At 37.6% G+C, this 144,179-nt stretch overlaps 1 protein-coding gene across 2 annotated transcripts; it reads right to left on the reverse strand.

Annotated features, from left to right (window-relative positions):
• Positions 1–45,892: 45,892 nt before the first annotated feature.
• Positions 45,893–97,777, reverse strand: ANKRD10 (ankyrin repeat domain 10). 2 transcript variants are annotated; one of them, XM_043996581.1, is made up of 6 exons: positions 97,279–97,777; positions 87,813–87,965; positions 83,875–83,966; positions 69,420–69,655; positions 52,584–52,814; positions 45,893–47,607 (listed from the first exon to the last, which is right to left on the reverse strand). In XM_043996581.1, the coding sequence occupies exons 1-6, from the start codon at positions 97,489–97,491 to the stop codon at positions 47,132–47,134; spliced, it is 1,401 nt and encodes a 466-aa protein (XP_043852516.1). In that variant the 5' UTR covers positions 97,492–97,777; the 3' UTR covers positions 45,893–47,131. The 2 variants fall into 2 exon arrangements, with proteins under 2 accessions (XP_043852516.1, XP_043852517.1); XM_043996582.1 differs by having other exon boundaries at positions 52,719–52,814; positions 97,279–97,775.
• Positions 97,778–144,179: the final 46,402 nt, after the last annotated feature.

Raw genomic sequence — 144,179 nt, forward strand, 5'->3', positions numbered from 1 at the left:
ATCACCACTCGATATGCCTTACATGGGCCTGGCAAAATTGTAATGACTGAAGCCCAGTGAGGGCAGTCATGTGACTGTCAGTCAGGGCTGCCAGCCAATTGGCTTGGGGCCTGTGTGTGGTCAGTCTGGGGTCTGCTGGGAAGGAGAACGGAGGAGTTTTGCCATTCTAGCTGAAGCTGGAAAGCGACAGGACACAGATGTGTGTTCTCAGCTGATCCCTGGGCAGTGGTTTTATTCAGGTTGTATCATTTTCCCTTCCCCCATTTTTTTCCCTTTCCCTTAATTCTACTGATCTTGCTTGTGCTTTTAAGTTCATTATTGTTAATAAACACTGTTTTGTTTCTGAGGGAGGCTGTTGGGTCTCCTTCCTTGCCCTAATATTGCAGCGATCCGCCTAGCTAATACTCCTCAATTAAAATTTGGCCCCTACAATAGCTCACATTTTAAAAGTGCTTTTAGGGTGATACAAAGTTGTTTTCATTGCAATCCTATTGAAGCAGCTAGATGGCACAGTGTATAGAATAGTGGCCTGAAGTTGGAAGGACCCAAGTTCAATCTCACTTCAGATACTTACTAGCTGTGTGACCCTGAGCAAGTCACTTAATCCCAATTGCCTTAAACATCCAGGGTCATCTCCAGTCATCCTGATATATATCTTGCCATTTGGCCTGGATGGTTTTAGGGGAGTGAGGTTGGTGACCTTGCACAGCCCCTCCTTCACTTAAATCCAATTAAGTGCAAAGTCATGACATCCACCCCAATGTCATGGTCCTCTTCAAAAACAAAGGACAAAACATCATCATCATCAATCCTCACAATCCTATTAGGTGGTGTCAATATGAATATATGGATCACTTGGATTTGATGGAGGTGCCTTCTTATCCAAAAGTATTTTTTATGAACCCTGATTTAATAGGATAATAGGAACCAAAATGTCCTTCACCTGAACTCCAAACTGAACTCAGATAGCTAGCAGATAAATGACCCTACTTAGTGACTTCTTTTCCCTCAGAATAGTAAGTCCCTGCAGCTAGGTGGCGCAGTGGATAAAGCACCCGGCCCTGGATTCAGAAGTACCTGAGTTCAAATCCGGCCTCAGACACTTGACACTTACTAGCTGTGTGACCCTGGGCAAGTCACTTAACCCCCATTGCCCACAAAACAAAGCAAAAACAAAAATGAACCAAAAAAAAAAAAAAGAAATTGTTTAAGGGGCAGCTAGGTGGCGCAGTGGATAGAGCACCGGCCCTGGAGTCAGGAGTACCTGAGTTCAAATCCGGCCTCAGACACTTAACCCTTACTAGCTGTGTGACCCTGGGAAAGTCACTTAACCCCAATTGCTCACTAAAAAAAAAAAAAGAATAGTAAGTCCTCTATCTTATGGTGGACATCTTAATGTCCTCATCCTTGCCAAATACCCTTTTTTGGAATCCTGTAATCTTATCATGAGCTTCCATATTTCTTCCATACTTGTTATAGTTACTGAAATTGTTTAAACTGCCTTTGCTTCTGTATCATACTATTGAAAATGATAATGCCCTGTAATCCATGGGCAAAGAAACCTTAAAAACCCTTAGAAGGAGAGAGTCTCTAAGCCTCTTCTTAGGAGGGGAGTCTCCACATGATCATGTGTTATATTTCTTCTTGGGACAAAATATTAAATTGATATTATGTTTTTCCTGTCTGTCTCTGGATTCGGTTTGTCTTGTAGGAGATATTATAAGATATAATTTCTCTGATCTGTTTATTAATTTTATAGGAGAGATTAAAGATTAATTTCTCTGATCTGGGCTTTTGTAGGAGACAGGCAGATACAAAAAATAAAAACTATATTTTAATATTCAACAGTACTAACACACATATTCCCATTTTGTGGATTAAGAAAGAGAAATTAAGTTATTTATTTATCATCCTTAGTACTAATCAGTGTCAAACGCAGGATTTGAGCCTACCAGTTGACCCCTAAGGCTCCTTCCAACTTAAAATATATGATCCTATGAGCCCAGGTCCCCCAATTCCTAGCTTAAGGCTTTCCCCACCACACGCTATCTATCTCTTATACTGGCTACCAGGCCACCAAGGGACAAATGAACTTTTCTTGAGACCTGTCGACCATTTGAAGTCTTAATCTTTTTACCTTAATACCCTCTCCTAAACCCATAATATCTGCCTTCTGGAAATAATGCATTACATCCTCCAGGTAATGGGTGCAGATATCACTAGTGGAGATCCGCACCTACATACCCATCAGGGGATTTCTTTTCCTGTAATTCTCCCAGTCTCTGTCTCTGTCTCTGTCTGTCCATCTGTCTGTCTGTCTGTCTGTCTCTCTCTTCCTCTCATCTATTTGAGTCCTTTATAGGTCTCCCTTGATAGTAAATAAATTTTCCCGCTAGTGCACCTGATTCAAGTGTTTTCAATTACAAACCCTCTAAAGTAATCCCATTTCTTTCAAGCACTTATTTAATTCCCAATCTTCTTTCTCTCCAATGAATGAAACATAACAAATAATGGGAGGCTGGTCTGATTCCTTTAATACTGAAAGGCTAGAATTTAATTTTGTATTCATTACCTCAAAAACTCAGTGTGGGGCCTCCCCATAGCACACTGATGTTGATCAGATAATAACAACAAAAGCTAGGGTCCCTCTGGATTTCCCTGTCATTCTTCCCTACCTTATTCTGACATCTGATCTATTTAGCTGTAAAATTAATAGTGATTTTTGAACTTCAGGAGCCTGTACAGGGGAAACACTGTCAGGGATCAATAAAAAAAATCAAAATAACAATAATAAAATTGATTTCAGGCCTGTTACTTCATCTGATAGTAAGATCATAGAAATGAGATAATTAGAATAACCAAAGAGATTTTACTGTAGGAGTACATCAGGAGTGTGGTAGTAAATGTTTATCAATCAGTTCTCCAGGAAAAAAGATCAATCAATATACATTTATCAAGCACTTACTATGCGCCAGGCACCGTGCTAAGTACTGGGGATACAAAAGAGGCAAAGGACAGTCCCTGCCCTCAATGAGCTTACAATCTGATTAAAACTAGACACATTTAAGTTTAATCTGCATTATTAACATTTTCTCTATCACTTCTTAGTCTAGAAAAATCAACAAACAATAAAGTATTCTTTGATTTGTAGGGTATGATGCTTTAGGAGGTATATTTACTCACAGTAAAAATTTAACAACCAGCATGAGGGCAGTTTCAAGATGATTCCAGCATGTTGTGATATGATTTGTATTGTCATTTCTCTCTTAGAGCCTAGCAGGGCTCATTCAGTCTTTTAGGGGTCCATTCAATGTTTTAATAACATTCAAAAAAAATCTCTTCACATCCAATCTGTAGCCTGCCTTTTGAAACATAAATTTATGTCCTTTAAAACAAAAACAAAACATTTTTTCTTACTGATGTCTTGTTTTTACATCACTGTCATTTCTGCCTATACCCTTCCAGCAGAAATGAAAAACTGTGTAATAAATACATCTGCCTATACCCTTTGCACCAGAACTGAAACCTCGTTGTAATAAATATATCTGACAGTGTATGCAGCATTCTGTTTCCTCCTTCTCATTTACCTCCCCTACTCTTTTCAGGGAACAGAGATATATTTCATTACATGTTCTAAGACTGTAATATTTTTTTAGTTTTTTTTTCCAGTTGCTCAATTTTCTTTTGGGGATTTTACCCCCCACAATTTTGTCAGTCAGATATATTATTTTTATGGTCCTATTCATTTTTAATCTGCATCAGTTCATATAAATCTGTGTTTCTCTAATTTCTCTATTTTCCATAATAACAGTAGCTAGCATTTCTATAATACTTTAAAGTTTACATATATTACCTTATTTGACCCTTATAATAATCCTGTAAAGGTCCTCATGGTTAGCCCCATTTTACAGATGAGGAAATTGAGACTCTAGAGAAGGTAAGTTGGCCAGGGCCACACAACTAGTAAATATCTGAATCAGGATTTGAATTAAAGTTTTCCTGATTCCAACTTTAGCATGCTTTTTACCCTGTCCCTTCCTCATTTCTTATATAATATTCCATTAGACTCATAATCTAGTTTGTTCAGACATTCTTCAAACTGTAGGCACCATTCTTATTTAAGTTTCCTGTTCCACCAAAAAGGCCTGCTATTAATATTGGGTATGTATTATTACCATAAGCATGTATTGAATATGGGCCAAGTGTACCCGGATCTGCTAGCATATTCTGGAGCAAGCATTACCATTGGCCTTTACTTGAGGAATCTCTGGTGTCAAAGGGTGACAGTTCAGCCACTTTTCTTTGTACAATTCCAAATGATTATTCAAAATAGTTGGGCCACAATTCCACCAACAGAATATGAGTATGTCTTTCTTTCCAAGGTCTTCCAATACTGATTATTCCCACTTTCCTCATCTTTAATAATTTGTTGGGTTGGGGGCAGCTAGATGGCGCATGTGGTTAAAGCACTGGCCCTGGATTCAAGGAGTACCTGAGTTCAAATCCAGCCTCAGACACTGACACTTACTAGCTGTGGACCCTGGTGCAAGTCACTTAACCCCATTGCCTGCAGAAAACAAAACAAAACAAAACAATAATTGTGGTTTTTTTAAAATCTTTAATAATTTTACAAGACTGAGGTGAAACCTAGAAATTGTTTCCATTTTTATTCTTCTCATTTTTCTTTTTTTTGGGGGGGGCAGCAATGAGGGTTAAGGATTTTGAACTCAGGTCTTCCTGAATCCACTGCACCACCTAGCTGCCCCCTCTCTCATTTTTCAAAATGAGGAAAATAGACTAGATAATTTTGAAGGTTTGTTTAAGTTCTAAGTCTTTTTTCCCCCAGGGTAATGAGGGTTTAAGTGACTAGACAGGTCACACAGCTAGTAAGTGTCAAGTAGTATATGGGTCCAGATTTGAACTCAGGTCTCCTGAATCCAGGGCTGGTTCTTTATCCACTGCACCACCTAGCTGCCCCCAAGTCTAAGTCTTTTAACTTTTTTTATTTATTCTTGATGTCTCATGTAGTCATGAGCTTGCTCAATTCTAATTTTTAAGGAATTATTTTCTTTAGTGAACTTTTGTAACTCTTTTTCCATTTGGCCAATTCTGGTGTTTTCTTTCTTTTCTTTTCTTTTTTTTTTAGTGAGGCAATTGGGGTTAAGTGACTTGCCCAGGGTCACACAGCTAGTAAATGTTAAGTGTCTGAGGCCGGATTTGAACTCAGGTCCTCCTGACTCCAGGGCCAGTGCTCTATCCACTGCGCCACCTAGCCGCCCCCAATTCTGTTTTTTAAGGTATTATTTTCTTCAGTATTTTTTGTGTCTCTTTTACCAAGCTGTTGACTCTCTCTCTCTCTTTTTTTTTTTTTGTGAGGCAATTGGGTTAAGTGACTTGCCCAGGATCACACAGCTAGTAAGTGTTAAGTGTCTGAAGCCAGATTTGAACTCAGGTCCTCCTGAATCCAGGGCCAGTGCTCTATCCACTGCACCACCTAGCTGCCCCTTGTTGACTCTCTTTTCATAATTTTCTTGCATCACTCTCATATTTTTCTCTAAATTTTCCTCTACCTCTCTTATTTAATTCTTAAAATCCTTTTTTCACCTCTTCTGGGAATTCTTGTCAGGCTTTTGTACAATTCACATCTTTTCTTTTTCTTTTTTTTCCCCATTTAAAAACCATTTTGGGGGCAGCTAGGTTGCGCCAGTGGATAGAGCACCAACCCTGGAGTCAGGAGTACCTCAGATCAAATCTGGCCCTCAGATACTTAACACTTACTAGTTGTGTGACCCTGGGCAAGTCACTTAACCCCAATTGCTCACTCAAAACAAAACATTTTTATTTAAAGTTTTGAGTTCTAAATTTTATTCCTCCTCCCTCTCTCCCTCTGTCCCTGAGATGGTAAGCAATCAGATATAGGTTATACATGTGCAATTATGTAAACATTTCCATATTAGTCATTTTGTACAAGACCCTAGTCTAAATATAAAGAAAAAAATGAAAGTGAAAAATAGCATGCTTCAGTTTGTTTTTAATCAATATCAGTTCTTTTCTGGAGGTCATCATTAGTTCTTTAAGATTGTCTAGGATCATTGTATACTGAGAATAGCTAAGTCATTCACAGTTCTCATGAACAATATTGCGGTTACTATGTACAATGTTCTCTGGTCTGTTCACTTCACTATACATCGGATCATGTAAGTCTTTCCAGGTTTTCTGAATCATCCGGCTTGTCATTTTTTATAGCAGAATAATATTCCATTATAATAATTGTTTAGCATTCAGCTTGTTTAGTCATTCACCAATTGATGGGCATCCCTTTGATTTCCAAGTCTTAGCCAACATAAAAAGAGTTGCTATAAACTATTTTTGTACAATATGTTCTTTGGGTTATAGACCTGGCAGTGGTATTACTGGATCAAAGGATCTCACATATTTTCTTTAAAACTTTGCTTATAGCAATTTTGACATCATTGTCTTCTTCTGAGTTTGTTTCATGATCTTCTTTGTCACCATAGTAATTTTTTATGGTAGGTTCATTCTTTTATGTTTGCTCATTTTTTTTCCCAGTCTATTTATTAACTTTTAACTTTATATTAAAGTTGGACTCTGTTCCTGGGGTGGAGGAAGCACTATCCCAAGCTTCAGGGGGTTTTGCGCTGCTGTTCTTCAGAGCTAGTTCTGGGGTTCTGTAAGTTTTTGCGTGCTTCCAAGGTTGTGTGATTTAAGGAAAGGGGCGGTCCACTGATCCTCCTGGTCTGTGCTCTAGTCTTTACCCAGGAAGAGACCCTACAGCTGCAAGTGCTATCATCCACTTGGCCCCTGGAACTGCGACCAGGTCCCTTACTCTCCTGCTAGTGCTAGTGTTCCCTTTCTACCATGGAACTGAGACCAGGACCCCTGCCTCCCCTGTTCCACAAGCACTAATGTTCCTCTTCACTCTGGAACTATAATCAAAAATGTGTATGGGCAATGCCACAGGGTCATGCATGAATCCAGTGCTAGCAACGACTTCCCTTGTAAACTTCCTGACCATTTTAGCCCTCCTGAAATCTGTAGCCTCGAGAGCTCCTAAAGTTGCTTTGCAGCTCGGTGGTGCAACTGGTATGTGGTCGTGCTCCTAAAACTGATTCCCACCCCCAATGTCATAAACCTTTCCCTGCTGCCCTCCTAAGTTGTTTAAGGCTGGAAAAAAGTCTCATCCCAACCTCTAGTTGGCTCTGTTGTTCCAGAATTTGATTTGACGGTGTTAATTTAAAGTCATTTGGAGGGGCATGTTGGGAGAGTTCAGCTGAGTTCCTGCCTCTGCTTTGCCCATTTTGGCTCCTCCTTTAGCTGTAAATCTGTGGTTCTGTATCTGCCATTTATACAATTGTTACTATATAGGTAGATTGCCATTGGTCTTCATTGTTATGGTGAAGGGAACTGGAGAAACTCTGAGATTCTAAGTAGGGATCATTTCTAGTGAGCAGGAGTGAAACCAGTACAAGTACCTGAACAAGTAAGGCAGACAAATTCAACCCCAGGAAGTATAGGGCTTAGCTGTATTTCAAATATTTCCCCCTATGCTAAGGGCTAGTTCCCTCTACATCAAAACTAATGGGAGGGGGCAGCTAGGCGGCACAGTGGAGAAAGCACTGGCCCCTGGATCAGGAGGACCTGAGTTCAAATCTGGCCTCAGGTACTTGATACTTACTAGCTGTGTGACCCTGGGAAGTCACTTAACACTCATGGCCCCACAAAAACAAACAAACAAAGAAAAACTAATGGGGGTTCTGACAAGGGGTTTTAATACTACAAAAGACAAATGGAAAAAAAAATTAAAATTGAAAAACCGAGAATTTAAAAAATAAGACAAGGGGGCAGCTAGATGGCGCAGTGGATAAAGAACTGGCCCTGATTTTCAGGAGTACCTGAGTTCAAATTCAGCCTCAGAACACTTGACACTACCAGCTGTGTGACCCGGGCAAGTCACTCAACCCTCATTGCCCCATAAAACAAAATAAAATTGATATGCTCAGAAAAAAATAAACAAACTGGTCTGCTCTTAAAGGCTAACTCAAGGCCTCAACATAGCACGGTCAGTCAAAGCCCATGTGGACTAGAAAAAAAAAAGGTGAGACTGAAATACTAGGTTAAGTTGGGACAGGTGATCTCCTTGGAGAAGAAGAAATAATCAGTATGGCATGATAACAATATATCCAGAGAGAAGGGGGGAGACAACCATGACCCCTTAGGATTTAGAGTTAAAACTTAAGTCATACATCAAATAACTAAAAGATTAAAATCATCTGGAACAAAATCTATGGGGTTCAGCAGTAAGAAGACATTCCAAGCCTCCAGCAAGCCTTTCTCTTTTATTTCTTAATTTTTGATAGTTTTCTACTTTTCTTTGTTTTTTAACATTTTAAAATATCCTTCACTTTTACATGATTGTCATTTCCCATCTCTACCCACCTACCACGATCTCAAAGGGCTTTTCCCCTTGTAACAGGGTTTATCAGCCTTGTTTGTGTCAAGAACCCCTTTGGCAGTGTGAAATGATTGATCCCTTCTTGGAATAATATTTTCAAATTAATAAAATTAGGTATCCAGGATTTTAAAAGGAAATCAATTCTACTGAAATAGAGATATAATTTTATTTCCAGCAAATTCATGGACTTCGTGAGGTCTATGGCCACAGGTTTAAAAAACCAAAAACCTGTCTTATAACAAAGAAAAAACAGTAAGTAAAAGTATCTCACAAAATGATTACAACTGACATCATCTGAAGCTCTCTAAAGCTACAGTCACTCAGAGCAAATTACCTATATATTTTTTTCCAACTACATTGATGCATCCTTTTGAGCTGGGATTGGACTTAATTGCAGAAAAGCGCAGATAATGAGTTGTTAAACTAACTGTAAAAATGAGGCCATACCAATTGAGTCCTTTATGAAGTATGAACAGGTTTCTTGCACGATAGGCCAGGTGACCTTTAAAAGTCTGTTCAGTCAGTCCGAGAAGCTCAGACTCTAGGAAGAACCCAGCTACTCGTGACATGTATAGAAGCCTGGAGAAGCCACAGGGAGCTGGAAGGAGACAGCACGGCAAGTCATATGGGTGTGGAAAATCAGACGCATGGGAAGAGAGAGAGCCACTAAGAAAAGAAGGGATCCAGGATCCCTGCACTTAGGCTGTTTTGGATGATCAGGCATGAGGAGTATCAAGACAAGTTCTGAGAACCCCCACCATACCCCCTGGCCCAGGATGCTCACTCCATTCCCATCAGACAGTCACCAAGGTGGCAATACCGTATCTTTTTTAGTTTCTTACATTCCCTTGAGGAAGAATGAAACTTGTCCTTTTAGATATAGTTAAGTTCTGTTATCTTTCTTTGATTTGTTTACTTTTTCTTTTCTATTTTTTTTTTTTGCACATGAAACTGCAAATCTATTATATACAACTTTATTCCTTTAAAAATATATTTATTCCTGGGACAGCTAGGTGGCGCAGTGGATAGAGCACCAGCCCTGGAGTCAGGACTCTCTGAGTTCAAATTCGGCCTCAGACACTTAACACACACTTACTAGCTGTGTGACCCTGGGCAAGACACTTAACCCCAATTGCCTCACCAAAAAAATTAAAATATATATATTTTTTCCTTTAATATTTAATTTATTGAGCGATCAATTAATTTTTATATGTAATATCTGATATTTAATTGTTTATGCTTATTTAAATATATAATTATGTGACTTTCTTTTTTCTCTTTTTTCCCTTCATCCCCCTTCTTCCTGATCTCTCTTTATACATATAAATATGTATATGTAAATATATACATGTATATGTAAACCCATTCTATACATACTTCTATTTATCAGTTCTTCTTTTAGATGTAGATAGCATCTTCCTTCATATATCATTTGTAGTTAATTTTGGTATTTATAAATAGTCAAATGATAGTTGCTCAAAGCTGTTCTTAAGACAGTATTGCTGTTATTGTTATTGTATACAATATTCTCTTGGTTCTGATCATTTAGCTCTTCATTTTTTCATGCAAGTCTATCTTTGTTTTTTCCTAAAATCAACAAATTCATCATTTCTTTCTTTCTTTTTTTTAGTGAGGAAATTGGGGTTAAGTGACTTGCCCAGGGTCACACAGCTAGTAAGTGTTAAGTGTCTGAGGTCGGATTTGAACTCAGGTCCTCCTGAATCCAGGGCTGGTGCTCTATCCACTGTGCCACCTAGCTGCCCAAATTCATCATTTCTTATAAACACAATAGTATTCCATCATGATCATATATATACCAGAACTTGTTCAGTCAACCCCTATTGATGGACATCCCTGCAATTTCCAGTTCTTTGCCACTACAAATAGAGCTGCTATAAATATTTTAGAACATATAACTTCCTTTCCTTTTGCTGGGTCAAAGGGTACAGACAGTTTAATAACTCTTTGGGCATAATTCCAGATCACTCTCCAAAATAGTTAGATCAGTTCACAGATCTACCAACAGTGAATTTGTGTCCCAATTTTTCCACATCCCCTCCAACATTTGTCAAATTCCCCTTCAATCATTTAGCCAATCTGATAAGTGTAAAATGATATCTCAAGGTTGTTTTAATTTGCATTTCTCTAATCAATAATGATTTAGAGCATTTTTATGACTATAAATTATTTGGATTTTTTTATCAGAAAACTGCTTGTTCATACCTTTTGACCATTTATCAATTGGGGAATGGCTTGTATTCTTATATATTTGACAAAATTCTTTATATATTTGAAATATAAGACCTTTATCTGAGAAACTGTCTATAAAATTTTTTCCCAAATTTTCTGCTTTCCTTCTGATCTTGGCTATATTTGTTTTGCTTGTACAAAAATGTTTTAATTTAATGTTATCAAAATTATCCATTTTACACTTTACATGGCTCTCTATCCCTTATTTATTCATATTGTTTACCTCTCCATAAGTTTTATTAGTAATATGTTCCATGTTCTTCAAAGGGCCCAACCTCAGGCCCTCCTCTAAACTGCAGATGGGGCCCCCAGTGATGCTGTCCCCAAAATGCTCCTGTTCTGTGCAGTTACCATACTCATTCACTCCTCCTTGCCCATAGCCACAGTCAGGGATCACATCTTGTCAACATGAGTAGGCCTGCTGACCAGAAACAGTGAAGGTTGGGGAAGGAAGCAGGGGGATCCTTCAGTCTTCCCTCACTCAGCTGTCTGATCCCCACATTGTAAGGTGAAAGTTCCTGAGACCTAGTCTACTCCCAAGGAGCTGCCCCCAGGGAGCTGCCCACAAGGTCTGCTGTTTGTTGATTCAGCAGAATCCACATAGGCCAAACCTCAGTCCCTGGAGGAGGTTCTTTCTTTCCTGAGGTCTTCTTAAGTTATCTTAGGAGGATAAATGCTTTACCCCTTATTTTTTGCAGCTCTCCACTGATTTTAAGGTGATGTTCTGTCTATGAAGGAAATTTGGAGAGTTTAGAATTTTCAAACCTACTCTGCCATCTTACCAAATCCCCATCTATTTTATCTTTATTTATTTAAAAAATATTTTATTATTTTCTAGTTACATGTAAAGATAGTTTTCAATATTTGTTTTCATAGGATTTTTTAGTTCCAAATTTTTCTCCCCCCCTTCTCTTCCCCCTCCCTATTTTATCTTTATAAACAGTATTAACTACAGGCATTTTTTATTCAGGGTTGAGGAAATGCAATGGTGATAAGGTAATGGGAGGCAGGGAGAGAATCCCCGAATATGGTGGTATTTTGTCATAGTGTTGTCTCTAACTGGAGGCTCAGAGTTTAAAAATGTAGAGAATTACCCAACTTCGAAGAATAGAGAAGGGACATACATATCAGGAAATTCATCAAGGCACTAAGTTAATATTAGAGTGAAGAGGACAAATAAGAGGAGTTGAACAATCTTGCTTACCATCTTCCCACACCACAATTAGTAGATGTAGATACACCTATTTTAACTGTATAATAGCTCCATAAGGGAAGTAATACAATTCTAAAATTAAATTCAACAAAAACTTAGTAAATGTCCATGTGCAAAGTAGTTGGTATCATTTTGTTGTGTGGTGTTTTTCAGTAGTGTCCGACTCTTTGTGACCCCATTTGGTGTTTTCTTGGCAGAAATACTGGGGCAGGGGGCAGCTAGGTGGCACAGTGGATAAAGCACCGGCCCTAGATTCAGGAGGACATGAGTTCAAATCTGGCCTCAGACACTTGACACTTACTAGCTGTGTGACCCTTGGGCAAGTCACTTAACCCCCATTGCCTCAAAAAAAAAAAGAAAGAAAGAAAGAAAGAAAGAAAGAAAGAAAGAAAGAAAGAAAGAAAGAAAGAAGGAAGGAAGGAAGGAAGGAAGGAAGGAAGGAAGGAAGGAAGGAAGGAAGGAAGAAAGAAAGAAAGAAAGAAGAAGAAAGAAGAAAGAAAGAAAGAATAGAAAGAAAGAAAGAAGAAAGAAAGAAAGAAAGAAAGAAAGAAAGAAAGAAAGAAAGAAAGAAAGAAAGAAAGAAAGAAAGAAAGAAATACTGGAGCAGTTTGCCATTTCCTTTTCCAGCTCATATTACAGATGAGGAAACTGAGGTCATCAAGGTTAAATGATGTGCCCAGGATCACACAAGCTAGTAAGTGTCTGAGGCCAGATTTGAATCCAGGAAAATGAGTCTTCCTGACTCTATGCCAGAACTCCATCCAGTGCTCTACTAGTTGCCCTATTGCTTTCATGATTCCCACTTTATGGGTGAGGAAAATGAGAATGGAGGATCAAGGGAATAAAGTAGTTTACTCAAAATTGCACAGGGAGTAAGTGGCAGAGCTTATCTTTTAATAACCTTTTTTTTGGCGGGGCGATGAGGGTTAAGTGACTTGCCCAGGGTCACACAGCTAGTAAATGTCAAGTGTCTGAGGTTGGATTTGAACTCAGGCCCTCCTGAATCCATGGCCAGTGCTTTATCCACAGTGCCACCTAGCTGCCCCAGAGCTTATCTTTTAACTAGGTCCTCCTTCCTATATAACTCCAAGATCCTTTTCCTTCATGCTTACACATAGCCAGTCAGCCACAGCCTGTGTTACAATTTGAAAGGAGCCAAGATTGTCCATGGGAAAGGTCACTGTTGTGAACTTTTAGTTCTTGATTTAGGTGGGATTAATATAATAAATGCTTTGCTTTACGTAAATAGTTTTTAACATTTGTTTGTTTTTGGGTTTTTTTTGTGGGGCAATGAGGGTTAAGTGACTTGCCCAGGGTCACACAGCTAGTAAGTGTCAAGTGTCTGAGGCCAGATTTGAACTCAGATCCTCCTGAATCCAGGGCCAGTGCTTATCCACTGTGCTACTTAGCTGCCCCTGTACATAAATAGTTAAATAGAACATCATGAAAGAATGGGGCAAAGAATTTGGCCACCTAGGAAGGTGGCCAAAGACCTAACCGAGAGAGAAAGCTAAAACCCATTTAGCCTATTCATGATTATTTCCCGGGCTACTACTAACAGGGACTTTTCTACTATCCTCAATAAGAAATTACTTTAACTACAGAATTAGGAGTGAAGGAAACCACTTTAAGGCTTGTGGAAGGATATGTGACAGGGATTCCAAAGCCCTTTTTCTACCCAGCACAAGTGCATTTACACCAATAGGAGCTTGTACCACTCTTTTTAAAAAAATTTTGGTACCCACTTTTTAAAAAAAATAAATATTCCAGAAAGTAGCCCTAAGTCCTTTGAATAACCAATGTCAACTGTTTGGAGAGGAGAGAGGATGATAGAGGATGATGGGAACATTGGGGAGAACATGGGATATTCCCCCCAAACCCTAAGAGAAAAATGCTAATGAGTGATCTGCACTCTCTTGATGTTGGGGGAGAGGAAAGGTAAATGGTGAAGACATCATAAACCAACTGGGGGTTAAAAGACAGACCCACTTGAGAGCTACACAAAGAAGGGGTTTCCTATTCCTCCTCCCAGAAAAGAGGCTTCTTGTATAATGTCTAGAGCTATGGGGACTATGTAAGAAAGAATGCTTAAGATGAATAGAGGTATGCCTTTTTTTGTTTGTTTTATTGATACCTTTTCTTTTCTTTTGGTGAGGAAATTGGGGTTAAGTGACTTGCCCAGGGTCACACAGCTAGCAAGTGTTAAGTGTCTGAGGCCGGATTTGAACTCAGGTCCTCCTGACTCCAGGGCCGGTGCTCTATCCACTGTGCCACCTAGCTGCCCCAATACCTTTTATTTTCTATAACTGTCATTTCCCCTTGAGAAATTAAAATTAATTCTACTATGTAATTGATTCTATATTGTATTGATTTCTGTATCTGCTTAAGTTCCCTTTCTATGTACTTGAGTTAACCATAGGAATTTAGCTTTTCCTCTGAGTTAGTTCAAAATTATATAATCAATGGGAAAACTGTTATCTAGCATACCTTCAGCTCCTGGGAAAATACAAGACATCTAGTGTTGTCTTTAAGTCCTGAAGCTAGCTATAAGAGATATGTTGTCTCTGAACTATCCTTGCACCATTAAGGAAAACTGTCATGTCCCTAACCAAACTTTTTAGGCACCAACTAGTGTGCTAACTCAGGTCCACGAACACAGGGCTTTCTTTTTTTTTTTCTTTCTTTTTTTTTTTTAGTGAGGCAATTGGGGTTAAGTGACTTGCCCAAGGTCACACAGCTAGTAAGTGTTAAGTGTCTGAGGCCGGATTTGAACTCAGGTACTCCTGATTCCAGGGCCAGTGCTCTATCCATTGTGCCACCTAGCTGCCCCACACAGGGCTTTCTAAACTTTTTTCACTCACGACCTTTTCGTTCAAGAAATTTTTATGCAACCCCAGGTATAGAGTATGTAAATCAAACATTTACTGCCAATTTTTTCATGACCCCTACATTCAGTTACATGACCCCATATGGGGTCACAACCCACAGTTTAAGAACCTTTGCACTAAGGTCTACGATATGCAGATGGATCCCATAAATCAACCAGCATTCCTTAATGACAAAGGGAAGCAGTCACTAGCCCCGGTGGGTACTAGCCCACTTTCCTTGATGTAACCAATCATGTTATCCCTATATCCATGATGCTGTCTACCTTGTAACCAATTGCATTGTCTTTTCCACTTACCCACCTCTATTCTTTGTTTTCTTTGTACTTCTAAAAACGATATGAAGGCTAGACTTCATATAAGTAACATTTAACTCATGGTCTTTGGTGATTGAGAGAGGCCATTGACCCAACTTATTGGTTACTGATAGCCTAACTAATAAATTGATCATGCTCAGACCTTTGTCTCTCAATTTACCTTAATTTGTGTGTGTGTGGGGGGTGGCAATTGGGGTCAAGTGACTTGCCCAGAGTCACACAGCTAGTAAGTGTCAAGTGTCTGAGGCTGGATTTGAACTCAGGTCCTCCTGAATCGAGGGCCGGTGCTTTATCCACCTTAATTTTCAAATGTAACACCAGTTTACATCCTCTTCCCTCACTCCACTGCACTCTCATTGTAATATGGAGAAAAGTTAAGCAAAATAATAATAATAACTAGGTCTGATATCATGTGCAATAGTCTTAATTTGTAGTCCCCTCTCTATCAAGAGGAGGCAAGTGTCTCTTGCCATCTCTTCTCCAGGAGAGTCATTCCTTTTAATCAGAGTTCAGCTGCTCTTTAGTGTTGTTGTTCTTTATATTGTTGTATTCATTGTTTATGTAATAGGAAGACTGTCCAGGGCCCAGTCCTTAGAGAATGCACAATATATTTTACTTGGTACCAATCCATGTTGGAGGCTTGGTGACCCTGCTTCTGGGCTTCTATAATGGAAGAGTCTGTTCTCCACTTAAGCACATACATAGGGACCTTTTGACTGTTTCCTGGTTTACTGGGTGGTGACAGAAAGTATTTAAATTAGCTGTCATGCCAAAACTGAGTGTCCACAAACAACTGGAAGAAATTTCTCTTCCTTGAAAGCTTTAGAGTGATGAGAAAGAAGAACTTCTGTGAGCCTCATGGTGAGGGACAGGTTAAGGTGTCAATAGCATATACTACTGTAGCTTCCTTAACTCCCACCCAGCCTTCCATGTTTCTATTGGTCTTACTGTGTTTCTTTTCCCCTGAACTTAGGTGAGTATTGGATATGGACAGATCAAGTTAAACCATGTGAGCTTTGAAAGGCTGGAAGAGTGATCAGAGGTCTCTCGAATGTAGTCCATAGAAGTGTTTGCTAGTAGCTGTAGCAGCCAAACCTGATAAGGAGCTAGTTTGGGGAGCAGCCTGCTTGATCGAACCCAGCAGTGAATTGACCCAATAGCTGAGATGTCTTCAAGCAAAAAAAGCTTGCCAGCAAGGAAATAACTAAGGATTCATCCATTGGCTAAAGTATATCCTAAAGTGAACTTAGTGATGGGACTGTTTAAGTTTGAATCTACTCTCCCAGAGACCAAAGTGATGGGGGCAAGAATGTTTCTGCCTCGTGGGGCAGCTAGGTGGCACAATGGATAGAGCACTGGCCCTGGATTCAGGAGGACCTGAGTTCAAATCTGGCCTCAGACACTTGACACTTACTAGCTGTGTGACCCTGGGCAAGTCACTTAACCCCCATTGCCTGCAAAACGACAACATCAACAAAAACGAAAGCAAAAAAAAAAAAAAGAATGTTTCTGCCTCCAGAAGCCTTTGCACTTTGATTCTTGATAAATTTTCTCAGAAAATATCCAGTTATAAAAGTTAATTTATATTAACTGGTCAGTTGATATTGGGGAGATTTTCTCGGATTCTTTTTTTTTTCTTTTTGGTGGGGCAATAGGGATTAAGTGACTTGCCCAGGATCACACAGCTAGTAATTGTCAAGTGTCTGAGGTCAAATTTGAACTCAGGTCCTCCTGAATCCAGGGCCAGTGCTTCATCCACTGCGCCACCTAGCTGCCCCAAATATTGGGGAGATTTTAAGTGGTAGTTGATGGTGAGGGAACACATTAAATGAGGGCTCACAAACAATAGTACTAGAAAAACATTAACTAGTCTGAGGGTGGGGGCTAGTCAGTTAACCTCCTTTGTCTCAGTTTCCCTATTCATAAAGCAGGGATAAAGATAGCACTTACCTCCCAGGGTTGTTGTGAAGATCAGTCATCATCACCATCATCATCGAGTGCTTAGCCCCATGCCTGGCACATGGTAAGCACTGTATAAATGTTAGCTATTTTTTCCCATGACTTTCTCTTTTTTCCATGACTTTCAAATAGTCCATGATTCTTGAATTATTTCTCATCAATCTGGTTTTGGGTCAGTTGTTTATGCTATAGAGATACTGTATGTTTTCTTTTCTCTTTTCAGTCTTTTGATTATTTTAATATTTGTTGTCTTGCAGAGTAATTATCTTCTATTTTGTTCATTCTGATTTTCAGGGAGTGTATTGCCTGGGCAAAGTTTTGTACCTCCCGTGCTAAGCTGTTAATTCTTTCTCCAACTTTTTGTTTCATAACTCTTGTTTCTTTTCAAGTTTTTTCCTCTAGCCCTCTGATTTAATTTATTAAAACATTTTAAACTATTTTTAAAAAACCCTCTTGTTTAATCTTTTCCAGGCATTCTAGTTGAATTTGTACCCAAACTGTATTTTTTTGAGGCCTTGATTTTAGATGTGTTGGAGTTATTTTCTTCTGGGTTTGAATTTTGAGCATTCCACTCACCAAAATAGCCTTTTTAGTGGCATTCTTTTTATGTTTGCTCATACTTCCAGCCTATTTTCTGACTTAAAATTTGATGTTAGGGCCAGTCTTTTAAGAGAATGTATGAGCTGGTCCTGCTACTTCTTTCTTGAAATAGTATTGTATTATTTGGGGCAGCTAGGTGGTACAGTAGATAAAGCACTGGCCCTGGATTCAGGAGTACCTGAGTTCAAATTCAGCCTCAGACACTTGACACTTACTAGCTGTGTGACCCTGGGCAAGTCACTTAACCCCCATTGCCCTGCAAAAAGAAAAGAAAAAAAATTGTATTATGTTATTCCAGGATCTCAGAGAAAGGTACTAAACTAGAATTATATTAATCTTCTCTCCCTAAATATTACTTATTCTAGAGGTATAATAGGTTCCGAACAAAAGCTTCTTCCTTAATCATTCTTAGAGAGCAGCATAAATCTTATATTCATTAGCTTGGCCGGTTCTTACCAGACACTGGTTATACATAAAAGATCATCACAAATAGCAAAGACTGACTAAACCCATTTTCCCAAAGAAAACAGCAAATAGAAGTTAAAAGTTATACAGATTCTAAAAAAAATAGAAAAGACACAATAGAGAATGAGGTTTTTAGATGTGAATCAGTGAAGATCTTAGCTGAACCGAGAGAGTGCCCAATCTCACCCAAGGAGAAATTCTCTCTACATAGTCTCTGGGGTGGCAATCTGGAAATCAGGAACATATTGAGAGTTTGGTTTCCCTTATATGTCTGTAGCTTCTAGTCTTTTTTTTGTGCCTTTCTTTCAGAGGGCGTCTGAAACAACATGTGCTTCTTCCCCAGAGTGTGCCCTCTCAAGATCTTCACCAACTCTAGAGTGTCTCCACATTCTTTTGACCAATTAGGAGTCACACCTTCTTCCACACCCAACACACAAAGTGCCGTAGGCAAATGAGTTGTAGACAACTAGCAGAATGGACCTTTGATATCAAAAGTATGTGATGCAAAGATTTTTTAAAAAAATAAGTTTGTTGATAGTTTTTGCATTTACATCCCAGTAATTTCTAGATATGTATGCTCCCCTCCATCAGAAAGGTCATCAAATTTTCCCCCTTATAGTAAAGAAAAAATTGTTGATTTTTATCAATAGTTAGGTTAACTACTTCTAATATTTTGTCCTCTCTTCTCAGAGGAGGGAAGTACCTTTATCTGTTTTCCCAGACTACTCTTGTCTTTAACTTACTAAAAGCTTGGCTTCTTTTTAGTGATCCTCTATTTCAATTGTAATCTTTGTAATTTTGACTCCAATGTAGTGATGTCATTTTGGTCCTTTTTAAGAACCAACAACAAACAACCAATCTTTGTACATTTTATTCCTATGTTTTTTTTAGTTTCATTCTGCATTAATTTATAGAGACTACCATGTTTCTCTGTATTCTTCATATTCCTCATTTCTTAAGACACAAATATTTTTCCTCTGCACCGCCCACTTGACAGGAGTTTTTATTGGTGGTGATGGGCATAATAGGACAGCTATTTATTTCCCCCAAACAAAAGAAAAGTTAAAAATACAAAAAACTCATAACCATACATTGATAAAAATTTAAAAGTTGATTCAACAAGTTAAAACTTCTCTTGTGCTTTCTCATGAGCTTCAGACTTAAATCTCAAAATAAGAGATATTTTATGTCCAATGAATCAGCATATTGCCTTTACCATGCATCTAAGTCCATGCATTTTGATGAATCAGGCCAGGATTTGGGTTCATTTCTCTACCAATGATCATTGTCTCCAAGAAACAGTAGGGTAGCTGATATGGGGGAGAAACTGATAGAAGAAAGCATGTGGGTCCTTAGGATTCCTCTGTAATTAGTTCCCTATTAGCCCTCTCGCACAAGACCTAATTAGGAATAAAAGAACAGGTTTATTGGGGTACAAGAGAAACTGTCCGGGAGGAAAGTTTTGCCTGAACAAAACGCTTACCTCCCTGACTAGCTCGAGGAGCACCATTTTATATGGTTTAAATGGGGTGGGTAAGAGTCTCTTATTGGGTGAGCGGCTGGTGGTCTTCCCGAGTTGTGCGGGTCTAAGCAGTCTGCTGATGGGCGGTTCCAGGTGGTCTCCTGGATTACCTCATCCAGGTGCTTAGGAGGACTGGAATGTAGGGTGGTGGTCCTGGAGCATGCTCAGTTCAATCTGGTGCCCTTTATCTCCGTTGGGGGTGTGTGTGTGTGTGTGTGTGTGTGTGTGTGTGTGTGTGTGTGTCCTTGATTGAGTTCAAGGAGAGGTCTACTTGATTTCAAGGGAAAACCCCTGAGGTTTCAAGGAAAAAGTTCCTTGAACTCCCCAGAGAACTGTTGGGGGTAACTGGGGCCCATAATCTTCCCATGACAGTAGCTGAAGGGAGTTCCTTCTGAAATGAAGTCAGTACCAACTGAAGAACCCAGAAATTCCCAAACCCTTAAGGAAGTCACTTCCCAAAAGTTTATCTCTTAGGATCACTGTTAGTCACCTATGCTCAAGGAAAGAAGCACAAGGCAAAAGAGAAAGCTCAAGAGAGGTTCAAGATCTTGAGTCAGGTTTACCTGGATAAGCTCTCACTCTAGCTGCTGCATATAAGCACTCACCTTTACCTCCAAAATTTTCTTCTCTTATCCTAGCTGCCTTAACTTTATTCCTCCATTTTTAATTTTAGGTAGTCAGAATGGCCTGTTTTATAATTCTATCTTTGGTTAAGAAATTATCCCTTAATAATAATTGTGAAAGTTACTGCCTTGTATTTCCGTCTTTTTTAAAAAAATGAGATGTGACCTTTAATATTAGATTGTTTTTTGTTTTTGTTTTGCGGGGCAATGAGGGTTAAGTGACTTGCCCAGGGTCACACAGCTAGTAAGTGTCAAGTGGCTGAGGTCGGATTTCAACTCAGGTCCTCCTGAATCCAGGGCCGGTGCTCTATCCACTGCACCACCTAGCTGCCTTTAATATTAGATTGAGGTTTGTTGTAGTACTTCATTGTCAAACCTTTATTTATGTCATACTGCTTTCTAGTTTTTGTGTGTTTTTTAAGTTTATTGTTTATGCTATACTTTGTATTCTTGGGTTTACTGAAGTTTTAGCTACTGTGTTTGATTGCTCCTGGGCTTGGCTTTTCTAATCTATTCTACAGATTCTACTTCAAATACAGCAGCCTAACAAAAGAGTTTTTTGTGGGGAAAGGTGATGACTGCCACCTGCTGAAGGAGAGAGAAAGTGCTAAATTTCAGAGAACAGAAAGGATAAAGAGCTGATGGACAAGAGGCAGGAAGGAGGATGCTTCCAATTCTTTCATCAGTAGTTTATTTATCTGGGTCTCTATAATCTGAGCTCATCAAGAACAGTTAGGTGTTGTCTTACTATGTTCCAATTAGTTCCCTATTAGCCCTCTTGTTCTCTCTTTTCTAGTTCAAAGTCCTTGGCACTGTCAAATACTTCAACATCAGAAACTAGTATGTTTTATGAGTGGAAACCACATTAAAGAAGAAGTATCATATGATGGTTTACTTAGAAAACCCCAAGGAATCAGAAACGATACTGAGACAATAGCTTCAGCAAAGTTGCAAGCTACAAAGTAAATACTCAAAAATCAATAGCATTTATATATAATAATGACAAAACACAAGAAGCAAAAAAGAACATTATTAATGATTCCAAAGAACTTTAAAATGCATAAAATATGTAGGGATCAAGTTCCCAAAGCACACAAAAGACTTATAATAGTTTTAATTACAAAGTGGTCCTAAAAGAAATAAAGAACAATTAAATACTTAGAGGAATATCCAGTGCTCATGGTTAGGATGTGCCAATATAATAAAAATGACAAAACTTCCCAAATTAATTTCTACTTTTAATGCTATACAAATCAAATTACCAAGGGGATACTTAACAGAGTTTGATAAAATAATAACAAAATTCATTTAGAAAAACAAAAGATCTAGAATATCAAGAAAAATTATGAAAAAAGTAAAGATGAAGGGGGACTACCACTTCCAGAAGTAAAATTACATTATAAAGCAGTTGTCACCAAAACCATTTGGTATTAGTTAAAGAATAGAAAGATAGATCAATGGAAACAAAACAAACAAAAACAAAACAAAACAAAAAAAGAATGTTCAGAAGAATAACATAAACGTGGGGTTTTCAGAAAAGGAGTTGTCTGCAGTGGTGAAACTTCCATCTGGAGAGGATTATAGTTTAAAGCTTTCACTTATTCATCCTATAGTACCTGAACAGAGCACCTTTAAAATACTTTCAACAAAGATTGAAATGAAAATGAAAAAGTCAGAGGCTGTAAGATGGGAGAAGCTAGAGGGACAAAGAGATATACCCAGACCCAAACAATTCACACCATATTCAAAGCACATGTATCCATCATCCTCTTATTATATAAGGAATTGGGACAAATTAGTTGGTGAAATCAAGGAGGAAGAAAAGAATGAAAAGTTAAGAGATTTAGCTTTAAACAAATTATTTCAGCAGATCTATTCGGATGGTTTTGATGAAGTTAAACATACCATGAACAAGTCATTTATGGAATCTGGAGGCACAGTTCTGAGTACCAACTGTTCTGATGTAGGTAAAAGGAAAGTTGATGTTAATCCTCCTGATGACATGGAATGGGAAAAGTTCTAAATAAATCTGTTTGCTATCAATGTTAAAAAATAAAAATAAAAATTCCCAACTAAATGCCAAATTGGAAATCTTGAAAATCAAAGGAGAGATTAATAAAATTGAAATGAACTTCCTAAGAAAAAATCTCCAGGACCAGATGGATTTACAGACATGGATTATAAATATTTAAAGAACAATTAATCCCAATACTATATAAATTATTTGAAAAAATAAGTGAAGAAGGAATCTTGCCAAACTACTTTTATGAGACAAATATGGTGCTGGTTCCCAAACCAGGAAAAGCAAAAACAGAGAAAGAAAATTATAGATGAAGTGGTGCAATAGACAGAGCACCTGCCCTGGAGTCAGGAGGACCTGAGTTCAAATCCGGACTCAGACACTTAACACTTACTAGCTGTGTGACCCTGGGCAAGTCACTTAACCCCAAATTGCCTCACTAAAAGAGAGAGAGAGAGAGAGAGAGAGAGAGAGGAAAAAAAAAGAAAAAAAGAAAATTATAGACAAATTTCCCTAATGAATACTGATGTAAAAATTTTAAGTAAAATACTAGCAAACAGATAACAGAAATATATCACAAAGGTGATATGACCATACTATGACCAGGTGGGATTTATACCAGGAATGCAGGGATGGTTCAATATTAGGAAAACCATCAGCATAATTGACTATATAAATAACAGGAGCAATAGAAATCATGATTATCTCAACAGATGCAGAAAAGGCCTTTGACAAAATACAGCATCCATTCCTATTAAAAACACTAGAGAGTATAGGAATAAAAGGAGCTTACCTTAAAATAAGTACTATTTATCTAAAACCATCAGCAAGTATTATCTGTAATGGGGATAACCTAAAAGCCTTTCTAGTACAATCAGGGGTGAAACAAGGATGCCCATTATCACCTCTATTATTTAATATTGTATTAGAAATGTTAGCTATAGCAATAAGAGAAGAAAAAGAAATTAAAGAATTAGAATAGGTAATGAGGAAACAAAACTCACTCTTTGCAGCTGATATGATGTTATACTTAGAAAATCATAGAGAATCAACTCAAAAGCTACTTGAAATTATTAACAACTTTAGCAGAGTTGCAGGTACAAAATAAACCCACATAAATCATAAGCATTTCTATATATTAGTAATAAAGTACAGCAACAACAGATAGAGAAAGAAATTCCATTTAATATAACTATGGCCAATATAAAATACTTGGGAGTCTACCTTCCAAGACAAACACAGCAACTATATGACCAGAACTACAAAATGCTTTTCACAAAAATAAAGTCAGATCTAAATAATTGGAAAAATATTAATTGATCATGGGTAGACAGAGTCAATATAATAAAAATGATGATTCTACCTAAATTAGTTTATTAATTTAGTGCCATACCAATCAAACTATCAAAAATATTTTATAGAGCTAGAAAAAATAATAATGAAATTCAGCTGGAAAAACAAAAGTTCAAGGATATCATGGGAATCAATGAAAAAAATACAAAAGAAGGTGGTCTAGCAGTACCAGATCTCAAACTATACTATAAAGCGGTAATTATCAAAACAATCTGGTACTGGCTAAGAAACAAGGAGGTAGATCAGTGGAATAGAATACATAGAAACTAAACTATAGTAAATGACTATAATAATCTAGCATATGATAAGCCCAAAGTTCCAAGCTTTTGGAACAAAAACTCAATATTTAACAAAAACTGTTGGGAAAACTGGAAAACAGTATTGAAGAAATTAGGTATAGACCAACATCTCACACTATAAGGTCAAAATAGGTACATGATTTATACATAAAGGATGATACCATAGGAAAATTAAAGGACTATAGAATTGTCTATCTGTCAGATTTATGGACAGATGAAGAATTTAGGACCAAAGAAGATTTAAAGAATAAAGTTAAATGTAAAATAGATAATTTTGATTATATAAAATTAAAAAAGCTTTTACAAAAACAGAACTAATTGTGATGAAATAAAGTAAAGCCTGCACCACGGCGAGTGAAGAGGGAAGAGCCCAGCGCAGAATCCCCGCCCCGCGGTGGGGCGCGGGCCATGTGGCATACCCCAAATTCTGACTGCTTAAAATCCAGCAATTTAGTTAAAGAAGAAGAAACTGTTTCATCTAGGAACACCTGTGCCTAGAAGAAACAAAGGGGGGAATGTGATGAAATAATGGGATTTAGCAGATACTCAAAGACCCACCTGGAGATTAATCAAGACTGATTGAATCAAGTGAGAGTGATTGACTGCTGATTAAGCCTACTTCAAGTTAATTGGATTGTATCAAGTTAATTGGATTGTGATCACACCTGGCTATCCCTTAAGAAGGTATAATTCTCAGAAACTAGACTATGAACTCAACTTGAGAACACCTTCAAAGACAATGGATTTGGATGACGCCAACCAATCACCTTGAAGCAGGGTGTAAGGACCGCCTCTGTTCCAAATGTATAAAAAAGCTTCCACAAACAGCTTGGGGAGGATTGCTGATTAAAACAGGCTGGAAAAGGGTGTTCCTGATTAAAGCAGGCTCGTGGAGGAGGACTTCAGGAAGAACCCAATCTGTATGCTCTAATAAATGTTTAATGCCCAAAGACTGGTACTGAAGCCTTTTAAATTTTGGTGACCACAATTAAGATTTTAAACATCACATAATGTAACCAAGATTACAAGGAAAGTAGAAAACTGGGAAAGAATTTTTGAAACAAATTTGAAACAAATATCTCTGATAAAGGCCTCATTTCTCAAATATATAAAGAACTGCACCAAATTTTAAAAAATACAAGTCGTTCCCCAATTGATAAATGGTCAAAGGATTTGAACAGATAAAGAAATCAAAATGATCAATAATCATATGAAAAAATGCTCTAGATCATTATTGATCAGAGAAATGCAAATTAAAATAACTCTAAGATATCACCTTACACCTATTAGAGTGGCAAATACAACAAAAACGGAAAATATTGGTTGTTGGAGGGATTGTGGGAAAACTGGTACACTAATTCACTGTTGGTGGAGTTGTGAAAAGATCCAACCATTCTGGAGATCAATTTGGAATTATGCCCAAAGGGCTATAGAATTGTGCCTACCCTTTGATTCAGAAATACCATTACTTGGTTTATATCCAAAAGACATCCCCCAAAAGAGAAAAAGACCTATTTGTACAAAAATATTTGTAGCAGCTCTTTTTTGTGGTGGCTAAAAATTGTAAATCAAAGGTATGCCCATCAATTGGGTAATGGGTAGACAAACTGTGGTATATGGTGGTGATGGAATATTACTGTGCAGTAAGAAATGACAAACAGGATGACTTCAAAAAGTCCTGGAAAGACATGTATGAAGTGATGTGTATTGAAGTGAGCAGAACCAAGAGAACATTGTACACAGAGACAGCAATATTGTTAGATGAAGAACTGTGAATAATTTGAGTATTCTCAACAATACATTAATCCAAGACAATTCCAAAAGAATACTGATGAAACATACTATGCACCTCCAAAGAAAGAACTAACATTGATGGAACAGACTGAAGCATGCTATTTTTTTTTTTATGTATGAGGTATTTTATTTTTTCCATTACATGTAAAGATAGTTCTCAACTTTTGTTTATACATGCTTTACAATTTCAGATTTTTCTCCCTCCCACCCCTCCCTCCCCCCTCCCCTAGACAGCAGGTAATCTGATATAGGTTATATCTATATATCTCCATACATATACATATAGATATATATATATATATACACACACACACATATATATACACATAATAACATTAATCCTATTTCTGCATTAATCCTGTTACAAGAGAAAGAATCAGAGCAGTGATGCAAAACCTCAAAATAGAAAGAAAAAAAAAACAACAGCACCCAAAACAAAAGAAATAATATGGTTCAATCAGCTTCTATACTCCACAGTTCTTTCTTTCTTTTTTTTTCTTGGATTTGGAGATCCTCTTCTATCATGAGTTTCCTGGAACTCTTCTGTACCATTGCATTGGTGAGAAGAATATAGTCCATCACAGTAGGTCAACACTCAATGTTGATGATACTGTGTACAATGTTCTTCTGGTTCTGCTCATCTCACTCATCATCAGCTCACGTAAGACCCTCCAGGTTTCTCTGAACTCTTCCTGCTCATCATTTCTTACAGCACAATAGTATTCCATTGTATTCATATACCACAACTTGTCCAGCCATTCCCCAATTGATGGGCACCCCCTCAACTTCCAATTCCTTGCTACCACGTAAAGAGCAGCTATAAATATTTTTGTACATGTGGGTCCCTTTCCCCCTTCCATGATTTCTTTGGTCAAAAGACCTAAAAGTGGGATTGCTGGGTCAAAGGGTAGAAGCATGCTATTTTTGACATTCTTTCATTAAGTGAGAAATATGATGATGTTTTGCATGATCGTATATGTATAACCCATATTTGATCGTTTGCCACCTCGGGGAGGGGAATGGGAAGGGAGGGAAGGTGGGATAGAGATTGAAACAGAAAAATCTAAATAAAAATGTTTAATCTGGGGGAAAAAAAATTTTAAGGTGGGGAAGGGGTGTGCTAAGAAGGATTCAGGAAGTATGTATGTATTTATAAACACACACATAAATATATATGTTGCACCTATATGAGTTATTTAGGTCTTGTTTATATAATAATAATAATATTTAAACAAATCTGTCATATATCCATTATTTATAAAAGTTAAAGATTTAAAATACTAAGTTATATGTATTAGAATATATCTAGGTATATCTAAACATAATATAGACAATTTATATTATATATGTCATATATGTGTGTATGCATATATTATATCTATGTTTCATATATGTATAAAATATAATTATATATCACAAATAAAAATAAAACTTTAAAAATAAGAATAATAGCTAACATTTATATAATGCTTACCAAGTGCCATGAATTAAGCTAAGCACTCTACCATTATTATCATATTTGATCCTTCTAACCCCCAGAGATAGTTTCTTTTATTATCCCTATTTTACAGAACTGAAGTAAACAAGTGACTTGCCCAGGATCACACAACTAGTAATTGTCTGAAGCTAAATTTGGACTCAGGTCTTCCTAACTCCTGGTCAAGTGCTCTATCCACTGTGCCATCTAGTTACCTAAGGCTGTTTAATAAATACTTTATTCATTCATTTAAATGTCATTTTCCTTGGCAGAGCAATAGAAACAAAATAAGAATTGAATAGCTCTGTTTTTTCACCATCATCCATTATCACCATTCCATCCACAGAATTCTATCCATATAGGCAAGAAGTGGTCCTACCCTTCTTTTTTTTTTTTTTTTTTTTTTTTTAGTGTGGCAATTGGGGTTAAGTGACTTGCCCAGGGTCACACAGCTAGTAAGTGTTAAGTGTCTGAGTCCGGATTTGAACTCAGGTACTCCTGACTCCAGGGCCGGTACTCTATCCACTGTGCCACCTAGCTGCCCTCCTACCCTTCTTTTAACACTCTTTTCCTCAAATAAGTACCAAACCAAACCACCTTATTAACAAGAGCCCTTCCTGCCACTGTTCCTACGGGACTATATTCACTTGCTGCTACTTGCCCTCATTTTCTTTTTCTGTTCATGTCTTTTGAAAAATTTTAGTTGGATGGTTAATATGGAAATGTTTCTCATGACTGCTATATAGTCTATATTAAATTGCTTGCCTTTTCAAGGAGAAGGGAAGAAAGAAGAGGGTGGGAGAGAATTTGGAACTCAATTTAAAAAAAAAACAAATGTTAATTTCTTACATGTAACTGAGAAAAAAATAAAATTAAATATAAATTTTTTAAAAAGAAAGAAAAATCTTAATTGGTTGATTTATGACCTGTCTACTCGCCGTCTTCTCTTTCAATACCTCCTGCTTTTTTTTAAATACCTCCTGCTTTTCCTCCTAAAGCAGAATTTTTTTTTCAGAATTTAATTCCAAAATTTTGGGGCTGGCTCACTCTATAGAATTTCAGGCAATGAGATCCTACTTATCCCCCCCCCAATCCTTAAATGTGTGCCCCTAAGATGTGGGTGTATGACAATAGCTTCCCTCAATTTCATCTCAAATTCTAAGATGAAACAATCACTTACCTCCAGGGTACCCATAATTACTACCCCAGCAAACAGTCCTCGCCGGTAGGAAGATCCAGAATAGAATTTCCCTTTATTGGCTTCTCCTCTGCCTCTTTTAGAAGTATGAAATTATCATTAAGACAAATCAAGAAATTATTAGCTGTTCCACTTTTAACAGAGAGAAAGAGAGAGAGAGCACTCCAATAGGTGGTCAAAGAATTTGAAATTCCTACCTCTATTATATTTCTTAGTAAGGGTTATGATTTGCCTCTCAACACCTTCATCTAGTTTCTTTTCCTGTCCAATAGGTCTGCAGTACTCCATTGACAATATGACTGCTGTTTTTACCTTTGTTGATCTTTAGTCAAACACTCTTTATGATGCCCCACCCCACTTCAGTACCTGGATTTTCTCCCATGAATATTTCCTAGGATCATAGATTTAGAGATAGAAAGGACCTGTGAGATCACTTAATACTGTTCCTTCATTTTTTATGTCATAGTCATTCTGGCAAGACTTGGCTACCTTGTGAGGAAGCCTAGGGGACTCATGATCCTCAGAATTGCATTTTTTTCCCAGAAAGAAATGGGAAAGAGATTATTTATTATTTATCAAGGAATCAAAACTGGAGGGTGGGTTTCCACCTGCAGTGGCCCTTTTAAAATCTCTCTGGAAGAAACCTGAAAGGACTCGCATGAAGTGATGATGAGTGAGATGAGCAGAACCAGGAAAACATTGTACACAGTATCAACAACATTGTGTGTTGATCAACTATGATAGACTTGATTCTTCTCAGCAATACAATGGTTCAAGATAGTTCCAAAGGACTCATGATGGAAAATGCTCTCCAAATCCAGGAAAAAAAGAAGTGTGGAATATGGATGCAGGTTGAACCATACTATTTCTTTTGTTTTTGGTGCTGTTGTTTTTCTTTTTTGAGGTTTTTCCTTTTTGCTCTGATTCTTCTCTCATAACATGACTAATGCAGAAATATGTTTAATGTGATTGTACATATATAACCTATATCAGATTACTTGCTGTCTTGGGGAGGGGGGAGGGAGGGGAGGGAGAGAGAAAAATTTGAAACTAGAAATCTTTATACGAACAAATGTTGAAAACTATCTCTAAATGTAACTGGAAAATAATAAAATATTTATATGGAAAAAAAAATCTCTCTGGAAATGCTATCAGAAAACCCCAGAAAGACCTGCATCAGCTGATGCAACGTGAAATGTACTGTATACGAAATAAAAGCAATACTGCAAGATGATCTGCTGTGAATGACTTAGTTATTTTCAGCAATGCAATGATCCAAGACAACTCTGAAGGTCTTATGAAAAATGCAGTCCATCTACAGAGAGAGAACTGATGGTGTCTGAATACAGATTGAAGCATAATTTTTTTTTGTTAGTTCCTTTATCTGAAGTTTTGTTTTTGTCTGTTTCTTTCACAACCTGGCTAATGTGGAAATGTTTTGCATGACTGCTCACGTTTAGCTTGTATTGAATTGCTTGAGTTCTTGGGGGGGGGGGAGGAAGAGAATTCGGAACACAAAGGTTTTTTTTTAATTGATGTCAAAATTTGTATTTACATGTAATTTGGAAAAATAAAATTCTAAATAAACAAAAATTTTTAAAAATCTCTCTGGAAAGAGAAAGTGAGTCGTGGTGGAGGCAGGAGCAGCAACAGATAGAAAACATTTTCTTTTTTCTGTTTGTTTTTTAAATTTTATTATTTTCCAGTTACATATTACATATAAGGATACTTTTCAACATTTGTTTTCACTGGATTTTTAGTTCCAAATTTTTCTTTTCTCCCTCCCTTCTCTCCTTCCTCCCCAAGATGGAAAGCAGTCTGATACAGGTTGTATATGTATGATCACATCAAACATATTTCTACATTAGTCATCTTGTGAAAGAAGAATCAGAGCACAAAGGAAAAACTTCAAACAAGAAGGAAAAACAAAACAATCCAAAAGTAAAAACAGTATGATTCAATCTGCATTCATAATTCACAGTTCTTTTTTCTGGATGTTGAGAGCATGTTCTATCACAAGTTCTTTGAAACTGTTTTGGATTGTTGCACTGTTGAGAAGAGCCAAGTCTATCCCCACTGTTCATCACACAATGTTGCTGTTACTGTGTACAATGTTCTCCTGGTTCTGCTCCTCTCAGTCAGCATCAGTTCATGTAAGTCCTTCCAGGTTTCTCTGAACTCCTCCTGCTCATCGTTTCTTACAGCACAATAGTATTCCATTGCATTCATATACCACAACTTGTTTAGCCATTCCCCTATTGATAGGCATTCCCTCAATTTCCAATTCTTTGTCACCACAAAGAGAGCTGCTATAAATATTTTTGTACATGTGGGTCCTTTTTCCTTTTCTATGGCCTCTTTGGGATACAGACCTAGCAGTGGTATCACTGGGTCAACGGGTATAAACAGTCCCATAGGCCTTTGGGCATAGTTCCAAATTGCTCTCCAGAATGGTTGGATCAGTTCACAGCTCCACCAACAATGCATTAGTGTTCCAATTTTGGAAAACATTTTCTAGATTGAATCTAAGATTTCCTTTCCCATGGCTTGCTGCTTGACTTATTTTTTTATTTATTTTTATTTTTTAGGGAGGCAATTGGGGTTAAGTGACTTGCCCAGGGTCACACAGCTAGCAAGTGTTAAGTGTCCGAGGCCGGATTTGAACTCAGGTCCTCCTGAATCCAGGGCCGGTGCTTTATCCACTGCACCACCTAGCTGCCCCGCAGCTTGACTTATTAAGAGAATGCATCAAAGAATGACTGAACTCAAAGAGACCACTGGAACAATGGCTAATTTACTCCGCTATATTTTACTACCACATATAATAGGTGGCATGGTGCTTTACTGAGTGCTATTTAAAATTTGCTTGCTGGTTGGTTATTTGAATTTTTAAATAATTTCTAGATAAAATCAAGATAAGTTAAATTGTTTCCTAAATTGGTGTTTTTGCTATAGATTATGCTTAAGAAGGGGAACCTGAGGATAACAACAAACTCAACTGTCTGGGAAATTGTAATAAAATTTTTTTCTGGAGGATTAGAACTTTACAAATTTGTAACAATTGACTTGTTTAAGTTTTCTAACTGACATGGGGATATATCAGAAGATGTTTCACCTGTGAGAAGCAAAACCAAAGATGACCAGATAACAGGAGAGAGGTATTGAGGAATAAAGGTACTATTAAAGTTTAGATTGACCAACTAGATATCAGGACAGACACCTAAGAAGTAAGGGGAGATAAAATTCTATAGCAAGAAAGTCAATTAGACGGTGCTACTACCTGGCCAGAGCTAGGACACAGAGATAACCCCAAAGGTCAGGACCACCATTTCAAAAAAAATCCCCCTCAGTTCTCAGGAATATGACAAACATCCAAGTTTTCCCCACCCCACCCCAAGTGGACACCCCATCTATCCTCTATGTCATGGGGGAAAGAGGTCCAATTAGTATTAAAATGGTCTTTTATTTGGGCACTAGAGAAAGTGACAGAGGGAAGTTGAAGACTTAGCCTCAAGGGGAGGAGATGACTTAGAGACAGCTTTCTCCTCAAACGGAAGAAAGGACAAAGCATTTATAGTGAATAGATGGGGTGACCACCTGACAATGGAAAGTTCCTTTTGGGGGTGAGGTGGGGAAAGATTCCTGAGAGTCTGGGAGATTTTTTTGGGGGGATAGTCCCGACCTCTGGAGTTATCTCTGTCTCCTAGCTCAGGTAGTAGCCCCCCCAACTGACTTTCCTGCTGTACAATTTTATCTCCTCCATCCTGACATCTAGTTGGCCAGTTTAAACTTTAATAGTCCCTTAATTCCTTGACATGTCCTAAGCCCCATGTCACTCTATAAAAGCTTTTGCCTTCCTTCTGTTCTGGGAGAATGTTTCTAAGCTCTCCTCCCCTTGAGGCAGTCTTCAACTTCCCTCTTGGTACCCTACCCTAGAGCCAAATAAAAAAACCATTTTAATTCTAATTGGACTGTGTGTGAAAGTATAATTCTTTATTGAGGAATACCTAAGGACCCCCACTTTCTCACCACCTCCCCACATAACTTTTTTTCTTTTTTTTTTGTAGGGCAATGAGGGTTAAGTGACTTACCCAGGGTCACACACCTAGTACCTGTCAAGTGTCTGAGGTCGGATTTGAACTCAGGTTCTCCTGAATCCAGGGCCAGTGCTTTATCCATTGTGCTGACTAGCTGCCCCCATAGCCATTTCTTAAAACAGGGATAAAAATACCCAGTGTCTACTTCAAAGGGTTATCGTAAGGCTAAAATCAAACTCAAATCAATCAACAAACATTGTACCCCCTAATTTGCCCCCTTAAACTTAGCTTGGTCTTTTCCCCTTGGTCATTCATTTATATGGGAGAGAAAGGGTTTTGGAATGGAGAACTGGGACTTCCTCAGACACTCCCTGGCAGTTTTTCAGAGGGCAGCCTTGAAATGAAGGCAAATGGGTGTGGTCTAGCCATCACAAACAGGTAGGCAGAGGTTAAACCTACTGGAATCCAGCAGAGAGACTTATGGTCTGGTGACAAAAATAAGAGCTGGAAAGCTAGATGAGGGTACTAGTGAGCTAGCTAGGGATACCTCTGCCTGTGTTTGAAAGCACTTTTGTGTTGTAGGCCAAGAATCTTAAGTTGGAGATGAAAAAAATCTCCAGCCAAGATTGAAAGAAACAAGAATCATGACTGCTTAAGGGAGAAAAACAAAAACAAGGAAGGTTTTTGGTTTTTCCCTAATATGCTGGTCTCATGGATGAGTTAGTTGTATGGCCACTCTGCAAAGAGTTGTAGCAAGCCTTAGGGCTTTGAACCAAAAAAAAAAAAACAACAACAAAAATCAAGACAGACTTCATTCATTCATTCATTCTTTCATCCATTTATTCATTCATTCAATTATCTATTTATTGGTAAGTGAATACTCTAGCTAAGGATTCCAGCTGAAGCGAGAGCTGGAAGCAGAAATCAGCCACAGTCACATGGGCAAGGAAGCTGTGCATGACAGCAGCCAGTGGGGACCACTCATCCAGCAAATGCAGCAAGCACATTAAAAGAGTTGACTAGTCCAGTGCAGCAGGATGAAGCAAGATAGATCAGGCAGAAACCAGTGTGAAGCTGGCTCAGCAAGAACAGTGTGATGACATCACCAGAAAACATCATTAACCCTGAAGAATCGGGACGAGTTGCCACTCTTATTACTATGGATTATTATTTATCTTTTATTAATATTTTTTGAACCTAACTTAGAGACTGTTGGCAATCAGAATGTCATCCTGGCCCCAGAAACTACCAAGGGATGCTAGAGATGGCTATAGGAAATTTGGGGTTCTCCCAGGTCCTGGATCCACCCAAAGTATTCTTATTTTAGGTTCACTCAAAGTTGTACTTTGGGTTCCCTTCATGTGATTTATGTGTGACTTGTGTGCAGAAACCTTTGTCAACACTGATATAATGTAAACCTTCCAGAACCTTGGCAGAGGGTGAGTGGCGGGTGGGCAGGGAATGGGGAATGGGGGAGGCACCACCTCTTCTTTCTGGCTCCTCTACCAAATCACCTAATTTCTTTCTAAGACTATTTTAGGTTTGGGGGTTGGTTCTTGAGAACAATTACCTATGAATGTATTCCGCACAGGTTGGCTTTGGTCTCACATGTTCTCCTTGAGTGCCTCTCAAAGTGTGTAACATGCTTCCTATAAGTGTTCATTCTTCCCAATGGTGGTATGTGGAAGAATGGACTCCAGCCTTAATATTTTATTGCTTCTTTTCTTACTACACTGTTTCATTAAACACCTTTGCCATAAACAAATGGGGGGAAAAAGTAGCGTCAGGGACCATTTCCCAATGTCATTTCAATAATGAATAAAACTTCCATGTTACACTTTCGTTAACAAAAATATAATAGTTGATTTAAGTGACTTGCCCAGGGTCACACTGCTAGTAAGTGTCAAATGTCTGAGGCCAGATTTGAAGTCGGGTCTTCCTGAATCAAGGGTTGGTGCTTTATCCACTGCGCCACCTAGCTGCCCCCCAATACTTGATTTAAAATCATCTCTCTTGGCCTGTAAAAATCACGTTGGAACATAAATTTGAGAAAAAATAGTTTAAAAGTGTTGAGGACTTCAACGCATCCTTGTAATATTAGAGCATAATTCTTTTAGAAATCAAGATGAGCCCCTAGAATGAACTGAAACCCCCTTTAAATATGGGCTTGAGTCAAAATCTATTCAAAGGCACACCATTGTTTTTTTTTTAAAAACCAAACCAAATCAGAGAACATGTTAAGCCAAGTTATTTGCTTTTTAAAGGAATACCATGGCAAATAGCAAACAAAATTCCTTCTCAAACACACAAGGACTGTGTTATCTACTAGGAGTAATGGGTCATAGACAAGGTAGAGCAGGAGAGAAAGAGCTCTAGGAGAAATGGAGAAGAGAGAGGCCACACACAGCTTGGGGGATGGGAAGATCAAGGAGGGCTTCATGGAAGAGGTTGCACCTGGGCTGAGTTTTTTTTTTTTTTTTTTTTTTGAGATATTTTATTTTTTCCGTTACATGTGAAGATAGTTCTCAACTTTTGTTTATACATGCTTTACAATTTCAGATTTTTCTCCCTCCCTCCCCTCCCTCCCCCCTCCCCTAGACAGCAGGTAATCTGATATAGGTTATATCTATATATATCTATACATATACATATAGATATATATATATACACACACATATATATATACACATAATAACATTAATCCTATTTCTGCATTAATCCTGTTACAAGAGAAAGAATCAGAGCAGTGATGCAGAACCTCAAAATAGAAAAAAAAAAAACAACAGCACCCAAAACAAAAGAAATAATATGGTTCAATCAGCATCTATACTCCACAGTTCTTTCTTTCTTTTTTTTTTTCTTGGATTTGGAGATCCTCTTCTATCATGAGTTCCCTGGAACTCTTCTGTACCATTGCATTGGTGAGAAGAATATAGTCCATCACAGTAGGTCAACACTCAATGTTGATGATACTGTGTACAATGTTCTTCTGGTTCTGCTCATCTCACTCATCATCAGCTCACGTAAGACCCTCCAGGTTTCTCTGAACTCTTCCTGCTCATCATTTCTTACAGCACAATAGTATTCCATTGTATTCATATACCACAACTTGTCCAGCCATTCCCCAATTGATGGGCACCCCCTCAACTTCCAATTCCTTGCTACCACGTAAAGAGCCGCTATAAATATTTTTGTACATGTGGGTCCCTTTCCCCCTTCCATGATTTCTTTGGGCAAAAGACCTAAAAGTGGGATTGCTGGGTCAAAGGGTATGCACAGCTTTATCGCCCTTTGGGCATAATTCCAAATTGCTCTCCAGAATGGTTGGATCAGCTCACAGCTCCACCAACAATGCATTAGTGTTCCAATTTTCCCACAGCCTCTCCAACATTTATTATCTTCCTTTTTTGTCATTTTAGACCTGGGCTGAGTTTTGAAGGAAGGAAAAAGACTTGGGCAAGATATTATGAAGTAATACATTCTTTTTATGGAGGATGACCTGTGAAAATGTAGACTAAAACTAGCAAAGAGTTAGCAATCTTGTTTGGCTGGAATATAGAAGATAATGATGGGAATGGTGAAACAAAGCTGTGAAGGAGATGGGAGCCAGATTACCAAAGGCCTTAAATACTAGGGTAAGGGATTTTATCTTACAAAATAAAAATGGAAAAATATAAAAATATTTTAAAGTATATTTTAAAATATGTTAAAATATTATTTTAAAATATAAAATATATTTTATTCTATAAATAATAGGGAGCCATTCTAGATTTGAGTAGATATACTCAGATAACACACACACACACACACACACACACACGCACATGAATATAAATTCAGAATTTAAAAAAATAAGTCAAGTTGTAGAAGTGTATGGATGTTGTTTTGTTGTTGTTGTTGAGTAATTTTAGTTATGTCCTACTCTTTGTGACCCTACTTGGGGTTTTCTTGGAAAGATGCTGGAGTGGTTTGCCATTTCCTTCTCCAGCTCACTTTACAGATAAGGAAACTGAGGCAGAGTTAGTGACTTGTCCAAGGATCACACAGTAAGTGTCTGTGGCTACATTTGAACTCAGGAAGAGGAGTTTTTGTGATTCTAAGCCTGGCACTCTGTCCACTGAGCTACCTAGCTGCCCTATTGACTATGATGGTAATATTGTATAGACTCCATGCTATGCCATGAACCACTTGGGGGAATGTAAACTACAGGCTTCGGTATAACAGGATGGAGAAAACCCAAGAACTACATTTTGTACCTTGGCCAAAGGGGCAGTCAGGTGATGCAATGGATAGAGCACCTACTAGGCTCTATCAGGAATCAGGAAGATCTGGCTTCAAATCCAGCCTCAGGTGCTTCCTGATTGTGACTGATTTGCCTCATCTCCTCATCTTTAAAACAGGGACACACTAGAAAAGGAAATGGCAAACCACTCCAGTATCCATGCCACAGAAATTGCATGAACAAAGTCCATGGGTTCACATGAAGTCAGACACCACTAAACAACAGCAACAAGAAGACCTTGGCTAAAAGAGTGGTGCAATCCAGCATCCCTGGGGGCAACTTTTGATAAAGTTAATTGGAACTAGCTCAGTTATTAAAGTTCCAAGCACTGGTGAGCAAAACATTGTCTATGGATGAGGGAAAAGGCTTTCTGGAGCAGATAGCACCACCCTCAGCAGCTTACGATGCCAGAGTAATACCATTCTCAACTACCAGTGACACGACATCTAAGCTAACTTCAGAAAATAATAAACCTGGGGCAATAGTCACTTATGAAGGGCAAACTGTCAGCCTACTAAATGGGACTCAACATGACTCCTTTTCTGAGAAGGTATGGGAAAGCATCCCCTTCTTGAATAAGGAACCCTCATTTGTATACTAAAGGATAATTGCTATCAACTCACACACACCAGGATATTAAGGATTAAATGGAATTCTATCAGAAATGTTTGCATTTTAAAAGGCGATCACAGAGAAGCCAGTTGTTAATGCAAAAGAATGAATTACTAATAGTGGAATTTCAGGCATCAGTGGGGAACAAACTTTTGTTTGGGGTTTGTTTTTAAGCTCTTTTGCATAATTCTGTTTTAGGGATGAGACAAATAATTGCTGAAAACCCATGGCAAAGAAACAGGCATTATGTAAATTGCATAATGCCAAGTTGACAAGACTACCTATTCAATGGTTGGCCTCATTTCTGCTGAGTCTCATGTTGCTAGTCCCAGCTCAGGGCTTCATGCCCCAATATGTCCTCTAGTGGTACTGCCATTTGTATATCATAGAAAAATATTAGAATATAAGAATCTCCTGCAGTTAACATTTTCCTTGGATAGAAAAAACTATACACAATGACTAAAACAATGTAAATAGAAAGAACCACAAAATCAAAAATGAATGTTGCAAAATTAAAAGGAACAAGAACTATGAGAAGACGCTCCTTTGCAGAGGGATAAGAAGTGGGGGGGATTCTCCATGGCTGTGGAACATTGTATACATAGTCATATTTTTTTTTCTGTATTGATTGGTTTTGCTATTTTCCCTTTCCTTCTTCCTTTCTTTGTCTCTTTCCTTCTTTCTTCTTCCTTCCTTCCTTGTCTCTTTCCTTCCTTTTTTCTTTGCTTCTTCCTTCCTTCCTTCCTTTCTTTCTCTGGTGGGTCCAGGAATAGATAGGGAGAAATTTAGGTAATATAAAGACAAGTTATGAAGAAAATTTTATTTTAAATTATTTTACCTTGGATTAGATGACAAATAGATCTAACTGTTCCCTCCTATCGTGCCCCCCCTCCACACCTCAAGTAAAACCCTTTATTTCCCAGCACAAATAAAAGTGTCATGGGAGGATTATGGGCCCTGGTCACCCCAACAATTCTCTGGGGGGTTCAAGGAACTTTTACCTTGAAACCTCAGGGGTTTTTCCCTTGAAATCAAGTAGGCCTCTCCTTGAACACAATCAAGGACACACACACTCACCTAACAGAGATAAGCGGCACAGATTGAACTGAGCATGCTCCAGGACCATCACCCCACATTCCAGTCCTCCTAAGCATCTGGATGAGGTAATCCAGGAGAAGACCACCTGGAACCGCCCATCAGCAGACTGCTTAGACCCATCAGGACAAAGTTGACACCCACCACCAGATCTCTCACGAGGGATTCTTCCTACCACAGCGCAACGCGGGAAGACCACCAGCCCCTCACCCAATAAGAGACTCTTACCCACCCCCATCTAAACCCTATAAAATGGTACCCCACAAGTCAGTTGGGGGGGAAAGCGTTTTGTTCTGGCAAAACCTTCCTCCCGGCCGGTTTCTCTTGTACCCCAATAAACCTGTTCTCTTATTCCTGATTAGGTCTTGTGCGAGAGTGTAATTCTTTACAGAGGAATCCTAAGGACCCACGTGCTTTCTCCTATCGGTTTCCCCTTATCAAAAGGCATACACAAAGTATTGAACTGTGAAGGAGGAGTTGTCAAAATATGAATAAGACCAATGACTCATCATCTTTGTGGTTTAAAAATGTCTGAGTTTTGTCCATTTCCCTCACTGTTTTCGCTTTCCTTCTCAGTCCTTCATGGAGAATTATGGCTGTGTTCCTATCTAGTTCAGAGGTGCCACCCAGAAGAGAAATATGAAGCATTATAGGATACCTGAGGACAATTATTGCTTTGGATTTATGGATCCCCTGTTCACATGTATCACAAAAGCCTTTTCTGCCATCAAAAAAAAAAAAAAGAAGCCTCAGTGGGCCTTCATCAAATGTGACAGGGCGTTTTTTACACAAATATTGCACTTGGCGAGTGTCACCCAAACAAATCTGTGTCTTGGTTTGAAGCTTGAGGATGAAATCTGAAAATCCATCTGGGGAAAAATGGCATGTTCCAGGCTGACCGGTGCCAATCTATCAGCCTCTAGAAACTGCTGCGACCAATATAATGTTTCTAGAGCAACCTTATCCCAAACAGATGGGAGGCATTGGTGTTTTTAGTTTACAGAGGGGCAGTTACTAGGAGGAGCATGGCTTCTGGCTGAGATGGTTATATTTTTGGGTTTTTTTCTTTTCCTTTTTTTTTTTTTTGCAGGGCAATGAGGGTTAAGTGACTTGCCCAGGGTCACACAACTAGTGTCAAGTGTCTGAGGTCAAATTTGAACTCAGGTCCTCCTGAATTCAGGGCCAGCGCTTTATCCACTGTGCCACCTAGCTGTCCCCGAGATGGTTATATTTTATTTTCTCATGCCATCTTCCCTGCCACTTTAATTCCTAGGCCACAGAACCTTCAGAGATCTTGACCTAGGTAGGAGACTAAGCTCTCTGAGCTCTGGAATCATTGCCCTGGGGCCCCATCATCATGACTGGTGAAAGCATCACACCGTACCCACACCTGCCCTAATCATGCTTCTTTAACACTCTACCTGTTACCATCCAACTTACCATGTTTGAACATCTTCCCCCAAATCCCTTTCCAGTACTAGTACTGTAATCAAATCAGTAAGTACTGATCTTGCTACTAGAAAGGTATTTCCATAAGACTCCATTCACTTTTGTTGTTGTTCAGTCTGACTCTGTGACTGTTTGCGGGGGATTTGTGACCTGGATCGGGGAGGGCTAGCTCACCCAAAGAATTGGAGGCTCTTTATGAATCTAGTAAAATAAAAAGATTAGGAGAGAAGAAAATATGGCCAGGAACAGATCGCCATGGTGACTGTCCCATTGGACCTGGTCTTTTGTATCTTTACAAAACAAAAAAAGGGAAGGGAATAACAAAGCAAAGGGAAATGCAAAAAACTGGGGCCAGATAACTAAGAGGGGATCTTTGATAATGGGGTATCAGTAGGACATGCAGCATCCATCTATATCCTGCATATCCTTTTGCAGACCTTAGTATTTATTGCTTATCATGTCCTGCCACACCTCATACCTGAGGTGGGAGAGAGAGCTGTTTTCCCCTTGGCCTTGGGGATTTGAATCTTTTGGATTTCTTGGGGTCCCACTACGTGACCTGTTGGCTATATGCTGGAGTGGTTTGCTCTTTCCTTCTCCACTGGGTTAGGCAAACAGAGGTTAAGGAACTTGTCGAAAGTCACATAGCTACTAAGTAGATTTGAACTCCAATCTTCCTCGCTCTAGGTCCAGCATCTAGCTGCCTCCACGCTTCCTTCACATTTCTCCTTGGCCATCTTGCCATCCCGCCTACTGAGTTCAAACATCCTCCCCCCAATTCCTTTCCAGTTCTAGTACTGTAATCAAATCAGTACCTTCACTGCCCGTGGAATTTCAATTCCATTCACCGTTTCCTGTGAATGATATGGTAGAAGGCACTTGAGACCACAGAATGTCTCACTACTCTTTCCCCAGAGTTTAACATGAAGCTTGGCACACACTAAGTAATAAGGCATGCTTTTTCTTTTATTCATTTTCCTTGCTACAGTTGTTTGAGTGACCAAGGTGTTGAGAAGACTCTGTAACATAACATTTCAGTAATTATTCCACTGTATCTATGCAAGTCCTTGTTTGGTTAACTTTGTTTGGGCAGAGAGATTACACTGTGGCTTTAAGGAGACATTTTGCAAATGTTTTTTCTCCCTTCTGTTTTAAATTACTCTTTTGTAGCAAAATCCTGGCCATTGCTATTCTTCCAAGTGGCCCCAGGAGGTAAAGAATGCAAATGTGTATTCATTACTGGAACATTACTAAAGTTTTTGTTCTTTTTACATAACCCATAGAGGGCACTTCAATAGGTTTCATTCTAATCCGGTTTTGTGTGTTTCTGGGGTTCTCCTTCCCCCACCCCAGAGTAGTAGATTTCCTGCTGTTTGCAATGAAAAGTGCCTTGTACTGTTTGCTGCCTTTTGATACACTTTTCTCTTGGAGAGAACATTTCAAAACTATTGGATAAAGGCAACAATGGAACCGGTGCAGATTTAGGTTTTAATAAAGTATTCTCTGTAATGGCTCTTGCAAATCTGGTTTAAGTTACCTTGGGCAATAACTAGTTATATGTGTTTCTTAAACAGTATGAAAAGGTCAAAGCAAATACATAATTGAAAGGAGGAGGGCTGTATAAAAAAAAAAGGTAACGTGATTTTTTGCTGCTTAAAATGCCATATTTTTTTTAAAAAAATCTGCTAGTGATGGACTTTGCTCATTTAACAGAATAAGAATCCAAATTATCTACCCTGTACAGGAGACATCAATGTCCATTTTGATCCCCACACCAACCCCTCCATAGCCCAAGGTAAATTCTATGAGAATCAACAGGGATTTTTTTTTTTAATTCTTTGTATCCCCCCAGTACCTTGCATACAGTCAGTGTATAATAAATGGACATTGGATCGAAGTTCTCCACTTCCACTTATGGAGAGACCTGATGTTGGGACAAAGTCTGTTTAGCTAAAATTTTTCCCTTGAATGTGTGAGGCAGAGTCCAGGTTCTCATTTAACTAGATGTGTGAGATCTTCTCAAGGACAAGCCTGACCAACTCCCTCCCCTCCCCTTTACCCAACCTGCAGTGGTTTCCTTATTACTTTCTCAAATACAAAACCTTTTTGGTTTTAAATGTTGGTTCCTTTCTACCCTTCCTGCCTTCTTACTCTTTATTCTCCTCCCTACCCCCTTTTCACGCAATACTCTATGTCTTTGGTGGCAGCTAGGTGGCTCAGTGGATAGAGCACTGGCCCTGGATTCAGAAGGACCTGAGCGCAAATCTGGTCTCAGACACTTAACACGTACTAGCTGTGTGACCTTGGGCAAGTGACTTAACCCCAATTGCCTCACCAAAAACAAAACAAAACAAAATACTCTGTCTTTTCTCACAGAATAAATTCCACTCCTACTTCCCCCCCCAAACCCTCTTCCCTCCCCCCACTAGCTGCTGGAGACAGATAGATGATTCAAGATAGAGGAAGATGATTCTAGGAGTGAGACACTTAACCTGTCTGCCTCAGTTCCCTCAAGTGTAAAAGAGGAATAATATAGGATTGTTGTGAAGATCAAATTGACATGGGCCTTAGAATAAATCAGAAGTTTTCCCATGAGAAGCAAAACCAAAGATGACCAGATAACAGGACAGACATATTGAGGAACCAAGGGATAGACTAACTAACTAGATATGAGGACAGACATACCTAAGAAGGGGAAATAAAATTCTATAGCAGAAAAGACAATTAGGCATGGCTACTAGCTGACCAGAGCTGGGAGACAGAGATAACCCCAAAGGTCAGGACCTTCATTTCAAAAACATCTCCCTCGACTCTCAGGAATTTGACAAGCACCCAGGCTTTCCCCACTAAACCCCAAAAAGGAACTTTCCATTTTCAAATGGACAACCCATCTATCCTCTACAAAACCTTTTGTCCTTCTGTTCTTGGAGAAAGATGTTTGTAAGTCCTTTTCCCGAGGGGTGAAGTCTTTGACTTAGCCCTGGGTCCTTCCTACTTTAATTCTAATTGGACTGTGAGCAAGACTGTAACTTTTTTCCTTTTTTTGTGAGGCAGTTGGGCTTAAGTGACTTGCCCAGGGTCACACAGCTAGTGTTAAGTGCCTGAGGCCGGATTTGAACTCAGGTCTTTCTGAATCCAGGGCAGATGTTCTATCCAATGCGCCACCCAGCTGCCCCGTAGTGTAATTCTTTATTGAGGAATACCTAAGGACACTTAGGAAAGGGCCTGACACTCAGTAAATATAATAAACACTTTCACACAATAAACGTTTGTCTGTTCCTTCTTTCCCCAACTCTACTTTTTCACTTAAAGGCTTCCACCAGTGGAATGTCACCCTCACCTCTTCCTCTTGGCTTCTACCAGTTTCCTTCAAGATTCAGTTCAAATTTTACCTTCTTCAGGAGGCTGAGTCCTCTCACTGTCTTCCCTCTAAAATGAACTTCTACTTACATCATACATCTGTAATTTTTCTTTTGCATGTAATTGCTTGAGGGCAGGGATTTTTACCTTCCCTAGTATCTGATCTGGTGCCTTGAACACAGCACTTAATAAATGCTTGATTTGAGTCAAGTTTCCTTACCTCTGAAACAGGGAAGTAACCCTAGGTTAACTCTAATAGTACACAACATACTTAAGTCGAATGTGGTAAAAATTAATATTCCCGTTTTTAGTTAACTCATTTGGGAGAGGCCACACCTGGCCCACCCCGGGGTTTCTATGCTACTGAGCTCAGAAAGGAGGAGAGATTGAATGCTCGCTGAAGGGAGGCTAGGCTGCTTCCGGAACACTAGGTGTGTTCCAGGACTTGGGCTTTTTCCTTCTGGGCCCTTGAGCGGGCAGTGTGTTTGTGCTCTCAGTGTGGCAACTGCAGTCCAGGTGGTGCACGAGCAACCTTAGACTGGTGGGCGGTTCAGGTGTTTGGTGAGTTTAATTACAGAAAACTCTAATAGGCTAAGTTTAGAATTAAGAGCATTTCTCTGTATTTCTATTTTCCTATTTCCTTATCTTTGATTTTTATTAGTTTCACCTTAGTTGTTTAATTAATTCCCAAGTAATAAAATCTGATCCTTTTGTGAACTAAAGCTTAGAGGCTCCTTTCTTGTTGGCCTGGGAGAAATATCTAAAAAAGGACAGTTCAGAGGGGAGGTTAAACCTAAGAGGGTCCCTCATATTTCTGGGACCCCAATATTAAGGCGTCACCCAAATAATGCTCCGTATATCAAATTTTGGCCCTCACACTATAAACCAAGGCAATTTATATTTGTTGCCACTCCTCTAACCCCAAAGTTGTGTGGCTTAATAAAATCTTTAGGTATAGAAGAATTGTTTCCTTTTTGGGGGAGGGGGTGAGGCAATTGGGGTTATGTGACTTGCCCAGAGTCACACAGCTAGTGTCAAGGGTCCTGAATCCAGGGCCAGTGCTCTATCCACTGCGCCACCTAGCTGCCCCCAAGAAATGCTTCTTAAACTTAATTGACTAAAATTAAATAGGCAACTTATTGTTAAAAATTATAACTCAAAAGCATTTTTAGAATTACATATGGGAAAGAAAAGATCCCACAGCAATAAAGCCAGGAACCTCAAAACTAGAGATCAATTTTATTAAATTAAACTTGGGTGCCATAGATTCTTGTACAATGAGAAAATTATACATGATACAGAGTGCAGTGAGGAAAAAATGGATAAAACTAACATTGTATACTGAAGTTCACCAAGGGTATTTGCAACATTAAAAAAAAGTCTGCTGTTTTGTCTCCCCCATTAGAATGTGAGCTCCTGGAGGACTGTCTTTTGTATTTGTATTTTGTATTTGTAGTGCTCTAGTTATTCATTTCTTAAGTTATCAGTGAAAAATTTGAAAACACAAATGATCATTAAACAAAAGCTGAAATCAACTACCTATATCAGAAATAAAAATTAAAACAAGGTAACATCCATATATTCCAAGGGTAGCCAAAAGGAATTCAACCATAATTTCCTATATTATACTTAAAATAAAAGTAGCAAAAGTAGCAGCAGGAGCTAAACATTAATATAAACAGCACCATCACCGTAAGTGCCTAAGAGAGCTGTTGGAATACAACCATTAAGACCTACTATAAACAATCAATTCAGTATTGTACAAAATTTGTTTTCTAACTAGAGAACTGAGAACTGAAAAATCCTATTCTGACCAATGATCCTGAAAAGAGATTCAAATGTAGTGAACTTTCGTGCATTTCAGGTAGTTCACCAACATGGCAAATTCTGGCAAGCTCTTTATTTCTCTGAAATGCCTTTAACAAGGTCAGATTCCTTTTATTCAAGAAATGTATTAAATCTTCCTTCATTATCTAAGAAATTTTGCCATAATTTGGCCCATAAAAATCTACTGAATGCTTTCAACAGCATATCTAAAAATGTAACAGAAGGTTATTCTTCTGGGGAATCCCAAAGCTGATCTGCATTTTTCTAGATAGCTACACGGGCATTTACGAGTAATGATAAACTACTAATATTTATATAGATCTTTACAAAGTACATACATTCTATACAATGTTGCCATGAGGTAAGAAGTGCAAGTATCATTATGCCCATTTTACACAGGAGGAAACAGGCTATGGGGAGGTTTGACTGACTCACCTCCTAACCACAATGGTTAGCAAATGTGGAGTTGGCAATTGAAACCAGACCTTCTAGCTTGGATGTGGTACTCCTGATACTCTACCCTACTTCTCCATCAGAGGAACCTTTTATTATACAAGAGAATCCATTGATGACTCAATAAAAATGGATAGGCAGTATATACAAGCTGAAGATCAAAGATCTTCCCAGCAATGTCATTTCTGTAGGAAAAGGATAAGAATATGGTCAAATGCACCAGAGACTGAGAACAGGCATTAACGTGAATCCTGCTAGTGGCGTGCAGGATTAAATGCCTTATTAAAATAAAATCACTTAGAAGAAAATAAAAGCCAACCCATGGAAAGTGGAGCATATAAGAAATTTATTTTTTATTCAATTTGTAAAGGTCCCTTTTTAAACAAAACAAAAAAAGGATGGCATAGTTCTCTTAGGACACTGGTTTATTCATTTGACATTTTCTCCATCACACCATTCTTCATTATGAAATCACCAAAGCAGAAAATCATTACAATACTTGCAGTGTCGCTACTAGCTGCATCACTGTTCATTTGTATAAAACTATAAACAATACAAATTCAGTAGGAGACTCCCTCAAGGGTCTCTCAACTGGCTAAATATACATAGCAGAAGTCTAAAGCAGAATATACCCCCAAAGAGTGGAGGAGGGAAGGGAAATCCAACATGTATCAAAAACAGTCAAATTGAAATACTCTGACCTAACAAATTCTACAAATGACAGTAATTTTCATTGCATATAAAATAAACCGTGCTAGCATCCCTTCAGTGGATGATCTATGGTAAAGTATTAAGCACATAAAGTAAAAATGCAAGATAAAAATAGTCTAACATAGGATTAACTCCAGGCTGTATTTGTTTGCCACCAAACACTGGGCTCTGACCCACTCCACTTCATTCAAGTCATAAGTCAAATATTTTACTTGGTAACTGACACCAAAGAAGGGACTGTACATGTCCAATTATAAATTTTACCACACAAAAGGTGAAAACTCATTTTCAAGTGTCATTGAGTTCAAGACAAAAGTCCTTTCCTCCATATAAACATTGCAAATTGGTGTGAGAAATCTATTCTAAGACTGAAATAGTTTAGACCTTACAAAAGGAGAGCACATGGGTCTTCTCTTACTATAGGCTCAACTAGAAAAGTAAATAAAAAATTTTATAGCTATGCCCAAGCATAATAAACTTAAGTAATTATGACACTTATTTTTGGCCTCTCGAATTCTATCTCCACCTGTATACAACTCAGTTTTTACAGGTAAAACATCAATTTTTGGTGCTAGTATTGGGCTTGGTGACCAGTAAATGTCAAAAAGGAACTTAATTCTGAAAGAGCATCCCACTATAACAATAACTAGTCACTAAGTCCCACTCATGCAACAAACTAAGACTTCACTTTAACTAGGAAACCGTCAAATGGAATCTTTACTTTTCCCATTAAATCAAAGTGTAAAAAATGATAGTTGTGGCATTCCTCTCCAAATTAATGCTACATGGATATTTCCTCCCAAAGTCAGTCATCAGCATGAATCAATGTGTTTCAAATGAAGAAAATACATTGACTTTTAGGAACCATGATAAAGGTGCATTGTGCCCAAGATAGTATTATCATATTTCTCCTCCACTTTGACAGAATTGGAATGCTCAACAACACTATTAAGTTCTGGGATGCTCTCAGCTGTGTCTCCAAACCCATGGTAATGTCCATAGTGCAAATTATCTCCAATATCATCTAACCAGGAAGGTCTATTAGCTACACAGCTACTTGGGCTCCCATTCAGGTGTAGAGAGCCACACATATCAGGAGAAATGTTCATAGTCTTTTCTGATTCTTCAGCACCATTAACAGAGGGAGTTTTCTGGCTATTTGCAAAAGTCAGTCCTGGAATTAATCCACTGCTAATTCCATTAGGTGCTGTTAAGCATTCTCCATTCCTGTTTTCCATCCCATTGAGCTGTGTCGTGGAAGGGAAGTCCAAATGTCCATTGGTGGCATATCCACTTGTCAATGTATTCAAAACGGAGCTACTGCTATTCATATCTGCATTAAGAAATACACCTGTCACCAAAACTCAGAATCAATGGGGGGGAAAAAACATAAAAAACTTGGCTATACTTAAGTAAAACCTCTTTATTTTTTCAAAATCAATTAGATCTTCTGTAAGGTATTGATAAATTTTCAAGATACCTTGTATAGGTATGTTTAAAAATAAATGACAATATAGTACAGGTTTTGACTGTTAACAATTTGAAAAATAACAGCATTAAAAATGTGGGGCCAAATTAAGAAACCTAGGCTATCATCATTTACTTTACAAAACAGTCTTCAAACTATTTTACAGTACTTTACAAAATAATTGTTTTTGGGTTATCCTCAAGTTATACTTGAAAAATTCCTTGCAAAGCAAATTCTATCAGACTCCAAAGTAAAAAACAAATTTGATTTAAAAAAAATACACTTCAAGTGTATTTCAAGTGTAACTACTCACTAGAGAGGCCTCAACCTGGGTTCAAGCCCAGTCTCAGACTAGTAAAGATTCTGTGACCAAGACTAGTCCTTTACTTTCTTAGTGCCCACAGGCAACTTTGAAACTACCATCCTGGCAGATCTGCATTGGTAGAGGGAGTTACCTCATCTAGGGGTTCCCAACACCAATGAAATCACAGGACCTAACCCACCCCTTTCTAAGAAAAAAGACAAAATGGTTTTCACAAAGGATTAAAATGAAGTGTAACACTTCATTCAAGATCAAGAAAAACAGTATGTAAAATAATTGAAGCAAATTAATTACATAAGCTTTTTATAACAATGTAAAACAATGCCAAGTGTTCTAAAGCAAGTTCATACTAATAATTTAGGAAATAGCATATGCAAATTTCATAGGAATAGTTTTCTTTAAGTAACACTCAAAATTGACATAATTCATATGCAAAATGCCAGGTGACAAGAGCATTGGCAGAATGCACAGACCAGAATGCTTACGAAAAGAAAACGTGAAAATATTAATGATATTCATGCAAAAAGTCATTTTGAATGACTAATTCTGAATTTTATTAAAATTATTATATTCAGGATACATCAGCCACATTTAAAAAAATAAGTAGGGGGAACACTGATTTTTGAAGCTTAAGACAAAAATTTATTCAGCAAAATATTAATATAGAAAAAATACCCATTACAAGTACTGGAACAGACCAATATATAATTACAATTCTGTACTTTGTAACTCAAAAGTATATGTGTAGACATGAATACAGAGAATAAACTAGTTTAAAATTGTCTCTAACCTGGGACATTTAAGGTTTGCCACTTAAAAGTGCTGCTCTATTATAATAAAATGTAGTCTTACAATGACCATTTCAAAAAGTCTATTTCTAATAGCTTTTCACACGTAGAATTTGATATATACCTTATTACCCTAGCATAGCAGTGCCCTATCAAAGTGCATATATTTATTTTCCAGTCTAAGTACTTTACTACATTGCATTTATGCTACAGCTTCATTCTCTCTACCCTCTTCTCTTCAACACATGCCCCCACCTCACCCCTTTCAAAATAAATAAAAGTTTGAATTGAGACAAAGTTTACAATGTTCCAATAGTCATCAATTTTGTCTAGTAACAAGTTTATACACTTTTTAAAGGTAGAAATATATCAATCAAGAGCATGGTTTCCATAAAATCTGCTAAAAACTACAGAGAAAAATGGATACTTTCTCTGATCTTTCAAGTTGAACCTGTAACAGTGTCTTCTTTCTTTTTTTTTTGGTGGGGCCATGAGGGTTAAATGACTTGCCCAGGGTCACACAGCTAGTGTCAAGTGTCTGAGACTGGATTTGAACTCAGGCACTTCTGAATTCAAGGCCAATGAGTGAGCCAATCCAGTGAGCCACCTAGCTGCCCCCCTGTAACAGTGTCTTAAGAAAACAGTATAGTGGAAAGAACACTGGATTTGGAGTTAGAAAATTAGAATTTTGAGTCCCAGTTTTGTCAATTCTGTTTGACCAGGACAAATGACATAATCCCCCTAATCCTTAGGCTCCCCATCTATAATATGAGAATATTTTCACTCCATATCTCACAGCCAAGCATAATGTAAATTTCAGCTGTTATCACAATTTAAGAGTAGATAGTGACCTAAGGTAGCAATTATGTGTAAATAATATTAACAGCACCCCACCCCCCCAATCCCCAGATCATTTGCCCCAGGGGTGGCAACCATATAATTCCTATTTTCCAAGGAAAAAAAAGAGCCACCACTTTTCCTTAAAGATAAAATCTGGCTATGGGGCAGCAGTATCCACTTGAAAGATAAGAGAAAAAAGAAAAAAACCTGATAATTCAAACATCTGTGTCCAATTAATTATCAAAATCTCTTTATTGAGATGGAAATAGTAGATAGTGCAAATGGCTTCCCAAAGGTAATTAAAATAGCTAATCAATTGCTCAAAAAATTGGGTCTGTTGCCTCAAACCTAGCTTACTTTAATCTGATGTAATTTTTTTTTTCTTTTTTGCAGGGCAATGAGGATTAAGTGACTTGCCCAAAGTCACACAGCTAAGTAAGTATCAAACATCTGAGGCCGGATTTGAACTCAGGTCCTCCTGAATTCAGTGCCGGTGCTTTATCCACTGTGCCACCTAGCTGCCCCCAATCTGATGTACTTTTAAAGGAAGAACAAAGGGGAAGGTGGGCAGCCCATTTTCATAACTTATGCAGAATTAAAAGTTGCTCTAAAAGAAGTAATCTTTTTCTCAAGCAGCTAGGTTAAAGCAAATTAGTTCCAGGGATCAACAACCTAAAAAAAGCCCAAGCCAAGTAATACAGCCTCATAACAGTATCATGAAGAAAACAAAAATCATAAACCCACCATTATCTTGCTTTAGCATAATAAAATGTAATGACAAAACCATCTCAGATCCTGCTCAAAGGGGTTTTGGTTAGTACAGTCAATCCCAAATCTGCCACTTGACATTTTACCATTCTGCTCATTTAATGCTGCCTAATAAAGACCTATACTTCCCTTCTTGCTGCCTTTACCTGCTCATTCCACCGTTTCCACCGATGTCCGAACAGACGAAGGCAACAGCACATACACAGCCCGGATTTTGCCTTATGGCGGATCTGCTTTAAGATGCAGCCTCCAGGAATGCATGGCATCTAAAAGCGGGGCCCACCTGTACCAGAGTGATCTTGTTATAGCAGGGTCTCACCTATACAGGTGTACCTCGCTTTAAGCCAACCCAATATATGAAAAATCCAGACTTAAACAAAGAGATAAATCAGGGGGCAAGTATTTGCTTTAAAAAGGATTCACAATAAGATTCCTTAAGATATTCAGCCCCTCCCAGTAGTTTAAAAAGTGAAAATTTGATTTATACACTTTTCAGGAATGCATCCATCTACTGCATAAAGTGTGGTAGATCTGTAACATTCCTACTGGCACAGACCTTAAACGGCAGCATTCTAGCAAGGTTTCTGGGTAGAAGTATAATATACTTAAAATATAACCGTTAAAAGAATACATTTCAAGTGGCTACTTTATTTAGTTAAATGAGACTAGCTGGGAGTTTAAATCAGGATAAGAGGGCAGAATTTGGTTCAGTTTTCAAAATGGTAGGTCCCTGGCAGTGAAAGACTAATTATTGCTAAAAATAAGTGAAAATCAAAATATACTCCTGTTATAAGATTTTTTAAAAAGGATGACAGAGGCTAATAATGATAAAAATAATGTGCCTACTGGCACAAAAAGCTGAGCAGGTTTTTTGTTTCTACTCTGAAATGGGCTTGAACTATGAGAATGATTTATAATTTCAACAAAGTAAACTGCTAGTAAGTCCCACAGGAACAGTTGAAGGCCAAAATATCTGACTTACAAGTTTGTCCCGGTTCTTTTCTTTTCTTTTTTTTTTTCAAGTTTTGCTTTATGGAGTAGCTTTGGTATTCATCCATCTGCATGGTTATATAGATCTTAAGTGCAAATAAACTTGGCTACTATTTTAATTAAAGCATCCATCCATTTGGGAATCCTTATCTACTCTTTTAAAAAAATAGCTTCCTAGGTTTTAGATTATTGAGTAAAACAAGGTAATTCCACCTATAGAAACTATTTACTTTACTAATATACTTATATGGCTTTCCTTTAGTGGTTTTTAAAATACACTAGAAACATAATACATTTCCAAAAGGATATATATATATATGCATATATGATTTCTTTTAAAGTTTACTTTTTTAAAAAAATGGCTGTCATGTTAATTCAGAAAACAAAACATCTATTCTATTATCCCCAAAGATGCACTTGGCATATAGAAAAACAACATTAATAATAAAAATTAGTTTCCATTTCTAAGTATTATGCTACGTTAGTAAAATTCCATTAATAAAACTGTAATCTTTACCTTTCAAATACATAGAAAGGCTGAGAAGAGCTTTTAATTAAACTAATATAACTCAAGATACATTTGTGGTCACTTATTTTTAAACTATTCCAGATTACTATTAAGAAATTAATCTGTTGGTATTTGAAAATTCAAAATGAGTATTTAACTATTACTACAAACAGTTCTTAGCCTATGAGATCAGACATAAAAAACTTGTTAGTTTTGCAAATATTTCTTAAAGGTTTTTTCTTCTTAAGTTTGTTTTAGCTAAAGATAAATGTTCATTTCATTTTTTACTTTTTCACTAATCAAACTATCTTTAGAGCTATTTGCATTCAGGTATATATTACTCTGAAGACACTACCAGTATACTACGTGCAAGATGCAAAAAGTACTTCAAAGTTAAAAAAAAAAGTTTTAAAAGATAAAGGCACATTAAGTTTAAGCCTCAACGCAAAATAGAAAGTGACTTCATAATTATTGACACTAAGTGTCTAGAAATGTTTCCTTGTGTCTACAACACCCAAAAGAACGGGCATTAGAGTAATACAAGTTTAGAAGACACTGGATAACAATGTGCAAAAATTCAAAGAAACCTTTGTATCTTAGAAATAATACGCATACTGATTCTTACAACGACAAGGGGTTTGCATTGATGTAACTGTATAAATTTCTATCTCTTTTGGTCCAATAGAACCACTCTCCTGTTGTTTGATGTCTTCAACCATTTGAATGTTGTTGCAGTTAACAGGAAACTGTCCACTCCCACCTGATACAACAGCAAACTCTCTATCAATGTGCATACTGTCAGCATCATCGTCAGCTCCTCCGTTCACTTGTGGTATGGAGCAAACAAAGCTCTGAGCTGTTTAAAAAAAAAACAGGATGTGATTTTAGGTTATTCTGCACATATAAAAGAAAATATCAAGATAAATACTCCAATTCCATATTTTGTTTTTTTTGTTTTGCAATTCCATATTTTGTAAAGCACACAGAAGTTTAATGCTTAATACTTAAAAAAAAAATGTTACCCTTTTTATCTTGTCCTTTGCTGCTTCCTGAAATCCACATGAACTGCTGCTTACATAATAGTCAACAATCTATATCACAGACCAGATTTTCTTTGCAAATAATTTTAATAACTGAAACATAAAATTTCTTGGAAGTAACAATGCCCATCTGGGTTCTACTTGATGGGCTATGGTATTTGAAGCATATTGTGTTTCCATTCTAAGTCTTTTATTTCAAGAGAAACATGCATAACTTGAAACATTCAACAGAAATGGTGATATATTTAAACATATTTCCCCAGTTTTCTCATAACTGAAATGAATGAAATTTCTAGTAATAAATCACTTAATGATATGTACAAAGTGTTTTTAAATTCCTGTGGTTTTACTTTTATGTTATAAGCCTGCTCATTTGAAACAACTGAGAGAAGAGTTAGCGTAAGCTGAAATTTGCAGTTGAATTGATGTCCGGGAGTGATTACTGAGTTTCAATCAAGGCTGGACAATGTCACCAAACATTGCCAGCATTTAGGTACCACTTTAACAATTGCAAAGCACATTAGATACATGATTCCTTTGGACCCTCACAAATACCTTGTGAGGTAAGCACTACAGGTATTGTCATCTCCATTTTCTGGAATAAAGAAACTGAAGAGCCGACAGGCTGCAATTTTACTTTGGTTACACAGCTATTAAATGTCATAAGAGGGATTTGTACTCAAGTCTCTCCTCTCAGTCCAATGTTCTATTATAGCCTGCTGCCTTTTACCTTAGTAGTGCCTCCCCTTTCTTGGTTAGATCTTAATCCATTCTTGAAAATCACATGGATTCCTCACCTGTAAATGTGTGAAAACAACTGTTCTGACTTAGCAGTTACCTGAAGCCAGCAAAATATGGGCAGATTATAATACACAGGTAGAACTGCAATTGCTTACATATAAATCACATGAAGAGTTAGCCACTGTTGGTGCAAAATAGAATTCCTATAAAGTGCAGTATCAAATGTTATGTAACCATAATGAGCAAACCTGACCCTGAAAAAAACACAAGAAGGTACCTCAGTTCCTTCTTTGCAGAGTTAGGAGAGTATGTTTGTGAACACTTTTGGATTTGACTGATGTTGGTTTGTTTTGCCAAGTTTTCCCCGCCCCCCCAATTCTTTTTAAAATCCTGTTATACTAGATTGGGGGGGGGGCAGGTAGGGAAAAGAGGAAGGGAAAATACTGACAAATGAAAGTGATATATAAACAAAAAAGATCAATTAAATTTTTTAATGTACAGGAAGAGAACACAAGGTTCAAAGATACAGAGGAAAAAATCTTACATATATAATGTTGTTGTAATATTGGAGACATATGAACCAGTTAAGCAATGCACAGACAGCAGCATAACAGCAGTTTCAAATTATTCCCAAGTCTGTACTGAAATCAATGACAGTGAAGTTAATGTGCAAACAATCTTAATGAATCAGAAACAAGATCTGTGTATGATTACACCAAAGGAACAAGAAAGGGGGTAGATGCAGAAGAAGCTCTAATAGACATGCAAATGGGTTGCATGGTATGAAAGAACGTTAAAACATTATTCCTAACTTTGCAAGCTGCTCAAAAACCCAACAATTTTAGTTATGTTCAAGTTGTGGGGTGGGAAAAAAGATTAAAGAGAAAACTGACTTTGTATTGATATTGGGCTAGAATATTCTTAAATATTTTTAAAGACCAAGACTAATTTTACAATGAAGCTGTCTCTCCCACAATCCTCTTTCCCTCCTCCCAACAGGTTCTGTGGAATAAAGTATTCCAAGTGCTCAATATACTTTAAGAACATAAGGGCTATTCATTCTTGAATAAAGCACTTTTATTACAATAAATTATACTACAAATCTAAGCAACCTGTATACATACCTACATTTTATAAAACTATGTATTACCTTAGAAAAAAGTTAATTTTATTAACCTTTTAATAAAGCTGAGGATGAATACCATGCCAAAAGCTCATTCCAAAGACACCTCAATCATCAAAAAAGAAATGCATTTCATAGCCTAGAGGCATTAATGCCCCTCCCCATCTCTTTGAATTTTTAAATTGGGGATTCTTAATATCAAAATCTGCTCCATCCCAGCTTTACAAAATGACCAATGAGCAGAACCAGGAGAACATTGTACACTGTATCAATAACATTGCATCTTGATCAACTGTGATAGACTTGATTCTTCTCAGCAATACAATGGTCCAAGATAGTTCCAAAGGAATCATGATGGAAAATGCTCTCCAAATCCAGGAAAAAAAGAAGTGTGGAATATGGATGCAGGTTGAACCATATTATTTCTATTTTCCTTTTTTGAGGTTTTTCCTTTTTGCTCTTATTTTTCTCTCATTACATGACTAATGCAGAAATATGTTTAATGTGATTGTACATATATAACCTACATCAGATTGCTTGCTGTCTTGGGGAGGGATGGAGAAAAATTTGAAACCGGAAATCTTATAAAAACAAATGTTGAAATTTTTTTTTTAAAAAGCAGTAAATCAAATACAATGTAAAAAATTAAAGGGCAAAATGATATCTAACCACCCAATTAGCATTGATTTCTTTACGACTGAAAAACTATTTCCTAAATTAGAATAGACAGAATTTCCAGAATAACTCAAAACAGAAGAAGCCTAAGAAAACACAGCCTCAGGAAGAAGTATTGGGAAGTATGTACTTTTTCCTTATTTTTATTAAACACTTGGAATGAAATTGAAAAGACAAATTGTAATAGAAGGCCCATGTAAATAGGAGTGAGGAAGACCCGAGTTCAAGCTTGGCCTCAGACACTTGACACTTACTAGCTGTGTGACCCCTAGGCAAATCACTTAAGCCCCATTGCCCGGCAAAAAAAAATAAAATAAATTTAAAGTACAGACGTGGTACTAGTACTATTTAGGTATCATTTTAAGAACAGCTAATTACACTAGTTTAGATTGACTTCTTCATAGTCACTAAGCAATAGGATTTCTAGTTTAACTGCTTTTTTGTTAAGTTTGCATACTAACAAAGAATTAAAATTTAAGTACCTGATGGTCTTCCAGGTCTACACTCTGATCTTTTAAACTTTAACAAATTTTTAGGCTAGAAGCATACAAAATGTTCAAGAACTTTTGAAAATGCTAAAACCCGTAGAACTCATGTTGTCTTGAGTCCATACTGGGAGATTCCACTATATGTATTGCTCTTTTCCCCCTCTTCAGTACTCACTAGCATATGTATCAAATCAAGTACTTTTTTTTTTTTTAGTGAGGCAATTGAGGTTAAGTGACTTGCCCAGGGTCACACAGCTAGTAAGTCTGAGGCCGAATTTGAACGCGGGTACTCCTGACTCCAGGGCTGGTGCTCTATCCACTGCGCCACCTAGCTGCCCCAAATCAAGTACTTCTTACATGAAAGGCCCTGGTTTTTACTCTGTACTACTCTATTAACAAAAGGTTTTAGCACGGTTTCAGTATATATTTTTTAAAAATCACTAGCATGAAAATCATACATGTTTGAATATCAAAGGGCAGGATTTGAACTAGTTGTTTCTAATAACTTGTCTTCGTCCTATTTTAGACACCTACTTTGTTACTGTGCTATTAAATGTTCTTTACTCATTAAAGGATGATGCTCTATACCATTTCATCAAAAAGATGTATCTTAAAACTAAACTAATTTTCAAAAATTTGGGGAAAACATCAAGGTTTCCATTTTTTTACTTCCAGGAAAGTCACTTTAAAAATGTTATATGTGAAGACAATTGTCATCTGCAAAAGCCCAAGATAAATGTTTTAAAAGGAGACCTAACAATAAAAACAATGGAATTAATGGTATTATTTCATATAGGTACTTTGAAAATAAACCTCTTTGTATTTTTTAACTACACCTATAATAATTTGATACGAGGTAACAAGTCAAGGGGACCTAGGTACTGTACTTACTGGGTGATAATCACAACCTTTTAGCCATCATTTCATCTGTAAAATACAGAAAATAGCACCTACATCACTGAACTGTTTTAGGGATCAAATGCATTGTGTGTGAAGTGCATTGTAAACCTTAATATATACATGCCAGCTATTATGAGTGAACAAGGAATATATCATACATGCTCTAAGTTGAAGTTGTCTGGATTGACAAGCATATGTAGAGCAACATGTAAATCTCTGATCTCAAATGATTTCGAGATCCCCTCCAGTGATAGATTGCAACCCATTCATAACTCCCATCTTTCCTGTGACTCCTATCCATCCTGCCACCGCCACAGAAATGTGCTAGAGGCTCTATCTTCTAACATTAGAAAGACAAGTGAAGCACACAAACTCTCAACCTATCCCAAATAGCCAGACATGTTTTACTCTTCTTCTTCCTGGAAATTTTTCCTTTGTTACTTGGCAGCCTGTTCATACTATGTCCCCTGCCATTGCCTTTGGTATGATATGCAATTCCTTTGAGTGTTTTCTGTGTTACAGACTTCAAATGATGGCAGCACAATAGTGTTGAAAAGATGGGCCTTCATTTCTGGGGAAAAACTTGGGGTCATTAAAGTTCTGCAATATTGCAACACTTCAGGCAATTCACTTTATGGTGTAGTCTGGAAATGATATAGTAGATGGACTTCTGGGAGCAATGCTCTGGTCCCTGTTTAATTCTGGTTCCAACTCCTTGTGGGGCAATTGGGGTTGTGACTTGCCCATGGTCACACAGCTAGTAAGTGTTAAGTGTCTGAGGCCTGATTTGAACTCAGATCCTCCTGAATCCAGGGCCAGTGCTCTGTCTCACCTAGCTGCCCCCCTTTTTAATACTTGAAACCTAATATTAATAAACTAATACATTATACATTAGGGAATCTTAACCAAGTCAAATGTATTGAGACGGCCAGTTTAAAGTCTTTAAAGCAATGTTTTATTCTACCAAATTAAATGTTTACCCCAAATTAACGAGATCCTCCATGTTCCACATTTTTTAGTTAATTACAGAACAGCAGCATATTGCTTGTGATACTGCCTGTTCTTTAATAACTAAAAGATGCCATCAATGCATGGAGAGATGTTTCAAAAACTATTTATAAAAAAATTAGTAGGGGCAGCTAGATGGCGCAGTGGATAGAGCATCGGCCCTGGAGTCAGGAGGACCCAAGTTCAAATCTGGCCTCAAACACTTGACACTAGCTGTGTGACCTTGGGCAAGTCACTTAATACCAATTGCCTCACCCCCCCCCCCCAATTAGTATCTTTGTCAATCCTTCATGGTGATGTCTTGGTCATCTTTTTCCAGCATGTCTTTTTCTACATTTTAATCTTCCTATTCTTCAGATTCCTTAATATAGTTACAATCATGTCACTGCCAGCATGGATCCCTTCTATGTACTTGTTCCAATACAGCTGCTTTTCCCCATCTTCATTCTTTAGGGCCATCTCTACACCTCCAAGTATGTTTGTGACTATGTAGTAGCTTTACTGCCCTGGATAGTGTAAAGCTATAATTTTTTGCAGGTCTTTTCCATTGTTGTTCTGTTTGTGGGCCTCTATTTAACATCTTTAAATGCCCCAAGGATAACTTTGCCTAGTTGGCTCTCTTGACTGACTTCAAATAAATGAATGTTATTTTAAAAACACCTCTAGATTCAGAGCTAAGGAGAAAGCTCCTGCCCTCAAAAGCTCAAATTCTAATAAGAGCCATTCCAATAGCAAGATGCGAGAACTGTACTTTGGTTTGGAAAGTTATGGTTTTAGTTGATATTAATCAGTAGATGAATGTAGTACTTCTAGGAGCAACGGCAGTATTAATTTTATCAGTGCTACAAAAAGCAAAGGGGCCCAGATTTATGTATTCAGCAACAAGGAAGCTGTTGATAATATGGTCCAGTTGGGTAGTGTTTAAGTTTGCCTGGCACAGTAGAACCCAAGGGTTAAGTTCTGGAGATGAAAGGGTTGAATTAGGCAGCAATACATACTACTCATAATCTTAAGATTTTATGAACATGTTTAAATTGTAAACCAGTGTTGTCTTGGCCACCATTTCTTTGTTGGTGTTGAGTTCATGTCTGTTGTCCATTATCCATTTTCAATCACATGCTGTATCTTTTTATTCTTCTTTACTTTTTACTAAGGGAGGCAACAAGAGGGCAATCTAGAGATGAACAAGTGGAAGAACACTGAGTTCAGGAATTCCTGGGGACTGGATTAATAAGTTTTAGCTGCAGCAAAAGTACATGCTTTTTGAACAGGATATACAATCTAGTATCCTTCTGACACCTTAAAATAGATGGCAATGATATACAAGCTTGAGAACTTTACGATTAAGAAAAAGGTAATAATGCTACTTGCAACATACCTACCAAAAAAAAAAAAAAAAGCTAAAAATAGCCTATTGCTGATTTAGAAAACAAGACAGCCTGCAGTAAATAAAGAGCATACTTTTGACAACCCACAGCCTAGTCCTGGACCATCTCTCTCTGGGTAATTTCGTCAACTTCCATGCATGACTCCTAAACCTGCATATCTGGTTCTCAGATGAACTCTCATCACACTTCACCACTAGTTTGCCAACCCTACCTTATATCCCATAAGTATTTAAAACTCTGGCCATGTAAAAATGGAGTTTATTTTCTTTCTTCCTAAATTGACCCCTAATTTTTACTGTTTCTTCTAAACAGGACCACCATTCTTCCTGTCACTCAACTTTGCAACCTAGAAATTCTCCATTTTTCACTCTATTAACTTCTCCAAACTAGTCAGCTGTCATGTCAATTTTTATCTCAACATCTCTTTACATTTGACTCCTCTCTACTGCTACAAAACCATCCTTCCCTAGGCCTTCTGTCACTTAGACTACTGGAGACAGCCTAAATCTTCTCTTGACCCTCTCCTTTCGACTCCATCTTTTATAGAGCTGCAAATAGGTATACTAAGGCAAAACTTAAAAGTCCCTTTCCCTTAAGGAACCACTATTCCTATCAATAGAATTAGGCACTTATAAAAAACAAAACAAAGTAATTTTGGGAGGAGAAAAGCAATCATCGTTGAGAATATCAATCAGAAGCTTCATGTAGCAAGTAGTAATTCAGCTGAGCTTTGAAGGCAATTAGATTCTAAGAAATAAGAGTGGGGAAGGGGTATATTCTAGATATAGAAATCAGCCAGGATTTGAGTGCTCAAGTGCCACTTCCTTCAAGGGCATTTTCTCGATGTGCTCAGTTGCTAATGCTGTGTATCTTATATCTGTAAAGTGATTAACAAAATGACTGGATTACAGGCCAGGCATACTTTATATGCAGAAACGAATGTCATTCAACTATTTGACCCTGAAGTTTCCACCTATGACTTGGCCTGTAAGATTCATACAATCTTAGCCTTAGAGGGCGAAGAGACCCTAGAAGGCCATCAATTCCAGACTCCTCATTTTACAAATGGGGGGGGGGATGTCAAGTGAATGTAACCAAATCACACAACTAAGTGTCTTAAAACAGGATTTGGGGGGCGGCTAGGTGGCGCAGTGGATAAAGCACTGGCCCTGGATTCAGGAGTACCTGAGTTCAAATCCGGCCTCAGACACTTGACACTTACTAGCTGCGTGACCCTGGGCAAGTCACTTAACCCCCATTGCCCCGCAAAAAAAAACCAAAAAACCAAAAACAAACAAACAAAAAAAACCCAGGATTTGAACTCTAGTTTTCCCCATTTCAGGTCCAATGCCCTATCCACCACACCAAGCTGCTTGTTTACCTCCAAAAGGAGGAGATTGGATCAGATAACTAAAAACCTTTCTAGTTCTATGAATTCAAGATTAGGCCAAAATAATTATCCATAAAGGACACTTTAAAAAAAACACAACAGTTACACTTCTATGTAAGGATATTTTAAAGCTCAACTTGCTTTTTGAGGTTGAACCTACAAAGAAATCTGAGCATTACTTTAAGTATTGCAAACTTATGTATGCAAGAGTAGCATGTAGCCAGGTTACTGATCTCAAAGTCCTAAACAAAGCAAATGTCTATAATAAAAACAGTTTAGTACCCGAATACATATAAATTAGAACTCCTAAGATCAAAACATTCTCAACTTCAAAACTTTCAAATACATAGTAAAGCTGTGATTTATGTCACAGTAAAATCACAACAGCTATAAAACATACTTGAGAAAGGAGTTTTCAATCTTAAATGCTGACAAGGAAATAATCTCTCATGAGGCTTATGAAATATGCTATAGTTGGACAACATTACCGCTTATTTTTCTTGTGTTGTAGCTATATAGTTGTGAATGAAGCATTCTATAACTCTTATACTAATTATCAGTATATTCCAAGGCTTTATGTATGGAGAATGTCACAAAACAAGAGACAGTATACTGAATATTTTCACCAGATCAATGGGTCTGAATCACACTTTGATTTGGAACACAATTCTTGCTGCTCTTTGGAAATAAACAAAAGCACATTTATATATAATTAGAAGCCCTACAATTTCTGAAATGTCTTTGCAAAGCCAATTACTATTTCTTATTCCATTGGATAACTAAATTCTTATTAAAATCTTAAACTATATCCATCTTATGTCCTGTTTCTACATTAAAATCACCATGTCTAAAAAGAATATACTTCCTTTTAATATATAATTGAGTAATTTTTTTTCATTCAATTGTTGACCAAGAGAAGGATTTCAATGTAAGTAACAGTACATTAAGATGGACAGAATTCTATAGATCAAAGCAGTGAAAATTCTATAAACCCTTATAGAAAACCAGTTTTTAACAAATAAACAAACAAGGATTAAGCACATAATATGTGCCAAACACCATTAGAGGCACTACATACAAAAGACAAAAACGAAACTCTCTCTGCCTTCAAGAAACAAGGGGGAAAAAAGTTTATTAGTTTATAAAGCTAACTTTTAACCTTTTATCATATAACATAGGCTAGTTGTGTTGTTTTCATCCTGTTCAAATTAATTCCCCTTCTGAAAAAAAAAATAACTAAAAGAATTCTTTTACGGTCAATATTGTACCTATCTTATAAAAAGAATGAAAAAAACACAGTCAGAACTTGGAAAATAAAACTACTTAAAGGATAAGACATATTGTCCAAATAAAACAGCAGAAAAAACTATCTGTAAAGGCTAGTAATTTAGCATGTAAACAAAACTACTTTGAGTGTGCATCACAGTAAGGTGTGCCCCCTCAGTTTGATATGTACCACTATAATATGTATATTTTTTATAATTAAAGCCTGGCTTTGGACTAGTCTTATTCGAAAGAAAGTACAAAAGCAAAAGGAAAAGATAGTTACACATTAAAGCTTTAACCAAGAAACCAAAGGCAACCAACCATTACTCATGGAATAGATACTAAAAAGTTGTTCTAGAAAAACAATTCTTAGTTAAGCCTTTGGTTTAAAACCAAAAAGCATTTGTACACAAATATTACTCAGAGCTCATTTCAAACATTTGTAAACAAACAGGTAAGTAGTTATCAATTATCAAATCTAATTATAATTTATACTTATCTTTTTCAGTTTATATACTCACTGAATTTAAAGAAGCAAAAAGGCAGAGGTAGCTGTGAAACTCTGTCAGATGTGATGAATGAAACAATTTTCAAAACTCTGGGAAAGAATAAACTATTTTCCAACAATAGAGAACCTGACCACTTTTTTTTTCTAAAATATTTAATTTTGGCAGCAGTTTCTGTGAAATCAACCTACTCAATAGAATTAAAGTTTGTTCTACATTTATACCCTGAATTTTATATGAAGAGGGTTCAACCGTCTTCTGGATGTTTTAAATTCTTGGTCAATAAGGCAATGCAACAAATAGTAGAAAAGATATTTTCATCTTCACGCCACCTGAAGCACCTAAATAGATCACATTTGAGAAGAAACCACATTTGACTAAAATTAACTTGCCAGTAAGAGTAATTCCTCTTATAAACAAATAGGATTACATCTGTGATAATGTAATCCAATAAAGAATGTCACCATGTGGCAGTTATGCTACCTGATAAAAACAGCACCCCCTCAAAAGGTTCTTTATTTACATTTTATAACCAAAACAGCAAGAATTATATAATAAAGAAGAAAGGTTTTTTAGGTCATTCTAAGCAGCATCTCCTCATTCAGAAGGATTAAAAATAAGATAGCTGTTTGAATATTTATTACAGCTTAAGAGCACTGTTTTCTAAAGAAAGACAGGTCCATTGACCTTCCTAGGGTTCTTTCAGAATTAAGATTGTAAAATACCATAAATTTCAAAAATACTATAAAACCTAGCGAGGAATGAGAATTTTTATAAAAATTCATTAAGTTGGGGAAGGGGGTAGGGTGGAGAAGAGGATTTTTCATTTCTGTAGAGTTTTTTAGGTGGTCTTTCAGGAGAACTGGCTTGACCTGACAAAACACAGAAAGTGTTATTTCTACATAAACTGAAACCATACTAAAATGTTTATTTATAAAAACCTTGAAGGGGGGGGGGGGAGAACAGATAACAATGTCCTAAGATAGAAGGAACTCACTACTTTATTCTGTAGCATGACACTGCTTCCTTTTCCACTTAAGCTAGAATAACTTGAAAGCATCTATGACCTCTATTTAAATGAATTACACAGGGATAATTTCTTTATAAACAAACATACATGTAGAAATTTTATTTATTCTTGGTATGTGGAAAAAAAAGGTGGTTTCTTATATTTAATATGAAATGATCAACTTGTACCACTAAATAGCCAATTCAAATGAATAAGAATGGGAATTAACTTGAAAATGACAAACCATAACCATGATAAAATCCTTACACGTTCAAATGGCAAATGAAAGCAAAATTTGAGTTAGATTATTGGAAATGAACTGTGGCAGTAGACACATAAGCTTTTTTGAGCAAATTATCTGGGGACTTCAGAAGAAAGTCCCTAAAATTCACATACATTTAAAAAAATATGGATATCTTCAAATCGCCATTTTGCATATCTGTACACACAGAACACAAGTAAAAGTCCATTATTTCCTTTGCCATTCTCTATGCCTGACTCCAATGAAAGAAAATTACAAAACTGTGGCAAATCTAGGAAATTTCAAATAAATGGAAAATGAAACAGGTATAAAGAAAGCAAGTGTTGCATAATGTAAATTACACATGTATATTACAATACAAAAATGAATCTAGAATAAATAGAATAATGTCTTTTGTAGGCTTATTGCAAAATTGCCTATTCAAAGTAGTTACTTGAACTTTGTTGACAATACAAAAACTCACCTTTTAAAATTAGAGAAATTAAGTTTTCAGGGGGAAAATTGAAGATTAAAGACCAGAAACTGAAGTTCTATAAGTCTTTACAATGAAACATTAAATATTTCTGAATCACAGGCATTTTTCAGGTCACTCGGGATGCTTAGCCAAATTCTTATAAAGTCAAACCTTTGCTAAGAGGTACTATATAAACTTGGATCCTGATTCATTTAATGGTTTACAAAAAAAAAATACTAAGAAATAAAGTATTCTGTTTAGCTTTTAAAAAAGATGTTGGGGCAGCTAGGTGGCTCAGTGGATAGAGCACTGGTTCTGAAGTCAGGAGGACCTGAGTTCAAATTCGGCCTCAAACACTTAACACTTACTAGCTGTGTGACCCTAGGCAAGTCACTTAACCCCAATTGCCTCCCCGCCCACCCCCCCTTGAAAAGGGGCCAAATCAGTTACTTTAAAAGTCTTGACATCATACATATAAATATATGCAATCACTAATCCATCATAAATGACCTCACCAAAAAACCCACTTCAATTAGGTTAATTATATTTGACAGATTCTACTTACTGGCCCCTAAATTTGTACCCCCTTGGGCAAGTCACCTCATCTGTTTCCTCTAAATGTACAGTTGGGGCTAAATGTCCTCTGAGGCCTCTTGTTTCTAAAATTCTATGATGCCATTAAATGCCTGAGTGTTGTAATAAGTATTTTTACGTTAACATTTTCTGAAGTCACTTCAAGGACCCCCCCCAGTGAGGCAGTAACATACAAGAGTATTAGATTCCAGAATTAACAAGCCTAGATGCAATCTTTGTTCTGCTTTTTCATACTGACCTAGGTGTTCAGGAGTTTTCTAATCTCTCTGAACCCCACTGTCCTCACCTATAAAATGATGGAGTAGATCCCTAGGTATAGAATTCTGCTGTTGCTGATAAAAAATTCTGAAAGTGATAGCCTATATAAACTATGTATTGATTTTCTATGTAAACTAATCTGTGAATCCTCTTCTCCACAGTAAAGACTTTTCACATGTGCTTAAATGTTTGTTTGTTTTTTAAAGTAGTCAAAGGAGCAGCGAGGTGGCGCAGTGGATAGAGCACTGGCCCTGGAGTCAGGAATCCCTGAGTTCAAATCCAGCCTCAGACTCTTGACACTTACTAGCTGTGTGACCCTGGGCAAGTCACTTAACCCCAATTGCCTCACAAAAAAAAAAAAAAGTAGTCAAAGACTCAGTCAACTTAACCACAAGAGACATACTTTTAAAACCCAGTTGTAGAAATGGAGGAATCAGAATTAAAGGAGAAAACTAAGGTCTCAACACACCCCTAAGTTAAAGTGGCTAAAATAGTTAAGATTAGGAACAAGACAGACTTAAGTTGCACCTTAACTTTGAATCTGGTTTAGAAACCAGTTCTATTGCATGCTAACCTGATATCACTAAAACTTGGTATTAAAATGTTTGACTGAGATTTTTTAAAATTCTTTTTTTGTGTGTTTTGTTTTTTATTCTAAAAATTATGCTGTGGCAAGAACAGATCCATATATGAATCAAGGCATGAATATTTTACCAAGAAAAACAGTAATGAGGAATATACCCAAAGGTATCAGAGGACAGTTGTGTCTTAAGATACCAAAATAAACTTTTATTGTGGCTTCAAGTATATTGATGGTGTTGAACGTTGACTGCAAAATGAGTTATCAGAAATGTGACTGGGATCAGACAATATAGAGAAGAAGATACTAGCATGTGCTAAATAAAGAATCCTAGGAACTACTGGAAAACACAAAGCAAATACATCAGAGTACTTTAACCAAATAAGATGGGTTAGGGCCAAACTGATACCTACTGTTCTTTCCAGGTCTGATTTGTGACTGCTGACCATATGCACGAGGATATAATTATTTAGGATTTTTGTAACCACAACCAAGTATTTATTAAATGGTCACTATGTGCTGGGCAAAAGTGCCATTCTTTTGTGAATTTTGTCAACTGACATTGCTAGAAGACATTTACCTGTACATATAAATCTGTAATTGCCTGCTTGTCCATCTCACAGACATCCAGGATATGAATACTAAACAACAATTCCTAAGAGAATATTGACTTATTTAAAAGGGTAAGTCAGAAATGTGGTCATAAACAAACATAATGGCATCGCTGTTTTGCCAATAGGCATACCTAACATGAGTTAATAGTCACCTGAAGGCATGCTGAACTCAGTTTTCCCCATTCTAGTCAGACTTTGAGAGCAGGCCCCGAATCAGTCTTAGGAGGCATCAGAACAGGGATATCCTACTTCTCTACCTCTTGGAATTCCCAGAGAATTGAGGAAAACTAACATATTAGAGAAAGAGAGAGAATCTCTTCTAAATATAAAAGTGGAAATCTAGTAAACCATCTTTGCAACTACCATCCTACCTGTTGCAAATTTCAACATCTGAAATATCTACTTTTTAAATCTCACCTGCACATGCAAATTTTGTATTATGGGCTTGCTCTCTAATGGGTAGAGCTTAAGTCTACTCTTTTTTTGGGGGGAGTCCCTGTAACTCAGAAAAATAGCTTTGATTTAGTACACTAATTTGAGCTACAATACAAGGTTATCTTTCACATACTAATGGAAAATATTTAAGGATTCTTTTATTTGTATCAGATTCATTATTTAAATGATAATTAAACTTTATAAAAAACCTGTTTCTTTGTAATTTCCTAAATGAAATGCAAAAAACTGAAACATTTTAAAAAATTTATCTACAACCTAGCCTCTGGCCTTACACTTAGGGTAAGCAGTCAAAATCAAATTGTTTTTAAATGCTTTAAATCCATGCCATATTTAAAATAGGGGTTTTTGTTTGTTTGCTTTTTGTGGGGCAATGAGGGTTAAGTGATTTGCCCAGGGTCACACAGCTAGTAAGTGTCAAGTGTCTAAGGCTTTATTCACCTAGCTGCCCTCTAAAATAGGGTTATAAGAATCAATAAGTCTTAGGAAAACACCTGGGAAGTCAGCTTCTACTTGATGCAGAATCCCCCTTTACAAAATCTTTTGATTAAACCATTGACAGGGAATACATGATCACATTCTTTTGTTCAATTCATTAAGTAGTTAATAAACAGCTAGGTTCTGGGAATACAAAGTCAAGATCAAAATAACTCATCTTCAACCGACTTACATTTTGATGAACAGCAACATGTACACAATTTTTTTGTCATTTGAACCTATGAGTTCAGATTCATGGGTGTAGGGAATTCTTGATGAGAAAACTCCTTTTATGAAGGTAGATCAGCTCTTCTGAAACTGGCAGTCTTACAGAGTTGCCTGGGGCAGAGAAAGGTTAAGTGACTTGCCTACGGTCACAAAGAGAGTAGGTACTACAGGGAGGACTTTAAATCAAGTCTTCCTGGCTAAGATTGCCCCTTTATGGGGACAGCTAGGTGGCGCAGTGGATAGAGCACCAGCCCTGAATTCAGGAGGACCTGCAGACACTTGACACTTACTAGCTATGTGACCATGTGACCCTGGGCAAGTCACTTAACCCTCATTGCTCTGCCAAAAAAAAAGATTGCCCCTCCACATTCTATGTTGCAAAAATGTAAATATGTAAGTAGATACAAATCAGTCTAGAAAGAAATGTTGAATTCACATTGTGATAATCTTTATATTACAGAGAAAGTTATATTTCCTGGAGGCAAAAGAAAATCAATGAAGCTTCTTAAGTAGGGAAGTAAAATGGTCAGATATGTGTTTTAGGAATATCAATTTGGAAGCTCAGGGTAAGAAAGAATGGAGAAGTTGAATGTGGGGAGACCACCTATGTTAACAATAGCATAGGTAAGAGGTGACGAAGGTCCTGTTGGTGGTTTTGGTTTTATGAAATTCTCTGCAAACCTACATTCTCTGACCCTGGCTCTGTTCTCTAGCACCACACAAAAAGGGATGCACAAGGAAGCTCGCTGGAGAGCTGCACTGAATAATTTATCTGGAGTCATACAACTAGTATGTGACTGAGTTAGAACTTGATCACAGGCCATTTTTCTATCCACTACAGTACACTAGACAAAGACCTAACTCCCCCCCTCAATCCTATGAATGTCCCCTTCAAAATGTAGCACCTGGAACATTAAATATGCACATTTGCTTCCCTGTGTCTGGATACCATTAATGAAGTCTGAGGTATCATTAGCTTTTGGAGCTGATATCACCCTGCTAGCTAATTCATATTAATCTTACCGCTAAGATAACAGGATCTTTCATTTATATTGCTAATTTGTTAATTATGTGCAGAATTTTATAATTAAATCTATTTCCTCTTCCTGCTTTTCCATAGTTCTAACCCTGAGAAAATATTTTTGAATTCTTATTCTATAATCAAACTATTATTTACTTCCTACTTGTGTTATTTACAAATTACTAACTTGGCTCAAGAAGTTTATTGCTTAAGTCAGTGCCAATGTCTAACCTATAGACAGATAGATACTATTTTATATAGGCTAAAACATCCAAACCAAGTCTTTCATCTCTTTCAAAGCAGGATAGCAGATATAAAACTACTTAAAGTGAGGTTTACAATGGAAAATTAAAATAAGCAAACCGTTTGCACAGCATACCTATGATTAAAAGAACAATGTATCAGAGAAAAAGGCCACTCACAACTTCAGTTTACTTACCTTATAAGCAGAACATTGTCTTAAAATAACAGTGTGCCATGAAAAGATCAGGTCAATTTATATGTGGGTGTACACTTTTGTCTACCCAAGGGTCAAAATGGTCACATTGACATGCTACCAGAAATTTTTTTCACAAGCTCAGTAACAGTAAAAAACCAAATAAATCAGGCACAATGGCAGAATTTTTTAATAGTTATATTTCAAATACAAGTACAACACAGAAAATATTTCTATAATGTATGTCACAATGCCTAAGTAAACTTGAGTGGTAGCAAGATTGCATTAACATTTGTTCTTCAGCATGTTTTGAGCCTATTAAAATCTCTCTTATCCCACCTTTTCATAAGAAGCCAGTCTTCACAGCTACATAGAAGAAAACTTGAAGGTAACCAAGAGTATTTCTCTCGGTGCACGATCTCCTTGTCTGTGAAGCTCCCACTGATCTAAAAGGGAGCCTTTGGCCTTTATGGCTGAAATAAGTAAGATATACAAAAAGGCAATGTGCTCATTAAAACTAGTTTCTTTCCCACCTCTAAAGCAGTCTCACCTTCAGTTCTAGCCTTCTTTATTCCAGCAGACTCGATATCTTCAAACGACCGCTTTCGATTTGTCCCACCACTAACATGATTAGGAAATGCATTCTGATGAACCCCATTTAAGGTGCCATTAGTATAGAAACGATTCAGATGACAATTCTGGAGGTTTAAGAGAAACCGGGCACATTCTTGGAAACCCTGGGTTTGTGCAATGTCTGCTGCTGTCAGGCCACTGGCATTTCTTAAGCTGCATAATACAAAAAAACTGAATTACATTCCGTTAGCAATTTAACTTGGCTGCTGCTCCTGCTGTTCTTACTGACTAACTATCTGAAGGTGATATGAGAGAGATAGAGAGAAAGACTATACAAATTTACAGCAAATTTTCGTTAAAGAATAAGTAAATCATCTTAGTTCTTTAACTAACTTTTGCTCTTATACATCTGGTTTCTAAGCAAGATTTGGAAGACAGTGTATGAAGACAAAAATCAATATTCTAAGCTCCCTTTTAAAAAGTTATATTCCTATTTAACATAAATAGCATAATAAAATGCTTAATCTGAAGAATCAAAACTTTATTAACTTCAGACTAAGCTTAAATCCTGAATTCTATCATCTGCCTATACTTATTTTATAATCCAATATTCTATCTTGAGTAAAAAGTTAATTATATAATCAAAACAAACATGTACTAGTAATTGTCCATGGCATTCATATAACAATCACTATTCTGCCTAATAAAAAAAAATATTACTGATAAAGTTTAGATATGCTCATAGCAGATTTTATTCAAATATGTGACACTATAAGTGGAAAGCTGGGGGATTAACTTGACACTAAAATTAGGTATCCTAATTATTTTCCTGAAAGACCTCATGTATTGATTAGAAACCAATATTACTTAGATGATTACTTGGATAGAAAAACTGGCCAAGACTGTCTATTCCTTTTGGAAAATCTGCTTACACACTTATAAATAATTAATTCTTTATGATAGAATATGCATGTATTACTTAGAAGAATCTAGATTTTGACACCTTTATCTAGCAATGAAAATTAAGATTCAAGTATTAAAATGAAGGTCTCAATAAAATGACTATCAATTTTTTTCAAGCACAAGTTTATTTTAGAGTATCAGTTAGGCAATTCATAGCAAATGGAAATTTTAGGGACAAAGCCATTCCATATTGAAGTTTGCCTGGAAGACAAGAATACATATTGCTTTGGGGGGTGGTGTAGGGGTGAAAGGGAGAACCCTGTAAAAAAACCACAAAATTAGCTGAAGGATCAATTTATTAGAAAAGCATCTAATAGGTAAAAATCTAAAATATTCTCCATACCTATTCAGTACATAGTGGTGGCAAGATTAAAAAGAACAATTAAATAAAAGATTAAGAAGTATTTTAGATAAAGATTTAAAAGCCCTTAATTTAAAATCATTTCCTAGAGTCACTAATAAGAATGAGAAATATCTTGAGGCTGAGTATCCCAAAGCTATTGACTCAATAACAAAGCAGAATTTCACATGCACAGATGACAAGAAGATTTATATTATTCCTTTGTCAAACTTCTAAGAAAGTCTGGAGCTCAAACAAAAAAGTAATGAAAAAATTTCCCTCAAATATGAGATTAAATGAGAAAAAAATCAATTTAAGTATCAAAGCTTTGTAAATATCAAAATCAAATTCTTTCAAGAAATTTCGCCTCTTTTGATTTTGTTCAAACATAAAAAAGCTAAAGAAGTAAGAATTCTACAGAAAAAAAAATCTATTTACAAAAGCTCTCTCCAATTTCAGGGAAAGGTTTACAAATGAAAACAAATTAGATATGTTGATGATTCCTGAGGAGTATCACTGACAATTTCACTAACTATTCAAGTTACAAACTCTGATGAATGTTTTCTAGAATTTAACTTACACCTAAATTTGAGGTATGAATTGGATAAAAGCAAAGAAGATGAAGTTGGGTCAGAATATTTTGGTGGGCTGTTTGTACAAAGGGAGTTGTATAAAATGAAGTGCTTGACTAAATTTCAAAATAATAATACGCTGGACCCTAGGAAAGGCTGAAAGATAGGCAACATGATCAAGAATGAAAGAGCTAATTATATGAATGAATAATAAAAAAGATTAAGACTCCAATTTACAAAAATTGTGTAAGAAGCCTATAAATATTATAAATGTTGGCTTGCTCTCCAGATTCAGGAAGAACAGAACGAAGTGGCATTCCCCACTATAAACTGAAGACATATGAATTTAGGAGAAAGAGTCAAATATTACTACACGATACAGGAAGTTTTGAGAATATGTGCCCTAAAAAAGTTGTAAATATAGATTTAAACTATCTAGATAAGCTCACATGTTAAACAAAAGCTATTTGAAGAAATGCTTGAATTCTGAAGTTGACAAAAGGAAAACATCATCTTCCTACAAAATATCCTTCAATGCTCAAACAGAATATTGGGCTGGATGGATCATGAGTTAGTTAGCTTGGTATGGCAATTCTCAGTCTTTTAAGTGAATTTAGTATCCTAAAGAAAATAGTACCAATATGTTTACTGCCAGGAAGAAAAGAGTTACTAGGGATGAATGAGCAGAATAGTAAAGGTTCCTATAGCCTCTTTCTCCCTCAAAGGGAAAGGACATGGCATTAGCCCTTATTTTGGATAATAAGATTAAGTCAATTTAGTCCAATTAAAAAGCTTCAATGCATTCTGATTTCTCACAAAATTAAACTTTAAAAACATGAGAAAATGCAAAGGAATTAATAGAATTAAGCAGAGTTCTGCTAGTTTCTAAACTACTTATAGACTTAAAAGAATATTAATAAAAAACAAATGGGTTACATGAGCCAAGAATAAGGAAACAAGAGTTAAAATTTTCTTTAGAAGATTTAAATTTCCCCAACCAAGGAACAGATAGCAGAATTTGAGTGAGAGTACTAGTACTTCAGAAGTGCTGATTGGTGATGATATATTAAGCATCACTAAACTGAAAATGTTCCGTTATTTCAACAAGAATTTCCCAATTCACTATTTACTTCCAATGTTCAATAGAAGCATATCATCACAATGTTGTTAGCTTTGTTGTTTTGTCCTGTTTGAGGCTGGGTGTAAAGCAGTGTGGTATAGTGGAAAGAGCATTGGACTTGGAGTCGTAAGAGACCTATGTTTAAATTCCATCTTCCATGCTAGGAAACTAAACCTCTCTGAGAAGGCCTCAATTTTCCTATCTGCAAGATACCCTACAAAATGGAATAATACCACCTCACTGGGTTGTGAGGCTCAAAGATTAACATGCAGAGAGTGCTCTGTAAATCTTAAAATGTCAGTTATTATTAGTTTGTATTTGGCAATCTATTTATATAATGCATACCTAGTTCTTCCATGTAACTTTTTAAACTCTTTGCCTTTAATCTGTACTGACAATGGCACCTTACCATAAAATGTCCTATTCTTCAATTGTCTATTCTGTATAATGTAGCCCTTTATTATATAAGCATGTAATTAATTGGAAATACTATCTTGTTCACTGACTGCTTCATTTGTATGTACTGCCTTCCAACTAGTTTATAAGCTTCTTTGGAAAAGACCATGTCTTTTGTATCCCACAGGACTGGGCACACAATTATTTACTGAATATACAATTTAAATGGGGGGGGGGGCGCGGGCGGGCAATGAGGGTTAAGTGACTTGCCCAGGGTCACACAGCTAGTAAATGTCAAGTATCTGAGAACAGATTTGAACTCAGGTCTTCCTGAATCCAGGGCCAGTGCTTTATCCACTGTGCCACCTAGCTGCCCCAGTTAAAAAATTATGTGTTTTGATAAAGGTTATGTAATGACTTATTTGGGTTATTAAACTGCAGATATAATTTACAATCTCAATTATTAATCATGTCACAAACACTTATAATCCTTAGTACCCCGAAATCTAGAGACAACACAATACTTACTTGGTAGTACTAAGGGTTCATGTTTATTTGTTGTTGTTTTTTCTTTTAGAAACTTTAAGTGGTTTAACATATACTTTAAAAATCACTCTGTAATAACTGTAATTTAAAATAAATCAAGAAAAAATTGTCTTAGTTGTTTTCCATTTTTTAATCTATTTCTATAGTAGTTAGTTATTTTCAAATATGTCATTTTATGTAGGATTGAAAAAAGAATGACAGTCTGGAATGAGTACTCAAAGTTGCAAAATCACCTAATTCAAGAATACTCATTTTATAGGTGTGGCAACTGGGACCCAAAGAAGTGAATTGCCTAAGGTCACCAAAAGATGTAGCAGCAGACCTGAAACCAGGACTGGCATATTCCTGACTCCACTGCAGTGATCTTTCTTCTACCCTCTTTTCTTAAAATAGTCACCAAAACATACCTTCAACTTTCTGCGTATTCAATGTGTTTCTTATACAATGAATCTATATCCAATTTTAATGACTTCTATTAAAAAGGTATTATTACTCCAGAACAGAAATATCGTCATGAAGATCTATACAAATCAGAATACCCTCACACTTTAGACAGCAAGAAAATAAAGGGCCCCTTTTGGATCTAATATCTGATAACAGAGAGCAAATAGTAAACTCAAGATTCAATCATTTTAACAAAATTTATACTTTGCTTAACAAGATTCTCTTTCCCAATACTTCTACTTTAAAGAATTACAGAATAAATCTAAATATCCAAAAAAGCACTTAAATCTTTCTTCTATTTTTTTTATAACTATTCCAAGATAATTTTCATGTCTATATTCTTAAAGTCTAAAGAGGTGTCTGAGTTAAGTTGTTGTTTCAGAATGTATATATATTACAGTACTCCAAAAGGAAATTAAAAGGAATTGGAGCCACAGTGCTACACCAAAAGCTTAAAAAAAAGTTCTATCTTTAATGACAACTGAAGTGATAATGAAATTAGATATACACTGTTCAGAGATTATATCTCTGAAGACAAAAAAATTTAAAGAAACACCTTAGATTTGAAATGCCTTTTAAAAAATATAATATGCCTTGGATTTACACAACATTAAAATAAAAACCTAAAATCTATACTTAATAGGCTTTCTTGAGTTTCAGATTACGACTGAAAAGTAGTGTAATAGACTGAAAAGTAATCTAGTAGTCCTACGGTTTAACTTTCCTCTTGTTTTGTTAAGATAAATGATATGAATAGAACAGTAATTCTTAGAGATAGTTGCTTGAGATACAAATAGAAATGCATACATTTATTTTACCAGTATATCCATCCAAATTCGTAAAACATTATTATATATACTTTTACTAAGACTGGTATGGATTATCTTTAATCAAGGCCAACAACTTTCTCTCTGAATTTAGTTTTCTTGATTTCTCTGAATTTGTTCTATGAAGGAATGGAAAAACACGAATTAACAACTTTATATGGGGATTAACTGCACTTGCTCAATATCAGGACCAAAAATATGTATGACTGTCTCCCCTTTATGTAGGACAGATATTTATGTTCCCTTTTTATTGACTTAAATTATTTAGAAAAAATAAATATGTATTGGACACAACATTGAACAAGAGTTAAACAAACCTTTGTTCACTAAGAATTGGGAGTTAGGGCATTAAGTAATTTTTTTAAAAATTCCAATATACTGCCAGCAACTCCTCTTTATATTTTCCACTTATAGTGTCACAGGAATAAAGGTGGTGTATGAATAGGCTTTTCTAATAAAGAAAAACCATGTTATTTTTAGTGTTTTTTTTTTAAACTCAGTATTTACAAGGTAATTACTGAAAAGGCTTTTTTAAAAAAAATCTGAGTTTCACATCACCTTCGGGTCACGTTTTCTTTTTGTTAATGCCATGCGACAATATAAAATAAACCACATCTTTTGAATATCAATGTAATATTTCTGTTAAGAATACTGATCTCAACTTAACTATTGTTAGTTTAGTTTACAAATAAAGATAGATATCATAAATTAGGGTAAGCAAAGCATGCAAATCTAAAGATTCTATATCTGAATTCCTAGATTAGCATTAAAACCAATCACCGCAACAAATACCTCAACAGTATGCCTTGTGTGGAGAAAGGAAGCGATACTGAACATTCAATGCCACAACTGTAAGGTTTTCGGAGAAGCACCTGTGGCAGTTTCAGCAGTTTCTATATGGAATGCTCCCCCTTTCTAGGATTACTTGAAAAAATCAAGTCAATTCGAATTACGTAGCTGTAAAACATTGACATGTGTAGTTTTTACAGTTTCAGAATCTTCTGTTTGATTTAAAACGGGCAAGGGTTCATAAAACAGGAAACTTATATCATAAGGGATCACATATTTGCAGGCAACATTTAGATTAAAAATACATATACATACATATGGTGCAGGAGCACATTATTCATTGCGTTTAAGCCATTGTCATGTGACCACCTTAACCATGAGATACTGTAACAGGACACTGCCTTCTAATAACGATATTTTTTAGCATGAAGCCAATTTAAGTCTGTCAATATTTCGATAAAAATTTAACAGTATGGACTAAAAACCATTAGTCAACTCACGATTCTGGTAACTTTATAATTTGGTTTGCTGTATCTCAAATACATTAGTAACTATTCCTAGACAAAAATAAGCAAATACATGGAATCATTAAAAAAAAGATCAAAACATTATATGTCTATATGTACAAACATTAGCAACAGTAGTCAATTTCTTCAGTAAAATAATTTGAAAAGTACATGTATATAAACATAGATATATATATATTTAACCCTTTGGTCTCCAAATAAAAATTTTGAAATAAGTATGAATTTCTTATATACATATTCTTTAGGTAACAGTTTATAAGAAGAAACTACACATTTACAAAGTTTCTACCTAAAAGACGCTTGGTGCCAAGTTTTCATTTCAAGTTTGAGATACTTAGGTCAATTTTGTAATGCAGCTGTTTGAAGCCAAATTAGGTTTGCTTACATTAAAATACTTGAAGACTTTGTTATTCTATCAATGCACAGGATCTGTCTACCAACATAGTATGCCTTAGATCTTAAAGATATAAAAATTTTGCTTAATTAAAAGAACAATTAGATTATTTCTACTGTTGTGGATAATTTCAGTGGTAATGGTATAAAGTAGCATTTTCTATTTTATAATTCAGGGTGTGTTTTTTTAAACACGGGAAAAAATGTCTAGATCTAAAATAACTAGAAGCCTATTGGCTTCATTTAGAAGCAAGACTTAGAAAAATGTTTATCTATCAAAGTGAAGCATGAAAACTTTATGTACTATTCCAGATAATAATTATGGGAAAAAAACTCCACCCTAAGTCAAATGCCTAAATTGAACTATTAAGACTAGAATACAGGGGACAGCTAGGTGGCGCAGTGGATAAAGCACTGGCCCTGGATTCAGGAGTACCTGAGTTCAAATGCGGCCTCAGACACTTGACACTTAATAGCTGTGTGACCCTGGGAAAGTCACTTAATCCCCATTACCCCCCCCCCAAAAGAGAATACAATATAATCATCTTACTTTTCTCACAACTTGCATGTTGTGAGGAGCTTCACTGCTAAGTAAATAATTCCTTAATGTGCAAGCTTTCACAATAACTAATAAAATTTTTGAAAGAGCCTGGAAATCACAACTTGGGAAATTTTAAAAAATAGTTGGAAATAATTACAACCAGGTTCGATTTGACAAAGTATATTTAAGCATCATGTTTAATAATCTGGCTTGGTGCCAGGGATACAGACAAAAATATGCCAGTCTTCTAACCTTCAACTTGGGATGGGGGTGGGGGGTGGGGAAGAAGGGTTCACCAGAAATCTAAATACAAAGAACTTCTTGAGGAAGAGAACTTGAAACTGGAAATGAGGAGGGACAAGTAAAGAAAACACTTCTAGTATAATGTGCATCTAAGTTGAGTCCTACAGGTAAAGGTGAAGATAAGGGTACAATCCAGGCATAAAGTTGGTATATGAAGGATAGTAACATTAAATAAGTCTGGAAAGAGAGGCTGGAGTAAAGACTTTAAATGCCAAGCTGAGTTTCTATTTCCTCCTTTAAGGCTATTAAATATTCTTGAATAGGTCAGATTATTTCAGCAGTTATGGAAAAGAATGATTAGAGAGTAGAGAGACTAAAGTGGGAGCACATTTATACAATAGCTGTTGTGGGAGCAGAAATGAGAACAGATACAAGAGATATTGTGGAAGATGAATCAACAAAAAGTGGCAAGTGACTGCATTTGAGATAGGAAGGATGGAGGAGTGAAGAGTCAAGGATGACTTTGAGGCTGCAAACCTGAGTGACTAGAAGAACTGTACCTTCAGTAGAAATAATGACGCGTTGGGAAAGAGTGGGTTTGGTGGGAGGAAAAGATATCTTATGGACAAGATAAACTTGAGAAGCTGTGACAGAAAGTAGAGGTGAAAATGACCAGAATGTAGCTGGTTGTGCATCACTGAAGTTCAGAGGAGAGATTAAGATTTTGTATGCATATACACATAAGTTTATGTATACACATATACACACACATGTATATACACATAACATATTGAATTTAATATTAATTTGGGGATCTGTTTGCAGAAAAATTCTACTTGAACCCTTGGGAGCTAATGAGATTATTAAGAGAAGAGAAGAAAGGTCAGGAATCAGATGTTTTAGCCAAGGAAACTAAGGAAGAATAGTTAGATACAAAGGGAGAGACAAGTGTCACACTAGCCAACAGAAGAGAAAACATACAGTAAGAGTTGGTCAACAATTTCAAAAGCTGAGAAGTCAAGAAAAATAAGGACTGAAGAAAGGCCACCAAATTCCACAGTTAAGAGATTATTGGTAATGATCAAGAAATCAGTTTCAGGCTTGACTGGTGAGGAAAGAGGAGGCAGGAAGCCCAGATAATTCTAGGAATTTGCCAGTTAAAAAGTCATGGGTTATAGGGCCATAGCTTGAAGAGATATAAAGGTTAAGTGAAATATATTTAATGTTTTTGTTTTGGAAGTCCTATGGACATGCTTTTAGGCAGAAGCAACAAAGCTATTGTTACTATATCAATAATAATAACAATAATATCTATATAGTGCTTAAAAGTTTGAAAAGCATTTTACAATTATTATCTTATCTGATCGTCAAAACAGCCTTGAGGATGTGCTACTGGTATAGAACCATTTCACAAATGAGGCTCAGACAAGAAAAATGACTTGCTCAGGTCACATAGCTGCTAAGCAGAATTACAACTCAAGTTTCCCTTTCTACCTAATACAATGTTGCCTCCAGCACAAAGAAACAATGAAGATTGGTGTAAATGGCTAAAGAATTAAGGTCCTGGAGAAGATCTGTTGAAAGGAAACCAAGGACATAAGTAGAGGGGTTGGCCCTAGCAAAGAGAAGGACCACCTCCTTCTTAGAGACTGAACAAAGAAATAGAAAATAATGGATGATATATTTGAAGTAAGGAGTAAGAAAAAATAAGAAACTCACTTAATGACTTCAATGATTTCTATAAAGTACAAGGCATGGCCTTTGCATGGCTGTGGGTAAACACTAATACCTCCCCCCTCCCCCAAAATAAATCTGTTGGGACACAATTTAATTGAGTAATGTCTGCAAAAAATCTTCAGGTGCCTTGTGGATTAGATAAACATTAACCAAAAGCACTAAAATACTGACCCTAAAAGAGCACAGCTGAAAGTTATGCAAGAGATTAACTTTTGTTCAGAACCATCAAGGTCCTTCACTGAAGGGCTAGGAATTTAAAATAATGAAGAAAAATCAAATAAGCAGATGACCATTTTACAAATGAGTTGCTACACCTTATACACTCAAACTTTTAGATAATGTAGGCATCTACAATTTTTTAAATTACCCAAATAAGCCTGTTTAGCTCCAATTGAGTCATTCATTTTAATTGTGTTAATGCCAGATAGAAAAATTCTTACATTTTAAACCTTTGCTTTCTATTACAGTGCATACCTGCTATATTAATGAGTAAATTTTTAAAAATAGCCACCGAGCTATTGGAATCCCATATATCTCAAGTTATAAAGCAATGTCTCTTAAGGTAAAACCTACATATTTTTCATAATACATGGAACATTTTTTAAATTATAAAAGATCTTTAATACTTTAGTTTCCTTAGCTCCAAGTGAACTTTCCTATTTAATGTCTGAAAAATCCATAAACCAAAAGAATCAAGCAGAAGAGAAATAAAGCCATATTTTAGTTTTAAATGATAGCTGCTTTTATTTGCAACTACAAAATACAAATTTAGAACAGACGATGTCAAAAACATTTTTAAACATTTTATAAAACCTGAATGCAGATGACAAGACTTTCATGCTGCAACACAGGTCTCGAATCATGTTAATACAAACACTGTATTCCCCAATTCTACCAATGGCCCACTTATTTTAAGCAAAGTAAATCAACAAAATTCTAAAAATTAATTTTCACAGTCCACTAAATTGCTTTATTAGGATTCTACCTGTATTATATCACTTGGAAAAAAAAGTATTTGGTTTACACATTTATTCCATTAATATTTTTGACACTGAACCAATCATTTACAAGTGTCAAGAAAATACAGTTTATCAAAGTGTTAAGGCTAAAATTCTAGCTAGTCTGTCTAAAATCTAATGAGTGGTTGCCAATAAATTATAAGCTTTAGCAAGAGTCAGACTTTTAAGCATTTATTAAGGAGAATAAGAATTTGGTGAAGAGAAAGAGAAAGGCCTAGATTCATCTATCAAAGGGAGAGAGCATTCCAAGCTCCGCTCTCTGCCAGAGTCCACACGAAAGAGAGCGAGTCAGAGCACCAGGCTCCCCCGACCCCCTTCCTCCCACTAGCAAATGTCACTTCCTGACACCAAAGAAAAGACGCATGGTCTTCCCCTCAGAGACCTTCACCTCATGGCAGAGCTTTTCTACAGTAAGTCTCCAGCAGGTGGCATCATTCCAATCATTACAAAAGTTTGGCTATCTCAACTATAATTGGGGTACTTTATAGCTTAGCCAAAGCTAACAAACATGTAATTCAGAAGATTCAGATGAGACAAAATGTGCCTGATCGCCCATTCTGAGTGCTTTACTCTTTATGATGGGGAAGATTAGTCACAATGCATAAGCTCAACTGTATCCTACTTTATTTCTATTTAGAAAACCTAAAAGAGCAGAGCCAGTAAGTAAGGTGACTGTGGTTCCTCCTGAAGAAGAGAAAAGAAAAGGTAATCAATATTTGATTGTATTTTATTAAAACTATGGATACTCAAAAGGTATTAATTAACTTTTTCCTTTATACTACCAGAGGTTAGCTATTTAAACAGTCTTATGGAATAATCAAAGAAAAAGATGCTCTGATTTTGTCAATCTTCCTGTTATAGGATACAATCTATGAAACATATTTAAATGGTAGCTGTAGTTAGAAAGTTTGAAGTAACCCTACATATAGAATCAAATAAATATAAATGCTAAGCACTAAAAAACATAAATCTAAATGAGAATAAAAATTACTTGCAGAGGTCATAACAAAGTATACAAACAGAAACATCATTATAAAATTATATTTTTCTGAATTTCTAAATTTCTATGGAGAAATGCTGCATTATAATATTCAGGGAGGTGGTGGTGGTGGTGGGGTTGTTCTGTGATTTCTTTGGTATAGACAACTCCCAGCGAGGAAATTCCTTTTACCAAACTGTATAGGTAAAATTCATAACATATCTATGTTAAGCCTATTCTATTTTTTTAAGCCTGAAAAAAGTTTATCTCAAAGGGAAAAGAAAACATGGCACCAAAAGTTACAATTAACAAGCAAATAAAGAAAAATAAAGTCCAATTAACATACTCACGTGTGGTGCTAGAAAATTTAATACGATGCACAGCAGCTGATATGCGTTATCTTAATAGTTGCAACCTACATTAACAGGTAAGTTATATAGCAACATTCTATCCACAAGTACTTGGTAGTTTCCTACTCACTCTTAAAGGGATCTACCTGATGATAATCAGTAAAGCACAAAATTTTAAGGTCTTGGATATTTACAAGAAAGCAAAATTGAAACAAAATACAAAAGAAACTTACTTTTTCCATGTAAAATAAAACCTAAACACTTCCCTAAATGTTAATGGAGGAAAAGAGTAAATATAATTTAGCCCAGTATATGCAGTAATATAAAAGTGAAATAAAGGCTTCCAAGTTAATCCATTCTATTCTAATGCTTTTAAAATTTAATTGAATTACCTACTTTAATCTGAATATGTTTAAGTAGCATTACATGTAAATATATAATAGTAGACCTATAACAGATATTAGGGGAGTTTCACCATGGTAGTGTATTTTGGGAAATAAAACTACAAAAATGACAAAATTTGTAGAATGAACATCAATAAATCATTTCCTAATTAACTGTTAAAAATTTGTTTAAGAATTATTTGGGAATTACAAGGTTTTATTCCAAAGAATTATACTGAATTAAAAACTTAGAAATACCATCATGCCATAAAACTTTCATAGAAAAAAAATCATTTTTGGATACATTCTCATTGAAATTGAGTACTTTTCAATTAAAAAAAGTTTTATCAAGGAAATGACTATAATGAAGGTCTCATAATGAAAAGGAAAAAACAGATTAACAGTTGAAGCCATGTCCAATCAGACATGCAGACACTATGTTGATGGTTGAGGGAAAAGACACCTGAGGATCCTGGAATCAAGAACAAAACTTCAAATAATCTATACATAAAATTCAGTATTTGCTGAAAGTAAAAAAAAATAATGTTGTTACTGGTTCAAATGATTAAAACATCTTATTAAAATACAAGATGCCAAAAGCTACAGAATAAAAATATTCAGAGAAAAACTAAAGGCATCAAACTACAGGTTTTATGGTCTTTTAAAAAGTCATTTCTATAACAGTTAACTATATTAATTATAGAAATGGTTATTTCTATAAATTATTTTATAATCATAATAGATTCTACCTCTCTTAACATTATTCCTAAAGTTACACTTAATCTGCATTTAAGCTTAGATATGCCTGATGAAAGGTAAATTTTAACTATAAATATAGCTTTAAATAATATTTTTAAGTGGTTGTTTTTTTCAAGGAGATTTTTTAAAAAATGGATTTCATGGGAATGTATGGCCTTGGGGGAAAACATGTATTATATTACTAGCTAAGTTTTCTTTCAATGTAGCATTCTATCAGCAGATAACTGTAGGTCAAATTTCAGTAAGACAAATAATAAAGTCTCTGTGATTCCCAAGTTCATTTGAATGGCTTGCTTTTATAAAACAGTATTCAGTGAAAGAAAATCTTATACATAGATACAGTCCTTGGTATTGGAACATAAACCATAATAGACTATGTAGTTTTGCTTTCCTGACAACATCCACAGCAAAATTTACTTTAAGGTAGATCTTTGTAACTGAGGCAGAGCCAACAGTAAAATGGAAACCAAAGGGTTAAATGAAGTCTGTTATATATAAAACTTATTTTATTCACTCAAAGGCCAAATTTTCATGTCTCCAATTAAGAAAGTTTGAAATTAATTTTACAAAAAAGTTTTAACTAATTCAATAAATTATAATAAAGAAAAACCAATACAGTTATTTTGGTTATTATAAGCTATATAGCTCACATTTGACTAAGGTTGACAGCTGTATCCATTTTGTTAATGCTGTAAATTGCAGAAGTACAAAATTTTAATTAAAAAAATTTAACCTTCCAGAAAGTTAACACAATGCAAATAATACTAGTAGTCAACACCTAAAATACATGACTAATGCAAGGCTACCTTGTACTTGTGTATAAATCATATGCTTTCAGTGTATTTTAAGACACACTAAAGCACCAAAATTTTTCTACCAAGACTTTAAAGTAGTTCGTGTTGAAATTTAGAATCATAAATGCTACCACTGTGCCAATACCCCAATAAGTTTTGAGTGCACTTGTATATATGTAAATATACATAATATATACACAGCTCCTCTAAGGAACTGAAAATAGAAAATCGAAACTCTCACAATAGTCTTTTTTCAAAGGCTAACACAGAGATCATCCTCATTTCATAAGATGAGGACACAGAGAGGTCATAGAGAGTTACAATCTAGAAGTTTGGCGATTGAAGGGCCTCATACCCAGACTCTTCATCTTATAGATGAAGAAACAGAGAAATAAATATCAAGTAAGTAACTTGTGCAAGGCCAAGTGTCATGCACACCTATGGACTCTATAACCCAGTGCATTTTTGAGTGCACTACACTGCCTTTCACCATAGAATCGTATGTGAAGTTAAAACAAAGCCAAACTTTGTCTGCTAAGTGCTTAACAGTAGAAAATTTCGCTTCTTCTGTGTCAGAGGTTAATTGTTAAAAAAAAAAAAATCTAACTATTAAAGAAATACTTAAAAAGTGTCTATTCTAGTGTTCTTTGAATAAAGTCTACTCTGAATTATATTCCGTTTCACAGTTAAAAAACAAAAAACACACTTACTCGATTTGAGCTCCATTAGCCACAAGAGCACTTATAGAATCCATACTACCAGAACGTGCAGCTTTGTGAATAGGAGTTTCACCCTCACAATCCTGCAAATAAAAATAACACTTTAAGTAACTTTTTCTGATACTCATTCAACGAACAGTGGGCTTTGCAAGGAGAATGCTGTCGGCCAAATTTTGAAGATGACAAAAATATAAGTGAGGAAAAAAGAGCATGATCTTTTTGTTGGAATACAAACTTTACCTACTGATTTTTTTAAAAAAAGAAAATTAGAAAAATGAACCTAGGAGCAGAGGAAAATGTCTAACAACTAAGAAAACAAAAATCCCCAAAAGTCCATTTTATCAGATGTCAATAATCCTTTGGGGGGGGCGGGGTTTGGGTCACCAGTAGAATGGAGAAAACGATAACTTTATAAATTTCCATTATTTCTTTAAGCCAGGTCTCAGATAAGGAAAAAAAGACTTAGTAAAACAAGATTTCTGAACACATTTTTTGCGAAAAACATGAGTTAAATAGAGACAAGAACTACATCTGTGATTTCACTGGAATAGGGAATTCCAATTAAGGAAACTCCTTCAACCACTGCAAGTCAGAACCTTCTCTGAAACTTCATGAAAAGTTGTATAGAACCTAGCTTCTTAAACTGTTGGGTCACAACCCCATATGGTGTTGCATAACTGAATGTGGGGGTCATGAAAAATATTTGGCAAAAGTAAAAGGTTATGTATACCTATTTTATATACTTATACACCTGGGGTTGCATAAAAATTTCTCTGGATCAAGAAGTTTTCTAATCTAATTGACAACGTCCCCTCTCAGTTCTCAACTATCTAGGTTGAAAAACCTAAAGGCAAAACACGTAATAAAGAAAAATATGCTTCTACATAATCAGAAATTAAGAAAAAGGAATCAATTCTACTCCAAAAATATTCAAGATTTTAGTATGGACAACTTAAAACAGCTAATTCTAAAACCCTCTTTAAACTTTATCTGATATATGTCTTTTATGTCTCAACGTTTATTCATTAGACAAATGTCAATAATGGAAAACTGAATCTTTAATGAAGACTGGGCCCATATTAGCAGTGAAAGACCACAACACACACCATTTTCAAAGAGACAAATATAAAGCATAGTTGTGAGGGTTTTTTAAAAAACCCAAACCAACACTGACAAGCATTTATCAAAGCATGTATTTTTGCTTACTTTTTGCTCTAGCATTTTGAAGCTTTTCATGATATAGCCCCTATCTTCCTCATGCCTTCTTTTTTTTGTTTTGTTTTGTTTTTTTTGCGGGGCAATGGGGGTTAAGTGACTTGCCCAGGGTCACACAGCTAGTGTCAAGTGTCTGAGGCCGGATTTGAACTCAGGTACTCCTGAATCCAGGGCCGGTGCTTTATCCACTGCGCCACCTAGCCACCCCATTCCTCATGCCTTCTTACACATTACTGCCTTCCACAGTCCAGTCACCCTGGCTTACCTGCTATTCGTCACATGTAATACTGCCTTGTTATCTCTTGTGCCTTGGCAAAGACTGTCCTCCCAGCATGGGATTCTCTTGCCTGACAGAACCCCTGATTTTCTTTAAAACTCAAGTTTCAATGAAACCTTGTGATAGTCCTTTCTTGGTCCTAGTACCTACTGCACCCTGCCTTCTAAAACCTTCCATCTGCCTTCTATACATCTTGTATATTTCATTAAGTACATTTTCTACCTCCATAAGAATGTCAGCTTCTTTGAGGACAGGGGCTGGGCTGGGCTGGGGTGTGTGTGTGTGTGTGTGTGTGTGTGTGTGTGTGTGTGTGTGTGTGTGTTTTAAAATCCCCAGTTTATCCCAGTGCCTGGCACGTAGTCACTTCATAAATGCACACTGATTACCTGTTAGGGATTATGCCAGGTGCTGGGGACACGAAATCAAGGCAATCCCTGCCTCTAATGAAGAGGCTTACAGTCTACTGGAAAGATTCAATATATTCACAGGTAAGTAAATGCAAGCTACATACAAAATAAATATAGTAATGGGGGTGTTCTAGGCATTTTTCATTAATTTGGGGGGGAGGTTTGCATGGATTGTTAACTTTTGGAATAACCATGCATCTCACTAAGGAGGCTCTATAATAATTAAATGGTGGCGCAGTGGATAAAGCATTGGCCCTGAATTCAGGAGGGCCTGAGTTCAAATCCAGCCCCAGACACTTGACACTTACTGACTGTGTGACCCTGGGCAAGTCACTTAACCCTCATTGCCCTGACAAAAAATTTTAAAAATAAAATATAACTATAATTATTAACTATATTAATATTATAATTATTGTGTTGTATAAAATTACATTATATTTATAATATTAAGAAATATTAATGATAATTTAATGAAATCAGCATAAGGACATCTGAAAAGAGATTGGTGTTATGTGGCTTCGGATTCTTAAACACCACTATCTGTAAAGAATCTTTCAAGTGACTCAAAAGGTAATAAAGGCACACATACTGGGCCAAGTAGGCAGCAGCTAATTTCCAACAATGACCTACCCACAAAAAGTAGTTACACTGGTACTCACAAAATGTAGCAATCGAGAGGAAGTTTTCTAGCACATTGGTAGATCCTGTGGAGAATTTATGGATGACTACAGATAAGAATCACAGAGGTAGGAAATATCAATGAGTTTTGACACACAATGGAATAACCATATTGATGAAATCATTCATTCACTTAAGCACTAAAGGATTAAGTGCTGGTTGCTTTTGAAGGAGAAGAAAGTAGGAACAAGAGAGGACAAATGTGTGTATGGGGAGAAAAAAGAGGGACTGGAGGGAACAAGATGCAGAGACTGCTAGAGAAGGGAAATAAGAGGAAAAATGAGACATGCTTAATAGAATCTAAATTGAATTTTAAGTATAGGTTTATATCCTTCAATTCACTTGTCCTAAGATCTGCCATTTGTCTAACTAGCTATTTAACACATGTTTAAGTAATTTTATTTATATAAATTCAAGGGATATACAACTTATCTGGGGGGGGGGGAGAAATGATGTACACTGCTTTTTACAGTCCAAGTTTTCCCAGAACTGTTTGGGAAGGGAATATTTGTACCCTTTTCCTAAATATGAGGGGAGAAGAGAGAATAAGGAAGACTTAACAATGGAGTATAAGGAGAGAAGGCAGAAATAAAAAAAAGAAAGCAGATTAGGTGAAGAATAGTTATCAACAACTACTCTGGGAGCCAGTCAGTTACACCAAGTGACAGACTACCTACTCTTTCCACTTAGCAGGTACCAGGTCAAACATTGGAGTCAAACCAGGGATTAAATGTCTCCAGATATAGTACAGCATTTCTTCCTACTCAGAAATAAATCCAAGATAAGAATTTTTAAACCACTAGCTTAAATACAACTCCTTCACACTTACCGTCTTCCAAACATTCTTCCTCTTAGCATTTTCTTTTAATACTAAACATTAAAAGAGGAAAAAGTACAAACAGGAATTGGACACAGATATGAAAATTTACATTTTCTATCTTGATGAAAGATAAGCCCTTTAAGAGTAAGAACACAGGTTTTTTTCATGTGTATGTATGTGTGTACATGTATAAGTGTGTCTATGTATGTACACAGACTGTGTCCATTTTATCTTTTCCAGTTTTTAATAAGCCACAGGATATTCCAAATTTTTTTCTATATTCTTTCATAAATCTGGCTGTTACCTTAGCTATAGTACTTGTTTATTGGATGTGTCTCATTTCTTAACCTGGATTTGTATTTACAAGTAGATTCATAAATGACATTCATCCAAAATAATTCAATTAAAATAAATTCCAGTTAGCACTTTGAATAAAACTCAAACTCTGGTTGGAATATCAATTCTAAATACAAGAATGCAAATTGGTCACAACTGAAAGAAAAAAAAAAGCAAGTCTAGTCATATTCTATACCTGTTTGTTAATGTTGGCTCCAGCTTGGATCAACCAGATCAGGCACTCAGGATGTCCTCCAAAAGCAGCAATATGGGCAGGTGTTTGGGCAAATCGTGTTGTACAGACATTCGGAGTAGCACCAGCTCTCACCAGCTGTATTAAGCACTCCAACTTTAAGAAGAGCAGTGAGAATAAGGGAGAAAAACACTTAGAAATGTTAACTGCACTATCAAATTTACCAAATTTACATTTGCCCCAAATTCCATAATAGCAATGAGTCCCATTGAAAAAGCAAAATAGACCAACTGGAGCAACAACCCCCTCGACAACATTCTTCACAAATGGTCATCCTAAAGAAGGGGCAATTTCTCCTCAATCCATCACCTTGTTCTTTTCCTACTCCATCTGTAACTGGTAAACTCTTAAATGCGAAATTTTCTATATCTACTCCCAAGGCTTCAACTATAGTCTCTGCACTGAAACTTCTTTAATCTATGTATTGCTAACTCAGCTCTTTCTCAAGCTTTTAAACACCCACATTTCCAACAGTCTATAGAAGGTCATCTTACTCTGAGACCATCACATACCCCAAAATTCAGATTTCATTTTCTTTCCTGAAAATCTTGTTCTACTTTTTGACTGGACACTATTTCAAGTGGTGCTACCTTTCTCATAAATCTCCCACATATAGCTGTAAAATCTTGTTCATTTTACTCTTGATTGCCTCTGTAACGATTGGAATGACGCCACCTGCTGGAGACTTACTGTAGAAAAGTTCCGCCATGAAAGGAAGGTCTTTGAGGGCAAGAACATGCATCTTTTCTTTGGCGTCAGAAAGTGACGTTTGCTAGTGGGAGGAAAAAGGAAGAGCTGGGTGCTGACTTGCACTCTTTCCTTTGGACTCTGGTGGAGAGCGGAGCTAGAAATGTGCTCTCCCTGTAATAGAGAGATCAAATTCTTATTCTCCTTAATAAATGCTTAAAAGCCCAACTCTTGCTGAAGCTTATAATTTATTGGCGACCACTCATTGGATATTTTAGACAGACTAGCTAGAATTTTAGCCCTTAACACCTCTTGTGTCCTTTTCAGGCTTTTCTCTGGAACCACCTAGGGCCAGCCTTCCTTACCATTTGGACTACACTAGCCTTCTAACTGGTCTTTCAGCTTCTAATTGATTCCCCTTCAAACTACTTACCAGACTACACCCTTTGTCAAAATTCAAGGTTCTCTATGATCTAGCACCACTCAAAATGTCAGAATTTTGATACTATTGCTAATCACATGTTCAACATTTCAGTTCAACTGGGCTATTTCTCATCCTCACACTTCTACTATGGCTTTACTCATAGTATTTTTTATTCCTAAACTTTCTCCTTTCCACCTTACATGGTGAAATATTCATCATTGTAAAGCTCACTTCAGTTGTTTCAATGGGGAAAACTTCCCTATTTCCCCCTAACCTCACTTGGTGATAACTCACATGTTATAAAATGCTTTACAATTTACAAAGCACTTTCCTGGGACATTGGTAGATCATCCCCACTTTAGGAAAAAAAAAAAAAGAAATGAAGTTCAGAGAGATTAAGAATCTGACCCAGGGTCAAAACAATCTAATAAATTATGGATGTAACATTTATCCTGAATTTATCAATTACCCTGTATGATAGTTATTTGTCTATGTGCAACATAAACACCAACCAGATTCAGAGATTACTTCTTATCTAAATATTAGTATTGTACCCAATGCCTATAGCCATATTCTCTTGCACATAACACATGACAATGATTTTAACTGAAAAGTCCCCATTCCATCTAGTCAATTTTTAACATTTTTTTTAAAGTTTGAGTTCCAAATTTTCTCCCTCCCTTTCTCACCTCCCTCCCCCTTTCCCAGAGAAGGTAAGCAATTTAATATAGGTTATACATGTTTAACCAAGCAAAACATATTACCATGTTAGTCGTGTTGCCAAAGACAAACCCAAAGGAAAAACAAAACAAACAAAAAAGTGAAAAATAATATGCTTTCATCTGCATTCAGACTCCATTAGTTCTTTCTCTGGAATTCTTTGGAATTGTCTTAGAACACTATATTGCTGAGAACAGCTAAGTCATTCACAGTTGATCATCATTTTTCTGTTTCTGCTTATGTCACTTTACATCAGTTTAACTGAATTTTTAAAAGAAAAATTGTGTATGGAGGAGGGCAAGGAGGTTAGAAGTCACCCCCCTCTTAAAAGGCAGACACAAGCTTTACACAAATTTTGACATGACACCAGTTCCCTTTTTTAAAAGAAAACTGGACTTTTGATTCTAAAATACCAATGAACATATAACGCTACTCATTCAGAAATATTATCTCAAGTTTCCAAATTATCCTTTTTCATCTGCTCAGCACCAATCACTAGCTTACTAGGAATAATGAACCAGTTTGTCTCCTCTTTCTGTGAAGATGGGAGCTACTGGCTTCATTCATTTGGGGGGCAGGGGGTGGCACAGGGCAATGAGGTTTAAGTGACTTGCCCAGGGTCTCACAGCTAGTAAGTGTCAAGTGTCTGAGGTTGGATTTGAACTCAGGTCCTCCTGAATCCAGGGCTGGTGCTTTATCCACTGAGCCACCTAGCCCCCCACCCCTCCCCACTGAAAACTTTTTTTTTTTTTTGCTTCATTCATTCTTTACAGAAAGCGAATCCTCCTTTCTCTATATAGAATATCCCTAAAGTCTTACTGAAGATGTAAGCTCTTAAACACTTGGTTACAGAGCACCTCAGTTCAGATCTATACCCGGGGAATGGCTAAAATGAAGATATGGTTGGATTAAAAACTCTAGCTACCATAACTCTTCTCGCCCAAATTATCTGCTCTGTGACTGTTCCTATACCACTCTCCCCTTAAGAAAAAGCTATCTCTGGGGCAGCTAGATGGCGCAGTGGATAGAGCACCGGCCCTGGATTCAGGAGGACCTGAGTTCAAATCCGGCCTCAGACACTTAACACTTACTAGCTGTGTGACCCTGGGCAAGTCACTTAACCCCAATTGCCCTGCAAAAAAAAAAAAAAAAGAAGAAGAAAAGAAAAAGCTCTCTCTAACCATGAGCAGTTCTTCCTGCCAGAAGAACACACCTGGCTCAAGGTAAGAAATGAAGTCAATCAGTCAACAAGCCTTATTTAGCACCTAAGTGCCAGGCACTAATCTAGGCACTGTTGATACAAAGAAAATGGGGGTCAGGGAAAATGCTCAAGGAGTTCAAAGTTAGAACTGGGAAAGGAAGGTGGGATTCTAGCTGTGACATGAAAGAAGCCAGGATGGGAGACAGAGATGCAGAAATGCTATTTCACATGCTTAAAAGATTAACTGCCACAGTTAACAGTTTGGGAAGAAAAGAAAAACCACACCCTTTGAAATCGGCCAAATGGCATTACAGGGCCACATCCCAGCTCTTCTGAAGGAGGGGCATAGCTAATGTATGGTTGTAGAAAGTTGCAAAACTTTATACAAGGAATGAGAGAAGGGGGAAAGCCTTTAAGGAATTGTCTCTAAGACCAAGTCAACTTTTGTCTCCTGAACCCTTGCTATTTAATTTCCACAAAAGTTGTCCATTACTAATATATGCACCAAGGATCTACTCCTATGGACAGTAAATTCAGTCATTTCGGTTGTCTTGGCTCTTTGTTGACCCCATTTGGGGTTTTCTTGTCAGAGTGGTTTGTCATTTCCTTCTTCAGCTCATTTTACAAATGAGGAAACTGAGGCAAACATGATTAAGTAACTTGGTGAAGGATCACACAGCCACTAGGTGCCTGAAGCCAAATTTGAACTTAGGAAGATGAGTCTTCCTGACCCCAGGCCTGGCAAGGAATCCACTGCACCATCTAGCTGCCCCCTTTACTAAATACATGGTACTTGAAAAGCACTTTAAAATCCCTGAGGGCTGATTTTAAAGGCTAGTTCTATTTTTTTAATGTTTAGGTTTTAAAAAATGTTTATTTTTAATTTTTCTCAATTACATGTAAAGTTATTTTTTGAGTTCCAAATTTTTCTCCCACCCTCCTTCAAGGCTAATTCTAAAAAGAACTTTTCAAATGCTTATAAGCACAGATGAAATTAAAAAAAAAACTTGTCAGCGCCTTAAAATATTGACTGAGTCACAGAATTATAAGAATCCTAATCTGAAGTAAATATATGTATATCAGCTTACTTTGTTTTTAAATGTAATTAATAAATATATGGATATTTTACACATTTCAGCTTTTAATACCTAGACAGCATTTTTCTATATGCTATTCAAAATCTTGCATAATGCATAAATAATAGAATGTGTTCCTGCTTTAAATAATGTGGGAGGCAGTAAGTTCTGGGTAAGAAGAATACTTATGACTTGTACCACCTTTACCTCAGAGTTACTGTAAAGAGAGCTTTTATCATGACTACTTTTTTGACCAAGAGTGATGAAAAGTTGTTTTAAAATAGCACAACAGGGGCAGCTAGATGGCGAAGTGGTAAAGCGCAGGCCCTGGATTCAGGAGTACCTGAGTTCGAATCCGGCCTCAAACACTTGACACTTGCTAGCTGTGTGGCCCTGGGCAAGTCACTTAACCCTCATTGCCCCGCAAAAAAATAAAATAAAATAAAATAGCACAACAAAAAAGAAAGACTAAACTTAGAAAAGGTTTGTGAATGATAAACATTAAAACTATGGTGCAGTCATAAAAAAAACCCCCACAAAAACCAACAACAACAAACCTAACATTGAAATCAACTTATTTAAGTCTCTTGGTATAGTTACCCCAAGCCAGAAATCTTGACCCCAACAATAAGTTTTGGTTCACTTTTTTCTCCTCCTCCTCCCTTTCCCCCACGAGTACTATGTGACAAACACATAATCTTCAAGGATCAGCAATTTTGTCAGCATGGGGATTCTTTCCACTGAGGCAGGCAGATGTTGTTTATAACGTTATTAGGTTGTCTTTAAGATAGTACTAGAAGTTAGGATGCATATGATTAGCCATAGTTGATACTTTTTTGAGATGGACTAATGATTTCTTTTCTTTTCTTTCTTTTTTTTTTAGTGAGGCAATTGGAGTTAAGTGACTTGCCCAGGGTCACACAGCTAGTAAGTGTTAAGTGTCTGAGCCCAGATTTGAACTCGGGTACTCCTGACTCCAAGGCCGGTGCTCTATCCACTGAGCCATCTAGCTGCCCCTGGACTAATGATTTCAATGGCATTGGTAACTCCTAGAGAGAAACTTTATCAATGAAGATCAGCACCTGCTCAGCAATTTTTAATCTTCAGAGTTGTCTGAGGTATTGAAAGGCTACCTAGCCCTCTTTCACTAAGACCACTAGTTCTACCTCTATTCAATACTCTACTTTGCCTCTTATATATACATTGTTTAAAAAAATAAAAACAAAAAACCAACACCAATGCAATTTTCATAAGTGGCCCTACAGGAACTTTAAACTGTTCTTAAAAACTGCTTAATGTGCCCTTCTAGGAGTTGCTGTAGCACATCTCCAGTGATCTATGCCCACAGGGGTTTGACAAGGCAGTATAGCATTCTTCTTAAGAGACTAACTTGGCTTCCTTCCCAATTACAATCTCAAGTCCCTTTGGTATCTTCAAGTCATCTTTTACCTCTTAAAAATGATAAGCCAACTAGTTACTAAGATAGTGTTATCATAAAAAGAACTAAATGTTACCAACAACAACTGAAGGCATTACAAAAAAAATTAATGGAACCTAAGTCCTTCTTGAAAAGAAACTAGGTTACACTATTTCATACTATATAGTTACAAATATTTTGTTTTGTCTTTACTATATCAACATGAACCTCATCACCTAAGAAAACACTAGTTACAAGCTCATATAAACTTGGGGGGGGGGCAGGGCAATGAGGGCTAAATGACTTCCAGGGTCACATAGTGTCCAGTATCTGAGGTCAAATCTGAACTCAGGCCCTCCTGAGTCTGGTGCTTTATCCACTTCCACACCTAGCTTTCCCCTCATATCACTTTTCACAACAGATTTGTTTCAGAAAGTTGTAACTTGAATTTTTGTAACAAAATCACTGAAACAAATTCTCAGTTAACTAAGTAGCAGTCACAACTCTGACTAATTTTGAGTCTAAATTCTTTGCTGTTGTACTAATACATAAAAAATTATGCTACTCTTTATGCAAGATTCTGTTGAGAAAATTTATGTTGAAACAGAATAAGCTAGAACTCTTAGAAATCATCTACTCCATGCTGCTTCTCCCACACTTACACTTTTATATTCAAAGCTTAGTTTTAAAGTGTAGCTTAGAGACTCCTATAATTTATCTTGCTCATAAACCTGAATAATCAAATATCTGGTTGGCTTAAAGTCGGGAAACATGTATAAACAAAAACCACCTAATTCTATCTATTCCTTCTACATTCAATATACAGCAAGAACCTGAGCCAGTCATGAAGTCAAAGACACCTGGGTTCATTGTTCATTCTCTCTAGCTATGTAACCATTAGTAAACAGAAGCAGGAGGAAAGTCTGACTAGAAGTTTGTTAATGATCAGCATCAATGAAAGGAGTTTCCCTTTCAAGAGTTCCCTCACCAGGTTTAAATTCACTGTTCTGACCAGCCTCCAGAAATATATGCATATTGGCCATTCCACTAATTTGGATGTCAACCTTAACAATTAAGAATCTCAAAAGTTTTAGAACTGAAAGGAACCTGTCCACTACACCCTCCCCATCCCCATTTTATAGATATACTGCAGACCAGCATGAAGTGATTTGCCCAAGGTTACAATTAAAAACAGTGTTCATATTACTGAGGGTACGAGGAATCCAGAACTCTATATAAACACAGTCTCTAATCAAAAAATGAAAGACTTCTGAGAGGAAAATAGTCATAATAAAACTCATTTAATAATTATTTATATCAGATTAGATTCCTGAAGGGACTACACTGCTAACCATAGGAAGCATACAATGAAAAGCACAACTACAAAAACACAGCAATCTAGTTTCAGATCCAAACACTAACAAGCTTCTGAGGCTACTGCTGCATCATAGATTTCTTAGTTTGAAAGGTACAATTGAGATTATCTAGTTCAATTCCCTCTTTTAAAAAAGGTTAAGTATAGGAAGAAGCACAGCCAGGATACTCATAGTAATGATCATGAATCAGGCACACACAAGTAAGTTATATTCAGCATTTCGTTTAGTAAAAGGCAAATGAGTGTTTTGGATTTTGTTCAAAAACTGTTTTAAGATGTCACTTTTAAGAGAGGTATGCTTTAACTGGCTGGAAAAAATTGAATTATGTGGAATACCTTAGTCCTTGAGAATGCAAAATAAATGAAGCATTTCTGGACCTAAAATTCTAAAAGCAATGCTCTTGGGGCAGCTAGGTGGCACAGTAGAAAGAGCACCGGCCCTGGATTCAGGAGTACCCAGTTCAAATTCGGCCTCAGACACTTAACACTTACTAGCTGTGTGACCCTGGGCAAGTCACTTAACCCCAATTGCCTCACCAAAAAAAAAAAAAAATAGGTCTATAAAAGCAATGCTCTTGCTAGTCTACTGGATTTATAAAAAGACTTTACCCCCGCTCCCCCTCTCCCATTTAGGACTTCAGGTACAGTGGAAAAAAAATACTGGATTTGGATCTTGGCTGTTACTTATTACCTGTGACCAAGGGCAAGTCATTTAATTAACCTCTTTGGGCCTAGCTGATCTCTAAGGTCCCTTCCAACTATAAATGTTATGATCCTAAACCTGGTCCCTGCAATAACTGAGTACAGCACAACAGAATAATATTCACTATGCTTTAACTTGAGAAAATCAAGTCTGCTCTAATAAACGATAAATGGGTGTTGGACTAGGCTGTATAAACATTAGTTTATTCATTCAAAACCTGTTTTATACGACACCATTATGTTAATATCAAAGGAATTTCAAGTTTTCCTTAAATTAAAAATTTCGAAATAGGACTTTATTCGAGTTATTTACCAAAGTTCCCACATAAGTATCGAACTCTAAGGTTCCCTTTCTACTTCTCAATCTGGGAATGGTTTTGCAATTCATTCACTACACAAATTAACTATTATGGCTTATATAGCATTAGGTGGAAAAGTCTCCTCACAAAGACAGGTACCATTAATAACGTGAGATTATTATGCAAAGTATTGGACTACTTATTACTATTTAGCCATGGTAACTATAAACAACCCTTTTAGGGTAGGAATTATATTAAAAATAAAACAACAGCCTCGACCTTTAAGCTTGATTTAGTAAATCGTTTTCCTATACATATGTACGCAAACTTGTTCAGCTACTGGCGTATAAGATTTCAATCCGGGGGGACCACACAATAGACTCTTGTCTATTACAATACATAACAACTTAGTTGCCACAACAAAAAAGCAGGCAACCTGGTGCTGCTGTAACGCCTTCTCCAGAGAAGAGCAGGGGATGAGAAGTTCTAGACAAAAAATGTATTACTCCAGAAAGTTCGCCTCAAATCTCTATTTTAAGCCCCGCAGGCTCTCCAATGGAGCTTCTCAGCCTGCAAATCAGACAGCTTTGGCAAACTATTTCCTGGGCAATTACGCACACCACTTGAAAGGCTTGGCGTCAGCGGCGGCCCGCTACAACCACCGGAGGCGCCTCCATTACGGGGCTATTAGTGGAGACCTGGCCGGGATGCCCGCACCACGGCAGAGCTACCTCACACTCGAGCCCAGCCAGGCACGAGGCGCGCGCACGGGGCCCGAGGGGGCCGCGCGCACGCTCGCCAGCGCGCCGCGACCGCGGCCACCCGACCCCGGGCAGCCGTTAAAACCAGGCTGCTCTCCCCTCCCCCACCCCGCCTCTTTTGTTCCGTGCCTCGAAAGAGTTCAAATAGAAAGGACGTGGACCACGCTGCCAGCCCCGCCCCTCCGAGCCTTGTTTACGGGTGCCCCCACCCCACTGATCGGCTCCTTTCCCCACCACGGGGTCAAGGGGAGGGCAAAAGGCTGGCCTCCAAGGGAGACCGCCCCCAAGTTTGAAACTGGCTCCCTCTTTCCCTCCCCCCCCCCCGTATCCCTTAGGAACCATGGGGCTCCAAGCCCTCCCCATCCCCAGCGGCGTCCACCCGCTCCAGGCTCTCATTCGAGACAAGGCGCGACGTCGCCCGCCTCCTCGTCCCATCTCCCGCCAATGTTCCCTCCCCCCGGGGGCTTCCCAGGCTGGGCTGGGCTGGGGGAAGGGGCCGGGGAAAGAGGTGCGCGCGTGCGCGGGGCCGCTCCATCAGCCCGCGCTCCGTAGCTCCGGCTCGGGCCCCATCACTTCCCATGGAAAGGCAATTAAAAAAAAAAAGATCGGAACTGTAGAAAATGGCGCCTTAAAGCAACCGCCCCCACCCGCTCGCGCCTCCCGTCTGACTCGAGCCCGGGAAGGGTAGTGCGGCTGCCCGGCCGGGCCCCACTCCCGGCCGGCCCGCCGCCCCCCGCCCTTGCTTACCTTCCCAAAGTGTGCGGCCCAGTGCACGGGCGTCCAGCCGTAGAAGGAGTCCTCGGCAGCCAGGTGGGCGCGGGGCGTGTGCTGGAGCAGGGCGCACAGCGCCGCCAGGTCCCCGTCCCGGCAGGCGCGATGCAGCGGGTAGCGGAGCGTCAGCAGCTCCTCGCTGGAGAAGCCCGCCTCGACCGCCGAGCCGGCTCCCGAAGCCGCAGACATGGTCTTCCGCTCACGGGGAAGGAAGGCGGCGATGCAGTTAAGCGGGTGCCGCCGGGCATCGAAAGCCGGCTGCGCAGCCGACGGGAGGCCTCCGGCCCGGGAGCGGGGCTCTGGGAACGGAGAGGGCAGCAGCAAGAAGCGGAGTAGGCGGTGTCGGCGCAGCCGCTGCCTGAACACAAAGGAGGCGAGCGAGGCGAGCCGTACTAGCGGTGCGAGCGCTGCTGCCGCCGCAGCCCCTGCTGCTGCTGCGTCCCTGAGCCGAGCCGAGGAAAGAGACCTCAGAGCGGGAGGAGGAGCAGCCGTTCGAGAAGACCGGGAGCGGGGACCGGGGCGGGCCCTGGGAAGGGGGCGGGGCCAAGCCCAGCCGCCGCAGCCTCGCCGCCTCCCTATCCGGGCTGAGGGCCAGCGAGCGCGCCGCCGCTGGGGGGCGCCGCGAGTGCCGCGGGGCAGGAGCGCTGGCGGCTTCCGGGGAGCGCGGCACGCAGGCGCGCACCCCAAACCATCACTCCCACTCGCTCTCTCGCTCCCCCACCTGCCCCTTCTGGGCTGCGGTCCTGGGCGCCGGCCCGTGGAACGCCGAGTTATTGAGCGAGAAGGAGGGGCGGAGGAGGCTGAGGAAGGAGCCCCACCCCCTCCCCGGAGCCGGGCCGCAGCTGTGACCCGGCAGCTGGGAGGAGAGGGGAGAGGAGGGGCGGGAAAGGGAGGATACTGGCCCGGCGTGGGCGAGGGTTCCGGCCTTGCCCCTGGCGCTCTGAGGGGCCGAGGTGGAGGCGTCTAGAGGCCGGGTTTGCAGGAAAGCGGCTTCGCGCGGGGCTTGGGGGAGCCCCCGGGAATCTCCCGGGCTCCTCCATCCCTTGCAAGGTGCTTTGGTCGGCTTTAAAAAATGGTTTTCGGAAAGCGCAAGGTTTTCCCGAAATCTTGTCCCCTCCCAAATTCAGTTGCAGACTACCTGGGTGGCACTGGGCTTTCCATCGAGGCTTTGTTTAAACTGCATTTTATTTCATTCATTTCATGTTTATGGAGCGCCAGCGGGGCGCTAGACAGCTCATTAAAACAAGAACAGAATAAAAAGCAAGGAAGCCCTAGTATTACCTACCACACGGAGTAATAAACTGCTTATCTTTCCCCTATCCCTCAATTAGGAGAGTGTGCCCCAGAAATCAAGGGCAGATGATGAGGCGTGGTTATGGAACGTTCCCTTGTTTGCCGGGGGTCAGAGAACGAGTTTGAATGTTGATTGTACCAGTTATTACTGGAGTGATCTTGTCACAACTTCCCTGGGCCTCAATTTCCTTCGTCTGTAAGTTGAAGGCGTTGGACTAAGCTTTTAAGGCTCCTTCTAGCCCTAAATCTATGACCCTTCGAACTCAATTTTAATATTATACAATTGCAAGTAAAGGGCTTACTTAAGATCAAGTACTGAAGCAGGCACTGGATGTAGTATATAATGTGCATTCAAGGAGGGGGCAGGGCTTTACTTTTTTTTATTGCTGAAGAAATGTACATGGCTAGCCACTGAATTGCAATGTGACCACATCAAGTAAATTAGCAGTGCAATATGTATAGTTTTTCGACTCATAATATTTCCTTGAATTGTTAAAGTAATACATTTCTGCACAGACCAAAGAGAGCTTAAGAATAATAGGTTTTAGGGCAGCTAGGTGGCGCAGTGGATAGAGCACCGGCCCTGGACTCAGGAATACCTGAGTTCAAATCCAGCCTCAGAAACTTAACACTTACTAGCTGTGTGACCCTGGGCAAGTCACTTAACCCCAATTGCCTCACTAAAAAAAAAAAATACTCTTTCCAGTTCCAGATATCAAACTGTATTAAAAGTGGTAATCATCAAAACAGTCTGGTACTGGATCAGTGGAATAGATGAGGTACACAATGCACAGTAGTAAATGATCGTAGTAATGTTGTATTTGTTTGATGATTCCTTGTATAATTGAGGATCCACATCGGAACTGGCTGTTGACACCAATGCCATGATGTCATTTTGCTCCTATTCAAGCAGTAAGGACAAACAGTTTAGAGCTTGAGAAACCCAAAGATCTAAGCTTTTGAGCAAAAACTCACTGTTTGACAAAAACTTGTGAGAAAACTGGAAAGTAGTTTAACAGAAACTACTCAACAACTTGACCATTTACCAAGATAACATCAAAATAGTTAAATGATTTAGACATAAACGGTGATGCTATAAGCAAATTAGGGGAGGATGGAATAGATTACCTTTCAGATCAATGGATAAGGGAAGAATTTATGACTAAACAATAGAGAACCCTATGAGATGTAAAATGGGTAATTTTGATTATGTGAAACTAAAAAAGTTTTCATAAATAAAACTAATGAAGCCAAGATTAAGACCTCATTTTTCAAATATATAAAGAATTGAGTTGAATTTATAAGAACATGTCATTCCCCAATTGATAAATCATCAAAGAATATGAAGAGGCAGTTTTCAGAAGAAAGAAAAACTATAGTTATATGAAAAATGTTCCAAATCACTATTGTTTAGAGACATTCGAATTAAAACAACTCTGAGGTACTACCTCACACCTATCAGATTGACTTATATGACAAAAAAGGAAAATGACAAATGTTGAAGGGGGTATGAGAAAATTGGAATATTAATTCACTGTTGGTGGAATTGTAAACTGGTCTAAACACTGTGGAGAGCAATTTGGAACTATGCCGAAAGGGCTATAAAACTACTCTTTGATCCAGCAATACCACTAGTAGATCATTTCCCAAAGAGATTTTTTTTTAAAGGGGGCAGGGAAAGACTTATTTGTACAAAAATATTTAGGCAGCTCTTTTTGTGATGCCAAAGAATTGGAAAATGAGGGGATGCTCATCAATTGGGGAACAGCTAAACAAGTTGTAGTATATGATTGCGATGGAATACTATCATGCTGTAAGAAATGATGAGCAGGATGCTTTCAGAAAAACCTGGAAAGACTTACATGAACTGATGTAAAGTGAAGTGAGCAGAACCAGGAGAACATTGTACATAGTAACAGCAACGTTGTACAATAATCATCTGTGAATGACTTAGGTATTCTCAGCAATACAATGGCCCAAGATAATTTCAAGGGACTTTGATGAAAAATGATATCTACTCCCAGAGAAAGAACTAATGGTGTCTGAATAGAGTCTGAAACATACTTTTAATTTTTAAAAAATTTATTTATTTATTTATTTATTTGCAGGGCAATGGGGGTTAAGTGACTTGCCCAGGGTCACACAGCTAGTAAGTGTCAAGTGTCTGAGGCCGGATTTGAAGTCAGGTACTCCTGAATCCAGGGCTGGTGCTTTATCCACTGCACCACCTAGCTGCCCCTGAAACATACTTTTAAAAAAATTTTATTGTTCTGGGGCAGTTGGGGTTTTTTTAGGTCTCTGTTTTCTTTCACAGCATGACTAATATGGAAATATGTACATGTTGAATCAATATCAAATTGCTTGCCTTCTCAAGGAGCACGGAGGGGAAGAAGGGAGGGAGAGAATCTGGAACTCAAAAAAAATTAAATGAATATTTAAAATTGTTTTTACATGTAATTGGAAAAAATAAAGTTTAAAAAAAAGGTGGTTTTCTTTTTTCACCATAACTTCTTATCACTGTGAAATAAATCTTCCTCTGAAGATAACTTTACTGGTTTCTTCTAGTCAAATTAGAAGTATACTCTCCAAAAGTGAGTTCTACCCTGTAAGTCCATAAATACTAAGGGATGACTACTACTTATAATTCTCACTTGTAGGTGTTAAAATTAGCCTCAGGTTCCCCAGCAGAGCTGCCCTTCCCCCTCCGTTTCAGGTTGGGGGGGGGGGGGGGCTTCTGAGCCAGGCTAAGCTGCAAGGACGAAAAACTGGCTCTGGGCATAGCACAGCTTGGCCTGTGCTCACATCAGAGATGCACACGAAAAACCAGAGGGATGCCAGAGCTTGCTTCACCCAGCCCCCAGCTCCCAGCTTGCACAGCACAGGGCTCTACCACAGCCCAGGGGCCAGCCGGAGTTTCACCTGAGAAAGGAGGTTAATAAAAAGAGATGAAGGGAGACATAAAGGAGGGTCGACGAAGTGAAGGGGGCTTGGAGTTAGAAAAAAGTAGCGGAGCAGAGAATCGGGAATTTTTGAGTTAGAAGGGAGGATGCTACAAGGACACTAAGGAGACTGAGGAACAGCATGGAAAGAAAGGGGGCTTGCGGTTAGCTGACATAGAGAGAAGTTGAAGAGTGAAAGGGAGAGGGCTGAGAAAGTCTGAGCGAGGTGTGGCTGCAGGCTGCAGTGGCAGCAGCCAGCAGACCCACAGGCAAGAGACAAGGCTCGGGGGTAATAAGTGCAAGCAACAGCAGGAGAGAGTTTAAAAGTCAGGTCGTATAACTTTTCATTTTTTAACCCTTATCTCTTACATTTATTTTTTTTATAAATAAACCCTGCTTTGATTATTAAAATTAAAAGAGGCGTTTGCTTATCAATTTGGGAGGAGCAGTGTGGGATTTTATAAATGGCCCATACTAAATTAATAGCAGTCAGTTAACCAGCCAGTCAAAAGTCCACAGATTAGGCCCAGTTAGTTAAAATATTTTTACATACTCTTTGGTAAAAACTAAAATAAGTAAGCTAAGATATTTACCAAAGATATCTACCAGTGATAGAATTAAGAAGCCTAGATTTGACTACCAATAATATATAGTATTCTTACCTCATGCTTTTATTTTCATATACTGCTAAATGCAAACCATGAATTCTAACAGAATGTAACTTCTTTCAAGGCTGACTTTCTCATCGTTTGCATTTTTTCATCCCCAGCTAATAGGGTTAGGCAATTGACATATTATTACAAGACATAATACATATTTTTATATAGACATACATAGATGTATCTCTATACTAACCTAACCAACCAAAATTATGGAAAATCCCAGCTGTGAAGAGTACATAGAATCTCACTTAACTTACATTTTCTTTAGTTAAAGTGTAGCTGTATTGGGGCAGCTAGGTGGCGCAGTGGATAGAGCACTGGCCCCGGAGTCAGGAGGACCTGAGTTCAAAGTCAGCCTCAGACACTTAACACTTACTAGCTGTGTGACCCTGGGCAAGTCACTTAACCCCAATTGCCTCACTAAAAAAAAAAAAGTGTAGCTCTATTGTTCTACAGTCTCATTCAACTCTAAGATTCTATGTTTCTAAATACCATTTTGAGCCTTCCTTAGGGCTTTTAAGTGATTCCCCAACTTCAACATATTTATAATTTGGGGGGTTCTGTTGCTGGAGGCAAACCTGACTAAAGTTACTTGAAATCATATGAATTAACATGGAATTGTTTTTAAAATATTCAAGTACAAAGAAGAAGATAGGAAAAAAACCCAAATGAGCTATAACCTACTTAGATGCCTCATTGTTGCCCTGAGGTGGCCAAAGTTTCTCAAAGAACTGGAGCTCTGGTAACAAGTTCAACCAAACTGGAAGGTCTTCAAGAATGGGTCTGAGGACAGTTGGACTGCATTAGGAGAGGCTCATAATCTGCAGACTGGCTACCAAGTGATACTTTCTCCCCCATAACAATTCATAAAACTTCTTACTTTTTAAATCTTGGAGAGATCATGATCTGCAATTAGTGCAGAGAGTGTTCACACTAATTATGTAACTTTTTTGTTTGTTTGTTTGTTTTTGGTGAGGCAATTGGGGTTAAGTGACTTGCCCAGGGTCACACTTAGTAAGTGTGTAAAGTGTCTGAGGCCGGATTTGAACTCAGGTCCTCCTGAATCCAGGGCCAGTGCTCTATCCACTGTGCCACCTAGCTGCCCCTCATTATGTGACTTTTTAAAATAGTACTGGCTTTAGATCTTTAATTCAGGATTTACATTGCCTGTTTCAAAAAATAATTTTATACTTTAACCTGTTTCAGTAGCTAATTATGTCATAGAATCAGAGAATTAAAACTTGAATGGATCTTAGAGGTCATCTATTTTAACTCATTTTACAGATAAAGAAACTCAGCCCAGCACATATGTTTTAAATGATTTTAATACTCTATTATTATTGCCTTGGATGAAAAAGCTTTAGAAGACTGTTGCTGTTAAAGAACCCTTGCCCCATCAGCTGGGATCTTGGTTATTTATTTCTTTTCTTTTCTTTTTTTTTTTTTGTGGGGCAATGGGGGTTAAGTGACTTGCCCAGGGTCACACAGCTAGTAAGTGTCAAGTGTATGAGGTCGGATTTGAACTCAGGTACTCCTGAATCCAGGGCCAGTGCTCTATCCACTGCGCCACCTAGCTGCCCCCTTGGTTATTTATTTCTAACCAAACAATATGAGTTCATTGCCATTGTTGTTGTTTGTCCAGACTGGGACCTGGGGAGGTGATGTCATGACTTTCAGTGCAACCTCACTCTCCTTGGGAGCCATCTGGATCCAGTAGCAAGATATATATCAGGATGACTTGAGACAGCCCCAGATGTTTAAGGCAATTGGGATTAAGTGACTTGTCCAGGGTCATACAGCTAGAAAGTCACATTTGAACTCAGGTCCTCCTAACTTCAGGGCCAGTGCTCTATCCACTGGGCCACCTTGCCATATTATCAGACAACTAGATGTAGTTTGTAGAAACTACTTCAAGCTACAGCTCTGATCTCTCCTCAACCAAAACAAAAGTGCAATTTACTCTATTGCTGGAAGCAATTAACTATAATGGCACATCATAGTAGACATCTACCTCATGCACAATGCAATTTAGGAGGCACTTTCTTTTTTTTTTTTTAGTGAGGCAATTGGGGTTAAGTGACTTGCCCAGGGTCACACAGCTAGTAAGTGTTAAGTGTCTGAGGCCAGATTTGAACTCAGGTACTCCTGACTCCAGGGCCGGTGCTCTATCCACTGCGCCACCTAGCTGCCCCTAGGAGGCACTTTCAAAAGCAAATTTAGTTTAATCATTCTGTTTTCCTTCCCTCCCTCCATGTTTAAAATTAGCATCACTACATTTACTCCTTTACAACCTCTAGAAAAATTGGTAAATTGACTGGTTAAACTACTTTGTTACTTAGACCAAGTAGTAGTAGCTATCTAACTCATTAGCCAAGGATTAGTTTTCCTACCCATTCTTTATTAACTAGCCTGGGGGAGGAGAGTTTGAAAGAATGGAAGACAAAAGAAGTTGTGACTGGGATGTGGCAGATAAGATCACTTCCTGTTGGGTGGAAATTGTGGAAATTTAAAGATGGAGGGGGGGGTGGTGGTAAGATAAGATCCTGGAAATTAGGTAGATCTGATAGTTGGGGTTTGGCAAGGAAAGGCACAAAATGTTCATCTGACCTACCTATTCTAATTCTCCACAAATCCACCAATAAGCTGAGAGTTAAATACCTAAAGTCTAGAATTTAGTGGGTATGGCCTGCAGGTATTCAAACTTTAAAAACCAGAAAAGAAATACATCTCAACCTGGTGGCCTAAAAGAGGCTTCCCCCACCCTGTAATATATTGACAATAATGATCTCACAATTGCAGGCCTTCATATTTGCCCCTAATAAATTTTATCATATTTAATTCATCCTGTCATTCTAGTACTTCAGAACATTTTTAGATGCTTTGTTCTTACACGTGTTGGTGCCCCTCCTAATTCTTTGCCATTTAAAATGTGACAATCATGCCTTTGTCAAAGTTATTGACAAAAACATTGATGAGCACAGAGCCAAGTTTCTTTCTGTTGCACTTCACTATAGATCTATCTCCAAGCTGACATCAATACCTGGCTAATTGTTGAGGCTGGATTAGATGCCTGGTTCTGTGATTCCAAATTGATTGCTCTTTCCACTAGGTCAAACTGCCCTCTCTTTAATGTTGGGGCATGCATCAGCATTGTATGTGCCTCAGCACTCTCTGTGATTTGAGGATAAGCCTAGCAAAATCTGGAGAGGCTTGTTATCTGGTTGTCTGCAGGCAGATGATTTTTTTCAGCCACAGCTACTCAAGAAGATGGACTTACTAAAGCTCAGACATGGTTCAATCAGTGGAGGAACAAGACAAAAATCATTAAACTCATGAATTTTTTAAGTTTTGAAGTACAGTGTAAGAAAGGTAGTCTTTTCTTCTAATCACACCAAGAGATCTCCTTATGAGCTACCAATTAGCCCCTTAAATGAATCATGAAGGAAGAAACTTTAAAGGATAAAAAATGATAGACCATACTGTTATGAGAATATTATGGGTCCCGGTTACCCCAGAGGTTGTTGGGGGAGGTCAAGGAACTTTTTTCCTTGAAACCCCAGGAGTTTTCCCTTGAGATCAAGGAACCTTCTCCTTGAAACTAAACCAAAGGACAGACCAAAGGAATAAGCAGCACTGGATCAAACTGAGCTAGCTCCAGGACCACTACCCTGCATTCCAGTCCTCCTCACCCCCTAGATGAGATGATCCTGTTAGGCATGGCTGCACCAGGAAGGGACAAAGAAACAGCCCACCAACAGACTGCTTTCCACCCACCAGGACAGAGTTACCACCCATTACCAGATTGCCCACGACCCATCATCTAACTACCCCAAACCACCACCAGAATACTTCCAACCCATCACCCAATAAGGGACATTTTACCCACGCCATCTTAGCCCTATAAAAGGGTGCTCCCCAGGCTAGTCAGGGAGGAAAGTGTTTTAAACCTTCCTCCCAGCCAGCTTCTCTTGTACCCCCAATAAACCTGTTCTTTTATTCCTAAATAGGACTTGCTAGAGAGTGTAATTATTTACAGAGGAATCCTAAGGACCCACGTGCTTTCCCCCCATAATAATACTGAACTCTAAAAAGCAGTTCAGAGGAGTTCAAGAGATAAGACTTAAGAAAAATCCAGGTCTTGACAAGATGTATCAAAGATGCATGAAGCCAGAGAAAGGGGAACCTCAAGAATTTGAGGAGAGCTGGGACAGAGGCAACTGGCTTGAAGAAAGGAGCAGGAGGAATTTGGCTTATTGTCCAGATTGGTAGGAGAGATATCCCATCAGAGGCCATGTTGTCACATACCTTTCCCCTTACATATATATTACAAGAATCATAAGATTTTAGGGCTGGAAGTGTATGGAGCAAACTTCCTCAGTTTACCCAAATAACTCTAGGAGACCACCAAGTCAAGCAGAGACAGATTTATTACATTCCCATAGGAATGGGCAAGCTCAATACCTGAGCCAAGCTAGCTAATACATGCCTTGACCTTTTATAGGGGAAGTCCCCATGCACACTAGGTCGAGCTCACAATCTAACATCCAATCCTGTCTCACCCAGGGTTCGTGTTCAGCTCGTGATCAATGTATGGAGACATGCATACGTATTCCAGGAACAAGGGGGAAAAGGGGAGGGGGAACAAGGTCAAACCAAAGGAAGAGGAAACAGGGGAGTGACAGATGTTTCAGATCTCACAGTTCCCACTGACTCCCCTCCCCCGACCCCTGTCTCTAAAGATATTCAACCTGAATAACAGGAAGAGTCACTCAGGTGCTTCAGCATTGGTCTGTAGTCGTGTTAATTCTAGAAGGATGACAGGGTTAAAATTTATCTTCGGTTATGTTGGGAAGAAAAGAATAATTCATTGTTGGGACCCCAGGGCCAAGGGGATTCTGCTCTGAGAAAAAGAGACATGTCACTTAACATCTGGTTTCAACTTAATTGCTGCATCCTGTGCCTAGCCCTGTCCTTTCTTCTTGAGTCCCGAGTATTGAATTGGTGGGAAAACTCCCTGACCCACTCAACAGGGACTGGGGTTCTGACACATGATGGATTGCAGACATAATATGTAGCTGACAAGTGGGGAGACTGAGCAGAAGTAAAAATACTGTTAATTGGCAATAAAACTTAAAGGAGACAGTGAGAATTTGACAAGAAATAAACTTCTAAATGAACTATACTGGGGCAGGGCTGGGTACCTTTCAGACCCCATCCTCAGAGTTTAATCTGACTCAAATCCATAATCATATCATACAGAAGGAATCTTGGAGATCATTCAGTCCAAGCTCTTCAATTTCCATTTAATGAAGCCAAGGCACAAAGAAATGGTGACCTATTCCTTAAAAACATATAATTAGCAAATATCAAAACCAGGGCTCAAACCTTGCTCTCCTGCCTCCAAATCCAAAGATTGTTCCAATGTATCAAACTATTTCTTTGTGGTTTAGTGGATAGAATTCTGGACATGGAGTTAGGAATACCTAAAGTCAAATCTGGCATTCCAGAGCTGTTTGACCCTGTGCAAAAGCATTTAATTGCTACCAGTCTCCTTCCCTGACTCCCCTACAGAAACAGGAAGGGAGGATACACAAGATAGGACATCTTTTCCTTTATACCGCATTGTATGTTGAGGTGACCCTGAATTTAATCTTTTTGTTTTTTTGGTGAGGCAATTGGGGTTAAGTGACTCACCCAGGGTCACACAGCTAGTAAGTGTTAAGTGTCTGAGGCCAGATTTGAACTCAGGTACTCATGAATCTAGGGCCAGTGCTCTATCTACTGCGCCACCTAGCTGCCCCCTGAATCAGCAGAGCATAACCTCAAATGGTGTTCTATTTAATCTAGAAAGGTCTTTAGTACCTACTTAGTGTGAACAGTCTCATTACTGTAAACATTATGAAAAACTGCATTTTGATTATCTTGAATTGGATACCCTGCAGTAATCCGAAACTCAACATTTCCAGACAGAACTCATTCAATTTTCTTCCAAATTATCCCTCTTTTCTGAACTTATTACTATTAAGGAAACCATCATCCTCTCATTACAACCTCAGTGTTATCCTCAACTCTTCACTTTAATTCATTTCCATATCCAATCCATTGGCAACTCCTGTCATTTCTACCTTCATGACATCTCTTCTGTATTTCCACTTACCTCTGCTACAGTTACCATTTTAGTTCAGTTCTTTATCACCTCTCACCTAAATACCCCATCCTTCTTCCCCACCTCCACCTATTAGTTTCCCCACATTGTTGCAAGACTCAACTAAAATCTCATCTTGTGCAAGGCCTTTTTCTGTCTCATCTCCCTCACTCCCACACCCAACTGTTTGTTCATTCCTCTCTAAAATTACTTTCTGGGGCAGCTAGGTGGCACAGTGGATAAAGCACCAGCCCTGGATTCAGGAGGACCTGGGTTCAAATCTGGCCTCAGACACTTGACACTTACTAGCTGTGTGACCCTGGGCAAGTCACTTAACCCCCATTGCCCCACAAAAGAAAAAAATTCTTTCTATGTATTCTGCATCTTTATGTACATAGTTATTTACATGTTATTTGCCCCATTATAATGTAAGATGCCTGAGGGCTGAGACTGTTTTTGCTTTTCTTTATTTCCCCTGCACTTTGCATAGTGCCTGGCACATAGGATGTGATAAGTGCTTGTTGGCTGACTGAAAAACTTAACATGATCCTAAAAACTGTCAACATACACTTCAGAATTCAATTTTATCTCCAAAACAGGCATAGAGAAGTAAGGAAAGCTTTGCTCAAAACTAAACTAAACTAAACTGGGGCAGCTAGATGACGCAGTGGATAGAGCCCTGGCCCTGGATTCAGGAGTACCTGAGTTCAAATCCGGCCTCAGACACTTAACACTTACTAGCTGTGTGACCCTGGGCAAGTCACTTAGCCCCAATTGCCTTACTAAAAAAAAAAAACCAAAACTAAACTAAAGAATTCAAAGTTTCTAAATCTTTACACTTATATACCACAGACACCTTATTTAAGAGAGTCTGAAGGTACTGAACATGAAGAGTGTGGAAGGGGTATCCCATGTAGAGAACATAGTATGGCATCACAAATAAAATTGACTATAGCTTTTTTAAAAATCATTAAAGCATTTTATTTGCCACATTCTTCATTTTCCACAATTTTTCACCGAGATAGTTTTCAACATTTGTTTTCATAAGATTTCTAGTTCCAAATTTTTCTCCCTCCATCCCTTCCTTTTCCCTCCCCAAGACAGAAAGCAATCTGATATAGGTTATATATGTACAATCACATTAAACATATTTCTGCATTAGTCATGCTATGAAAGAAGAATCAGAACAAAAGGGGAAATCCCCCAAAAAGTGAAAACAAAAGTAGAAACAGTATGGCTCAATCTGCATTCAGAATCTACAATTCTTTTTCCTGGATGTGGAAAACATTTTCCATCATGAGTTCTTTGGAATTGTCTTGGATCATTGCACTGCTGAGAAGAGTCAAGTCTATCACAGTTGATCATCACACAATGTTGCTGTTACTGTATACAATGTTCTCCTGGTTCTGCTCATTTCACTCAGCATCAGTCCACTTAAGTCTTTCCAAGTTTTTCTGAAATCTGCCTGCTCATTATTTCTTACAGCACAGTGGTATTCCATTACATTCATATAGCACAACTTGTTCAGCCGTTCCCCAATTGATGGGCATTCCCTCGATTTTCAATTCTTTGCCACCACAAAAAGAGTTGCTATAAACATTTTTGTACATGTGGGTCCTTTTCCCTTTTTTTATCATCTCTTTGGGATACAGATCCAGTAGTGGTATTACTGGGTCAAAGGGTATGCACAGAAAATTGACTATAGCTTAATGGGCTCAAAGATATGGCTAATTTCACAATCAGTTTCCTGTGTAAAAGCTGATCAACATGAAGTTACAATAAGCATCACAATAAAACCACCTTAGAAAGGAGAAAGATGAGAAATCACTGTGCAGGTTTATAGCAGCTCCAATCCACCCCAATCAAATAGCCAATTGACTGCAAAATGGGCATTGGCAAGAAATAAAGATGTTGATTCTGTAACCATTTCCTAGAGAGGTCTAACTGATATAAGACAAATATAACAAAGCTGATAAAACCCAGAAACCATGTTAGTTAGGAGGTACTCATTATTTTTGCAGAGATAAGACAGCCAAGGGCAGCACCAGCTCATATTGCTAGTTTATTTTTAAAACACTAATTAAAAGGAAGAAGATTTTGAACACGATTGCCCTACAGAATATTGGAGGAATTGAGCCTTCAGAGAGTTTGGCTTGAGATATAGCTAAGGCAGAATATCCCAAGAATATTTATATATTTAAGGAGAAGACAACAAACTATGCAAAATGGAAGTGATTTGCCAACATTCTTATAATAATCTGTTCTAGGCAGCATCTCATGTGATGAAGAATAAGAGAATCTCAGAAATAGAAAGGACTTCAGAGTCGACTACTCCATCGTGTATTTATGTAAGAATTTCCTCTGTAAATATTGTCAAGTAGGGATTATAATTGTCCAATCTGCAAGAAAAACCACTGAGGCAGAGCTCTGAGTCAATGCCACTTTATTAAAGGGTTCATGGTCCCCTCTGATGAAGAGGACCTCAGATCTTCCTCACAATCTGAGATGCCCCCTTCTTCCAGGACCTTGTCTTTATAGGGTTTAATATCCAAATATGCAAAAGAAGAATGGCAAAATACAGAATCTCATTGGTTGAATAGATTTTGCTCTTGAGGACCAAAAATGACATATCAGTGGGAGAGGGAGGTGGGGGTCACAAGTTGCATGAACCCATTCATGTTGCACAAGAGAGAATGGTCAGGAGGTACAAAAATAAGTTGAGAGACTTTTTAGATCATCCAGGGATCCTCCCCATGCTGGGTTTGGATATGGAATTTGGGTAAAATAGGATGGAAATATCTTTGTCAGCATTCTTATAGTTGTAATAAGTGAGCTTCATAACTGGTAAACAAGTAGTGAACATTACATTAAATTTTGAGATGCATTATAAAGATTTAGTATAGGAACCTGTCTTATCTAATTATCCCTATATGATTTCTGTAAAATATCAAACTGATTGATACTGATTGGAATAGAGTAGGGGTTCAAATGAATTTCTCACAGTCAACAAGTGGTCTTCTAGCCCCAGTAAGGGTGAATCCACTACCTCCTAAGGTATTCTTCCTTATATCGTTCAGAAATATGTCTTTCACTATGAAACTATCACCCTAACCCTCACCTTCACTCCAATGCTCCTAATTTTGTCCTACAGGGAGAGTCAGACCAAGACAAATTCTGCTTCTGCATGAAGCGGTGTCCAAAAGACAGTTATCCTGCTATCTTTTTCCTTTTCTCATCTAGAGATGACCTTTTATTAACTTCATAGATATTATGTCTACTTATACATGAATAGACTATGGTTCAGTTGATGCAGTACCCATATGGACTTTGGAACACATGCAGACATTCTATAATTGACTGGTCCACTATCTAACTGAAAAAGAGTAGCCTTTTTGATTGGCTATGGAGCCAGACCTGGGGTTCATTGAAAAGGCCAGGGCTTATCTCTTGGTCTGGTTTTTCCCTATCTGGTATATACAAAGTAAGAAGGCAAGAACTAAGCTGTAGATGGTAAGAGAGGCCTCAGGTGTTTATCTTCCCAGCAGGGCTATCATGATACATCCAGTATCTGGCCCTGCTGTTGCTTCTGTTGATGTCATGTCTATTCTTCCTGTGAAGGTGAAGATTGGAGGTGGCTCTGAGCTTATGACCTTCAAAAGGACAGGAGATTGACCTCCCATGAGGTCTAGGAGTAGAGTCCATGCTGCATCTTGTGGATCTTAGTATTTTGGCCCCATGGAATGACCTTCATGATCCAGCCTAGTGGTAGTTGAGACTTGGACTAATTCAATGTCTATCCCATGTTTGGAAATAAATTTATTGGGACCAATGCTATGTAGAAATTGTATTAAGATTGAGTTCATTCTTCTCGGGGATTGAGGAAGCATAAGAGAAAGTGAACCTCCAGGTGTTGGGGTACAGGGAGGAGGGACCCTTTTGCTTCTGTTCTTGCTATATTTTTTTTTTTTTGGTGAGGCAATTGGGGTTAAGTGACTTGCCCAGGGTCACACAGCTAGTTATGTGTTAAGTGTCTGAGGCCGGATTTGAACTCAGGTCCTCCTGACTCCAGGGCCAGTGCTCTATCCACTGCGCCACCTAGCTGCCCCTTCTTGCTATTTTTTTGAAGTAAAGTGTCCCTTTGTAAAAGCTCATTGTTGTTCACAGAATGATGCTAATTATTAATGGCTAACAGGTGGGGAAACAGACTGGAATGGAGGCTCAAGCTTATAGTATTAGAGAAAGACACCTCCAACCTCTCAGGTGCACCTCTAGAGTTCTGAGGTGCATATGTAGCTTTTCTTGCTCTGAAGAGTAAATGGCAATTGCTATGTATATGTACATATTGCTATTTCTCAGAGAAAGCTGGTTCCTTAAGGGTAGAGACTTTTGCTTTTGTTTTTGTATTCCCAACACCTAGTATTGTTGCTAGCACATAGTAGATGATTAATATATGCTTACTTGATTGATTAAATTCTTAAGCATATTCTTATATGATAGTCTGGCCTGGTTTATTCTTTTTTTTTTTTTTTTTGGTAAGGCAATTGGGGTTAAGTGACTTGCCCAGGGTCACACAGCTAGTAAGTGTTAAGTGTCTGAGGTCAGAATTGAATTCAGGTCCTCCTGAATCCAGGGCTAGTGCTCTTTCCACTGTGCCACCTAACTGCCCATGGCCTGCCTTATTTCTTTTTTTTTGGGGGGGGGGTGAGGCAATTGAGGTTAAGTGACTTGCCCAGGGTCACATAGCTAGTAAGTGTTCAGTGTCTGAGGTCAGATTTGAACTCAGGTCTTCCTAACTCCAGGGCTAGTGCTCTATCCACTTTGCCACCTAGCTGCCCCTGGCCTGGTTTATTTTATTTTATTTTAATTTTTATTTTTTTAGTGAGGCAATTGGGGTTAAGTGACTTGCCCAGGGTCACACAGCTAGTAAGTGTTAAGTGTCTGAGGCCGGTTTTGAACTCAGGTACTCCTGCTCTAACCACTGCACCATCTAGCTGCCCCCAGCCTGGTTTATTTCTGATAAAGTCACCCTAGCTCTGCAAACTTCCCTTTCTGAGTATTTAAAAACTATCCCCCTAAAAATATATTCTTAAGTTTTGTCAGTAATCAAAACCAAACTCCCTTTCCCATAAGGAAGAGTCATTTTCTTCCTTTATTTGGATATCAAGACATTTGCCCATCTTTAGTAATGGAGAACCACCCTCATTTTCCACAATTTTTCACAGATCACTGATAGTGTCTTTCCAGTTGTGTCTACTAGTTGTTTCTCCCCAGCTCACTAGAATGTAAGCTACTTGAGGGCAGCTATGTGGTGCAGTGGATAAAGCACCAGCCCTGGATTCAGGAGGACCTGAGTTCAAATCAGACCTCAGACACTTGACACTTACTAGCTGTGTGACCCTGGGCAAGTCACTTAACCCTCATTGCCCCACTAAAAAACAAACAAAAGAAGGAAAAAAAGAATGTAAGCTACTTTAGAGCAGGGATTGTTTCTTTCTTTATATTTGGAGGTGCTCATTTATTGGTTGCCTGATTGATTTCAGTAGAGTGGGATGTAGGTCATCAGGGATTAGTAATTTGAACTCACTGAGGTCAACTAAGTGCTATCTTCCAATGTCCCCTCTTATCGACTTATCTTGAATTTCAATTCCTTAATGTTGAACTACTGATGTTGTTCTAAATTTTCCATTCCTATAGATTATTCTCCTTGTCAGAGAAAACAGAAACAAGATAATAGTCGAGTAATTCTGCATTCTCTCCATAGCTTAGTATCAGATTTATCCACTTTGTCTAATCTCTTCTTTTTTTAGTCCCTTTTCTCCAACCAAATCTCATTCAAGTTGGTGCAACCCATGGTCAAGTTCTCCAAAGTTCTAGGCTTATGTGGACCAATGTTGATCCTAGATGGTTTCTCCACACATTGTATGCCTTCAGTTCTCCCCCAACACCCCCCCCCCCACACACACACACCGCGGAGTTTCCTCTAGGAAATCTGACAATTGGCCATGCCAAGTTCTCCACTAATGTGGGTAAAAATGTCTTGGGTTTTCCTTCCCAGTCAGTGTTCAAGATAACAAGGCATATTAGTTATGGGAAAGATTTAATTTTTCCCAATAAACAGAACCCAGGAAACACAAAGACTCATGGTAGCCCATAAACAGCCCATCCAATATTCCTCCTATTTCTTGTTAGTCCCACCTTTGCCCTATACTTTGGGCTCTCCCTAGAAGGGAATGAGTTTGAGACTGTGGGAAAGGCAAACTCCTTTCTCCATCATACATGCTCTTCCATATTATGGCTTAGTCCCTTGCCAATATTTTAGCTCCAGGGCCATGTAGTAAGTTTTCAGTTGAGAAGCTCTTTTGACTCCTTCAGAAGTCCATCCCTCTATCCAGGCAACTCTCTAAGAAGATGCTTATCTTCATTGGCTGGAGGAGTTTCTCACTCAAACTCCCTAATAATATCGCAGGTCTTATTTTTTTTTTAAGTTCACATATTTGTTGTTCTTCAGTTATGTCCAACTCTTCATGACCCAATTTGGGATTTTCTTGGCAAAGATACTGGAGTGGTTTGTCATTTCCTTCTCTAGATCATTTTAAAGATAAGGAAACTTAACAAGGTTAAATGACTTGCCCAGGGTTATATAGCTAGTAAGTGTTCGAGGCTAGATTTGAACTCAGGAAGATGTGTCTTCCTGACTCCAGACCTGGTACTCTATCCACTGCATCACCTAGATGCCTCATGACATGTATACATGTGTATGCCCATATGTATATGTATATGTGTTAGAGGATGCATGCATATATACATGATGTACCTGTTGTTGTTGTTATTGTCGTTATTGTTGTTGTTGTTGTTAGAGAGTTACCTAGGGCCACTGGAAGGTTCACTGGTTTGCTCAGGATCACACAGCCAGAATTTGACAGATGTAGGACTTGAACCCAGGATGTTCTTTTTCTAGACCAATCCTCTGTCTAATAGACATTTGATGTTAATGCTCAGTGTTGGGTTTTTTTTGTTGTTTGTTTGTTTGTTTGTTTGTTTTGTGGGGCAATGGGGGTTAAGTGACTTGCCCAGGGTCACACAGCCAGTAAGTGTGAAGTGTCTGAGGCCGGATTTGAACTCAGGAACTCCTGAATCCAAGGCCTGTGCTTTATCCACTGCGCCACCTAGCCGCCCCTCAGTGTTGTTTTTTTAAATAAAGTTTTGTCTGTAGTTGTATCTACCAGAAACTCATTTTTAAGCATACACATAGGACTCATTTTGCTTGAAGAGAGTCTTTAAAGCTGAATTTTATTTTACTGAGTTAAATCCTGTAAAAAAAAAATAAATCAACTGTGATGAAATAATGGGATTTAGCAGATACTCAAAGACCCACCTGGAGATTAATCTATACTGATTGAATCAAGTGAGAGTGATTGACTGCTGATTAAGCCTACTTCAAGTTAATTGGATTGTATCAAGTTAATTGGATTGTAATCACACCTGGCTATCCCTTAAGAAGGTATTGTTCTCAGAAACTAGACTGTGAACTCAATTTGAGAACACCTTCAAAGACAATGGATTTGGATGATGCCAACCAATCACCTTGAAGCAGGGTGTAAGGACCGCCTCTGTTCCATATATAAAAAAGCTTCCACAAACAGCTTGCAAAAGGGTGTTCCTGATTAAAGCAGGCTCGTGGAGGAGGACTTCAGGAAGAACCCAACCAGGCTGGAACTCTAGGCTAGACTGGAGCTGAAGGTTCTGATTTAAGGTGACCACAATTTAGATTTTAAACGTCACACAACAAATAATAGAGCATGATCTTATATTCTCAGCATATCTCAGTCAACTGTAGAATATAAAGATATAAGTCCTGTAGAAAATCCACAGCGAAAACGTGGATGTTCCATTATAATTCACTGCTGGTAGTGAAATGAATTGGTTTGATTGTTTTGGAAAACAATTTGTATTTATTCATGAAAAATGACCAAGTTGTTTATAACTCCGGGCCAATGTGATTATATCATAAAAGACATTACTGCCAACAAGAAGATCCATAGGTACAAAAATGTTCGTAGCAGCATTACTTAAAATACAAAGATGGAAACAAAAGATAGGCCCACAGATGTGGGAATGACTGAACTATATACCGTAATTTCATGTTTTATGAATGTGGAGCAGACATCTTGGCAGGAAGTCTGGTATAATAAATTGTAATGGAGTGTTTACAAGGCTACTATTCCTGTTACTAATACAGTGATATGTAAATTAACCAGCACAAAGCAAAATTAAATTATGCTTATTAATTGATGGAGCACTTTATACCCTAAAAAAACCAGTTTTACAATGAATTAAAACCATCTTTAGAACCAACTGTCAATTTTACAATTTTTTGCCCCATGTACTTCTATTTAATATTGGGAATAGTGAAACATTGAAGAAAATGAGTCATGTTCTCCTTAGTGCCTAAGCCATTGGATGCTGATATTAGGTGCTTGGACAACACATTCACTTTTTCAATCTAATTTAGGACTGTTCAGTACATTGTAGCAGTAGTGAGCCAGGCACTGAAATGGTGGCATGACTGACTGAAGTAATTAAAAAAAAATTTTTTTAGGACAAAACCTATCTTTAGAGAGATGGAACCAGTATTTCTTGCTTATCCCTGGAACGATAACTACTGACTGATTCTCCTGCTGTATGTAATCCATTTGTAATGTGCAGTATTAAGGGCAAATAAGGAATGCTGGCAACTTTTCTGACATTTGTTTGAAGGCATGTGAGGAGATTCAGAAGTAATTACAAAGTTTAACTGACTGGACATAGGTGTATATATTGCCCACATAAATTATGTCCACAAAATCCACCTAAATTAATCCCTAAGGGAGGCATAAATCCATATTCCTGGAATCTTGCCCACCCCCTCCAAGGAATTCCTCCAAAAAAGGAGTGAGAGATTGAGGTTACCCAGTTAGTTCTCCTCTATAAGGGATCACTGGGCTAGAATTCTATCTATCCACTCCCCTAAATATTGCTAGGGGAAATAAGTGGTTTTTGATTTACCTTACTTCTTATTCACTATCTCTTAATGATAAAGGAAGGGGCAGCTAGGCAACACAGTAGATAGAGTGCCAGGCCTGGAGTCAAGAAGACTCATCTTCAAATCTGGCCTCAGACACTTACTGGCTGGGTGACCCTGGTCAAGTCACTTAACCTTGTTTGCCTCTGTAAAATGAGCTTGATAAGGACAATGGCAAATCACTCCAGTATCTTTACCAAGAACACTCCAAAAGGGGTCAAAAAGAGTCAGACAGGACTGAAAAATGACTAAATAAAAATCAGTGCTTCAAGCTATATCCACAAGCTTGACTTTCCACCAAATGCTAGTGCCGCAAGAGACCATCACAAAAAGTAAATAGTGAATAAATCCACTTAATTAAGCAGATAGCAAACAGAAATCAGAGAAGATAGGCAGATTAAAAAATATCAAACAGTATCCAGCATGAGTGATCAACAGAGTACCTAATCGCAAAGCAATTAGGTGGAGCAGTGGATACAATGCCTCATCTGTACATAGGAAGACCTGAGTTCAAATCTGCTTCAGACACTTACTAGCTGTGTAACCCAGGGCAAGTCACTTGTTTGCCTCAATTTCCTCATCTGTAAAATGGAGATAAGGGTGAAGTGAAATATAAAGTACTTAGCACAGTGCCTGGCACATAGTAAGTGCTATATAAATGTTAGCTATAATAATTGTTAGTAATCTCACCCATGGGGAAATTCCTTGAAGTCTCTAATGTGGCAGGTTGGAAGTCAGGGGCATGCTCAAGGTGCCATCTCTACTATACATTAGCTTCTTTCCAGGGAGAGGTTACTGGAGAGAAAGAAAACTTTGGAAAGAAGCTAATGCCTAATACCACATGTACATTAATTGTCTCTTGAAACCTGAGCCAGATGAAGGAACATCTCTCCTCTCCCAAGTCTTCACCAACTCCAAAGAAGAAGAGCATTCCACAAATGTCTAGACTTGAGCCCAAAAAAACGGTGAGTTTTGTATAATACTCATAAGAATAACTCATGTGAGCATACCAATGTACCATTCAGACTTGGTAATCCTTCATTCTCATCATGTGTCTAGACCACTGTTGTTTTTTAAAAAATTATTCCAATCTCAAAACATCAAATAAAATGTACATCTCCACACACAGTAAAAGAGAAATGGAGAATTGTATGTGAAACTGACTCTATTATGTATACTTTATTTTTCTTTGTAAGTATGTAATAAATTCAACATGTAACTTTCAAAGCTATCCTGCTTTTGGGGGATTCCTTCTGTCCCTCCTTTTGTCTTCTGTGCTTTTGAAAAAAATTTCAATGACCCTCTTTCCTTTTTTTTAAATTTGGCAACTTCATCTATACTCTCTGTCTCTTTGTCTCTCTGTCTCTGTCTCTTTGTCTCTGTCTCTGTCTCTCTCTGTCTCTCTCTCTCTCACACACACACACACATGCATATACATGCCTCCTCTCTAAATTTGAAAAAGAAAAAAAAAGGAAAATCCCCAAGAAATAAACATAGTCAAGGAAAATAAATCTTCACAGTGTCCATGTTAAAAGATGTGTACTTTTTTTTTTCTGCACTATGAATCTATCACTTCTCTATCAGAAAGTGGGCAACATGTTTATCATCAGTCCTCTGGAATTATGGTTGGTCATGGTAGCAATCAGAGTTCTTAAGTCTTTTGAGGATATTTGTCATTACAGTCTCGTTCAATGATGTTCCTGGTTCTGTTCACTTCACTTGGCATTAGTTCTTATAAGTCTTCCCAGCTTTCTCTAAAACCACCCATTTTGACAATTCTTAAAGTTCAATAATATTCCTTTTCTTCCATATAGTATAATGTTTGGCTGTTACCTGACTTATGCCAATTCATCTTTTTTGCTCATGTCCTTTTTTGATAACATGTCCCTCAAAATTCCTATTTTTGTAATGTGTTGCATCCTGCTCATACTAACCATGTGCCTTTCCATTGGCCTTTGTGTGACCCATAGTTACAATTCTTTGGAGACAACAGTATTCTATGACTTGTCGTCATACAATATCATTATTCTCAACATTTTCAGTGAAGTAGGCAGCAACACCATCTGCTGTAAGTGTTGAAGTGTGAAGGTAGGGTTGGAGTGGAGAAAAAAGAAGAAGAGCTCTGGAACTGAGGTGTGAATGGAAATGAGAAGTGAAACAGAATTAATAGGAAACAATTTCATAGAATAATGTTCATCTCACCATAGAGTTCCTACAATGGATATACACATATAGAAGATAAAAAAGATATTTTCAGTTTGTGTGCTGCTATGAATTAGTAGAAAAATTCTTCAAAGAGCTTGACAGTCTAATAAATTGACATATACCTTGGCATATTACTTTATTGTAAAGGTTGAAATAAGGTGATGAGAATAATTGTTCAATATGTTTTAGAATCAAGAAATGAGCAAGTCCAAAGGCTTACAAATAATTCATTGGCCTCACATCTGCATATCACGAACAATTGCTATTAATTGAAATATTGATAATTCATTGGATTCTATGGTGTCCTAGGTGAAATACTCCTCAAGATCATTCAATTCCCTTTGCTCATCAAATAGCTGCCCTAGTAGTAACTTGATTTTTCAGGGTACCTTGATATTGGGAAAGCAATTCTTAGGATAGGAGACATGAGCATTTCAGAAATTGGAAAGTTTTAATAACGCATACAATTTTTAAAAAAAAATCATCATTCTGGTTTTTATACCATTTTGTGTATGTGTGAGCCTAGTTAGTGGGAATCAATTCCTTAGAGACCAATTGCCCCTGGTTAAACTGATAAAAATAATCCAGTTCTAAATCTGCAAAGCTAAGTATTAAGCTCCAAGTACTTCTATGAAGAATCTGTACTCCAATTAATAGGAATCCAGGTTATAATGGGTCCTCTAATGTGCAGCAAACTTTTGAGACCCATCCTCAGATAACATGCTAGTTTTGTGTATTTTAACTATACCTAATTATACATTCTACCTCTTTTTTTTTGTTCCCAGTTATTTGTAAACAATAAATACCTAGTATTTTTAGCTTACAAGAGGTATGGGAACCTTATCCCAACTCATACTCTCACTATTAAGTTCCCAGATAAAGACTATATCTCTTCCACAGAACTTTAGGGATTCCTCTGAGGGGTTGGGTTGTATCTCTATTGACTCCAGCCATTTCCCCCGCCAAAAGTAATTGCCAGTAACAATTATTATCTCCCTTATATCATTGACTCCCTTATATCAGCAATTATCACCACAATATCATTTAACCAATTAACAGCAACTAGCTTTTACAAAGCTAATAACTGAGAAGATATAGAAAGAAGAGAAGTATAGACATATGCCTTCTCTGAACTGGGGGTACATTCTTACTTTTACTGCCTTAGCCCCTGGGAAAATGGGCTTAAATTTACTGTGTTACATAGCACTTGCCCCACCAATGCCCCACTGAATGGCCAATGTACAAATCCATCCTTTTCAGCTTTGATCAGTCTAGACTTCTGGAAAACTAGAATGGACACTAGTTTTCAAACTTTTTAGTGGCTTTTTTTTTGGGGGGGGGGGGGCAGGGCAATGAGGGTTAAGTGACTTGCCCAGGGTCACACAGCTAGTAAGTGTCAAGTGTCTAAGACCAGATTTGAACTTAGTCCTCCTGAATCCAGGGCCAGTGATTTATCCACTGAGCCACCTAGCTGCCCCAGGTGGCTTGCTCTTTAAGTGTGTCCCTGGTTCCTCAGTTGGGTCAATTGTTGGAAAACTCTTCCATGGACTCCAGATCTTTCTAAGCTCACAAGGTAGCAATTATCTCCAAACCGATTTAAAACCAGGGAAGGACAAACACAAAGAGGCAAAGAAATGGGGTCTATGTTCATTGACACATGTCAGCTTGGGTGGGGAGTTAGGTAGTTGGGAATAGGGAGTTACTACTACCATTGCTGCTGCCTCTCTCCCCACCTGTAGGCTTATAGCAGTTATAGCCTTGCTTGCCACCAGGATAGAAAGCATTGGTTTTGTCGGGTAGTGTACTTCAGTTCTGATTCAGTGACCAATCCAAAGACCTTTTTTTTTTCCCCACTATGAGGTAAGTAGACAGGAAACAGATATAGAATACCTGAACATTCTACAAAGTCAATGTAGGGAGTTTTATCAAGCCGAATATAATATGCATACTCATGAACCAGTTCCCTGTTACACTCCTTTTAGGAATGAATGAGTGAAAGTTAGAGAAGTTGGATAAAAGATGAAACATTTTATCTTCATTATGTTCTGTTTGTAGGAGTGAAAAAGGCTTAAAACTACACAATGCCTGGCACATAGTAGGTGCTTAATAAATGTTTAATGACTGATTAATTGAAATAAAATTTACAAACTACTTTCCTTGCAGAAAACTCAACTTTTCAGTGTTATACCTCAAACCCTGAGGGAAGCAATAGTCAGTTGCCCTTTGGGGAATTTATCCTGCCAGTGTTTGCATGAGTTAGGGAAGTTACACAAGATGGGGAGCTACACTTAGTTCCCTAGCTAAAGGGAATCATAAATCCAGATTTTAAAAATACCCAAATTCATCTAATCCAGTGCCCTCTGAGTAGAGGAAAGGGAATAAGCTTTATGTTGCTCCTACTATGTGTTAGGCACTTGCTAAGGACTTTTTTTTACCTCCTTTGATCCTCATAGGTAGATGCTATTATTATCTCCATTTTACAGTTGAAGAAATAGCAATTAATTGACTTTCCCTGGGTCACACAACTAGTAAGTGTCTGAGGCAGGATTCAAATTCAGGTCTTCCTGACTCCATGTCCAGCACTCTATCTACTGTGTCACCTAGCTGCCTAAGGAAAATTAATCAACACCTGCCGAGGCAGAAGGCCCTGTGGATTGCCAAGAGAGTGTGGAACCACAGAAAGATGGTCCTGAGTTGTTTCAAAGAGAAATGGGAACTGTGAAAGCAGAATTTATACATGGCACAGAAGAAATTAGTAACAGATCAGAAAATCTTGAACCAATGGTGGCCAGTTTCACCAAAGAAACAAAAGAAAATTACTAGGAATACAAATACATGGAAGTGATAGACAATCTGGAAGAAGAAAAGCAAAAAGCAGTAACACTGAAAGAAAGCTTGATCTCTATATGAACAAAACATATTGATCTACATGACAGGATGTGTAAAAACAGCCTAGAGATTATGGTCTTTCAGAAGAACGTGACGAGACAAAGCACCAGGACACCATAACGTGAGAAATAATATAAGAAAACTGCCCAGAACTTCTAAACACAGAAAATGGAATGCCAGTCAGAAGAATCCACCGTGTGTGTGTGTGTGTGTGTGTGTGTGTGTGTGTGTGTGTGTGTGTGTGTGTGTGTGTGTGTGTGTGTAACCTTGGGAACATTGATTGCAAATTCACCTTTTCTATACCTGGCTCATATAGAAATCCTGCCTATAGTGTATTACTATACACATCCTGGTGTTCCAGTGCCTATAGCACAGAGCCTGGCTTATAGTTAGCTATAAATGCTTGTTGCTTGCTTGTGCCCTGTTACTGGCCAGACAGTTATATCCTGTCTTTTGTGTATTCAGGAGTTCAGGGTTTCTTTGGAGAGCTCTTCTGGTATGTGCGATGTTATCAGACATTGGAAAAAATTGAAACCTAGTTCTGGTTCTTATTCTTGGCCAGGTTAGGAGCCTGGAATAAAAATGAAACTATTTATTAGGCCAATCTTTCTCTTAGGTTTGTCAGTCATAAAGAGATCAGACAAGGGAAAACATCAACCTTCAAATCTGAGTTCCAACATCAATCTGTTCTATCCATTTCCTTACTGTCATTGGCAGATATCTTCTAATATAAATCAATCTTTCTTCACTTAACTGTGGATATGGACTGATATCTAAGATACATACACAACTACTTAAAAAAAAAAAAGAATAAGAGCCATTTCCCAATGGAAAAATGGTCAAAACATTCTGGAAAGTAATCTGCAACTATACCCAAAAGTCACTAAACTAAATACTCTTTGACTCAGCAAAATCAGTACTAAGCATATACTTCAAAACTGAAGGAAAGGAACCATATATTTATAGCAGCACTTTTCGTTGTAGCAAGGAAATGGAAACAAAGCAAATGTCTATCAATTGAAGAATAAATAAATACCATGTAATATGATCGTGCTGTAAGAAATAATGAAAAGGGTAGAGTCAGAGAAACTTGGTAGGATTTGTAAATTATTCACTAACTACAATATTGTAAAGAAAAACAAATTTGAAAGACTTCAACTCTGATCAATGCAACACCCAAGATGAAGCATGAGATGATTGGACTTTTGGTGCAGAATTATACACACACACATGCACACTCACATGCAAATGCACATGCACACATACATACATCTATCAAACAGAATCTGTTGGGTCTAAATTTGTTTTCCTTGGCTATAGTTATTTGTTAAGAATAAGGGCTTTTATTTTTTTGATGGGGAGAGTTTTGAGAGATGGAATGGAGGTAGTGATAGAGATGGAAAAAGACAAGACAAGATTGTCATTTAAACTTTTAAACATTTAAAAATACAAGCAAGATTCAGATTGGGATACAGAGAAGCAGGGTAGAACTTATATTACTGTGTTAATTTACTATCTACTTTAAAAAGAAAACAATTTATACATAATAGAGTAATTTCATATATAATCTTCTTTTTCAGTTCTTTGTTAAGGAAATGTACATGTTTGTAGATTTATAATAAATAGGAAAAAAAAAGTAAGGGCAAATCCTTTTAGCTTGTCTAAGGATTGTTACTGACAGCAGCAACAGGGAAACAGATGGAGATAAACAAAAAAGGATAATCTAGACATACTAAATTACAATTTATAGTCCTGTTTAATGAAAAGATCTTCCAAAGAAAGGGCAGTGGGTATGATAAATATAAAGGTCTGGTAGTTAGGTAGACAAGGGAGAGACAATACAAGGTTCTTTTGACAGAAAATGTGGTGTAGTGGGAAGTACATTAGACTTGGAGTCTAGTGTTTGTCTTAGCACTACCATTTCCTGGCTATATGACTCCAAGCAAGCCACTTAACTTTTCTGAGTCTCAATTTCTTAATCTGTAAAAGAGGGGAGACACTATTGCTACTCCTTGCCTCATAGTGTCCTTGTAAGGAAAATGTTCTCTCAACTCTAAAATATAATTTAATTATGAAACATTATTAGATCTGGATTCTTTCCTTCAATCAGCCAGCTTCCTTAAATAGAAAGGAAGAAGAGAAGACTTCACCCAATGGCCATGGCTTATAAAGCATTGTATGAACTTCAGTGTTGGGAGAGCATACAAAAATGTCAATACTGTAGTTCTTTTGAATCAAATAGGAGACAGGTAATAGCAAACATGAACTTTCCCTAGTATAATTGTTCCCAGATGGTGCTAGCAGCTTGACAGACAGCTGCCCTGTGGGCTTGAGCTCTGTTCCCATAATCAACTTGTTTTATCTTTTTTTTTTCATATTTTTCAGGAACTTGCCAAATTTTAAAACTTCCTGTTAATGTTTTGTTCTGTTTTCTTATTTTTCTTTTTTTTTTTTTACCCCTGCTAACATTTTTTACATTTTCTTGGAAAACTTCAAGGAAAACTCCATTGTAACTTTCTGCTTGATTAACCCATGAAACTTTCTATTTCTCATCTCTGTTGGTACTCTTGCTTTCTGCCACTTCTGTGATTTTCACAAATTTTTTGTGCCTGTCTTTTGGATATCTTTCCTCTGGAGAATGATTCCTGAGAACACAAGTTTAAAAGTTATTTATACATAGCTTTTCACTTCACTGTTTGTAATTTCCATCTCCCTTTACAGCTCAGGTCTGATTCTGCCAGGTGCTAGTGCTCCCCATAGCCCTGAAATTATCTTATTACTTATATTTTATGTTTTACTTCTTATATTTTGTATTTAGACCCTGGAACCCATTTCTTTGATTGGCTGGTTACTTCCAAAAACTCCATTTAAAGAGAAGTGTCCTGGCTACCTATGTCTTCATTCCTTTCTGGGATCCATTCCTGACTCTAAAGCTTCTCAACCATATTCCCTATGAACTCTTCCCTCAGCCCCCTTTCAGATACCTTTTATGTGTTGTCTTCCCCAGAATGTGAGGTCAGGGATTGTCTTTTTTCTTTTAGATTCTCAGGCTTAGCCTGTGATATAGTAAGTACTTAATAAATGCTTGTTGATTTAACTTGTCTCTCCATGACCCTGAAAGTCCTTTATATTTATTTTACATACATGTTATTTTTACTTTTTTTCCTACATGTTGTTAGGATCCCCCCATATTATTTTGTATAATATCTTTTATTTAGTGTTTATATTGTTTTACCCCAGTAGAAAGTAAGCTTTGTGAGCATAGGGACTGTTTCTTTTTTGTGTGTTTGTAACCTCTTGCCTGGCACATGGTAGACCTTTTCAAATGTTTGTTGAATTGAATTGAATTTGACTGATTCAAGCATAAGGATTTGATTGATTGTTTTATCACTGTTTACTCAAAAGCAATTACTTATATATAATGTAGGGCCATATGCAGTAAGTTTGTCTCAGAAGTAGTTAAAGGGCATGTAAAATAGAAGTGATTTGAAGTGGGCACAGGACTGCTAGCTGGGGAATTGCCAATGGAACAACACCCCTAATGATTCTGCTGCCCTTACCATGTTTGTTTTTTACTACAGTCAGACTTGCAAGAATTGGTTTCTTTTATTCCATTTTCTCTTTTTGGGGTCAGGCATCATGGTGCAATAGATAGAGAAGACATGGATTTGAATCTTGACTCAGCCTCAAACTACCAGTGTGACCTTAGGTAAGTCATTTAACCTGTTGGAACCTCAGCTTGCTCATTTATAAAATGAAGGGCTTGAATCAGATGGCCTTTAAAGTCCCTTCTAACTCTAAACCTATGTTCCTTTGTGTGAATTAGGAAGGTCTGTAAGAAATTTTAGTTGAAACATTATCCGAGTTCATATTTGATGCCTTTAAAATGGAATCGCTTTATTTTGAGTGCCTTTTGCTTTCTCTTGATAGGCTATGATTTTTTAAAACTAGTTGTAAATGGATATTTTGCAAGTCATCCTTGGGCCAGCTGTATTCCTTTTCTCTTAAGTGGTTTCTTTTATCAGGCTATGATTCACTTGTTACCATCAACAAATGTCTCCTGAACCACTGCCAGTCTAGTCACATGTCAAAGGAGCTCTTGTCTTAAATAGAAACATGTATAAAGCGAGCATTAGAAAGGTTGGTTGTTTTTAAAGCAAGGGCTTGGTGATGGGGGAAGACAATGAGCAAGCTTCTCAACTTTGTCTTTCTTAGAAATCACAAACAAGTATTTGATGAAAGGTAAAAATGAATGGAAGTCTGAGGTACAAAAACAAAAGTGGATCCAGAGTTGGCTTGGCTAGTTTTGACTCTGAAGACTCATGGTATGATGGAAAGGGCACTAGATTTGGAATCAAAAGACCTGGGTTCAAAACCCTGCTCTATCATTTACTACCTATGCGATTAAACCTCAAAATTTTCTTCTAGCTCCAAATTCTTTAACTCTACACCTCCTCAATTGTTAATTTAATGGGGAAGGAGAGAAGTAAAGAACAGAAAGTCAAAAAGATCATATTAATCTGAGGCTGCAAAGATCCTTTATCCAATGGATCATTGCTGATTGGTTTAGAGAAGGAAAGGGTCTTGGAAATTATTGAGTCCAATATTCTCATTTTGTAGATGAGAAAACTTAGGCCCAGAGTAACTCTCCCAGGGTTACATAGTAAGTGTCTGAGGAAGTATCTGAACACAGTGACTCTAAACTCTACAATGATGCTCTCTCCAATGATGATGATGATAAGAGTTCTGATAGCTGGCATTTATATAGAGGCTTAAGGGTTTCAAAGCATTTAACATGTTATTTCATTAGATCCTCATGATAACTTTGTGAGGAAAGTGCTATTATTGTTCTGATTTTACAGATGAGGAAACAAGCTGAGAGAGGTCAGTGACTTGTCCAAGGTCACAGTTCGTCAGTGTCTGAGTTCTACTAGGATCTGTCCAACACTCTTATGCCAACAAACTGCCTTTCCAATCTCATTATTTTACATTTAAGGAAACTGAGGCCCAGTAAACTTAGGCATCATTAAAATGGAAAACAACCTTCTTTATTTGTTATTCTATGGACAGTTGGGCTCATTTTCCAGAGGTCTTTGTGAGGATAAAATGAGATAATACCTATGAAAGCACTTTGAGAACTAAAAAAGCTCCCTAGTGTAACAAATTCCAAGTCATCATATATTCAAAGGTAATAATATTCCAGCAAATTCATTTCCATCCCTTTAATATGACCTGAATTCTATAGTTTGAGTTTCAGAATTTTCCGTTTTCTTTCCTTTAAAAAAAGCAATTAAGTATAAATTAAAATTTGTAATCAGCAATACTTATAGAATTTATTGTTCACAGCTTCCTCTCTGGCAAAAGGAACACCCAGATCATGATTATAATGGCTTTTGAAGGGTAGGGGCTTGAACATTAAGAGACTGTAATTTTGTTGGGGGTATTTGATCAAAATAACTGGCAGGTGGATTTTCTTTTTTAAACTTGGATTTTTGAAGAGGTCTGTAATGTTTACTTATTTTTACCTCTGACTAATTGGTAGGATTTTTAAACATTGTAAATGATAATAGACATGTGGCTCCCTCTCCCCATTTTAAGGGGGATACATTCATTAGAATGTCAAACTTTAGAAAAGCAAAATAGAGTCATGAGCTAATAGTGAACCCAGAGTTTCTGAATTATTATATTCATTGACCCTCTTGCCTGCTTCTAACTTTGTCTTCTCACTTCAATCCAAATCTATCTCCATATTTTAGGATTAGTAGGTTTAAAGCTATGAGGGACCTTAAAAGCCAACTAGTTCAACTCCCTCATTTTACAGATGACAAAACTGAATCCCAGGGAGGTTTAGTGAGTTCCTCAAAGCTGACAAGGATTAGGCCAAGAATTTGAACCCATCTTCTGAGTACTCTCTCCACTCTACCCTATTTCATTCTGTCTTTAACCATGTATTTTTATGTTTACGTAAAGCAAGTTCTATGTGTATAGGTTCATCAGTCATGGCTTTGCTGTGTGTTGTTGGACAATTCACTAAAACTCTATGAACCTCAGTTTCTCCATTTGTAAAATATGCACAGTACTTCATCTTTGTGAAAGTTGAATTAGATAGCACATGAAAGTACTTTGAAAACCACAAGCTATAATAGAAACATGCAGAATTATTATCATAACAAGCAATAACACACTTCGAGGCATTGAGTAATAAGAGCATTAAAATAAGAAACGGTATGCACATACCAAATTGCTTACCATTTTAGGACGGGGGAGGTGAAGGAGAGATATTTGGAACCCCAAATTTTTTAAATAAATGTTTAAGATTTTCTTTACATGTAACTGGAAAAATAAAATACTATTTAAAAAATAAAAAATAAAATAATTCTTGCAAAAAAAGAGAAAATAATAAAAATCAGTAAACCTGAGTTCTAGTTTTGTCATTACTTCATTCACTGAGTGACCTTGATAAGTTATTTGGCTTCTCCTAATCTTTAAAAAAGGAAGAACAGTACCTGCTAAAATTCAATGAAACAAACCATTCTTTAAAAACTATTGTACTGGGGCAGCTAGGTGGTGCAGTGGATAGAGCACTTGACCTGCATTCAGGAGCACCTGAGTTCAAATCTGGCCTCAGACACTTGACACTTACTAGCTGTGTGACCCTGGGCAAGTCACTTAACCCCAATTGCCTCACAAAACAAAAAAACCACACACACACAAAAAACTATTGTATGAAGAGCATGGTGCTAGGAGATAGAGAAAATATGAAGTTCAGATAAGACCCCATTTCCTGTTGTCATAGAGCTTACAGATATAGAGACATAGATATCTAATTAGGAGGGAAAGCTAATGGATTTCAGCTATTTGAAGGCCTATCACATGGCAGAGCAATTAGATTTGTTTTACTTGTCCCAAGAAGGGCCAACAGGTGGAAGGAAGTTCTAGGGAAGAAGCTACTCCCATCCCATGCATATTCATTCTGCTTCACAATCCATCTGCATGCTAAACAAGAGAAAGTGAAGAGGAAATTCAAAGGAGACCCAAATATTCTGCAAAAACAACTTTTAACATTCTTTTTTTGGGGGGGGGGATGAGGCAATTGGGGTTAAGTGACTTGACCAGGGTCACACAGCCAGTAAGTGTCAAGTGTTTGAGGTCAAATTTGAACTCAGGTCCTCCTCACTCCAGGGCCGATTCTCTATCCACTGTGCCACCTAGCTGCCCCAAACATTCATTTTTTTTTTTTAACATTTTGAGTTCCATATTCTTTCCTTCCCTCCTGTCCCTGCCTCAATAAGATGGCAAACAATTTGATATAGGTTATACATGTGCAATCATGCAAAACAGATTTCCATATTAGTCATGTTGTGCGGGGAAAACAGACTAAAAAAAAAACAGGGAAAAATAGTGTGCTACTATCTGCATTCAGTCTCCATCAGTTCTTTCTCTGTAAGTGGATAGTATTTTTTCCTCATGAGTCCTTTGGAAATGTCTCGGATCATTGTATTGCTGAGAATAGCTAAATCATTCACAGTTGATCATCTCAGTTCAACTTTATAGATTGTTGAGAGATAAGAGTCCATCCTCCTGGATTCTAGTTAGTCAATCGCCTTAGAGGAATTACTAGTCACATGAAGCTAATCCAGGTTCTGTGTCATCTTTTTTTTTTTTGGTGAGGCAATTGAGGTTAAGTGACTTGCCCAGGGTCACACAGCTAGTAAGTGTTAAGTGTCTGAGGCCATATTTGAACTCAGGTCCTCCTGAATCCAGGGCTGGTGCTCTATCCACTGCACCACCTAGCTGCCCCTGTGTCATCTTAATATAATAGCATTCTTTGGAGAGGAACAGATTTTGCTTTCCCAAAAGGATCTTGGGAAATGGAACTTACTACAGTGGTAAAGAAATTGGGGATTTGGGGATTTCTCATAATGAGATCTTGCAGCCTACTGAGTTAAAAGATCAGATCTTGGCTAGAGGGGAAAAAAAATCAGTGTAAGAGAAAACTGGAAGAAGCAAATGAGAGGGAGCTCTGACAAAGTAACAAAATGATAATGTCAAGTGTCCGTCATGGCCAGAAGCTTCATCCTCCCTAGAAGCAGTAACAGCTGGGGTGACTAGACCAGGAGATGAGTCCTAAGCAGATTGTTGGGGAGTATTCACCAATGCTTAGGACTGGTGATCCAGGAATTGGGGAGAGCCTACTTTCCCCTGGCCACTTTTTCTTTCTCTCTCCCCAGCCTCTGTCTGTCAGACTGAGCTTTCCCTCTTAAATATCCTATTTTCAGGCTAAGTGACTTCCTTATTGTGGCAAATGGCATTTTGCATTCCTGGTATTGTGAACCATGCCTGGTTCCCTTCGATAAAAGAGTTATTTCCCACTGTCATGCAGATGTGTCTGGGTATAAGCTAAGAGAGAACAGATCTGAAAGGGTTTCATATTTCATAGAATATATAAACTAAGACTCCCTACATCCTGGCTTGGTAGTGAGGTGAACTGCCTGGAAAACATCCCAGGCTAATGTTATTACAATTGTTAAACTCTTTAAACTTCCCAAGAGCAGAGAGAGATTCCATGTGGATCTGGGCCATATACTTACTTCCTTGTGACTAAAGGACCATGAGGTTCCATTATCATTGTAACTGTTCGTGGAAATCACTAGGATCACTGCGCCCTTTAGACTAATACTTCCCCCTCACTCTGCCTAGTGTTGGGAGGAGACTAAATGAGGGAAAAGTGAGAAGAACTAGAGAGGAAAGTGCCACCTCTAAACTGGCCCATTAAGTAAAGATAAGAATAAGTATGTGAGCATTTCAACCTCTGTTCCACTTTCTTGATGGGAGTGGGAAGGTAGGAGAGCATAGACTCCCTCAGTCTCTAAATCAACACCTTGTATTGCATCAGCAAGACTTCAATAGGCAATCCCACAGTCTTGATAAGAATGTTCCCCTCAAATGTCTCAAAACAAAAGCTCATCAAGTTGTAGTCTTATCAAGTTGATTGGAGAACTCAGATTGATCAGGTACTCCTCTTATAAACCTCTCCTTCATAAGAATCTGTACTTCATCAAAGGTGCTATGTGTGAGGTCTAAGGAATGAAAGTTCATTATTGCTGGTGATGATTGCTTATATTGAGGTGATCTGACAAAACTTTATAGAGGAAATGGCATTTGATTTGGGCTTTAAGAGGTGATAAATTAGATGATAAATAATGATGAAAGATAGAAATGCAATAGGTTGCAGGGTATAAAGAACACTGGAGATCTGGGGTTAATTGTCTTAAACTCTTTGTGTCTCAGTTTCTTCTTTTGTAAAATAGAAATGGCAATTCTTTAGTACCTCCATCACAGTGTTATTGTGAGCAAAGAATTTTGTGAGTCATAAATACTCAAATGGATCTGTGATTTCCCCGATCAGAAAGTTTCCTCTAATAATGCAGATCATAAGTTAGCTATGTCTGCTATCTTGTATGACTCTTGTTCATGTCCTCCTTTAAATTAGTCAAGGGTGTTCACCCACCATATTGAAGGCCTTACAGAAGTATATAAATATGAACTTTTATTAATAAGAGTGGCAAGGGGAAGCCATTGTGAGAGGAAAGGAAAATGTGAACAGAGGTGGAAAAACACTGGGAATGTTCAAGGGACAGGAAGTAATTCAATTTAGCTTGGACTCAAGGGTACATGGAGTATGACTTTTTTTTGGTATATATTTGTGGTTTCAGTAATGTAGAGAATTTCTGTTGAGGAAATTCCCTTTATGGGGGTTAAGTGACTTGCCACAGATCCCACAGCTGGTATGTGTCTGAGGTAGGACATGAATGTAGGTTTCCAAACACCAAAGCTGGCTGTCAACCCACTATGTCACCAGAGCCATTGCTTCTCAATATTAAACCAAGCTAGAAATGTAATATGGAGAAGATTATTGAAGTTCTTAAATCTTAGGCTAAAGGGTTTAAACTTATTTTACGTTTATAAGCAAAAAAGGAGTCATTGAAGGATTTTAAAGTAAAAGAGGGATAGGACCAAATCTTTTCATAAGAAAGAGTAGTCTGCAGTTTGTGTGATGGATGGATTAGAGCACAGAAAGAGTGGATCTGGAAACACCTGTTAGAAAGCCATTGCAATAGTGTAGGTGAGTGGGAATTATGGCCAGCATTAGAGGAATGTGTGAAAGAACCTTAAAAAATGGGAAAAAAATCTTTTTAAAGCACTGTATCCTCTACAAATGACGTGTAATATTTGCTTGTAGCAGAAGTCTCTTAAAAAACTTGTTAGGCCTGTCGTGTATCACTAGTTTTTAACAACTTGTTCAAAAATTTAAAAATTACTTGCAGTAAGACAGACATAATTCTGGGAAATTCCCTGAGAAAGCTGTAGCTGCTACTTAAAGGTTCCCTTTAAATGAACTGACAGAAAAGCTGAGTTGGTTTAACTGTGTTCTTTCCCCAGCAATCAACTGGGAGCAGGTGGAGAGGGGGAGGGGAAGCAGCTGACCCTGAGATTTATATCTGGAGACTGCTCTTTGCTCATTAACTAATTTTTATGTCACATAATTATAGAGACGAAAACGGGCTGAGGAAATCACTTGGTCCAGTCCCTACTCTCCAATAGATCAGTACCCACCCAGACTGTGACAGTTTTTTAAGCTCTCCAAACTTTGCTACCTCCCTCGGCACTGTTGTTCAGTGCTTATAGTTAGTGCCCATGGAGTCAAGAAGTAGGGACAAATGAGGTGAGTCAAAGCTACTAAAGAAAGAAAATGGAGATTGAGTCCAGAAGGACACCTAATAAGGACTCTAGAGAAGAGACTCTCACCCAATCAGTCCTCCTTGGCTCCAAGGGGAAAAGGCTCCATAACTTCTAAGGACTTTGTTATATGAAGTTAGCAAAAAACAAACAAGAACCCTAAGAAATTAGTTACAAGGGTTAGCTTTTCCAGGGTTTCGGTAATTTTACCAAAAGATGCAGTACACATTTCTTTTTCAATCCTTTTCCTCACCTGAACTTGGCATATTCCTCAAAGCACAACTCAATTTCCAATGATTCCATTAAGCTTTTTCTAACTGTAACCCATAGTAATTACTCCTGCCTCTGAATTCTAATAGCACTTCCTGTTTATACCACGCATTCAGCACTTGTCATATGAAACTTTTATTGTCAATGTTTTATAGGTGGTGTTTGTTTTATTTCCTCAGCTAAAATGTACACCCCTTGAGGGAACCTTTTTCCATTAACCCACTATCTTCTTTCTGTATCATCGCAGTGCCAATTTGTTTGGTTTTTGCAGGGCAATGAGGGTTAAGTGACATGTCCAGGGTCACACAGCTAGCAAGTGTCAAGTGTCTGAGTTTGGATTTGAACTCAGGTCCTCCTGAATCCAGGGCCAGTGCTTTATCCACTGTGCCACCTAGTTGCTACCAAGTGCCAGTATTTTTGGATTGATTAAATGATTTACAAGCTGCTCAGGGATTTCTGGAATTTCTGAAGTTTCTTTTAAGAATTCTAGATAACAATCTCAACTCAACAAAAAAAAATTGCACAATGGACAGTTTCCTTCCTTTCTTTCTATCAATGGCTAACTTCCCCTGGATATTTATAGGTTAATGTCTTATCGCCATCATTTAATTTTAGTTTCCATAATTTCTGCCAGACCCATTTTGTTAGCTGCTAATATGGGACATATACAGTGGACAGAATGCTGGGCCTGGAGTCAGGAAGACTCATCTTCCTGAGTTCAAATTTGACTTCAGACATTTACTAGCTTTGTGACTGTGGGCAAGTCACTTAACCTTGTTTGCCTCAGTTTCCTCATCTGTAAAGATGAGCTAGAGAAGGAAATGGCAAACCACTCCAAAATCTTTGCCAAGAAAACCCCAAATGGGATCATGAAGAGCTGGATACAACTGAACAACAACAAAATATTTTATATTTTCTCAAACTTTCTGAATAAATGGTGATACAAAAAACCATTCAATATTATTATTCCTTTAATTAAAAGGTCTAAAAAATTTGCTAAAAATGTAAAGCATCATAAGATCTATGAGGAAATATCATGTTAACAAATAAAATGGGATAGTCCCAGACCAAAAATAATACACCTAAAGTGCACTGCATGTTTTCTTTTTATACTATTTTATGAGAGATGGTGCAGTGCAATAGAATAAGTGTTGGATTTGGAGACAAAGGTTTTCTTTTTAATCCTAGATCTGCTATTTACTACCTATGTGACCATGGGCAAATCATATTATTTCTCTGGGCCTCAGTTTCTTTTCTAAAATGAGTGTAATGGTTAGAAAACCTCTCAAATATCTCAAGAATTCAAGTTTTTATCTATGAACATCTCTGTTTTTCTTTTAATTATTGAAGTTTTCCTAGATACTTACCCATAACTCTTAAAGAAACATCAAAGTGATATATTTCTTCAAGAAGGTTAGGTCACTAAATCTTGAATAAAAAGGGAATAGAAACAGTTAGTACCTTTTTAAGAGTCTAAGAATGAAAATGAAAACTGTTACTGAATCCAAAGTCTAGGAAAGCCTCTCTCTCTCTTTCTATTAAGGGGTCCATTCCTCTACTTTGGAAGCACACATGGGCTATAATCCCTATTCAATCCTGGGGAGGGTGCACTAAAAAAGGTCCCAGGCTTGTTTTTCTTAGAATCTTTGACATTATGCCCTTACCAAGTGCTCCAGGAATGACTTACTTAAAACTTTGATTTTAGTTCTTGTATAAAGTCTTCTATATAAAGGTGGGAGTAGAGAGGTAATCAGTATACAATATCAGTCAAGCATAGGACATACTGAAAACAAACATTTACAAGTTTTTGTTGACAGGAAAACAGAACAGGGTTCAGGAATTTAACATAACTAGTTATACGCTCTTGGGAGGCTGTTACTTAAATTTCATCAGTATGTAAAGCAATTTCTAAGACTGTTGAACAGAGATGGTTATTTTTCACTTCAACTCTGCACTTTTCCCACAACTCCATGTCTTTTGGAAGCCAAGGTAGACTTGGACTCTTTCTCCTATAAAGGGTCATCTTTCCTGATGACAAAACTCCCATTGCTACCAGTGAATACCACCTTTAGAATTCTTACATCTACAAGAGCACCTACAATCCTGGACACATCTGTCTCAAGGGCAATGTTTGGTTTCCAATTCAGGAAAAGAAAGACAAAACAGAAAAAAGTAGTCAATGGCCTGAGCTCAAGATTACCCAGTTGAATCCCCCTCCTCCAGATGCTGTACAGGTATAGTTACTGTAATGCCATATGGGAATAGATACTGTGACGCACAGGGTTAGGGGTCAGGGCAGATATCTGACTTCCCTTCACACTCATATGGAAAGTCTGCTCTCCGCTGTGGACAAGTCATAGGAAGAAAATGCCAGAAAAAGTTATTTCCTTTTTAAAGGCTGACTGGGTCATGGACTTTTCCTAATTAGCAACCTATAAGGTGAATATCAAGTCAAAGCACCAATTTCCCCCTGTTCTGAGTCACATACATGGCTCTATTGAAGTAGCCAAGGGTTTTTATCATCCCTGCCCAAGAGCTAAGGGAGTACATGGTAAGTCAGAATCAGTAAAGGTATTTTTCCACATGTCCTCTGGAATTCCCAGTAAGAACAATTTTAAGCTAATTGTGACAGACTCTAATTTACATGGAGAAAAGAATATTTATGGACTCAGTTTACCTGGAGTTTCAATAGTCATCTGTTTTTATACTATAATGTCTATATCTTTATGTGATTTTCATTATCCCCATAATGAAAAACTAGAAATATTAAATGAGAGTCAGAAATTCAATATGTAAGATAGATGATACTGATTCTAATTTTAAAAGGTCCCTTCTCTTTATGGAACAAGAAAGATATTTTTATAGATGTAAGAAGTAATATATTTTGTTTATTTCACAATTTATTTTTGCATCCATTTTAGAGAGGCAATGCTACATTAGCGTAGCATTAGAGTGCTACCATTATAACCAGGTTTAAATCCTATCTCTGACCTTTATTATTTATGGGTCAATGAGCAAATAATTGAACCTCTCAAGAATCACACACAATCTCCGAATTAAAAGTGACCTAAAGGCTACTCAATTCAATCTGTACTTCAACAACAACAACAACAACAACAACAAATCTCTTCTAAATTATAATTTAGTTGCCCTTCCAGTCTTTCCTGAAGACCTCAAATAAAGGGGAATACATAGCCTCCAGTTCTTTCCACCTTTGAACAATTCTTATTGTCGGGCAGCTAGGTGGCCTCAGTGGCTGGCCCTGGAGTCAAGAGGACCTGAATTCAAATCTCACCTCAGACACTTACTTAGCTCTATGATCCTGGGCAAGTCACTTAACCTCAATTGCCTTAAATGTTCAGGGCCATCTCCAGTCATCTTGATATATATCTTGGCACTGGATCCAAATGGCTCTGGAGGAAAGAGTGAGGTTGGTAACTTTGCATAGCCCTCCCTCACTTAAATCCAATTCATTGCAAGTCATGACATCGCCCTGATATCATGGTCCTCTCAAAGAACAAAAGACAAATAATAATAACAAATTCTTATTGTTAGGAAGGGGTGTATGGGGTGTTAAGGGAAGACTGGCACCTCTGGTGTGAGGCCTCAAACTCATTGGTTTGCTTAATTGTCCCTACCCTTTATGTCCATTAATAAATAAATGAATGAAAATATGAAGCCCTGAATGTAATCATAGCTCCTCTTCCTGGAAATTATCTCCTATGAATTACTAGGCTTCCCTATTGAATTCTTCCATTATACCTGCTATTCACCGTGGCATCCGGCTTCAGTGGTAAATGAACAGTTTTCTCTTTTCCCAGTTTTGATGTGGAGATCTTTCTGAATCTTCATTCTGTCATTTAGTTAAATTCAATTTAATAAACATTTGTTAACACTAGAAAACCAGGTTCATCAATTGATTACAAGATTTTAAATTAATTTTACTCTAATTTCTCTAATCTATATAAACGTATTTCAAATACAAATAATTATAAGCAGATATTATAACTTTATTTTGAAATAAAAATTTTCATCCCACAATCTCTATTTTTGTTATGCGGCAATTGACCCAGCTTGGTCCTTTAAGACATTCTTAAATTCTGGTCCTTCTTTAAGCACCCACTATTTACAAAGCAGTGTAGTAAAATAATGAGTAAATAAAGACAAATATGAACAGGTTTTATACTCCAGGTGTCTACATTCTACTCTCTCTTTTATCTGACTCTGTGCTAGGTGCCGGGGAAGTAAATATAGATAAATGTGACAGAGGCACTGATCTCAAAGAACTTGCAATTTAATTTAGTGGAGGATGAGGCAAGCATAGAATCAGCTACAATCCAAGTGGGAATGAGAGGAAATGTAAAGGAAAGAAGGATCCATGAAAAATTTTATGAGAAATTTGAGAAGGGTAAAAATTAATTTCAACTCAGGGCTTAGATGATGATCAAGGAAGACTTTAGGGAAGAGGTAGAATCACAGTTAGGCCTTGTATTTCAGATTTGTGTGACATATAGATCTGATTGTCATGCCTTCTATATCTTTATCTAAGTCACTGATAAAAATACTTAGCAGATTAAGGTGAAGTGGAGAGCCCCGGGGATATGCTTTATCCAGTCTAATCTAATATCGTATTAATTTGCATTTTGGATACTGTCAATGGGACATGTTTTATCTACTCTAATTTAACACAGTAACTATTTGCATATTGGATGCTACCAATGAAAAACTATTAAACATTGAATTTAACCAAAAAGGAAAATCTGATTACAAAAATATGGAAACATTCTCCTGGTCATAGCATCTTAACAAAAATATTTTAAAACTGAATGATAATAGTATTGAGTATATTTTATAAAGATATACCCAAATAGAAAAGAATTTAAAATAGGATTTCTCTTTGACTTACATATGCCTCTAACTTTACAAGTACTTTTTTTGGGCAGCTTTCCTACTACTTATCTCTTCCTCCAAAGGATTTAAAAGTATTTTCTTATATTGTTACTATATATATTTTTTTTGTTACTATATTTTAATGGAGTATTTTCAATTCTCTCCAGGCCTTCTCTTAGAGATAATCAACAAAACAATCAATAAGAACTTATTAAAAGTGCTTTCTAGTACTATGCTAGATACTGAGGATGCAAAATAAAAAATGAATGGTTGGGGCAGCTAGGTGGCACAGTGGATAAAGCGCCGGCCCTGGATTCAGGAGTACCTGAGTTCAAATCCGGCCTCAGACACTTGACACTTACTAGCTCTGTGACCCTGGGCAAGTCACTTAACCCCCATTGCCTACAAAAAAAAAAATAAATAAATAAAAAATGAATGGTTTCTGCCCTCAAAAAGCTGTTAGAGGAGACAATGTGTGAACAAATGAGCATATACAAAATTTATATAAAATAAATAGGTAATTTTTTTGAGAGGGAGGGGAGAAAACTAGTTACAGGGGGAATCAGGAAAGACTTCATGAGATGGAGTCCCTTGAGTATAATTATGAAAGAGATTCCATTCCATTCTCCTCTTTGGGTGGTTTGATTTTTAACAAATGTTTACATTAGTGATCCATTTGAAAGCTAATCCTTTCCCTTACCTACCTCTGCTTGAAGACCTACAATGAGAGGAAATTGACCCTCTCTAGGGAGCTCATTGTACTTTTAAATAGCTCGAATTATTAGAACATTTTCTTGACTTTGAGCCTGAATTTGTCTTTTTTGCAATTTCTACCCATTGCTCCTGATTCCAAATAGAAGTCTAATGCCTCTTCCATGTGACAGTCTTCCAGATGCTTGTAGATAGCAATCATGTTTCTCCTAAGTCTCCTCCAGGATGAACATTCCCAGTTCCTTCAAACAATCCTCATATCACATGTACTCGTGGTCCACCCAAGTTGTCTTTTTCCAGGCACTCTTAAGTTTATCAGTGTCCTCAAATTAAAGCTTATCAGTGGTATGCAGAAATGAACATAATACTCCAGATGACATGTGATAAGGGCAGAGTTCAGTGGGAACATCACCTCACTCTTCCCGGAAGTTACATCCTTCTTCATGTAGTTCAGACTTATATTAGGCTTATGATCCACTAAAACTCCCAGATCCTTTTGTTTTGTTTTGCTTTTTAGAACAATTGCTATCCCACATTCTCTCATTTGATACTCATGAAGTTGATTTTTTTATACCTAAGTTTAAGATTTTACATTTAAGATTTCTTAAAATTTTATCCCTATTGAATTTCATCTTGTTAGATTCAGCCCAATTCTCTAGTCTCTCAAGATCTTTTTGGATCTTGGCTGTCATATTCTGTGTGATCTAAAACCTCCCAGCTTTGTAGTATCTGTACATTTATCACAGATAAAAATCTTAACAGCACAGGACCAAGCACATGGGCTTTTCTTGCCCCCTTGACCTACTCTTGCCTCCTTGACCTCCTGACCAATGAGACCTCCTACCTCACTGAGATTGATCAATCAGATTTGAATTTATTTTACTGCCTTTTTGTCTAGTCCATATCTCTCCTTCTAAAAATCTAGATAAACTACATCCACAGCATTCTGCTCATCTACCAATTTAATAATCCTGTCAAAAAAGGAAATGAGGTTAGTTTGGCATGATCTGTTCTTGATGAACTCATGCTGCCTCTTTAAAATTCCAGCTTCCTTTTGTAGATATTCACCAACTAAACTGCTTTCCTTGTTATTATTATTTTCAGCACTAAAAATAACAATTAGGCAGCAGGTGACAAGCTCTTACTCTAGAATAATAATCAGTCTCTGCAGGAGTTTTGAAAAAATATCTTGATTATTGGAAAACAGTAGTTGAAAGCCACTTTCTACAATTATGTTGCACAAATAAAATCTGAAAGGTCAGAGCAACATTTTTAGAGCATTTAAGAGAAAAGTCATAAGTAGTATATCCTAGGAAATATTTTTGAATTTCATATTTTGTTAATTGGTTGAAGAATCAGGGATATTCTCTGACAAAACTGTGATTGTCATGGCAAACCCAACAGGGATCGACAAAGGATCTATTTGGATTCAACAAGACTTTCACTCAATTTTATTTTATTTTGCAGGATCTTTACCTGCTTGCTAAGTCCCCATTTTATACAGGGATACTTTCAAAGTATATATACAAAGGCCCTTTTTAGACTATGGATACAAATTTCCTCTCAATCCTTCCCCATCAATCTCACCCCTAAATCTGTCTTCTAAATGGTCTATTCCCATCAATTTATATTTTTTAAAAGCCAGTCCTATTTCCTTTTGACTATTATGCTAAAAAAGTTGTATGTATGCTTTTTTTTAAAATTACAGGGCAATGGGGGTTAAGTGACTTGCCCAGGGTCACACAGCTAGTAAGTGCCAAGTGTCTAAGGCTGGATTTGAACTCAGGTACTTCTGAATCCAGGGCCGGTGCTTTATCCACTGTGCCAACTAGCCGCCCCATATGTATGCTTTTTAATATAATATCTGCTTCACAATCATAAATATAGCATAAAGACTTCATCTGTGATTTCATTGATTTAAGGAACTTCCAGGGGAAGAAACTCCCTCTACCAATCTAGGTTATTATCTCTTTAATCTATCATTTTAGAGGGTTTCCTATAGATGCACTGAGAGGTTGTTGTTTGTCTTTCATTCTGGAAGAACAAACACCATGATATTGGGAGGTGATGTCATGACTTGCAGTGAATTGCATTTAAGTGAAGGAGGGCTGTGCAAGGTCACCAACCTCACTCTCTCCTCCAGAGCCATCTGGGTCCAGTGGTTTTATAAATATAAATATATATATATGACTGGAGATGTCCCCAGATGTTTAAGGCGATTGGGGTTAAGTGACTTGCCCAGGGTCACACAGCTAATAAGTGTCTGAGGTGAGATTTGAACTCAGTTCCTCACAACTTCAGGGCCAGTGCTCTAACCACTGCAACACCTAACTGTCCCACTGAGAGGTTGTAGCACAGAGTCACACAGCCAGTATGTCATAGATTGAACCTAAATCTTCTTGACTTTGAGGCATATCTGGTATATCATGCTGTCTTTCTTAATGATAGTAATAAACACTATATATTATTTTATGGTTCTTCAGAGTTTACAAAGTACTATTCTCACAACAATCCTATGAAATAGGTAGAATAATTATATACTTATTCCCATTTTACAGATGAAACTTTGGTTCAGAGAGATAAATTGTCTTGAGGAAAGCAACTAGTAAGTGCTGTACTTAGGACTCAAGACAAGTTGTTTCATTCTAAATCCAGTTTTGTTTGATGTGCTCTTTGTTTATCTTATAAAAGACTTTCTGAAGTTTTTATTTATTCAATTCCAGAGAGCAAGATTTAGACCTTGATGTCTGGGGCCTGATGTCTTCTTATTCATCACTCTTCTAGAAAGCTAGAAATAGAAATAATAAATGGCAGATCTGATTTCTTCATAATTAAAGGATTATATGGTGGTAAAGTTAATGAAGCAATAATAAGAATAATAAGCAATTCTAAAGAAATACTATGTGCCAGGCACTGTGTTAAGCATTTTTTTTCCTGGTAGTTATTATCATTATCCCCATTTTACAGTTAAGGAACTTGAGGCAAACAATTGTGAGAAAATAATGGGTTTTGGGGAAGCCCAGAGGGCTCTCTACCCAAGGGAGACTTGCCTGACTTTTTTTAAGGCCAGCCCAGAGTCAAGTTGGACCTTGGACTATGAACAGAGACAATAGAGCTTAAAACCACACTTAACTGAAAGCCTTTCCCCCAGAGGGTCTGTCCTCTGAGACTCTGACCTCAGCATGTACTGCTCATGGACCACTCTCAAGTCCAGCAAATCAATAGATTTGAATGATGCTAGCCAATTAGCTTGAAGCAGTGTGTAAGGGCCGCCTCTCCTCCGGACCACAGGGAGCTTATGCTTTCTCATGCTCTCTTAGCCTGGGATGCTGAAGGAGGAAGGCAAGGTCCCCACTCTCTCTCTCGCCTCTGTCCTAGGTATCTAGGGCTTCTGAACTTTTGTAGTCATGTGCTCTCTCTTTACTAATATTTAATATGCTTTAATAAATGCTTAATGCCCCAAACTGGTGCTATAGCCTCTAATTTCTAAGTAACAATATATTAGAAAACCCAGCTAAATTCCCTAAAACTTGAGACAGATATAGGCACCCCTATAAAATTTCAAATGACACACAGTGATTATGTGATTTGCCCAGGAACACACAGCTAGTAAGAGCCTCTGACTGGATTTTCAATTCAGAACTGCCTGACTCCAGACCTAACTGTGTCATGAGGAATCAACTATTCCATTTGTAAATATTCCTAAAATGGAATGGACTTCCATTATCATCACCCAACTGAAACTGTTCTTGTAAAGGTCACCATTGGCTTCCTAATAACCAAATCCAATATCCTTTTTCTAGTCCTTTTCTTTCTTAACTATAGGTTCTGACATGACTATCTTCTTCTACTGGATGTTCATTCCACCTTTAACTTTATAAACACCACACTCTCCTGGTTCTCTTACCTGTCTGCTATTCCTTCTCTAAACCATTACCTTCTTATGCCCTGTAATATGCCTCTGTCCCTGCAGCCTTCTCACCTTGCAAGATATGTCTGCTTCATCTGGCCCCCTCCTCCGACGGGCAATTTCCTTCTTAGAAGTAAATACAAGTTTGTTCAATGTATTGTATTCCATTCTGAATGCCACATTTTCAGAGCTATTCCTTTCTTATATCAGGACTTTGACTGTATCATTCTCCTCTCAAAAACCTTCAATGGATCCTTATCACTTGCCAAATAAGATTCAAACTTCTTAATCTACAGTCTAAACCATCTACCATTGTGGCCACTACTTCTCAAGTTTTATCTCCCATCACTCCTCTATACAATCCCTATACTTTGGCCAAATTGGACTGCTTATCATTTCTAGATGAAGTGCCCTCTATGATCTACCCCCTCACCCCTGAACCTTCACCTTCACTTGTAGGTATGTTGTTGTTGTTGTTGTTGTTTGTCCTTCATTCTGGAAAAGGACCATGTCATCAGGGTGATGTCATGTCTTGTACTGAATTGGATTTAAGCGAGGGAAGATTGTGCAAGGTCACCAACCTCACTCTCTTCTCCAGAGCCATCTGGGTCAAGTGGCACGATATACATTAGGATGATTGGAGATGGCCCCAGATATTTGAGGCAAATGGGGTTAAGTGACTTGCTCAGAGTTACACAGCTAGTAAGTGTCATTAGGATGATTGGAGATGGCCCCATATATTTGAGGCAATTGGGGTTAAGTGACTTGCCCAGGGTCACACAGCTAGTAAGTGTTAAATGTCTGAGGCCGAATTTGAACTCAGGTCTTCCTGACTCCAGGGCTGGTGCTCTATCCACTGTACCACCTAGCTTCCCACTTGCAGGTATGGTCTTTCAGGGGATGAATAACCTAGGATCAAGGTATATTGTGGGTCAAGACTTCCAAAAACATAACTCACAAGCCTCACTTTCAAATGAATCTTTACTCTAGTCACCCAGAAGTTACAATCAGTTCATAACAAAATCATTAAAAACTATAGAACTTGGTCATTTCTCCTATATAACTAGGGTGCACTCCTTCACAGACAATGAGAAGAGTGGGTTTATACATAGATCACATTGGTAGATAGACACATATGTAGGGACACATAGGAGAACCTGTA

This window comes from Dromiciops gliroides, chromosome 3 (genome assembly GCF_019393635.1).
Source record: "Dromiciops gliroides isolate mDroGli1 chromosome 3, mDroGli1.pri, whole genome shotgun sequence".
In the NCBI taxonomy this organism is placed as follows: Eukaryota; Metazoa; Chordata; class Mammalia; order Microbiotheria; family Microbiotheriidae; genus Dromiciops; species Dromiciops gliroides.

Excerpts from the sequence above, each read along its gene's own strand:
- ANKRD10 (XM_043996581.1), bottom strand. The coding sequence starts at position 97,491 with ATGTCTGCGGCTTCGGGAGCCGGCTCGGCGGTCGAGGCGGGCTTCTCC. Across the intron at positions 87,966-97,278 it reads GGGCCGCACACTTTGGGAAG|TTGGAGTGCTTAATACAGCT; the intron begins GTAAGCAAGGGC and ends CTCTTCTTAAAG. Across the intron at positions 52,815-69,419 it reads AAAGAAGGCTAGAACTGAAG|CTCAGAGCTTTGTTTGCTCC; the intron begins GTGAGACTGCTT and ends TTTTTTAAACAG.